The following is a 144,179-nucleotide window of genomic DNA, read 5'->3' on the forward strand; positions in this document are numbered from 1 at the left end:
AGAACTCAATCAACTCTTTGGTCCATGTTTCAATCAAGGTTGCATTCAGATCTGCAGTTAACTAGTCCTGGTGAAACTCAAACTGAACATTGGTGAGCAGATGAGCTGAATAACTGCCTGTTGCACTATTGACAAAAACTTCCACAAATTTGCTGATGACTGTGATTAAGCTGATGGAGCAGTAATTTGCCGAATCAGATTTGACTTGTTTTGTTTTGTGGACAGGGCATAATTGGGCAATTGTCTACTTGTCAGCTGGATGCCAGTGTTGTAGCTTTATTGGAAGGACTTGGTCAGGGCTAATTCTGGAATATAAGTGATGTATCCAGTGCACTCTGTTTTTGATATTACATGGAATGAATCAAATTGGCTTTCGGCAGGCATTTGTGATGCTGGTAACCTTGGCAGGAGACAGAGATGAATCATCCACTTCTGTCTGGAGATGGCTGAAAATGCCTTGTCTTTGGCCCTGGCATACTGGGTTCCACCATCACTGATGGTTAGAATGTTCAAGGAGCTGCCTTCCTTCACTGGTTGTTTATTTGTCCACCACCATTCATGACCAACTGCAAGTTTTGATCTGATCCATTGGTTGTGGGATGTCCTAGCTCTGTCCACAGTATGTTGCTTCCACTATTTAGCAGTCCTTTGTTGTCCAGGTTGGCATCTCATTTCAGGTATGCCCGGTGCTATTCCTGGCATGCTCTCCTAAACCCCTCATTGAGTAAGGGTTGTTTTGATGGGAATGTTTGTGTGAGCAATATGTCAGGCTATGGGGTTACAGATGGAAGTTGAATACAATTCTATTGCAACGAATGACCCACAAACCTCAGGAATGCCTAGCTTTGAACTGATAGATCTGTTCTGAAATTATCTGATTTAGCATGGTGATGATGGAGATGTCTTCAGTGTGAAGATGAGACTTTGTCTGTACTAGCACTATGCTCTGGTCACTCCTAACTCTAAATTGGTGAGGATGAGGTCAAGTAGATTTTTCCCTTGTGCTTATTTTCTTACCATTTGCCAGAGACCCAAATTCAGGACTCAACCAGCTTGGTCAGCACTGCCGCTACTGTGATACTTTTGGTGATTGACATTGAAGTCTCCCATCCAGAGGACCTTCTGTGCCCTTTTATGATTGTGAGTAGTGATACGCAATTGATTCACACGGGAGGCTAGGACGTACCCGGGAATAAAGGCTTTTATTCACAACAAGAATAGAGCACACTGCTTAACAATACTATCCCAGACTAAGGGCTACTAGGAAGTAGCAGTGACCTTTATACTCCTGTAAGAAGGCAGAGCCAAACGGAGTGTACCACAGAACAATGTTATCAGGTGGAACACCCCAACCCTAACCCCAACAGTAACAAGAGTAACATATGTACAAGTACCCATAGTGGTAACCATCTATGGTTCACCACAAGTAGGGAGTTTTGGTAACATTCTATTGATTGGCTTAATTATCACAGTAACTTAATTGCAGTGTTAATATAAGCCGACCTGTGACACTAATAAATAAACTTTAAAACTTAAACTTAGTAGACATGATGCAATGGCTGAAAACTTAAAACGCTACAATCACCCTTGGCTCAATGGTGGTACTCTCCCCTCTAAAGGTCATGAGTTCAAGACCTAGTTTAAAGATTCAATCACAAACATCTTCCACTTCCCTCATAAAAGCAAATTACTGCAGATGCTGGAATCTGAAACCAAAAGAGAAAACGCTGGAAAATCTCAGCTTTGACAAAGGACTCGAAACATCAGCTCTTTTCTCTCCTTACAGATGCTGCCAGACCTGCTGAAATTTTCCAGCGTTTTCTCTCTTGGTTCCACTTCCCTCATATCTGCACTTAGAGCCATATGTAACCTGGGTGCAAATGAATTTCAGGGCTAACAAGGTTGCAAAGTTTAGAGTGTAATCTTCATATGATATTTATCAATCCTAGAAGCATCCCCATGCATAAAGCTTGCTAAATCCTAAAGCGGCCTATACGAGCTTCTTACATTTGCATTTTCACCAAAACTCTGTACAATTAGAACCAGATTTTCAGACATAGTAAAAAATGAACATTTTCTAGTCCTTTTTTATTTTTGAAACCTGCACTTACATTTTGATAATCTTGAGATCACAGGAATAGGCGCAGGAATGGTCTATTTTTGGGGTCTAATTTCAGCGATGCACCTACATTGAAAATTCAAGACTCTCATTTGGGTAGAGGGAGTACTGTCAGAAGTACCTACCTTCAGCTGAGATGTAAAGTTGAGGCTCTCTCTGCCCACACTGAGATGTAAGCATCCCAACAGCACAACTTGAAGAAGAGCATGAGATTTCTCTTGGAACCCTGGCCAACATTCATCCCTTAACCAACACCCTTAACACAGTTTATCTGATCATTGACCTCGCATTATTATTTGAGGGACTTTCTGTGGATAAGTTGATTGTTGTGTTTGCTGCCATGACATCAGGTACCACATCTTAAAATTAGTTAATTAGCTGTGAAGCATTTTGAATATCCTGAGCATCTCAAAAGAGCAATGTAAATTAATGTTCTTTATTCTTACAGATGGTCAACCTAAAAGAAAGACTTGCATTTATATAGCGCTTTTCATGAACACCAGATGTCTCATTGCACTTCATGGTAATTGAAGTGGTTTTTCAATGGCAGTCATGTTGAAATGTGGGCACGCGAGGGAACTCTCCAAACACCATTATGATGAACTCATTTTTTGCAATGTTGATTGAGAAATCAATATTGACCAGGGCAGTATGGATAACACTCCTGATCTTCTTTAAGTTAGTGCCAATGGGATCTTTTACATTCGCTCAAGCAGACAGATGAGGCCTTGGTTTAAGGTCTTATCCAAAAGACAACACCTCCAACAGTACAGTATTCCCTCAGTACTGCAGTGGAGTGTTGACTTTGATTTTTGTGCTCAAGCCCTAGACTGGGCTAACCAAAGGGTCACAGAAATTCTCTTGAAAACTGAAAGAAATGGGTGGTCATTGTTTTAAAATAGGAAAAAGAAGGAAATTGTCTGCATGAATAAACATTATTTTCGTACACCAACATTATTGTATTACTTTGTGTGTGATTAAATCAATGTACAGCTCTGACAGTAATGTCAATAATGCCTCTTTAATAGGTATTAATATGCATCATTAATTTTCCTTTTGCTGATAACTACTTCCTCTAAATAAAACAGTACTTACTCAGAATTTCAGTGTCTTTGTGGCAGCCAAAGAATTGACAACTGCAAGTGATTTGGTCTTAGAACAAAATTGTACTTTCTACAGTCTTCATATTTTCCCCAGAATAACAGTTATAACAGCGACCTAAAGGGACCATCATCTTTGCAATAAAATCATTTAAGTTGCAAATTCCACATCCCAGATGTGTACTAAAATTGAAAACAGCCAGTAGGCATTGTCACAGAATTCTGTGAGATCATAGCCCTCTACCATCAGACCAATTTGGTTTCTGCATTACTCGAACTATGAACCGCAACAAATTCAGTAAAGCCAAGATAAAAATGTTGAATTGTTATAGCACAGAAGGAGGCCATTTGGTTCCTCGCATCTGTGCCAGCACTCTGCAAGAGCAATTTAGCCAGTTCCATTTTCCTTTCCCCATAGCCCTGCAATTATTTTTTCCCATCACATGCTTATCTTTATTCCCTTTTGAAAGCCAGAATTAAATTTGCCTCCACCACACTCTCAGGCACTGCATTCCAGATTGCAACCACTGGCTGGGTTAAAACAAAACGTTTTCTCTCATGTAGCCTTTGGTCCTTTTGGCAATCACTTTAAAGCTGTGGTCTCTGGTTTTCAACCCTTCTGCCAATGGGAATGGTTACTTCCCACGATCTGCACTGCCTTGATAGAGAGTACAGTTGTAAGGCAGTTCTTTGAATGGCAAACAGGCACAGAGGGGCTGCTGTGTGAGTGATACCTGGATGCCCTTGCCATAGAGAGAGTACAACAAAAGTTTACCAGGCTGATTCCTGGGATGGCAAGTCTGTCTTAGGGGGAGAGACTAAGTTGGTTAAGATTGCATTCATTGGAGTTTAGGAGAGTGAGAGGAGATCCCATAGAAACTTATAAAATTCTAACAGGATTAGACAGGGTAGATTCAGAAAGGATGTTGGGGTAGTCCAGAACTAGGGGCCATAGTTTGAGCAGAAGGGATAAATCTTTTTGTGAGGAGAAATTTCTCCCAGAGTGTGGTGAATCTATGGAAATCACTACCACAGAAAGTAGTTGAAGCCTAAACGTTGTGTGATTTCAAGAAGAAATTAACTATAGATCAAGAGATGTGGGGGGTGGGGGAAGGCGGGATCAGGATATTGAATTTGAGAAAGTGAGAGGGCATGGGATCCAAGGGGCTGTTGCCTTGTGGATCCAGAACTGGCTTGCCTGCAGAAGGCAGAGAGTGGCTGTGGAGGGGTCTTTCTCTGCATGGAGGTCAATGACCAGTGGAGTGCCCCAGGGATCTGTTCTGGGACCCTTGCTGTTTGTCATTTTCATAAATGACCTGGATGAGGAAGTGGAGGGATGGGTTGGTAAGTTTGCTGACGACACCAAGGTAGGTGGTGTTGTGGATAGTTTGGAGGGATGTCAGAAGTTGCAGCGAGACATAGATAGAATGCAAGACTGGGCGGAGAAGTGGCAGATGGACTTCAACCCGGATAAGTGTGTAGTGATCCATTTTGGCAGATCCAATGGGATGGAGCAGCAGTATAAAATGAAGGGTACCATTCTTAGCAGTGTAGAGGATCAGAAGGACCTTGGGGTCCGGGTCCATAGGACTCTTAAATCGGCCTCGCAGGTGGAGGATGCGGTCAAGAAGGCGTATGGCGTACTAGCCTTCATTAATCGAGGGATTGAGTTTAGGAGTCGGGAGATAATGCTGCAGCTTTATAGGACCCTGGTTAGACCCCACTTGGAGTACTGCGCGCAGTTCTGGTCACCTCATTACAGGAAAGATGTTGAAGCCATTGAAAGGGTGCAGAGGAGATTTACAAGGATGTTGCCTGGATTGGGGGGCATGCCTTATGAGGATAGGTTGAGGGAGCTTGGTCTCTTCTCCCTGGAGAGACGAAGGATGAGAGGTGACCTGATAGAGGTTTACAAGATGTTGAGGGGTCTGGATAGGGTGGACTCTCAGAGGCTATTTCCAAGGGCTGAAATGGTTGCTACGAGAGGACACAGGTTTAAGGTGCTGGGGGGTAGGTACAGGGGGGATGTCAGGGGTAAGTTTTTCACTCAGAGGGTGGTGGGTGAGTGGAATCGGCTGACGTCGGTGGTGGTGGAGGCAAACTCGTTGGGGTCTTTTAAGAGACTTCTGGATGAGTACATGGGATTTAATGGGATTGAGGGCTATAGATAGGCCTAGAGGTGGGGATGTGATCGGCGCAACTTGTGGGCCGAAGGGCCTGTTTGTGCTGTGGCTTTCTATGTTCTATGTTCTATGATCAAAATGGATGGTGGAGCAGGCTTGAAGGACGGAATAGCCTTGTTTCTAGTTTCAACGTTTCTGTGTTTCTGGGAAAAGCTTCTAGTCGTGGAGCGGCACGTGGCACAATGGTTAGCACTGCTGCCTCACAGTGCCGCAGGTGACTGTCATTGTGGAGTTTGCACATTCTCCCCCTGTCTGCTTGAGTTTCCTTCAGGTGCTCTGGTTTCCATCCACAGTCCAAAGATGTGCGGGTTAGGTTGGTTAGCCATGCAAAAATTGTCCCTTAGTGTCAGGGGGATTAGCAGGGTAAATATGTCGGGGTTACAAGGATGGGTGGGATTGTTGATGATGCAGGATAGATGGGCTGAATGGCCTCTGAAGCGCTATCAATTAGGCAAAAGCCTACTTGTGTGCCAATACAACTGTAGGCTTTTATTCATTACAGAACTAGGAGCATAGCCTAACAGATAACCGACCCGAACTGAACAAGGGGGAGGAAACAGCCACCTTTATACTAGGTGACAAGGGGAGGAGCCGGCAGGGGATGTGTCCAGGCATGACAAACACAACAACGGTGGTCCAGACAGGACAAAGGCGCAACTGTAGTCCACCACAGCCTCCTTCTGCACTGTAGGGATTTTATGATTCTATGGATTCTAGTGATTATAAGACCATAAGATATAGGAACAGAATTAGGTCATTCGGCCCATTCAGTCTGCTCTGCCATTCAATCATGGTTGATAAATTTCTCAGCCCTATTCTCCTGCCTTCTCCATATAACCTTTGATTCTCTTACCAATCAAGAACCTATCGATCTGTCTTAAATACACTCAGTGACCTGGCTTCCAGGATTTGCCACCCTCTGGCTGAAGAAGTTCCTCCACATATCAGTTCGAAAGGGTCTTCCCTTTCCTCTGAGGCTGTGTCCTCGGATCCTAGTCTCTCCTACTAATGAAACATCAAAGACAAATCAAATCTTCCCCACGTCCACTCTATCCAGGCCTTTCAGTATTCTGCATGTTTCAATGAGATCCCCCCTCATCCCTCTAAACTCCATCGAGTACAGACCCAGAGTCCTCAGACGCTCCTCATACATCAAGTCTTTCATTCCCGGGATCATTCTTGTGACCCTCCTCTGGACCCTCTCCAAGGCCAACACATCCTTCCTTAGATACGGTGCCCAAAATTGCTCACAATATTCCAAATGTTGTCTGACCAGAGCATTATAAAGCTTATACATTGCACGGTGGCACAATGGTTAGCACTGCTGCCTTACAGCGCCAGGGATCCAGGTTCGATTCCCGGCTTGGGTCTCTCTCTGTGCAGAATCTGTACGTTCTCCATGTAACTGCGTGGGTTTCCTCCGGGTGCTCCAGTTTCACCCCACAGTCCGAAAGATGTGCTGGTTAGGTGCATTGACCAAGCTAAATTCTCCCTCAGTGTACCCAAACAGGTGCTGGAGTGTGGTGACTAGGGGATTTTCACAGTTACTCCATTGCAGTGTTAATATCAACCTGCTTGTGACACTAATAAATAAACTAATCTTTAAACTTTTCTCCATGAACTGCACCACCTTGGTGCAGAGGAAAGTTGCAAAGCAGTTGCTGGAATGGCAAGTGGGCACTAGGGGTTGTACAGAGGGACTGTTGTGTGAGTTATACATGGGTGTCCTTGCTGTAGAGGCATTGTACAGAGGGGGGCTGCTGTGTGGGTAATACGTGGGTATCCTTGCTATAGACGAATTATACAGAGGGGCTGCTGTGTGGGTGATACCTGGATGTCGTTGTTATAGAGAAGTTGTACAGAGGTTCTGCTGTTTGGGTGATACCTGGGTGTCCTTGCTATAGGGGGATTGTACAGAGGGGCTGCTGTGTGGGTGATACCTGGGTGTCCTTGCCATAGGGGGATTGTACAGAGGGGCTGCTGTGTGGGTGATACCTGCAGGTCTGGGAGAGGCTTCCAGGAATTGGGGAGGGGTGTGGGAACTACAATTCCCAGAGAGCTCTGTGAGTGTTCACACCTGCGTGGAAGGACTGGCCAGGGAGAGGGTGGGAGGTGTTGATCGCTCTGGCAACAGGAGGGCCGAGCTGTCAATCAAGGGCACGTGAGGGGGTGTGGGTCTTTGTTGTGGGTGGCGCGGGGAGAAGGGGGATGATGTAATGTGGAAGCAGGGAATTTAAAGGGAGAGGCGGAGAAGCGGACTGCTGCAGTTTGCGCTCTCACTGGCAGTATACAGAGTGTTGGAGCCGCAGTGTGTACAGCTCACAATGCCACATCCAGTGACACTGTACGGACCGTCACCCTGGGGCTTTAGATTAGTAGGAGGCAAGGACTATAGCCAACCCTTAACCATCTCGCGGGTAAGCAACCAGTCCCTCCAACAACAAAAAAAGAAGAGGAAATACCCTGGGAACTTTTCCCTCTCTCTCTCTTTCTCTCGTTTCACTGGAGGCTTGTTAACTCGTGTCGTTTTCATTTCGTACTTTTTATTAGTGCAAGAAATCTGACTGCAGGAGTGTCAAAGTTGCTTAAATTTTTGGCGATGCACGTTAGTTACCAATATCTCTTCAATTGTATAAAGAATATTTTGAGAGTGTGAAATGGGAAAATTATTTACCCCCTCTCCACTACAATTGTTGCCCAACTTTTGTTCTTCTGGAATCACAATAAAGGCAGTATTGTTATCCAGTGGGAACTCCTGACTTGGTCACTTTTTTTTTTCTAATGGGTTTGCCCGTCCTGTCTTCCTCCTTTTTATAATCTGAGTTCATATTTTTTGGGCTGGTAATATGTACGTTTCATTAAACAATCACGCCAAGAACTGTCTTAAGGGCATAACGGGCTGTCTGTTTAATTCAGCGTAAGTGATCATTGTAACTGTAAGACTCCAGTACATCAATGGGTTTACATTCAGCGATTGTGCTGTAGTGAAAATGAGGGGTTTCCTGAACGGTTTAACGCGTTAATAGATGAATAAACACACAGAAACATGGGCTAGGAAGGTTCAGAGTCTGGAACTGCTGCTGGAGAAGGCTGATGGTAACTTGAGCCAGGGGGGGAAAGCAACGACTTGAATAGCTAAAAAAGATCACAGGGAGAGAAATCTCTCTTAATTGGAAACATTTTTTTGAAATAATTTATCGATAGGTTAACCACTGGCCTGTAACCGTGCAGTGCATATCACTGAGTTATAAATCACAGCTCCTGGATTTTGTGGTGTATTCCCTTTTGTGTTGCATATTAAAATCAGTTGATTGAAATTTATTTTATGGGTAAAGTTTTTAATGGTGCATTTTGGTCTGGTTCCAGTTTAACTGAGGGCAGTTTGCCAGTTGGGAGATTTCTTGTGTACAATCGGTGCAACAAAATCATTAAAATCCCTAAAGTTTATAAATGTGGTGTATCCAGCACGTGAAGAAGTTGTTCAAGTTAAATTTGTGTGATTTTTTTTTTTCCATCAATTTGAATGTTTTTTTTAAAGTTGATCTGGAATTAAGTTACGCTGTACAGTACCTGATATTCAGGCCAGTCCAGAGTGAAACCCCAAGGCCAGTTAAAACAAAATACAAATTTAGATTGCTTAAACTTAGTAAGTGGTGAAGAAACATACTCTCTTGTACTACTCCTAGCTTAATATAACAGAACAAAATTGATCACATTGTTTAAAACAAACCTTTGTTCTATTTAATATAATTATTTGCATGTAGTTTGATAGCTACATGTGTGACCATGGCTCTAAAGTTTTCATTCAATTCCCTCACCAGCCCCATAACCTGAATGACATGTTTGATTTAACAATTTTGTGTCTACTGTACATGAAGTTTTAACAACTTGCAGCCAGTGGATTGACACACAGGGAGATTTGTTATTCTTTGAAAGTGGATGTTGTCTGGAAGGAGCTCGTAGCTGTATTTATAAAATGCAGGCAGCTGCCTTATTTCCCAAAGCAGGAATGATGGTACTCATCCCTAGACCATGGCCGCAATCCATGGCCCGCGCATCACATGCTCATGCTGCAGGAAGTCAGAGATTTTGGTGACAAACCAAATCTCTGTTCACTGCAGCGGGATGGGAAAATCCCACTGGGGTGAATGGACGGAAAGTTCAGGCCCATGAGACGTAGGAGAGGTAGGCCATTCGGCCCATTGACTCTTCTTTGCCATTCATGACTAATCCGATCTGATAGTCCTCAACTCCATTGTCCTGCCTTATCCACATAACCCTTGATTGCCTTGCTGATTTAAAAATCTATCTATTTCAGTCTTGAACATATCATATCCTATAACATACTGTTTTCCTTTAACAAGGATTTTGAATTGTAAAGCTGTGGGTGGCACAGTGGTTAGCACTGCTGCCTCACAGTGCCAGGGATCCGGGTTCAATTCTGGTGTTGGGTGACTGTCTGAGTGGAGATTGCACATTCTCCCCATGTCTGTGTGGGTTTCCTCCGGGTGCTCCAGTTTCCTCCCACAGTCCAAAGATGTGTGGGTTGATTTGATTGGCCATGCTAAATTGCCCCTTAGTGTCAGGGTAATTACGTGGGGTTACAGGGATAGGGCCTGGGTGGAATTGTTATTGATGCAGGCTCGATGGGCCAAATGGCCTCCTTCTGCACTGTAGGGATTCTGTGATAAATCATCAAGTGCGAGAAAGAGCCTGTTCGGCCCACCGAACCTGCACCAATGACAATCCCATCCATATCATTACCAACTTGGGAACAATGAGATACAAGAAACTGTTAGTCACGACAGCAATAACTTTCCTTTTCACAACACCTTCTTAAATGCAGGAAAATATCCCAAGACAAAGGATCTGGCAATAAGAAATGTGACTACAAACTTGGAAATAGGGGGGAAATTCTAGTCTTGAGGACCTCGACAGTTGAAAGCATTTCCACAAATGTTAGGATGAAAAGTTGCAGTAGAGATTAGTATTAGGAGGAACCACTGGCTACCAGTGTAGGTTGGTGAGCATTGAGGTGATTGTTGAGCCTGTTGTAGGTTAGAGTGCAAGCACCAGAGATTTGGACAAGGTGTTGGAAGGAAGTTCAGCCAGAAGAACGTTGGTGCAATTAAAACAACATGCCAATTTAAGTTGTTTAAATTTAACAACTGATGAAAAAACATGAGTCTAGAGGTGGCAATGGCTTGACAGAAGGTTCAAACAGCTGATGGAATGTTTGGGGATGGGGAGTAGGAGGGGGCATTTGGGATGTTAGTGATAGTCTTCATGTTCGAGGATATGTGCTTGGAAATTCAACTGAGGTGTCATATAAGATGTTGAAGTTGTGAAGGCAGCTAAGCTGAGACAGACAGTCGCTTGGGGAAAAAAGAACTGCGGTTGGGAGATTTGGATACAGACTTTGGTGGGAGGGTTTTGTTCCAATGATGTTGATGCCTTTCATTTTCTAAAAGTTTTAAATTATGGATAACATCAGGCGGCATTGTGGCACAGTGGTTAGCACTGCTGCCTCACAGCCCCAGGGACCCGAGTTCAATTCCGGCCTTGGGTGATTGCGTGGCTTTGCTCTGGTTTCCTCCCATGCTAATTTGCCCCTTTTAGTGTTAGGGGAACTAGCAGGGTAAATGAGGTTATGGGGATAAGGCCTGGGTGGGATTGTTGTTGGTGCAGGCTTGATGGGCTGAATGGCCTCCTCCTGCATTGTGGTGATTTCTATAATTCTACAAGATGCTTCTTGTCCATGTCATGCTGTATACTTAAGATTGTGGCATAGTACTTGCCTTCAGCAAGTAAAATTTGCTTGTTTATATTGAACAAAATCTGCCTGTGAAGCGGTACATTTAGCCTTGATGATCCAGATCCGCTATGGGGAAACTGTTTACATTCTGCAGATAACTTGGAGCACAGGTAGAATTTGGATGTTGAAACAAAATATGAAGTTCAGATTGTCCTGTAATTTGGAGTGGGGAGCAAAGTTGGGTCAGATAAACTGAATGTGCCATTTTCTATCATGGTAATAGGTGAATTCCATTTCCACTGTTGTAAATAAGACTAATTCAAATATCATTTTGGTGTCATTATTAATGAGCAGCAGACAATTAACACTTTCTCAGAATGTTTATTTTCTGTCTCCTGTGGCTCGCAAAAGGGTATTTTTATGCGTTGGTGCTTTTTTGTTTAAGGATTACAGTGATTATCCTGTGGCATTTTTGAAGCTGTACATGTGCTGTCAGACCACACTTGGAGTTACTGCGGTTGGCTACAAAAGGGATGTACAAGCATTGAAGACCATTTCGAAATGAGGAGCAGGAATGACTCCATGTGTAATGGATGGCCTCCAAGGATCAGTTGAAATGAGCTCAATCTCTAGTTTAGAGCAAAAATAAAGTTAAGCAGGGGAGTTGGTAATATGTGTATAAGTGATGAAATAGCTGAGTTAAGGAGAACTGTTACAAAATAATGGGATAAAGAGCTGTGTTTAAATTTAGTGAAAGTATTTTGGATTAGATGGTGGAATACCACACATGAAGAATGTCTGGGATAATTTAGTAAGTACTAAGAAGACATTTTTGGTTATTTCAACATTGTTAGATGTCCAGCTGAGAGGGTAGAAAAGAGGGCTGATCTTTAATAGACTGTGGGGGCAGGGGGGTGGAGGGTCAGATAGCTAGAGTGTGGTGCAGAATGATGCCAACAAGCAGGGGTTTAATCTCCTTACCAACTGTGAGTTCATGGAGGCCTGCCTTCATGTGGAGCAGTTCCCCTTGTGCCACATAACCAATTGTTTCTTTCCAATAGAGATTCCTTTGGTCCTTTTGTTGATTACAACTAATTACCAACATTAACTATAACAGGCTAACTGGCCTTGTCTCCTCTGACTTTTTAAGTTTGTTTATTTATTAATGCCACAAGTAAGGCTTGCATTAACACTGCAATGAAGGGGAATTTCACAGTAACTTCATTGCAATGTTAATGTAAGCCTTACTTGTGACTAGTAAATAAACTTTTAAAACTTTACTTTAAGTTACTGTGAAAATCCTCTAGTCACCACACTCTGGTGCCTGTTTGGGTACATTGAGGGAGAATTTAGCATGGCCAATTCACCGAATCAGCATGTCTTCTGGTCTATGGGAGGAAACTGGAGCACCTGGAGGAAACCCATGCAGACATGGGGAGAGCATACAGACTCTGCACAGACAGTGACCTAAGCTGGGAATCGAACCCAGGTCCCTGGCTCTGTGAGGCAGCAGTGCTAACCACTGTATCACCCAACTTCCAAATCCTTCCACTACATAGGTCACTTGCACTCAGTCCATCTGAAGTAGTCAAAATGAAGACTAGTCAGCCAACGTGGCTTTATCAAGGGCAGGTCATGTCTGACAAATTTAATTGATTTATTTAATGAGGTGACACAGGCAATGGATGAGAGTAATGCCATGGATGTTGTATATATTTGGACTTTCAGAAAGCATTTGATACAGTGCTACATGGCAGGTTAGTTAGCAAATTAGAAATATTTGTGATTGATGAGTGCTCGGCAGCATGGATTCGAAGTTGGCTAATAGATAGGAAACACAGGATAGGTATAGATGGGCATTCCTCAGATTGGAGAAGAGTTGAAAGTGGTGTTCCCCAGGGAGTAGTGTTGGGACCCTTGCTTTTACTGATTTTTTATATAAATGATTTATAGATGGGTGTTGAGGGCCGAATCTCTAAATTTGCAGATGGTACTAAACTAGGGGGAATAGTGAATTGTGAAGATGACGTTGAGTGAATTCAGAGGGACGTTGACAAGTTGACCAAATGAGCAGATGAATTTCAATGCAGTAAAATGTGAGGTAATGCATTTTTGTAGAAGAAACATGGGGGCAACAATACAGGCTCAATGGTACAATTTTGAGGGGAGTACAGGAGCAGCGGGACCTTGGGGTTCAAGTGCACAGATCTTTGAAGGTGGCCAGGTGAGTTAAAACAGTTGTTAAGAAGGCTTATAGGATCTTAGTGATGCTACACCTCTACAAATCATTGGGTAGGCCACATTTTGGAATATGTTCAATTCTGGGCATCCTGAAAGAGTGATACCAGGAATAAACAAATTTAGGTACAAGGAAAGATTCAAGAAATTGGCCCTATTCTCCTTGGAGCAGAGAAGATTCAGAGGTGACTTTGTTGAGGTGTTCAAAATTATGAACAATTTTGACAGGGTAAAGAAGAATATTCTGTTTCCACTAGTTGGTATGTTAGTGACTCAGGGTCACAATTTCAAGATGGTCAGCAAAAGAGCTAGGAGTGAGAGAAACCTCTTCATCCAGAGTTGTTGGGATTTAGAATGCGCTGCCTGGGAGAGTTGTGGAGATGGGTTCCATAGGAGGTTTGAAGAGAGCTGGATGCATATTTGAAAGTGATGAATTCATAGGGCGATGGATAATGGGGCTGGCTGGGTAGCTCTTTCGGGAGCTGCTGCAGACACGTTGAGCTGAATAGCCTCCTCCTGTGCTGTAAGAGTCTGCTAGTAGATTATAACAAATACTCTTAAACTCCATAATAAATTGTCTACATGAATTTTTAAAAATTGTATTGAATTGAAAAAGTCAATATTGTGATTAGCATTTCTCACTCTTGATAATGCTTATCACTTGACAAACATACAGGGTTGCAAGTTGCGAACATGTGCTTAATCTTGCACTAACATACCAAGGTCAGCTATTAATGTGTATTTTTGCTTTAAAATGTTCTGATGTGTTAGAAAAGTCTGGTGTACTTCCCTTATGGATACGTTTGATTTGCTTTTCAAGAAGCTATTAAAGCAGACTAACCTGAGCCACAATTACTGCACTACATGTATACTTACTAACAGGTCAAAGAACTAATGGAAAACAGGAGCAGAATAAATTCTTGTAATTAGTTTTATGCATTTGAAGTGAGACCAGCCAGAACTTGCTGTCCATTTAAGTAAGCTTTGGACTTGAGATTCAAGGGTCAGAATTCCACGTATTTGGTTATTTGGCTACTTTGTCTATATGATGTGTGTAGAACAGTATTCAGTCTTCAGTCCTCCTTGCTATACAAATCTACAAATTGATCTTTTTGTGACCAAGTCATACCGATTGATACCTCGTCAAATTTTAAGCTCCACAAGCAATAAGCAAGAGATGTCCTGTTTCTATTGCTCAGCATTTTGAGCTGGGTAGAGATTTGCCATGTACATGGGAAATTTGTCATGGAGAAAGTTGAAGTATAGCTGTCATGGAAAGGTCAAAGTAGGCTTACTATACTTGCCTTCAAATTGTCCTGGTGTGAAAACTACCTTTGAGTGACTTTGGAACAGACACCGTGCTGCCACCTGCAGGCCAGTAGGCATTGGCTCTGGTTGATCATCCAATTGACCATGATATTGTCCAAATCCCCCATCTTTTTGACTTGGGTTGTAAAACAGGAGATTAGTATCAAGCTAATATAACACTTATGAACTTTAATTGTTTGGAATGAACTATATTAATTGAGAATAATAATGTGAACCTAGAATAGGAACTCTATCATACTGACTGCCCCTTTCTTCCATGCTTGTACGAGAAGAAATAAAATTGGGATTTCTTTAAATTGGAAAAGTTGTTAAACTTGTATTCTGAACTATAAGCCAAGCTTTTTAAAGAATCTACCGTAATTGAAGACATTATAAATTACAAAGACTCAAGAACAGCTTCTTCCCTGCTGCCATCAGACTTTTGAATAGACCAACCTCATATTAAGTTGATCTTTCTCTACATCCTAGCCTTGACTGTAACACTACATTCTGCATTCTCTCCTTTTCCTTCTATGTATGGTATGCTTTGTCTATTTAGCATATAGACAATACTTTTCACTGTATACTAATCCATGTGAGAACAATTTTTTTTAAATGTGGTGAAAGTTTGCACAAGTTACTGGAGAGGGTAATGTTGTAGTTGCATATCTGACTGTCAAAGACTGAATAAAAAATAGCATGGTGTATTATGCATCCATGATCACTCTGCTGCTTTGACCTGGTCACCGACATTGTGATACACCAAGACTTTTGCTTCATTGCTGTGCTCAATGGAATTATCTCTTTTTTTTTCCATACTTGCCTATCTGACTATAGCCAATTAATCTCCAACTATTGTTTCTTTTTGCACCTCTGCTCTCTTGTTTCCATGCTCCCTTTGGTGAAATCATCTATAGGCATGGAGTCACTCTGCTGATGATATCCAGCTCTATTTTGTTATTCCGCTGCCTCGATGTCAGATTGCTTCGGTGATATCTAGTCACAGGTGTTCAGTAATTTGCTCCAGCTTAACATTGGCTTCTTTAAAGTCTGTTGCCAATTCCTTGCTTCTGCCACTTTTTTTTATCTTGCCCACGTCTGTTGTCTCTGAGCCAAACTGTTTGCTTCTTTGTATCTTTTTAAAAATCCTGCATTCCAGTTCCGGCTATGTATTCTCTGCACCACAAAGGCCTCCAAACGTATACTCCACCACCACCACATTTTGTTCTCTGCCTCTGATCACTCGTGGATCTCTTCAAACCACTGTAGCAGCTATGCCTTTAGTCACCTAGATTCCACCATTGAGGGACCCATCCTAAACACATCCACCTCTCCCAATTTCCTCTTCTCTTAAAGTCTGCCTCTTCAACTAAGCTGAAGGTCACTTGCCTCCTATGTCTTTGGCTTAGGATCATGTTCTTTCAGCATCTATGAAGCACCTTGTGTTCTATTTTCAGTGTTGAAGGTGCTATATAAATGTAAGATTCTGTTACAGTATGGAAAGAAGCTATTCAGCCTTGTCTAGTCCTTATGCAACCTATCCTTTTAGCCATCAGCTTCAACAGCATTCCGGTAAATCTGTGCTAGACTCCTCCTCGTCTCAGTGCATCTTACTTGAGATACAGTCATGATCAGTATGTGGCTGAGCTGAGGTACCATGGTTTAATAGAATGATGAAAGAGATTCATAGGGCTGAATGTACCTGCAGTGTGACATTTCAGATTGTATAAACCAGATATGTCTAAATTAGGCAGCTTATCAATGTAAATGAATAAAACTGCTCTAACCTGGGTGTTAAAATTTAATGGACATAATGTCAGTGATTATTTTTCTGTCTAAAATTTAATTCTAGATTCAAGTTTTCTTTTTATAAATGGGTTTATGTTTTAGATATGTTAGTCTCAATGCACTGGAAATAATTAAAACAGTACCATGCAGTGTGGGTACGGATTTGCACAAACTACATACTTGAAGTTTAATCCTCAGTTAATGATTTGGCTAATTTCAGGATAGTAGTAGACTACTATAACTGATGTGGGGGAAGGGCATTAAGTCAGGATTCCTGCTAATGATCACTTTTTAGTGAACTCAGCTGGAAAATTGAATGAAATACAATTAGGTCCAGCTACAATAACCACCACCCAATGTCAGGGTTTACATAATAGTGGCTCTTTGAATGCAGAACTAGAAGTAATTGGTAGTTCTGGAAGCAACTCTAGCCTAAGACAATTCTTCCAGAGGCTGAGAAGGACCTGGGCAAGTTCTGTAGAATTGCCCCCTGGAAGAATTTTGTGGGCAATTTTCAGTGTAGAAATACAAACGTTTTCCATTTCATTTTTTCTGTACATGGGCATTCAAATGAGAAAATGTCAATCTAAGGAGTCCCTGTCCGAATTTGTTTTACTCGTGCTTTCATGGTCTAAGCTGGTCAGTCACTGTACAGAGGATACTGATTTTTACAGAGCCAGTCATCTGATTTCTGCAATATCATTTGGTTTAGCAACCTGAGCTCTGCAGGTCATCCTCTTATCCAAGAAAGTCATGCCTCGAGGAGAACTGATCAATAAATACATTTTTTTTGTTCGAAGCCTTTTGCATACTCTAAGTTTGAATTAATATTTACCCTCAACTCCAGCCAGATAATCGGGTAGAATTTCTGAATCAATCAGCCGACCTAGCAACCTATAATTGAAGTCCAAATTATTAGGAGCTGTTGTCCTTTGGAGAATAGAATAAGAAAATGTCAGTGAGCAGGTAAAGAATGGAGGGACTTAAAGTCCAGAATTCATCAGCTGGGTCCATAAAGCTAGAACTTAATGTTCTAGCAACATAGGTAGACAAGCAATCACTCTTGGTTGGAAACGCCTCTACCTCTACTCTTCTCATTCAGTGTTCCAATATTGTCAGTCAATTCTTAATCTTCATCATAGATCATAGAAACCCTACAGTGCAGAAGGAGGCCATTCGGCCCATCGAGTCTGCACCGACCACAATCCCACCCAGGCCCTACCCCCACATATTTACCCGCTAACCTACACATCTCAGGACACTAAGGGGCAATTTTTAACATGGCCAATCAACCTAACCCGCACATCTTTGGACTGTGGGAGGAAACCGGAGCACCCGGAAGAAACCCACGCAGACACGAGGAGAATGTGCAAACTCCACACAGACAGTGACCCGAGCCAGGAATCGAACCCAGGACCCTGGAGCTGTGAAGCAACAGTGCTAACCACTGTGCTACCGTGCCGCCGGTGACTTAAGTAGCGCAAAATGACCTTTCTGCTCCCATTACTCTATTCAGAAAAGGATTCAATGGAAAATGTTGCAAATTCGGGTCAGGCAGCATCTATGGAGAAAGAATTGCTAGCGAAGAGCAGCTTGCACTGATGTCCTGTTATAATGAAGTCCACAACTTGGAGAGGTGGCAGAGCATTGATCCCTGTTTTTTTTTTAAAAAACTTGCGTTGTCAAGCACTAGCCCCAACTCTGCACTAAGAGTAATCTGCAAATTAACATGCACTTTTGTAAAACCTGCAGGAGGTTTAAGGCAATGCTGCCATTGTTGAGATTGTAAGAAGTTTAACAACACCAGGTTAAAGTCCAACAGGTTTATTTGGTAGCAAAAGCCACATAAAATTTGAATGTCCCTTGAATGTCGGCAGGCTGAGCTTTTACGAATTGAAATGTGCCTCATTAATTTTGCCAGACTCTATACTCCACAATCTTTGTGGCTTTTGCTACCAAATAAACCTGTTGGACTTTAACCTGGTGTTGTTAAACTTCTTACTGTGTTTACCCCAGTCCAACGCCGGCATCTCCACATCATTGTTGAGATTGACAGCAGAGCAGTGCAAATTGGCGAGAAATTGTGATTCGAAACTCCAGCTGCATCTTTCACTTGCAAAAAGGCGAGGTGATTTGCACTTTAAATAGTGTGCACATCAAATTGACCAATTTCCCAGTGTATTCTAACCTGTTCTAAAATTAGACTAAAACTCCATTGTATTTTTCTCAGTACATACTGACTATGATTTTAGCTTTACAGCTATTTCCATTTTTAATATTGCCGTTCATTTATCTTCCATCCAGGGCAGAGTGTTAATATGTGAATATCCTCCCTTACACTTTTTTCTTTTAAGGAGTGGCACCACATTGCTTTGAAAGTTCTCGCCCTTGTATTTGATCAGCTAGCCGATCTGGTTGTGGGAAATCCTGCCTCGGAGCGGAACAAGTCTTGAATTTCACTGCACCCTCTCCTAAAAGGGACATAGGAACTATGTTCTGATGGTTCAATGTGGGATGGGGCGGGGGGGGAAATCTGGTTATGTTTGTGTGCTGTTAATTCACACACAAAATCAAAACCCTTGGTCCAGTGCCTGTTTTGTAACATTATCTAGGCTAGATAGCTGGTTGGAGGACGGAAGGGAAAAATTAGTCTTGCTTTGGTTCCTGGTGTCCTTGTTAGATTTCTTTTAATTTTAAAGGATAAAATTGGGTTTCATTTTAGATGTTCTTTCCCTACAATTACATTTTCATTGATCAGGCTTATTAGCACTGAGCCCCATGGTAACACAAGTTCTGTATTCCTGCCTTCAGAAAACAGGATGCGAGGGGGGACGAAAATTTTAACTAGGAAGATTGTTTTAAGAAGAGAGGATAAACGGTGTGTCTTTCTGGGTGGGGGGGGGGGGGGGTGGGGGTGGGGGGTGTGCAGTTGGGGGGGGGTGTGCAGTGGTGGGGGGGTGGGGGGGGTGTGCAGTTGGGGGGGGTGGGGGTGGTGCAGTGGTGGGGGGGGGTGCAGTGGTGGGGGGGTGGGGGGGGCTGTGCAGTTGGGGGGGGTGGGGGGGGCTGTGCAGTTGGGGGGGGTGGGGGGGGTGCAGTTGGGGGGGTGGTGGGGGGGTGCAGTTGGGGGGGGGGTGGGGGGGGTGCAGTTGGGGGGGTGGGGGTGGGTGGTGGCGTGCAGTGGGGGGGGTGGGTGGTGGCGTGCAGTGGGGGGGGGGGGGTGGGCGGTGGTGGCGTGCAGTGGAGTTACATCCTTTTAAATATCTTTAGACACCAGTTTGAGATTGAAAACACACATGATGCACTCTTTGGATCAATCCTGAAATTCAGAAGCGAACATTCTGTGTGCACTTCGCCTCTTCTTCCAGGCCTCCATATTTCTGGCTGAAAGATAGGATTTTTCTGCTGAAATTTGCAATTAGTATGTGTCTGGACCAGAACGCTGCAGTTGAGATTTCTCAGAAGCGGCAAAATTGGCACATCAGTGTGGAATTAGTCATAGGAATTGTACAGCTGCATTAATCACTAGAGAACTGCTATGGCATGAATGTGCTCAGAAGCATGGCTTTCGGAAAAGACAACTCGAACCTAAATTTGCCTATCACAAAATTAATTTCACTCAGTTTTTTAATTTGTTTTCACAATAGGAATAGCTTTTTTAATTTTTTATATAAATGACAACTGAGTATATCTTACCACTTTAAATTACCACGCTCTTTTATACGAGAATTCTAGCTCTTTGTTTTGTTTCTCACTGGCATTTTGCAAGTAGTCAGCCCTTGCTAAACTTAAAGAAGTCAACTTGTGCACTGGCATTTACCGTGTCATTGCCAAGGCAATCTGGCTGCATTAATGTCCCTTGAATGTCGGCAGGCTGAGCTTTTACGAATTGAAATGTGCCTCATTAATTTTGCCAGACTCTATACTCCACAATCTTTGTCCCCTTAATATATTGCCTTTAAGTGGCTTCATCTTTTAAAAAATCTAGCCCCAGAAGCTCTGAGATACACAAATCCTACCATGTCTGTCGAATTATACCTATTCCACAGTGGCTGGAAAATCTACTCAATAATGTGTCGGCTCCAAGATTGTGTTTTATTGCTGAATGTTTTTTTTTCCCTTTCTCTCATGTGGGCAGGTTTTTTGCGATGCTATTCCGTATCCTTCTCAAGTGGTTGTATTTTCTTGATCAAGCCTGGGGCTTTCCAGAAATAATGTGGAGATGCCGGCGTTGGACTGGGGTAAACACAGTAAGAAGTTTAACAACACCAGGTTAAAGTCCAACAGGTTTAAACCTGTTGGACTTTAACCTGGTGTTGTTAAACCCTTCTTGCTTTCCAGAAATAGCCACAGTTGATTTTGACCCTGAATTTGCTTGCACTCTAGGCAATGGTTAAAGTGAAGTGGTGGAAATGTTGTGTTGTTCTTTCCTGCAAGTTTAAGGTAGCACCAGTGAGATCAGCAAAGAATTCAAGGATTCAATTTGGGGCTTTCATGCTCTCTGGCTCTGTATTATGCCTTGCAAAGCACAATTCATTAAATCATCCAGAGAACTCCCCGAGTGCTTATTTTTATGTTCTACAAAAACTCTGAGGAAAATCACTGCATAAAAATAATTGTGTAAAGCACTTGGATGTTTCCACATGTGTTGGATGAATGAAATTCATTAGAAGTGGGGTGGGATTCTCTCAAAAAGATTCAAGTGTTGAATTTGCTTTAAAACTGGAGTAAATGCTGCTGTTTTTTTTTAGTGGGATTTTCAAAATGAATCTCCCACACTCTGTGCACTGCAGATTGCACCAGCATGAATCTCATTAAAAATCCAGGGGCAGGGCCTATTCCCGCTGGAGAGGCTGGCAGCATAGCGCTGAATGGGCCACTGCACATGGGTCGATCTGTCAGCGTCAAGATCGGAGCATGTGCAGTAGCCCCGCACTACTGGCCTCCTGATTGCTGGCCAGCCCCGCGACCCTGGATCGCTGCCCCTCCAGCCACCCTCACCCCTCAAGCAGTCCCGATCGCTAGCCTCTCTCCCTCTGTCACCGCCAAGTGCAGATTGGGAGCGAGACTCTTCTTTGTTTCTCCCCTCCTGCCCCCCCCTTGGCACTGCCCAATGCCTGGTGAGCAGTGCCAGGGGACCAGGCTGGCACTGCCAAGCTGGCAATGCCCATGGGCACTCCCTTTACCCCATCCTCCTGGGGGTCTCCATGGGCCCCCCTTCACTCCAGTGGTGTCAGACTACCAGCTCCCCGCAAGTGGGGGGCTATTGTAAACCCTGCTGGAGTGAAACACTCCTGGTGGTGGGGAGAGAGGCTAGCTGGAGTCTCCGGGCCCGCTAACTACATGCAAATCTTGATTTGAATAAATTATACAGCTCCGCGCCGATTTCTGACAAGTAGCTGACGGCACCGGAGGCCAGAGATGCACAGAGGCCGTGGCGCCAGTGGGGAGCCCGCTAAATGGCCTCTGCTTGGGTCTCCTGGCCTGCTGCGCTGGGAGAATCACTCCCATGATATTCGATATTGTGACTGTCCTCTATAAATATGTATATCTGGATATAGGGAGAACAATTTTTTTAAACTATATAATTGGGGTTCTTTCTCATTCCACTTTTCACCATAGTGAAGTCCATTTGATGCTGTAATTATCAAGACATCACTCAACAAACTATTTGTATACTGAGTGTTGATCTTCCTGCTCTAACTGGAATGTGAAGCAATGTTTATTCCAGAAATGTACTTTATTCATAAAACTTTCAAAAAGTGCACGATGTAATATCAAATCTTAACTGTTACACTCAACAGTTAAATTTCTTTCAGCACAACACATGAGCTGCTTCGTCACATGTACGATTACAGGTGACGAACGGGTCATATTTAAAATGGACATTTTATTTTTCATTTTGAGGATTATCCAGTGCAAACTAGCCGAGGAATTCCAGGCCCTTGGAAGGTGGATGGGGAGAAAAAACAAAAGGGAAGGTCTGCGAAGGGGTGGAAAAAAGGAGGTGTTAGAGAACATGTTATTTTGAGTCTGTTTCCTTGGATCAGTTTTATAGATAGTATCTCTTTCTTTTGGCCTGCAATTCTTTTTTGAGTATAGCTTCCCAGTGAGAGTGTGCAGTCACGGAATCTTTGGGCTATGGGAATATGAGGTGGGCAGATCATCATCACAATGTGCTGTGGGTGGCCCTTCTGCCCCTCACTGGGAAGAAGTCATGCCCTCTGAAGCTTCCAGCCAATCCAATTGGCCAACAGCTCCATCAGTTCTGGCAGTGGTCACTGTCAGGACTCCCAGCAAGAGGAGTAAGAAGGCCCATGGATCCTGGAAGTCCAGGGTCTTGGGCCAAGAGAGTTTCAGAGGCCAGGGAGATAGGTGGGGTGGTGGGAGTTAGGTTTAAGGATGGGAGCAGTTAAGAAAGGGGAGTTGCATCTTAGCTGGGTCACTTCCCCTTCATAGATCTGTAAAAGAGAGTCCCGAAAGATCATACCACCCACCCTCGTACCTTCCCATCCTTTGAATGTAGTTAAAAAATCAGGTTGCTTGGTTTTGCTTGACTGCCCACACCAAATGTTTTATGGTGTCGGCAGTGTATCATCCAGGTCAATTGGCTTGGTAACGCGCTTCATTTACCCTTGGTTATTTATTTAAATATAGCAGGTGGACTATCTGCTTCAGAGCCTACCCAACCCCTATGATGGGGATTAACTCGGGTGGGTGAGAAGATGCCTTGTGGTGCAATGGATAGTGTTCCTGTCTTTGAGCCAGAAGATCTGGGTTCAAGTCCCACCCCCACAACCTTATAAAATGGACTTTCCTTGATCGTAACGTGGCCGATCACTACAAACATTTGTATTAGGAGCAGGCGTAGGCCACTCTGCCCCTGAAGCCTGCTCCACCATTCAATAATCTCATGGCTGATTTAATTCTAACCTCAACCTCACGTTCTTGCCTACCCCTGATAATCTTACACCCCCTTGCCTATCCAGAATCTATCTACCTTTTGCCTTAAAGGTATTCAAAGACTTTGCCTCAGCCACTTATTAATTTCAAAGTTTCTCAACCCACTTGAGAGAAGAAAAATCTTCACCTCTGTCGTAAATGGGAGACCCTTTATTTTTAAACAGTAGGCTCGAGTTCTCAATTCTCCTACAAGAGGAAACATTCTCTCCGTATCCACCCTGTCAAGTACTCTCAGGACCTTGAAGGTTTCAAGTCACCTCTTATTGTGCTAACCTCCAACAGATACAAACCGAGCCTGACTCCGAGTGAATTCTATCACCACCTGACGTGAAGTCTGTTGTGTAGTCCATCTTATTTGCATACTCACTACCGTAGCCACCTGCATCCCATCTTGTGCTAATTCCCATTTCCCCACCATCTGAGTGCTTCCTAATCTTTATTCACTCCCTATTCCCAAGATATCAATTCCCAAATCCTTACTCTTGTGTCTGTAACTACTCCTCTTCGCAACTTTGATCAACCCCATAGTTCAGCATACAATTTCCTTCCTTAAATTGTCCTTCGAAACTCTTGCCAAGAGCTTCCTGATGGACTACCTTTTTGACCTTATCACCTTTTCTCTGACCATTGTTCCATTTACGTTGCCAGGTTGTAGTCATTTGTCCTGTTCCTGTGACGTTTGAATCACAGCCACTGCCCTGCTTTTTCCACTTGTGCTGTTATCCATTGAAACAATTCCGCCACACAGCATGTGCAGAGTCAGATTGCTGATAACTGAACAATATCGGTTTAATGAAGGGTCATTAATTGTGTCAGAATTTAAGTATGCTGCAAAACAGGAGATTTTACTTTAGGATATGATTAAAAAGGGTGTGTGAGATATTGTTACATACTTTATAGAAACATGCTCTTTAATCTTCCCTTTTTAATCTTGGCATTTGCTCATTTTTTGTCTGCTACACTGGTTGTCATTAATTCAGCTGTTGTACAGTAAATGTAGGTTAGTCGTTGTCTTCCCCTGAACCCCTTTCGTACTTGTACATTTTTTCAGGCATATGCAAGACTTCAAATTGCAGTTGAGTGCATTAAAAATGCATCAACTTATATTTGGTGCCTTGTAATGTACTAAGATGTCCCCAGGGGTTTGCAGAAGTATTATAAAATAACATCTGATTCAGTCACCTGAGGAGATATTGGGGCAGATGGCCAATAGCTTGGTCAAAGTAGCTTTTAAGAAATGCCTTGAAGCAGGAAAGCAAAGTGGAGATGCATAGACGGGGAATTGCAGAGTTTAGCGTGCAAGCAGCTGAAGGCATGGCCACCAGTGGTGAAGCAGTTTAAAATTGGGAGTGCTTGCCGGCCAGAATTAGAGGAATGCAGATACCATAGAATTCCTACAGTACAGAAAAAGGCCATTTGGCCCATCGAGCCTGCACCAACAACCATCCCACCCTATCCCCGTAACCCCACACACTTGCCCTACTAATCCCCCCCCTCCCTGAAACTAGGGGCAATTTAGCATGGCCAATCCACCTAACCCGCACACCTTTGGACTGTGGGAGGAAACCAGAGCACCTGAAGGAAACCCACGCAGACACAGGGAGAATGTGCAAACCCCACATAGACAGTGACCCAACCCAGATCCCTGGCACTGTGAGGCAGCAGTGCTGACCACCGTGCCACCTTTTGAGGTTCGTGGAGCTTGAGGAAATTACTGAGATGGGGAGGAGTATGGCCATAAAGAGGTTTGAAATAAGGAATAAAACTTTAAAATTGAGATATTGCTTGATTGGGAGCCAAAGCAGATTAATGAGGAGAAGATGAAGGAATTGGTGGGAGTGCAGTCTTTGGCCACAGCGTTTTGGATGAAGCCCAGCATTTGGGGTGCAGAACATGGGACGTTGCCCATGAGTGCTTTGGAATGGTCACGTCCAGAGATGGATGATGGTTCTGGCAGCAGATGAGCTGAGATGGAATGGAGTCGGGTGATGTAATGGAGGTGGATATAGCTAATGGCAAATGAGTTGCACATTTAGAGCGGGACTGCAGAAAACCCTTTCATTGATTTTTAACATTGAGATTCATATTGAAACTGAAAATAATATTGCAGGTGGTGAAATTCTCAACACATTCAAAAGACACTTCAGGCTATTTGCTAATGTTGCAGGTCTGGACTCAAAACGTGGACTCAAAACGTTGACTCTTCTCTCTTCACAGATGCTGTCTGACTTGCTGAGATATTCCAGCATCTGCAGTAATTTGCATTCGTTTTTACTTCAGGATAATTAGTGCTGTGGTAATGGTGCACTGCAGATATGCGGACAGAATATTATGCATTATTTCAAAGTGACACTGGTATAATTTCACCAGGCATTCATAAACATTGGTTGGGGGGGGTTGTTTAATTCTCCGAATATCGTATTCACATAAAAACTGGAGTAAATCGAGCTGGTTTTTTCAGCGGGATTTAAAAAATTATTTTCTCACTCTCTGAAAATTGCAGAGTGCGCTAGCGTGATTCACTGCGGAAACTAGTGGTTGGGGCCTATTCTCGCTGGAGAGGCCAGCAGCAAAGTGCTGAACGGATCACTGTGCATGCACCGATCTGTTAGCGCTGAGATCAGGGCATGCACAGTGGCCCCTGCCTGCCGGCCCCCCGATCACTGGCCAGCCCTGCGAAACCGCCCCCTCCCACCGCATCGCCGGTAATGCGACCATCCTCCCGAGCATGCCTGGGCCAGCCTCGGTTTTGTTTCCCCCCCCCCCTCCCTTGTCACACAGTCCAAATGCAGAGTGGCAGCGGGAACCCCCACCCCCTTAGCACTCCTCTATCCTTTGGCAGTGCCAAGGTGCCCCCTGGGCATTGACACTTTGCCTCTTGGGCAGTGCTGGGGATCCAGGCTGGCACTGCCAAGGTGGCAATGCCCAGGGGGCACCCCAGCACCTGACCCTCTGTGTGGCCTCAATTGCCCTCCCCTTCGCTCCAGCGGGTTGGGTCGCCAGCTCTCCACAATTGGGGAGCTATAGTAAACCCCGCTGGAGTGAAACACTTCAGTCCTGGGCCTGCTAATGACATTTAAATCCTATTTAAATTAGGGACTGCATATATTGGGCAGCTCCGCACCGAACTGCTGGCACCAGAAACCCTGCACTGGGTGACGTGTGGAGGTCGTGGCACCCAGCGGGGAGCCCACAAAACAGCCTCCACCAGCGTCTACCGGCCCGTTGCGCTACACAAGCAGCACAGCGGGATGAAAGAATCGTCCCCGTGATGCCTGCCAGCCATTCGCCTTTGCTTAAAATATACTTGGCAGCTGCATGACCTTTTGTTGGCTAATTATTTGTATGTAAATTGTTTTGTGAACAAACATTCAAGATCAAAGCACCTAAGATTTCCCAAAAGAATAAGCTGCAGTTTGTTTGAGGAATGGCTGTTTTTACATCTTTGGATGCTTAAGGCGGAACTTTCTGAATCACCACTTATCAATGTGTTATAAACACGATACACGAGGCTCGAGTGTTTATCTCCAAGATATAAATGATTTTTCTGCTGATAAATGCATCGTTAGATAAGTAAGGCCTATGCAGCTTTTTATATCATGCTTTTAACATCTCAAAAGTCCTGATAAACTTCACAGATGCAATTGTTGAACTTCAATGCAACTTGATGCTCAGCCATGAGGATATATTAGGACAAAACCTTGGTCAATATAATGGTAGGTGTTGAGACATGACTCATGGGGAGGAAGCAAAGAGAGCCAGAGGTTTGGGGAGGGAATTCCTGGGTCTGAGCAGCTGCAGCTGTTCATGGTGATGTGAAGATCAGGGACATGCAGGAGGTTGGAATTTTATAAACGCAGAAATCTCCAGGATTGTGGGACTGGAGGAAGATGAATGGCACGGGTGAGAATTTGAAATGGAGGCAGTGCCCCGACCAAGAGCCGATGTATATCAGAGAACAGAGGGGTAATGGGTGATGGCTTTGATGTGAATTAGCAGATGGGTAGTAGAGTTTTGGATGCACTACTCCCAAGCTCTCAGCCGATTGATTCTGGTTAACATTTGGATGAGTGAAAAGTTGATTTTTGAAGGTTTTGCTAAGAGAATAAACTTTTTGCAGTCCTGAACCCTGCTGCGTTGGGTATGCAGGATTCACAAGGTCAGCTTCTTGCATAGCAGAGATGCAACATTTCTTGTTGTACTACCTATTATGTAAGGGTGGAGGTGTAGAGGCAATGGATGTCGATGGTGAAAAGGGGAGAGTGAAGGGCAACAGAATTGTCACAGATGTAGGTGGGGAATAACCGGCAAAGGAAGAAAAATTAGTCATGATGGGAAGAAATCAGTTCACTGGAGTAGCAGCAGACTGAAATAGTAGGTTTACCAGGACACTCCCATTTGCCGATCTTGGGAAGGAGACAGGAGGTTGGAAGCCCTGGTGGGGCTAAACCTCTCCAGAGGAGCTGAGGTCAGTCCAGGAAACGATGGGCTTGATCCTCGATGATGCAGTCATCGGGGGCGGTAGGGGAAAATCCAAATTGGTGTCGTCAGTTCCACAGACAAAACAACACTGACCTTGTCAGCCACTTGGATCATTTTAGCGTTGGACCTGAGAAGATGGAGTGCAGCAAGATCAGGAAGGTGAGATTGAGATGCTGATGTCACATTGGCAGTTCGAATGTCTGAGGGCAGAGGGAGGAGTGTAAGCAGATGGTGAACACTGGAGATAGGTTAAGGGGTCTGCTGAGGGATAAGCCAGATTGTTGGGGTGGGGGACCGGGGGAGGACACCTGGCCAAAGAGGTGGGCATGGAGGAAAATGCAATGAAAAATGAGCTCCATGTTGTGCTGAGTCCTCGATTTCATTAAGGTGCGGATTTAAGACATAAAGGTGAGCATCTTATTGCTAAAGTCAGATCATTCCATGTCAAGAAGGGAAAGTACCGTGAACAGCAAGAGGTTAGAAGAAGGAATGGGCCAGAGTGAAATGACAGAGAAGAAAGTTCTGTACAAGTGTTGCACAAGTTGTTGCATCTTAAAATCCTCAACATTTGAAGAGGGTGAGTTTTATGTTGAAACTTCTGATGAGACAAAGGATTAAATGAAACTGCAAAGCAGGTCAACCGTAAGATTGTGGGGGGAATTTTCCCATCCCACTCGCCACAGGAGTTCGTAGGGAGCAAACCATGCAGAGGTACTTTGACCTCGGGCAGGATCTTCCAGTTTTGGGGTGGGCGTGGCTGGAAAATCCCACCCAGTGAGCCAGTGCAGAAGGATGGCATTCATCGCAGTGAGTCTGTACCAACTCTAAAAGAGCACCTTGCCCGGGTGACAATTAATGTTGACAGGCTATCTCTTCAGATGGGTCTCAGAGCTGAGTCAAGTCCGAATGGCGTCCAATGTTCGCACATATACATCTTCTAGCTATGGTCACCTGGTCATCATGAGGAATGATAGACTGGCCATTTCCTTTCTTCCCTTCCTGAAACCAGGTACACTAATATCAGTTACAACACTCTTGCAGAGACCATAAAATATTTGATTATGCATTGCTAAAATATATTAATCATTGTCCACGATTATAAGTGGTAATCCAAAGAGTATAGAATGGTAGTGTGTTCGTTTTGAGAGCCCCACATGGCATTGTAGTTGTAATGTTGTACCACAGAATGAATCTATACTACAGTAACACTCCATTTACCCCAACCAATCTGAGAAGTTGGTGGTGAGTTGGCTTCTTGAACCACTGCAATCTATCAGGTGTAGATATTCCCACAGTGCTGTTACGCAGGGAATTCCAGGAGTTTGACCCAGTGACCGTTAAGAATCAGCAGTATCTCACCTAGTCAATCTTGGATGTGAACTTACAGGTGATGGTTTCCCAATGAATGTCTGCTCTCCTTGTCCATCTAGGTGGTAGAGATTGTGGATTTGGCAGGTGCTATTGAAGGAGCCTTGCTGAGATGCTGCTGTAGCTGTGCATTGGTGATTGAGGGAGAAAATGTTTGAGGTGGTGGATGGGGTGCCGATCAAGTGGGCTGCTTTATCCTGGATGGTATCGAGCTGCTTGAGTGTTCTTGCACTCATCAAGCAAGTGGAGAGTATTCCATCACATTCCTGGCTTGTGCCTTGTGGTCAGGAGCTGAGTTCTCAGCCTCTGACCTGCTTATGCAGCCAGACATTTTTATATGGTTGGTTTCGTCAAGTTTCTGATCAGTGTTAACCCCTAGGATGTTAGTGGAGGATTCAGCGATGGTAATGCCATTGAATGTCAATGAGAGAAGGATAAATTCTCTCCTGTTTGAGATGGTAAGAAGTCTCTCAATGCCAGGTTAAAGCCCAACAGGTTTATTTGGAATCATGAGCTTTCGGAGCACTGCTCCTTCATCAGGTGAGTGGAGAGGTAGGTTTGCAAAGACACAATTGGAAGATAATTACAGATTGAAATATGAAGAATGGTTGGAATGTGAATCTTTGCAGATACAGACAGGTTAAAGAGGTGTGAATTGTCTCAAGCCAGGACAGTTAGTCGGATTTTGCAAGCCCAGACCAAATGGTGGGGGTTAAATGTAGTGTGACATGAACCCAAGATCCCGGTTGAGGCTGTCCTCATGCATGCGGAACTTGGCTATCAGTTTCTGCTCAGCGATTCTGCGTTGTGTCCTGAAGGCCACCTTGGAGAATGCTTACCCGAAGATCGAAGGCTGAATGCCCTTGACTGCTGAAGTGTTCCCCAACTGGAAGGGGACCCTCCTACCTGGAGATTTATTGCATGGTGTCCATTCATCTGTTGTCGTAGCATCTGCATGGTCTCGCCAATGTACCATGCCTCAGGACATCCTGTCCTGCAGCGTGTGAGGTAGACAATGTTGGCCGAGTTGTATAAGCATATACCGTGTAACTGGTGGGTGGTGTTCTCACGTGTGATGGTGGTATCCACGTCGATAATCTGGCACGTCTTGCAGAAGTTGCTGTGGCAGGGTTGTGTGTTGTTGTGGTCGTTGTTCTCCTGAAGGCTGAGTAGTTTGCTGCGTACAATGGTCTGTTTGAGGTTGTGCGGTTGTTTGAATGCAAGTAGTGGGGGTGTGGGTATAGCCTTGGCGAGATCTTCGTCTTCATCGATGAGCTGTTGAAGGCTCCAAAGAAGATGTCGTAGTTTCTCCGCTCCAGGGAAGTACTGGATGATGAAGGGTTCTCTGTCAGTCATGTCCCATTTTTATCTTATGAGGAGGTCGGTGTGGTTTTTTGCTGTTGTGTATTGGAACTGTCGATCGATGAGTTGAGCACCATATCTCATTCTTATGAGGGTATCTTTCACCATCTGTAAGTATCTGTTGCGTTTCTCCTCATCTGAGCGGATCCTGTGTATACGGAGGGCTTGTCTGTAGGGGATGACTTCTTTAACGTGTTTAGGGTGGAAACTGGAGAAATGGAGCATTGTGAAGTTATTCGTGGGCTTGCGGTACAGTGAAGTGCTGAGGTGACCGTCCTTGATGGAGATGCGTGTGTCCAAGAATGCAACCTATTCTGGAGAGTAGTCCATGGTGAGTCTGATGGTGGGATGGAATTTGTTGATGTCATCGTGTGGTCGTTTCAGTGACTGTTCGTCGTGAGTCCAAAGGAAGAAAATGTCACCGGTGTATAGTGTCAGTTGAAGATCCTGTGCGGTGAAGAGGTCTTGTTCGAACTTGTGCATGAAGGTGTTGGTATATTGATATGTGAATTTGGCCCCCATGACTGTTCCATGTGTCTGGATGAAGAACTGATTGTCGAAGGTGAAGACATTGTGGTCCAGGATGAAGCAAATGAGTTGGAGAATTGCATCTGGACCTATAACACAGACTACGTTGAGAGATTCTGCCATCGCACCTAGAAAACAAAACATAGAAAATAGGAGCATGAGGCCAATCAGTCCTTCCAGCCAGCTCCACCATTCATTATGATCATGGCTGATCATCCAACTCAATAGTGTGATCCCCTTCACCCTAAGTGCCACATCTAACTGCTTCTTGAAAACATACAATGTTTTGACTTCAACTACTTTCTGTGGTGGCAAATTCCACAGACTGACCGCTCTCAGAAATTTATCTTCATGTCCTAAACAGTCTACCCTGTATCCTCAGACTGTGACCCCTGGTTGTGAGTTAGGCACCACAGCAATTTGCAGGTTTCATTAACTGCTTGTATTTAAAATCAATGACACACTTACTTACTCTTACAGTTGAGTAAGTTTTAACTTTGTTCAAAGTACGATTTATGGTGCAATATAATTCAAACTATGCAAGTACTCAGTAAATAAAGCAGTTCTGTCAAGAAAGATGTACAAAAGATGACTACCAAATTTGGTGGGCTTTTTTGTTTGAAAGTTATGTCTTTTTTCCCCCTGCTTCCTCCACCCCCTTCTATCTAAATAATGAGCTGTGTCTAGCCACAAGTCCCCAGAGAGCATGTTGTGCAGTGTTGTGTTCATCTGGGAAGCAGACCATAAAAAGAATGCATTGTCCCTCTAAGAAAACTGATCTTGTGCCTCTTTATTTTTAAGAGAACCCAAACACTACTGGCTGACAAGCATGATTAATGAAGCTTGTTCAGTTAAGTTTCCAATCGGTTGAGTCAACATTTGACCTTTGTCTACTAAAGTTTGTTAGTCGAACCCACCAGTAAAAGTATAATTGTGAAAGAGTATTTTCCCCTCAAATGAACAGTAGAAAACACGTTTCATAGAACATGAACCAGCTTCCTATTCTTTTCCTTTCCATATACCCTCTTCCTCACCCCGTTTTTGTGTTCTGGTGAAAGTAATAGCTTTGAGTGAGATTGTATCTGTTCCAACATCAAAATACACACTACTGACATTCCATGACTGTAAATCATGTGACACAATATACTTTTTTAAAAAACATACGCTACATTAAATTTTTAAGCTTTCCACATTTATTTAATTGCCAAGGCCAGCATTTTTTCTCCATCTCTAATTGTTCCTGAGAGGGTAGTGGTATGCTCCCTTATCACTACAGTCCATGTTGTGTAGATACATCCACAATGTTGTTGGGGAGAAAGTTCCAGAATTTTGGCACAGCAATTATATATCCAAGTCTGGATGATGCATGCCTTGCAGGAGAACTTGCAAGTGGTGGTTTTCCTCTGTGTCTGTTCCCTTGTTCTTATTAGAGGTCATTGGTTTGGAAGGAGCCTTGATGAGTTGCTGCAGTGCATCTTAAAGATGGTATATACTGTAGGGAGAAGATGCTTAAGGTGGTAGATGAGGTGCCAATCAAGTGGGCTGCTTTGTTCTGGCTGGTGTTGAGTTGCTTAAATGTTGTTGGAGCTTCAGTCATCCTGACAATTACCATAGAATCCCTACAGTGCAAAAGGAGGCCATTCAGCCCATCGCATCTTTCCAGACTCTCTGAAAAGTATCTTGCCCAGGTCCTATCCCCAGAACCTCTCGTACTTTTCATTGCTAATCCACACATTTGGACCTGTGGAAGGAAACCGGAGCACCCAGAGGAAATCTATGCAACCACTGGGAAAATCTGTTCCCCAGTGCTAGGGATAGTGAATGGTGGAGCAGGCTTGGAGGGCTGAATGGCCTCATGCTCCTTTTTTCTGTTTCACAACCCTATATTTGCAGGGTGCAAGATTATACATGGAGGTGTTATTGATTTCTTTTAAAAAAATGACCTCCACTATCACAGCAAAACCACTGCCAACCATGCCGCCCCAATTGGAGAGTATTCTATCACATTTCTGTACCTTGTGGGCGGTGGACTGGTTTCAAGGTGTCAGGGGGTGAGTTATTCCCCATAGAATTTCTGCCTCTGGCCTGCTATTATAGCAAGAGTTTTAACAACACCAGGTTAAAGTCATAGAACATAGAACAGTACAGCACAGAATAGGCCCTTCAGCCCATGATGTTGTGCCGAGCTTTATCTGAAACCAAGATCAAGCTATCCCACTCCCTATCATCCTGGTGTGCTCCATGTGCCTATCCAATAACCGCTTAAATGTTTCTAAAGTGTCTGACTCCACTATCACTGCAGGCAGTCCATTCCACACCCCAACGACTGAGTAAAGAACCTACCTCGGACATTCTCCCACCATGAACCCTATAGTTATGCCCCCGTGTGATAGCTCCATCCACCCGAGGAAATAGTCTTTGAACGTTCACTCTATCTATCCCCTTCATCATTTTATAAACCTCTATTAAGTCTCCCCTCAGCTTCCTCCGCTCCAGAGAGAACAGCCCTAGCTCCCTCAACCTTTCCTCATAAGACCTACCCTCCAAACCAGGCAGCATCCTGGTAAATCTCCTCTGCACTCTTTCCAGCGCTTCCAGATCCTCCTTGTAGTGAGGTGACCAGAACTGCACACAATATTCCAAATGTGGTCTCGCCAAGGTCCTGTACAGTTGCAGCATAACCCCACAGCTCTTAAACTCCAACCCCCTGTTAATAAAAGCTAACACACTATAAGCCTTCTTCACAGCTCTATCCACTTGAGTGGCAGCCTTTGGAGATCTGTGGATATGGACCCCAAGATCTCCCTGTTCCTCCACAGTCTTCAGAACCCTACCTTTGACCCTGTAATCCACACTTAAATTTGTTCTCCCAAAATGAATCGCTTCGCATTTATCAGGGTTAAACTCCATCTGCCATTTTTCAGCCCAGCTTTGCATCCTATCTATATCTCTTTGCAGTCTACAACAGCCCTCCACCTCATCCACTACTCCACCAATCTCCTTCGTCAGAAGGAGCAGTGCTCCGAAAGCTAATGGCATTTGCTGCCAAATAAACCTGTTGGACTTTAACCTGGTGTTGTTAAAACTCTTGCTGTGTTTACCCCAGTCCAACGCCGACATCTCCACATCACTGCTATTATAGCTACAGAATTTATAGGACCGCTCCAAGTTAAATTTCTGGTCTTAAGATTGTGGCCTCCTTTTATTCTAGGTAGCATGTGTGCTTTTTTTTTAATGAATGTTGGCCTTTCACAACAGTGACTGCACTTAGTGCTTCATTGACTGTGTAATGCTTTTGAGGTTTCCTGGAGTTGTACTTTCACTCTCATGCATTCAATTGTAATTTCACCTATTAATATGTTTGTAGTTTGGGTGTAATGAGTTGGGGTAGCTACCACTGTTAAATTAAGAAAAAATCTAGAACCTAACTCTTAAGCTAGATTTGATTCAAGTAAATTAATTTAAATTCTGAATTAGTTACAGTAGTAGAATAATGATGCAGCTTATTCTATGAATGGATAAAACAGAATTGTTTAGATGACTCAACAACACTGTGCCTACCATGAAAATGTTTTTTTGGGTGACTCGTGGTTTGATGTTAACAAACAACATGTGGAAATTGTTGATTCAGCAAATGGTTGATGAACAATAGAGTGTTAAGCCTTCAAATTTGGAAAAGAGAGCACAAGCAAAGAGCCAGTTTGCACATTTTTAAAAAAGCAAGCCACAATCCACCCTATTGTTCAAGCATTCGTTCTCCAGCCTTGATCTTTGTGCTCCAGGCAACTCTTTTCTCATGTTACCAAATCTGTTTCCCAAATGCTGAGATACTCGTTGGTTTCTTTTGAGTAGATCTGAGATTTATGTCATGTAGTCATGTTAATTGCAACTCTGCTGACCTTTGCTATTCCTTTTGATCCAGTAGTCTTTCATTTCGAGAGCTGCTACTTTGACCACAAAGGCTGTCAGTCACCTGAAGTGGAGACTTATCAACTCCTGGTGTAGCTTCGATAGTGTGTTGCTGTCCAAAAAAATCTCCTTGCAATCAAACCCATGTTCGGTAGCCTGTCTCATCTTCCCCACTTTGATAAAATGAACTCGGGTGTAACTATTCACCATCGTGGGCCGATGGATCTGTTCCTGTGCTGTACTGTTCTATGCTTTGGGTTCGTAGTTCTAAAATGTTTCAATGCCTTCTGAATTTTTTTAAAATTATGATTCGTTACAAAATGCTGCCTGTGACAATTTGGTGGGAACTGAGGAAGAAATCATTTTTATGAAACTTCTAAAAGGAAAGAAAAAGTACTTTTAACTACATACTAAACTTCATCACTTAAAATGACCAATATTCTGGGTGGGAGGTCAATACATTTTATCTTCAAATATTCCATCTTCCCAACATTCCAATGAAGGTTCAGAACTCAATCCTTGGCCAGACTTCTCCAGCTGTTCATGCCAGTGAGATTCTGTGGTCCCGCCGGTGGTATGCCCCCTGCCATTGGTTTCCTGGCGGTGTGGGGTGGATTCAATGGGAATTCTCATTGACAGCAACAGGACCAGAAGATGTGATCAGAAGTGTGCGGCCTCCTGCCATGGAGAAAGAAAGGAGAGGCCAGCAAACCTTGCTTCTTGTTTCATTAGTAGAATAATCACAGCATTAAGATTATCAACTGAATAAGGCAGGTTGAACCTTGATGTTGAATATCTCAGCTCAGATTTGGGGCAGTGCAACACTTCCCCCATTATTCATTGAATCACAGAATCCTACAGTGCAGAAGGAGGCCATTCAGCCCATCAAGTCTCCACCGATCACAACCCCACCCAGACCCTATCCCCATAACCCCATGCATTTAGCCTAGCTAGTCCACCTGACACTAAGAGACAATTTAGCATGGCCAATCCACCTAACCTGCACATCTTTGGAGTGTGGGAGGAAACCGGAACACATGGAGGAAACCCACGCAGACATGGGGAGAATGTGCAAATTCCACACAGTCACGCAAGCTGGGAATCGAACCTGGGTCCCTGGCGCTGTGAGGCAGCAGCGCTAACCACCATGCCACCCATTATTGCTTCTTGTGTGATTAAATCTCTCGATAGTGGTCAAACACATGATCTGACTTGAAGATAAATGTATTATCACTAAACCTAGGTGAACTCATAAAGGAGCTGTATTGCATTGATTTTTTCACTCCCATTAGGATATTAACATTAATGCACACTGAATTCAAGTAACTGACAGTACCTGTTTGGAGTGTTTTCTTTGCATTCAGATCCAAAGACACCTGCTGGAACCAGTGTACTTTGGACGATATACATTGATCTATAGGCACCTGGGGTAGAAATTGATTTTTTTGGCAGGGAAAGATAGAAAATATGTGATGGAGATTAGAAGGAACTCCGTGGGTGGAATCTTCTGCACTAGTAAAATATTTGGACTCTGAGCTCGGGAGTATTGAAGAAGTGGGAAATTATGTAAACTTGATTTGCAGCTTTTCAGAAACTAGGTTCAGATTGAAGGAGCTCAGAACTGGTGAGGGAGCGGGAGCGGAAACCATTCCATAGGATCATATTATTCCTCTTTAATCCTTAGTGCCACTTCAAATAGCCCCATGACCCTGCCGATAGGCTGCCTCTGAAGCATTGTATGGTTCCTGACAAAAGTGGCGAAGCTTGAATGTTGCCAGGTAAATTCCAGTAATGTCAGAAAGTGGCCTTTTGAGGCTTTAATTCTGTTGATTGCTTACTCACCTTCTTGGAATGGGATGCAAATTCCAGTGACAGGATGTAGGACCACAGTGCGGCGCTGTCCCAAGGGGCCCAGATCTTCACCTCTAGTCCTACCATCTCGGGACTGGGGCAATCCGTAAGGATGTGATTTAACCATAGATTTCTCTTTAGCTTTCTTCTATCCCACATGTTAAAAAGGAATTAAAGGAGTTTTCAAAGTTGCCTTCATATTTTGTCCTGGAAAATGTCTTGGGTTCACAGTAGAAGACACATTAAAGGCCAGAATTGGAAGGTAATCAAAGGCTAATAAGAGTGAGGAATTTAAAAATAGTTCACATGTTTTCTTTGCTGATAAATTTAAGGAACTAAAAGTTAACATCCCCAGGCCCTGATGGCCTACATCCTAGAGGTCAGTAGCTTCAGAGATGGTGGATGCTATGGCTATGATTTTCCAATGTTTCCAATCAGATTTAAAGTTAATAAACATAACTCTGCTGTTCAAGAAAGGGGAGGGGGAGAAAACTCGAACTACAGGCCGATTTTGGCTAATCATTAGGAAATTTCATTCAGGAAGTCTTATCAGTGCATTCAAAAATTGTTTTTTTTCTGGTCATACTACAATGTATTTTTACAAAAGAGAAATCGAATATTTTAGAAATCTTAGAAAGAAATCTTAGAATTTTGAGGCTATAACTCATAAGGTAGATAGAAGGGACCCAGTAGATGTAGTATACTAGAACTTCCAAATTGATAAGTTGCCAAATAAAAGACGAGTATGCAAGATAAGGGCTCATGGAGTTCAGGGTACTATAGATTGGTTAATGAGCAATTCTCATATTAGCAGGATATGACGATTGGAGTGCCACAAGGATCAGTGCTAGAACCATTATTTACAATCTGCATTAACAACTTGGATGAGGAGATTGAGGGTAACTGTAAAAAGTCTCATCATGAGGAAGGTAATAATTCTGTTCAATTTAAATTCTTCATTTGGAAATTTGAGAAGGGCTCATAACGCAGTTATCTGGCCTTGGGTCAAGCTCCCTCTGACTGAAGTTGAACAGAATTAAACAAAAGATATGCGGACCTTGAATAGACTTCAAATATTAATAAAGGTGGTAGTACTTGCGCACATTTCCATCATTTTCTGCTCGAGCTCCGATGTGGAAGCTGAGAGGAGTCTGACGACAAAGTAACTCTGGCTGGAGAGATTATTTTTGGGAGGGATAGGATGGGGTCGATGGGAGAGGGAAGGTAGAAATGGCATGAGATGATGGAATTGGTTAAGCATGGCTAATTGACAGCCATCATGGTTTTGGTAAATCCACAAACGAGAATAAATACAAATTTACCAGATAGTATTTGTCTTGTATGCCCATTCAAAGGTGAGCACTCCACCCATAAGCATTTAAATAGGAACTTATGAAACTTGGTAGTGTGTGTCGTAATCTCAGAAGTCACCTGACCCTTGGCAGCCACTTTGTCAGTGTCCATTTTTAAAAATAAAAACAGTCAAAAAAGTATATCTTGAATGCAGTCCACATTTCAAGTGTCATGCCTTCCCTGGGCATAGAAATAAGTAATAACTTCCCAAACATTTATTACAACAAAATTGAGGAAGGGTTTTAATAATGAGTCTTGGGACAGCAAGATTTTGTTGGGTGGGGGGAATTAAAATGAGGATGAGGTTTGAAAATGAGAATTTTAAAAATGGAACTTTTTTTAAAAAACCATCAACCTTTTTCTCCTGAAACATTTCAAGTGTTATGTGGAAGTGTTTCTTGTAATACAAAGCTTCTGTTTAATTTCCTTTGGTACAGTGTAGGAAATACCCATAAGACTGTTTGTTTGGTACTGGGACTCTCTCCGAGATCAATCCAAAGTGATGAAAATAAATAATTTTAGAACTCCATAATCAAATGGCACACTGCTGCCTCACAGTGCCAGGAACCCAGGTTTGATTCCTAGCTTGGGTCACTGTGCAATTGCACATTCTCCCCGTGTCTGCGTGGGTTTTCTCCGGGTGCTCTAGTTTCCTCCCCCAGTCCAAAGATGTGCGGGTTAGGTGGATTGGACATGCTAAATTGTCCATTAGTGTCAGGGGGATTAGCGGGGTCAATATGAGGTTATAGGGTCTGGGTGGAATCATTGTCAGTGCAGGCTCGATGGGCCGAATGGCCTCCTTCTGCACTGTAGGGATTCTATTCTATGAAACTGGGAGGAATTTTCCTAACTGCTATAATTCATTATTTCATGAATATATCTGAAATGATTGTGTATGTGTGATGCCAAATCTTTAATGTGGATTCATATTGACTTTTTACTTTCTCAAATTCACAGTAGCACAGTGGTTAGCATTGCTGCTTCACAGCTCCAGGGACCTGGGTTCGATTCCCGGCTCGGGTCACTGTCTGTGTGGAGTTTGCACATTCTCCTCGTGTCTGCGTGGGTTTTCTCCGGGTGCTCCGGTTTCCTCCCACAGTCCAAAGATGTGCGGGTTAGGTTGATTGGCTATGCTAAAATTGCCCTTCGTTTCCTGAGATGCGTAGGTTAGAGGGATTAGTGGATGGATATGGGGGTAGGGCCTGGGTGGGATTGTGGTCGGTGCAGACTCGATGGGCCGAATGGCCTCTTTCTGTACTGTAGGGTTTCTATGATTTCTATTTCTATGATTCATAGTGGTGCATGCATTGTCGAATTTAGTTTGGATGTATTGCTCCATTTAACCCCTAAGTTGAAGGGACTTTCTTTACAACTTCCCACTGCTCTGAGTTGTAATGACTTGAATTTTTTATTTGTTTTCTGACAGCGGTTAGTAAGTCATTGCAGTACAGAAACCATTCAATTCAATTCAACTTTATTGTCACTGTGTAATGCACAAATACAACAAAGTGAGCTTTCGGGCTCCCAAGATACAAAAAAACAGTTCTTCTTGTTGACTTTCATGCAATATAGCAACCACCACCAACAACAACCCTCCCTCCCCCTCCAAAAAAAAGCAAAGTCTAAATTATTGTACTTCTCCTAGAGACCTGCAAAGCATTTCTGGTCAAATTCGAATGTTACTGCAATAATATCTCTTTTTTTTGAGTGCAAGATTTCAAGTTGTCTCTTCACCTTCTATTAGACTTCAATAGAATCAAAACTTCTTCCTCCGGCGAAAGCTACATAAAGCTGTCAGTGTGTAAAAACAGGCCAAGGAATGTAAATACAAATTTTGTCATGAGTCTGGTCTTGTGACATGTTTATAAGCCATAAAATATGAAAATCTAATTGGAATCTGTTTTTCCCGGATTTGAAAAAGGTTTACATCTGACCAGCTCAATGTTATTCAAAGAATAGGCACTCTGCCGATTTGTAATTTCTGTAATCAAAGAGCTTCCAAATTACTAATCCTGTTTACGACTGAACTTTTGTAATAATATTAGAATTGCTCCTTCCTAAAATCTAAAGTTTGCACAATGTTATGGCCACTGTATGTAGACTGCATTGATGCTGCTGTAATTTATCCAACTGCTTTACTAAAATATTCATGTTTATGGATTTAAGCAATCTTATATTTTTAGCACCAAGGATAACTTAATTTGATTTATTATTATCGCATATATTGGGATACAGTGAAAAGTATTGTTTCTTGCGTGCAATACAGGCAAAACATACCGGGAAGAGTGCGCAGAATAGAATGTTACAGTCATAGCTAGAGTGTCGAAAGATCAACTTAATGCCAGGTAGGTCCAATCAAAAGTCTGATGGCAGCAGGGAAGAAGCTGTTCTTGAGTTGGTTGATACTTGATCTCAGATTTTTGTAACTTTCCTGATGGAAGAGGGTGAAAGAAAGTATGCCTGGGATGAGTGGTTTCCTTGATTATGCTGGCTACTTTTCTGAGGCAGCAGGAATGGTAGACTGAGTCAGTGGATGGCGGGGCTAGTTTGCGTAATGAACTGGGCTTCATTCGCAACCCTTTAGTTTCTTGCGGTCTTGATCAAGAGCTGGAGCCATATCAAGCTGTGATACATCCGGAAAGGATGCTTTCTATGGTGCATCTGTAAAATTTGGTGAGAGTTGTAATGGACATGCCGAATTTCCTTAGCCTCCTGACAAACTAAAGGCGTTGATGGGCTTTCTTTACTATAGCGTAGGCATGGAGAGACCAGGACAGGCTGTTGGTGATCTGGACACCTAGAAACATGAAGCTCTCAACCATTTCACCTTCATCTCCTGAAGTTGATGACCATCTCCTTCGTTTTACTGATATTGAGAGATTATTTTCATTGCACCAGTTCACCAGACTCTCTATCTCTTTCCTGTACTCCATCTTGTCATTGTTTGAGATCTGACCCACCAAGGTGGTGATATCAGCAAACTTGCAAATGGAGTAGGAGCAAAATTTGGCCCCACAATCGTAGATTTATAAGGAGTACAGTAAGGACACAGCCTTGTGGGGCACTGATGTTGAGGATAATCTTGGAGTAGGTGTCGTTACCTATCCTAACTGATTGCAGTGTGTGGGTTAGGAAGTTTAGGATTAAGTCGCAGAGAGAGGAGCTGAGCCCTAGGCCACAATGTTTGAGTTTTATTGGGATAATAGTGTTGAGTGCTGAGCTGTCGTCAATAAATAGGAACCTGACATAAGTGTCTTTGTTGTCCAGGTGTTCCAGGGTTGAGTGTTTGAGACAGGGAGATGGCGTCTGCTGTGGACCTGTTGGGGCGATTTAAGCGAACTGTAGTGGATCCAGTGAATTATTTGTTTTTATATAACAGTCCCTGCCACTTTGCCATGCTTCACCAATTTCATCACCTCATGCCATTTCATCTTTCCCTGTCCCCTTCCCACTCGTCGTTCCCATCCTATACCTTATGGAAATAATCTCTCCAGTCGGAATTACTTGTTCTTGGACTCCCCTCAGCTTCCACTGTGTTTGTTCTCCTCCAACTTCATTGTGATCATCAACCATTGACAGCTGCTCATGAGTCACATGCTCTGGCCCTTAGTGCAAGAAGCACTGTCCACTGAAATAAACTCACCAACTGACACGCCCCTTAACCTGATCAGGCAAAAACCGAGTTCTTTTATGGATTTGTGTTGCATTCAGTGCAGTCATATTTTCTAAATTTGGGCATTTCCTTTTGTTGAAGGTGACTCCTGGAAGTAAGGCATCTTCGGCTAATCTTTGTCCTGGTGATATTATTGTGGCTATCAATGAAGACAGTACAGAGAATATGAACCATCTGGATGCTCAAAACAAGATCAAAGCCTGTACAGACCAGCTCACCCTTTCGATTAACAGGTCAGTAAGTATAATCCAAAACTAATCTTTTTATTTAAGGCCATCTTCTATTCATAGTGCAGGGGAAATGTGTCAAATTCAATTCTCAAACTGCACTAGTTTTAACTCTCCTTCCATCACTTTCCTGAAGATATTTTTGTAAAATATCGTTCTGCCCATCCACTGTGATTACTATACGACAGCCTTGGCACTGAGAATGCTATAGAGTTTGGCTAAATTGAAACCTTGCAAACAGGGGAGAGTGGGATACCTGTAACATTGAAAAAAAAACTATATGGATACATGTGCATGCACACAGTGTGGTGTCTCAATGGCACTCTTTGCATTGGCCTATGTTTTCAATTCATTTTATTCAAGAGCTTTTTGACTTCGTGACATGCTCCTTTTTAAAGTAGTTAACAAATATACTCTATCGATGGCTTTTGAACAGACGTAATCTCTCCCTCAGAAGATTCACCCTCTCGATCCCTGATATAATGTATCATGCTTTTCTTTTTGCCCACCTTCGAAGATTCAATAAAGTTGAAGTTTATTTATTAGTGTCATAAGTAGGCTTACATTAACACTGCAATGAAGTTACTGAGAAAATCCCCTAGTCGCCACACTCTGGCACCTGTTTGGGTACACTGAGCAAGAATTTAGAGTGGCCAATGTATCTAAGCAGCCATGTCTTTCAGACTGTGGGAGGAAACCGATGCAGACACGGGCAGAACGTGCAGACTTTGCACAGACAGTGACCCAAGCCGGGAATTGAACCTGGGTCCCTGGCGCTGTGAGACCGCAGTCTTGACCACTGCGCCACCATGCTGCCCTAAAAGTCTCTCTCACTTTTTAACCTTTTGCTCCTCCTCTGGACTCAGTCAATATTCTTCTCATTTCTCTCCCAGTTCATTGTACAAGTACTGTTAAAATGAATTCATTGAAAAATGAAGTTTTGCACTCCGACAATTGTAATTTGTAACCTTTTTTATTGGCATATGATGGCTTATTGAGCTGTGTGTAATAAACACTGTTGTAGCCAAAACATGTGGTATTAAATCGAATTACTTAAAGACTTTTGGGAACAGAATGATAAGCCACATCTAAATTGGTGTCTGGTTTGGGACTGGTATTTGTTCCAAGCCTCTTAAGTGACTTGCATTAGATAAACTGATTGGTGTAGGATAACATTATCATTATCATCAGTTCTTCATAGCTTCCTTTTATTGATCATGTCTGCCAACTATTTGTTCTGTAGCAGCAGTATACTATACCTCATGACAATCTGTACATACATTAGAATGTGTATTTTTTTAGCTCCTTTAATTGATTTATTGTCATGTATTAACGTACAGTGAAAAGTATTGTTTCTTGTGTGCTATACAGACAAAACATACCATTCATAGAAGGAAATGAGAGAGTGCAGAATGTAGTGTTACATTCATAGCTAAGGTGTAGAGAAAGATCAACTTAATGCAAGGTAAGTCCATTCAAAAGTCTGACAGCAGCAGGGAAAAAGCTGATCTTCAGTCGGTTGGTACGTGAGCTGAGACTTTTGTATCTTTTTCCCGAAGGAAGAAGGTGGAAGAGAGAATGTCCGGGGTGCGTGGGGTCCTTAATCATGCTGGCTGCTTTGCCGAGGCATCGGGAAGTGTAGACAGAGTCAATGGATGGGAGGCTGGTTTGCGTGATGGATTGGGCTGCATTCACAACATTTTGTAGTTCCTTGCGGTCTTGGGCGGAGCAGGAGCCATACAAAATTGTGATACAACCAGAAAGAATGCTTTCTATGGTGCATCTATAAAGGTTGGTGAGAGTCGTAGCTGACATGCCAAATCTTCTTAGTCTTCTGAGAAAGTAGAGGCGTTGGTGGGTTTTCTTAACTATAGTGTCGGCATGAGGGGACCAGACAGGTTGTTGGTGATCTGGACACCTAAAAACCTGAAGCTGTTGACCCTTTCTACTTTGTCCCCATTGATGTAGACAGGGACATGTTCTCCTTTAAGCTTCCTGAAGTCTATGACAATCTCCTTCATTTTGTTGACATTGAGGGAGAGATTATTGTTGCTGCACCAGTTCACCAGGTTTTCCTATCTCATTCCTGTGCTCTGTCTTGTCATTGTTTGAGATCCGACCCACCACGTTTGCTAACGACACCACCGTAAAAATTGAATTGGAGGGGAATTTGGCATAGGTGTACAAGGAGTATCGTAGGGGGCTGAGAACACAGCCTTGTGGGGCACCGGTGTTGAGGATGATCGTGGAGGAGGTGGTGTTGCCTATCCTTACTGATTGTGGTTTGTGAGTTAGGAAGTTCTGGATCCAGTCGCAGAGGAAGGTGCCAAGACCCAGGCCATGGAGTTTGGAGATGAGTTTTGTGGGAATAATAGTGTTGAAGCTGAGCTGTAGTCAATAAATAGGAGTCTGACATAGCTGTCCTTGTTATCTAGGTGTTCCAGGGTTGAGTGCAGGGCCAGGAAAATGGCATCTGCTGTGGACCTGTTGCGGCAGTAGGAAACTGTAGTGGATCCAAGTAGTCTGGGAGGCTGGAACTGATTCGCAACCTTGCGGTGTTTGATGTATCATAATTAAAACATAAAATTGTAAATAAAAAATGCACATTTTTAGGGCCGATTACAACAAAGAATGTTGAGTAGCACCGACAACTAACACCGCCAATCTTCTGGTACAGCATTATTGGTATTTGAGGATTGATGTGAGCTGTGACACTGTTCACTTGCATGCTTATGGGGGCCATTAGTGGGATGCTCGCATTTGGAAACCAGCAAGTTCTGGTTGAATTAATACTGCTCACAACTGAGTCAGGAAGTTCGAGGTTCAGCTCCACCACTGGGCTTTGGAGCATAATCAAGGTTGATCGATTGGTTGGCAGACTTTCTGATCAGACTTCCTTTAAACTTCTGCTCCAGGTCCAGAAAGATAGGAATAAAACCCATACTTACCCTTTTAACCCAACAAATCAGTTAAACTGACTTGTGTACACCGAGCAAAATAAATGATTTGACTCTCATTTGCTTAAATAATGCTGGCTGATTTTTTGTTTAGAAGCAGTTAATTGGCAAAGTGCTTTGACGTATCCAGAGGACATGAAAGGTGTTTTATTTTTGCAAGTTTTTTTTTCAATTGGCAAAAACTAGGATGATGTAGTGAACCATCTTTTTGTAAAAAATTAAGGCAGTTAAGTGAAACAAAAGTGCTGTATGATCAGGAGTTGGCAACTCTTCCTGTAGGCTTGATCATGTGATATTTGTTTGTACCTTTCGTCACATACTGCCTGAGGGTTAAAATGTCAATATTCTTTGTTTTAGAGGATACAAAAGAATCAGTGAGGTGAACTGTAAAAACAAATCTGGAAAATTCATTTCCTGAGATTTTGGGTTCCTTTCTGAACTCTGTCCCTAGAGAACTTCCACTCGTACAAGTCTTTTCATCTGTTTCTTTCTTTCTTTTAATCTCTTGCATTACCTGTTTCTTTCTCCATCGTTTCCCACTGCTGCGCCCTTTGCGTTTGTCCACTATCCTGGCTTCACACCTCTCCATTCCAGCTAGTCAGCTTGGCAGTCTGGTGCAATCCCCTTTGGAGAGCTCTGCATTAAATTTAAAGGGAGACTTGAAATGTACAGTGCAGAACATTACTTTCTCAGTCATAAATTCACACTCTTCCGCCCCCGTGCCCTTTTGGCTCTTTCCCACTCTTCGGGCTACTGATTGGGCTGTCTTTGTTGTGGCTCTTCATTTTTCTCCCCTCCTTGATTGTGTTTGAGACGCTTACAAGTTCTGCCTTTCCAACAGCAATATCTGGAAGGGGGTGGATAACCCTAGCATAAGCACCACCTTGTTGGTGATTGAGTTTAAAAAATGGGGCTAAACAAGGGACACCACCAGCTTGACACAGCAGCACCGTTCATTACTTTTCTGATTAGTAATGTTTGAGGAAAGGCCTGGTGATACAAATTTTGTTTCCATAAGTAAAGACTTTTTTAACTTAATTATCTCTTTGCTGGAAACGTCTCAGAACAACTGTTGTCCCTCTTAAACAGGAACTAAATGTGGCAATTGAGATGGCACAATGCCTTTAATCACTCTGGATTGATGATTCTAATTAATTGATTTCCTTTGCACTGAGGTTAGTAGCTGATGCAAATCACTTTCTCTTCCCGAGTGGCTTAGTTAGTGCTTGGTGTTTATGCAGTTTTGAACTTCAAAGTGGGAGAGTGAATGCTGTATTTAATTAGAATTCTCTGAAACTTTCTCTTAAAAGGATACCAATCTCTGACTCTTTCTTTTTTAACCTCTTGCGAATCAACCACTGTATGAAGTGAGAAATGTTTGCGGTTTGAATATTATTTATTTGCTTAAAGTTTTGGAGCACATAAAATTAGCAAATGTGCATGCATTTTATGCCACCATCTGCCTTCAAATAAACCAAAGGTGGTCCATAAAATTGATTCCATAATTTCTCTGTATATCTACCCTATTAAATCCCTTTTACTCTCTTTAATTACTATGATTAATTCAATCTTTAACCTTCTAAACTCAATTCAATGCAACCAGTTTTTAAAAAAAATTTAAGCCTTGGTACTAGTTTGATTCTGCACTGAAACCCTTTTCCACTGTCGCCTTAGTACGATCTGACCGAAGCTATCTACAACAGAAGTCACTTTATCTTGGGGTAGAGGTGCAATTCAAAGACCAACATACCAATAACCGTGATGGTTATGATTGGAACCACTGCACTAAATTTTAGCAACTTGCACAACTAAATTACTTTGGAGTATTTTCTTCAGAAAATGGAGAAGCAATGTCTTTTTCTGATCCGAAGTGAATGTGCTGTTTCCCACATTTGAGTTAAATCTTCCATCGTTCTTCCCATTCACATGTCTCTACATCCTTTTTCTTCATTTCCTATGGGATCTACAGAATTTACTGTGCCTCCGAATGTACTGTCATCTGCAAATTTGGATGTGCAATTCTATCTTCAGATTTAGCTGTAATTTATTGAAAAGTTGAGATCATGGTGTAGATCTGTAGGGAATGCCACTTGTTGCATCCTGCCATTCAGCAAGTGTTTCCTTTTATTCCTACTTTGTCTTCTACCTCCCAACCAATTAATGTTGCATGATTTGTGTGAAAGGAAAGGCCAATTTACATTGTGACTTGAGGCAATCGGGCATCATAATGTGACAATTACTAATCAAGTAACAAAGCCTCATGACTTTCCAGCCGGATGTGAAAAGAAAAGTTAATAGGATTAAGATGTTCGAATGTTGGAAGCTGTCAAATGTTACAATAGAGCCACACTATTGCAAATTATTGTAAGTTTAACTCCAGTTGATTGGCATATCTTGACTCTATATAAAATTCAAATCAATTGAGAATTTTAATGAAGCGTGAAAAAAAAAATGTTGGTATTCCCCATGATTGAAGATGATGATTAGGATGGTTAATCCTATATGAAACTTGCCATAATATTCTGAAGAATTCTGCAATTATTAGTTTACCCACAGATTGAAAGAATTGTAAGGACATTTTAAGGCATCCCAAAGACATCAGTTTGGCAGGAAACCAACTTGGATCTAATTTTTGTTTTATTCATTCATGGGACATGGGCGTCGCTGGCTGGCCAGCATTTATTGCCCATCCCCCATTGCCCTTGGAGAGCAGTTGAGAGTCAACCACATTGCTGTGGCTCAAGTCACATGTAAGCCAGACTGGGTAAGGACAGCAGATTTTCTTCCCTAAAGGACATTAGTGAACCACATGGGTGTTTCCGACAATGGTTTCACGGTCATCAGTAGATTCTTAATTCCAGATTTTTAAAAATTGAATTCAAATTCTGCCATGGTGGGATTCGAACTTGGGTCCCCAGAACATTACCGTTCTGGATTAATAGCCCAGTGATAATACCACCAGGCCAGCACCTCCCCATGTATATAGTTGTATATAAGCTGTTGATTGAAAGACAACTAATTTGCATGTGTTTAAACCACAGCCCACTTCCACTTTAAACAAAGAAAAACTCTATTTTGACAATGGCCGGAATATTCCCACCATTCATGCTGGTGGGATTTTCCCATCCCGCTGCAGTGAACGGAGATTTGGCTGGGCGCCAGATTCTCTGAACTCGCTGCAGCGGGAGCGTGGCATGAACGGTCGGTAAGATCCAAAGAACAGTACAGCACAGGAAACAGGCCCTTCGGCCCTCCAAGCCTGTGCCGCTCCTTGGTCCAACTAGACCAATCGTTTGTATCCCTCCATTCCCAGGCTGCTCATGTGACTATCCAGGTAAGTCTTAAACGAATTCAGCGTGCCTGCCTCCACCACCCTACTTGGCAGCGCATTCCAGGCCCCCACCACCACCCTCTGTGTAAAAATGCCTGGTAGTCTGACTGGTTTTATTAAATGGCCAAGGATTTTCTCTTGTCTGATGATCAAATTTGGAATTCTCGGTAGTGAATTGAATGGGAAGAGGTTTGATCCATTGGAATTTGGCTTTCCTGGTCCCTTTGTTTCAGTAATACTTCTGGTAGTCTGTTATGCTCCTATCAGCCACTGGAGTCAAATTCACAAGACACATTTATTACATTTGCTTTTCATTTATTACATTTGCTTTAGGCTGTTTCCAATTGTATTACTACTTTCGCATTTTTTTTAATGGAGCATTCTGCAAGAGCAATTAATGCTGAGGGATTTGGCCCATTGGTATCCACTTTTATCTGGAATTAATTTTGTTTTTAAAAAAAATGCAAAAAGCCAACTATTGTCTGCCCATAACTCAACCCTTCAGAGTCAGAAATGCAATTCAAGGCTCTAAAGTAGAAGTTGCCATGGTGATCATTCAACCAAGTATGGAATCCATTTGGTAAGTGTCTTGTTAAGTCATGTTCAGTGGACCCAAACTGAATCAATGAAACCTATAGTTTGAAGATGTGTAGTTGCATAATTGCACATTCCTATTTTATAGAGAATACATTATTAACATTTCACCAAGTCGATTTCTGTGCTTAGCACCTTCTTCTAAAGCTTGCTCAGACATTAGTCATTTTCCTTTAAGAACAGGTATGTCTGCGCATTGAGTAATTGTGGCTTTGCAACAAAGAGTAAATGGCTCCCCTGACCCACAAGCACTGTAATTCTAGTTTCCTTACCACTTTAGAATTCACTGAAAGTCAGCAATGCATTCTATAGACAAAATGCTTTGCCATCCACAGAAAGATGAAAACCATTTGAGATTGTTTTGTTACTGTTAATGGCTGGGTGTACTCTCCAATTTCATATAAACATTGATTTTCATGAACATAACCAAAAAGGTACATTGTTTGATGTCTGGTGTGGCTTGAATGGAATGTAACCCGTCAGTTTTAGGGAGATCCTGAGATTTTGTTTAGGCGGTATTTTTAGTCTATAGTTATGATCTCCGTGGACACATGGGTGTATTTCCCAGTGACAAACAGAAGTAACCAAAGGACAAGATTTCACGTTTTAACACTTTACTGTAACAAACAAACTGAAATCAACACATACAAAGCATGACTTAATTGACAAATAATATACCACACTAAGGAAAAAGCTCCTTCACAGTAACTAACAAAGATTTATGACATTTTTCACTTATGCTGTGCCTCGGGCAGATGTACAGACTTAAAGATAAAGTTCTTCTTTGCCTTTCTTCTCCTTGCTATGTCAGATCACATATTTCAATATCCTTTAAAGACCATTCCACTCTGCCTACCAAGTATCCCTTAACTGTCTTCTACCAGCAAGGTCCACTTGTTCGTTTAAATTTCAAAGTGGTTTCTCCTTGAACAAAAGAGCCAATTCATGGTACCATTCTGCTTGGCTGCTCACACAAGTCTTTTCCTTTTGCTCTTTTCATCTCTTTTCTCATTCTTCTTTCCATATATCTGCGTTGCACAAAGCAGTTGTCCCATGTGTGAAACCCTAGGACTTGACTTTCAAAGTGTTTCAGTTGCATATCATGGGGGCCTTATTCCAGAAAGAATGGGTATGATTGCCAACCCCTTGGGGCAACACAAGGCATTCTATTTTATCCTAAGTTAAAAGAGGCATTTAAATCATCTTGTAAAGTCCTACCTACATTTGTAATACTATCATTCATGTTTTGGAAAGCTGGAGAAATTTGAATTGGAAAATCATTACATTTTTAATTACAAATTTTGTTGGAATCAGTGAAGTCTTTCTAATCGACCTTTTGGGCTTCCTAAATAGACGGGCTGAATGGCCACCTCCTACGTTGTTATGATTCTATGACTCTTAACTATTCAGTGTACAGTGGCTGGCTCAAAGTTTATCCATTGTTTATCTGACGCATGTATCCATGGCAAATTTACACTGAACTAACTGGTTTTCAGCAATGCAGTGTTCTGCTCAGTACACTTGACATTTTAACAAGAGGATAATTAGTTAGGGTTTCTCTTGCTGCTATCAGTCAAATTCGGTTTAAAATGTGGATTGAGTAGAAAAAAATAAGCAGGGAAAAAGGTTTAAGAAAAAAACTGCATTGAGAGCAAGGGGTGGGATCTTCCAGTCCCACCAAAGGCGAACCCTCGCGGCACGACAGGCGGGCCATACAGAATGCCATAACCTCAGTGGGACTGGAGGATCTCCATGGTGAGCTGTGTCTCTTGCCAGTAAACATGCTGTGTGGGTGCTAGAAAATCTCAGGCAAGGCCTTTCTGAATCTGCTTCAGGTCTTGGTGTGCATGCGTGCAACGCTGGGTTCAGTGCGACAATTACTCAGAAATTAGTGCTCAGCTTCTGAATGCGTTGCTGCTCAGTGGAACTCCCGCTGGTCTGCACGTGCAACTGCAGAAGCATCGCAGCCACACAAAGATGGCTCCTCTGCCTTGGCAGCACCATGTTGGGTGGCACAATGGTTAACACTGCTGCCTCACAGCGTCAGAGACCCCGGGTTCAATTCCGGCCTTGGATCACTGTCTGGAGTCTGCATGTTCTCCCTGTGTCTGTGTGACTTTCCTCTGGGTGTCCCGGTTTCTTCCCACAGTCCAAAAATGTGCAGGTTCAGTTGACTGGCCATCCTAAATTGCCCCTTCGTGTCGGGGGAACTAGCAGAATAAATATGTGGAGTTACGGGGGATAGGGCCTGGGAGAGATTGTTGTCGGTGCAGGCTCAATGGGCCAAATAGCCTTCTGCACTGTAGGGATTCTATGATTCTAGAAGTAGTTTTTACTCTTTCTTTTACTGGGTAACTATTCTGCTAAGAGAGTCCAAACCATCTACAGTCTCCAATTTTAAGTTGGAGTTTCAGATGGTTTCCAGTGCAGGATAATTGTCCAAAGGAAGTTTGAGCTTACTGGGCTATTACTGTGCAGTCCTCCAGTGCATCTTCCAGGTTACCCCTCCAGGTATGACCATCACCCTCAACCATTAGATGTTCTGGGTCTATCATTTCCGTGTTTAATTGCGAGAATTGATGAGGCAGAATTTTCAAGGTAGTGAGCACCCAAATCTGCCATCTCTGAACCAGCCCACTACCATTTCATGTTCAATTAAGCCCTGATTAGCAGTAGGTGGGACGTCGGAATGTCCTTGGAAGGAGGTTCCACCTTGGAGAGTTGTCGGCCTATCTAACAGTGTCTATCTATCTACAGTGGCCAAAAGAGGTCCTGCAGTGCTCTGTCCAGAACTAAGTCGGGACAGCCCTTGAGCCAAGTCCCCAGGACAGGAAGGTAGAGGCTGCCCTGGCGAGTTGCCAGGAGAGGGGGGGGGGGGGGGGGGGGGGTGGAAGCCAGGGGCTTGGGGAGTGCCAGAGCAGAGGCAAGTCTGCCCCAAATCTGAAGGACCTTCAAGATTGAGAAACATTCCTGCCCTAAATGGAAATTCATCCATTTCTCCATTTTCGCACCCTGCTCTGAACCACGCCTGTCAGCCTAAAATTTGAGTCTGGGTGGGAAAATGTTCTAATGTGGGAAAGGGCGTATTTCCTGCTGGCGTTCCTCCCCATCTTACTGTGAGATTGTGTGTGGGTCGGGGCAAACGGCATCATGTTCGTGTAATTTTATGCTACTCCCGCCTCACAACTTGCCTGGGGGGAGTGTAAAATTCTACCCATAGTCTACAAAAGCAGTTTTAGTTTCACAGGCTTTTTCTACATGCTTTTGTACTGCAAGCACTTAACATTCACCAGGAATTCCTAACGCAATATTAAAATGAATACTAAACATTTTTATTCTTTTTAACTTATCTGCCATCGAGAATGAGGGGTTGTAATTCACCTTCAAACAATTGGTAAAAATGCGAAGGTTTTCCATTAGATACGAATGGAACATGCATTTTTTTTATTGGCCCTTTAAAAGTAATAAAGTGGTTAAAGGTGCTTTCACGTGGAGAGTAGACGCAGAGCAGTAACAGAATAATTTTAGATGACTGAAGGCACGTTCAGAACTGTAACTTGTATGGAAACACATTTTTTAAAATCCAGGAAAGCAGCAGTGAGCTCGAGGGATTTAGTGGGGGGTTTTTGTGAGCAATTTCCAAAGAGTTTAGCCGAGGTGGCCGAATGCATAAACGTCCCTGGAGGCGGGGAAGGGGAAATGCACAGAAACTTGGGATGAAGGAGATTGGGAAGGTGGGTTAGGGAAATGACAGAGGATTCTTGATCATAAACAGTTTTGAGATTGGTTCATTGAAATCCATCAGCTGCCTCTATTTTAATGAGCAGAAACCCCTGCAGAGTGGTTTGGGATACAGGCAGCAAATTGGATGAAGCTTAAGAAGCAGTTGGAACATTTGACTCGGAGCATGGATCCCATATTTTGGCTACATATTTAATAATTCCAAATGGTATCATAGAAGGACAACCAACTGAGCAAGTTAGAACCATAGAAAATTACAGCTCAGAAACAGGCCTTTTGGCCCTTCTTGTCTGTGCCGAACCATTTTTTGCCTAGTCCCACTGACCTGCACTTGGACCGTATCCCTCCACACCCCTCTCATCCATGAACCCGTCCAAGTTTTTCTTAAATGTTAAAAATGACCCCGCATTTACCACTTTATCCGGCAGCTCATTCCACACTCCCACCACTCTGTGCGTGAAGAAGCCCCCCCTAATATTCCCTTTAAACTTTTCTCCTTTCACCCTTAACCCATGCCCTCTGGTTTTTTTTCTCCCCTAGCCTGCTTGCATTCACCCTATCTATACCCATCAAAATCTTATACACCTCTATCAAATCTCCCCTGAATCTTCTACGCTCTAGGGAATAAAGTCCCAACCTATTCAATCTCTCTCTGTATCTCAGCTTCTCAAGTCCTGGCAACATCCTTGTGAACCTTCTCTGCACTCTTTCAACCTTATTTACATCCTTCCTGTAACTAGGTGACCAAAACTGTACACAATACTCCAAATTCTGCCTCACCAATGCCTTGTATAACCTTACCATAACACTCCAACTTTTATACTCGATACTCCGATTTATAAAGGCCAATGTACCAAAGGCACTCTTTACGACCCTATCCACCTGTGACGTCACTTTTAGGGAATTCTGTACCTGTATTCCCAGATCCCTCTGTTCAACTGCACTCTTCAGAGTCCCACCATTTACCCTGTACGTTCTACTTTGGTTTGTCCTTCCAATGTGCAATATCTCACACTTGTCTGCGTTAAATTCCATTTGCTATTTTTCAGCCCATTTTTCTAGTTGGTCCAAATCCCTCTGCAAGCTTTGAAAACCTTCCTCACTGTCCACTACACCTCCAATCTTTGTATCATCAGCAAACTTGCTGATCCAATTTACCAAGTTCATTTAGTTGCTGCTGTTCCTCTGATTTACTCCCACTCTCTCATTTTCAGCAACATTCATTTGCCAAAGAGATTCATGTGTGTTTCCCCCAAAGGAAACATATACTTTCTCTGACCTTTTTTTTTTCAGAAACATCTATATTTTGAGTCCTTTATGTATTTCAGAGAATGTTTTTTCCAGATGTGATGGATATTTAAAAAGTGAGCTGACTTTGTGGTTTTGCTCCCAGGCGGTGTGATAGTAACATTTTGAGGCTAGTATGGAACTCTGTTCAATGTCGCTGAACTGATGTCAGCCGCTACTCACTGCTTGCATGGAAGTGATGCACCTAGCCATGTTTTGAGGTCAAGTCAGACTAATTCTTCTTGCTAAAATAACTTTATTTGGACTACCAAGTGTTTGATTGAATGCCCCAGCTCCTCTCCTGATTTTAGACAAATAATTAAACTATGAATAAATTGAACAAAGTATATGTGTATATCCCTGTTTGGAAGAATTTAACTGCACCTTATTTGTGACATGTTGATGAATCCACAAGTGAAACATAAATTGTATTTTGGATCCCTCATCACATGCACAAGTTGAAACAGACTTGAAGAACATTTAGTGTCTGTCAGGGCATACTGATGGAGCATCAGCTTTCCGATATGACTAAGTAACAATGTCTAAGGCGTCCCAGACTTCGTTGACAGGTCATTGCTGATGCCTATCTCCTCCTGGAAGAAAATCACCTTCCAGGTGTTTATTCATTCGTGGGACATGGGCGTCGCTGGTTGGCCAGCACGTATTGCCCTTCCCTAGCTGCCCTTGAAGGTGGTGGTGAACTGCCTTCTTGAATCGCTGCAGTCGATGTTCTGTGGGTTGACCCACAGTGCCGTTAGGGAGGGAATTCCAGGATTTTGACCCAGCAACTCCGAAGGAATGGCGCTATATTTCCAAGTCAGAATGGTGAGTGGCTTGGAGTGGAACTTGCAGGTGGTGGTGTTGCATGTATCTGCTGCCCTTGTCCTTCCAGCTGGAAGTGGTCATGGGTTTGGGAGGTGGTGCCTAAGGATCTTCGGTGAATTGCTGCGGTGCATCTTGTAGATGGTGGGCATGTATTGCCTGTGACGGTCAAGGTCACCATATCCCTAACTTTTTATTTCTGGTTCCTTCTGGGAATCTGCTGATGACCTATGCAGGGCTTTACAATCTGCTGGTCACAAATGCATGCACTAGGTAGCCAAGGCCATCACTTGCAACCACTTTACAACTGTTGAGGTCAATCATTAAATAGGATTCTTTGCTGCAGGAGCTGGATTTACACAGGCCCAGGGAGTCGTCACTTGCACTCATGTGGCAATCGAGGTGCCCTCGGCATGATCGTGTATTCACCAATCAAAAGGGATTTACTTTCAGTGGTGGTATGTAACCACTGGAGCATGTCGGCACAAGTTTCAGGAAGCTGATGTGATACCTTCATTCTGCACCAGTCAGATTTACCACAATCTTCCAAGCTCAAAACACACAGTGGATGCCTCCTTGCAAACTCTGGGAACTTGGCTTTGAGGAGCCCTACCACTGATATCAACAAACGTTCTCGAGAGGCTTTTCTTGTACAAGCCATTGAGCTGCTGAAAATATGATTTGGGTGTTGGGAGGATTTGAGGTGAGCTTCACTCTGCACCAACAAGGTTGTCTTGAATGATGGCGGTGTGGTTATGCTGTGCCAATTGCACAACATGGTACAGCAAAGGGAACTTGGTGGAGGAGAAATGTAATGGCAGCACTGTTCTTTTGCTTCCTATGAGGAGGAGCCTAATGTGGCTAGGGTCTCTGCAGTTGCATACCATAGCTGCTGGTGATGCTGAGGCCAGCTTCACACAGGCATAATTCAGCTAACCAGACACCGCAAGTGTGTAGTTCACTAGTACTGAACCCACTGGGTCCTCCTCCAACGCAACGCATTTCCATTTTAACAATTGCTCAACTTCTGTCATAAAATTTACCTCCATGTTGATGTCCACTTGGCAGGCAAGAAGCGAGAATGGAGATAATGTCTCCCTTGTCTAATTAAGATGCTGTCATGTGTTGCCTAGAAACAGCGGCAGCAAGAATTTAACAAGGCAGATAGGATGTGACCTGTCTAGCAATAGGAAAGAATCTGCTGATAGCAGGAGCCAGCATTCAAAAGTTGTGATTTTCCCAGTAATGAGATTAGCAGGCATCTAGACAGAACCAGATGTAAATCTCCATATTTGTAGGAAATGGCTACCTAGATGACAAAGATCAGGTGGCAGTATACACAAGCTAATATTTGGAGTCCAGGGAAATACACAATGAAGATTCAAAAAGGAAAAGTTGTATAATTGCCAGCACTCAGAAGCAAGAAGGTCAGTTTACATCTCACAGTCTGAGAAGCCAGTCCGCAGCTCACAGCCAGGAGACTAGGCCCACATCAAAGTCTTGTAGCGAAGGCATTGCAGAAACCTTCGTAAACACAGTTTAAATATCTTTGCCGGACCAGGAAAAGACGTTTCCCGGACATGATTCTCAGCCTTGTATTGTGTGGTAACTACAAGCTGGATTTGACTTCTAGATTTATTTAATTCTGATGTTGCTTGCGAAGGTGGAAGTCTTGGAGTTCGGGGACTGTAGATATATTTTGGAACAAGGGTTTATTTCTACATAAATACATGTGTGTTTTAATGATTCGTTTACTTAATTGTCTGTTTGTGTGTATTTTTCTTTTCTTAACAATTATTGGAGACTATTTATTATGGGATGTCTGGACTGGTTATACTCACAGGAGTTTCACGTGACTCCTCACACCATTCCTAAAATCAAAGCTAATCACCATCATGATGTTTTAAGTTTTGACACTCACAAATAACATCAGTTTACATTGAATTTGACACATTTTCAAACACTCGGTTTTCCCATGTGAAATTGGTGTTTTTACCTATTACTTCTATTTGCGCTACCCCTTTGGCTGCAGCAGAGCTAGTGACAGGCTGTACATTTCCGCTGCTTTTAAAAGATGCACTTAACTTGGGCTAGTGGGAGGAATCTTCAATGTAACCCTCGTAATGAAAGTTATTTCAGGGATTTGGAGTTACTTGGCTAGGAAAAAAAAATTCAAATATCTTTTTTAAAATGTCAGTCTCCAAAGGGATCATTTACCCTTTGAAAGAGTTGCTTCTTGAAGACAATCAGCTGTAATTGGCCCATAGGAGATGTACCTTTTTTTAAATTTAATTTTTCCTGCTGTGAAAGTTTCCTTTGCTTTTATGGCTAATTTCTAGAAGAGTTGGATCTGATTTTCTGAACTCATTTAATTTCAAATATTCTTTGATTTATAATCTGTTATAACTGGCCATTTCAGTCATTCAGCAGCTGAAATTACAAAGTATTTTTAAACCTTTTATTTTAGTTTAAATAATAGATGTTATGGTGTAAGCAATGATTCCTGAATCCCATTATATTTGGCCCTGTATGCTAATTTGTACTTTTTGTCAAATTTCATTCTTAGTCTTATTAGTATGCTTGTGTATATTCCAAACTAACACACTGTACCAATTTAACCATTCCATGAAAAGTGCTTGTTACAGTTGTGTTCTTGCTATCTTTTGCATCACTGATCTTGATAATTGTAATGACTTCAGTCAGACCATTGAGATTGGCCTATTGGAATATGAACTCCCTGATTAAACTGATGGGCTAATCAGGGAGTCTTTTTCTTGTATTCAGCCGGGACTGTCAGTTCCTCTGGCACTCCCGGAGGTAGCCTGCTGACTGATAGCACTCTGTGTACTGCTGTCAGAATCGTAAATAAAAGGATTTTGGGGCAGGGACTTCTGCCTCCAAAGATTTATTACATTAATAATACTTTTTAAGCTTGAAAAGACGAGAGATCTTTCATGTTTAATATTTATTTACCATGATCATGGTGCTGTGTACAAGAGTTTGAACTAGTTCTGCTGCACACCACACAAGTCTATTGTGTAACTTTGAAATGTGTACCCAGGAACAAATGCACACAATGGTTAGTTCCTAGCTCTTTACAGTTGATACAACAATAAATAACATCCCTCTTTCTTCAATGTAATGCCCCTATCAATTTTTAGAACTTTCCTAAACTAAAAGATTAATCAATCAAATTTGGAAATAAACAGAACCCCATCTGTGTTCTTTTTCAAGAATGTTATTCGTGGTATCTCGTTTAGGTGGCAAAATGTTGTGCCTTCATCTTGTAGATTTGGCATTGTTGATTTTGGTGGTGAATTGGAACAGTGCACAGGTGATATTGCGCGTGTTGTTCCTGGTGCTGCAGTTGCTAATGTTGTCATTATCATGTATGGATCAGAAGGCCAGTTATAGCATGCGTTCTGCTACCCAGAAAACCTTAGTTCAACATTTTATTTTCAGTACTACACTGAAGTAATGCGATAATTTTGTGCAAATTCCTATTTTATCGCTATCAAGATAACTGGTCAGAATCGTGATTATTTGTGCAAGAGAAGCTGATATTGGACATTATGCTCTTTGATCAAGTTTGTGGGACAAAACACTGAACACATTGTTGAAAAGAGCAGTACCACACCTTTGTAGGCAAGTAAAGTAGTTAAACATCTAGCAAGACACAGCGGGTCACATCAAAAACTCTTATGGTTCCTTGATGCTGATATGCTTTATTTCCCAAGTGGCACTTAAAGAATCTACTTCATGGGGAGGGAAATTAAATGAACATATCTCAATTGTTCTGCTCCAAGCATGAGAAAAATGTTAGCTTTCCAGGTGTTATTACTCAGTGAAGATGCTGGTGTTTAAGATCCTCCTCTCTCTCGTCTCCCTTGGTTATTTTTTTGTTCCTCAATTTCTTTTTCTTCTTTTGTCACTGTTGTCTGGTTATGACCAGCAAACTTCAGCTCAAGAAAGTTTGAGTTTGAGACTTCCCTGTGTTCTGGGTTGGGGAAACATATGTTCAGATTGGTGTGTTAACAAACTGCCAATTATGCTATGAAGTAACTCCAAAGGGCGTCACGGTAGCACAGTACCAGAGACCCAGGTTCATTTCCAGCCTTGGGTGAAATTCGCACGTTCTCCGTGGATTCCCTCTGGGTGCTCCGGTCTCCTCTCTCAGTCCAAAAGTGTGCAGGTTAGAACATAGAAAATTACAGCGCAGTACAGGCCCTTCGGCCCTCGATGTTGCGCCGACCAGTGAAACCAATCTAAAGCCCCTCTAACCTACACTATTCCAACATCATCCATATGTTTATCCAATGACCATTTGAATGCCCTTAATGTTGGTGAGTCCACTACTGCTGCAGACAAGGCATTCCACGCCCTCCCTACTCTGAGTAAAGAACCTACCTCTGACATCTGTCCTATATCTCTCACCCCTCAATTTAAAGCTACGTCCCCTCGTGCTATCCCCATCCGAGGAAAAAGGCTCTCACTATCCACCCTATCTAATCCTCTGATCATCTTGTATGCCTCTATTAAGTCACCTCTTAACCTTCTCTCTAACGAAAACAACCTCAAGCCCCACAGCCTTTCCTCATAAGACCTTCCCACCATACCAGGCAACATCCTAGTAAATCTCCTCTGCACCCTTTCCAATGCTTCCACATTAAGAAAGAGGATGTGATGGAAATTTTGAATAGCATCAAGATAGATAAGACGCCGGGACCGGATGGGATGTACCCCAGGTTACTGTGGGAGGCGAGGAAAGAGATTGCAGAGCCTCTGGCGATGATCTTTGCATCATCGATGGAGACGGGAGAGGTTCTGGAGGATTGCGGATGTGGTTCCTATATTCAAGAAAGGGAATAGGGATAGCCCAGGAAATTACTGACCGGTGAGTCTAACCTCAGTGGTTGGTAAGTTGATGGAGAAGATCCTGAGGGACAGGATTTATGAACATTTAGAGAAGTTTAGTATGCTCAAAAGTAGTCAGCACGGCTTTGTCAAAGGCAAACCGTGCCTTACGAGCCTGGTGGAGTTCTTTGAAAATGTGACTAAACACATTGACGAAGGAAAAGCGGTAGATGTGGTTTACATGGACTTCAGCAAGGCGTTCGATAAGGTCCCCCATGCAAGACTTCTCGAAAGTGAAAGGGCATGGGATCCAAGGGGCTGTTGCCTTGTGGATCCAGAACTGGCTTGCCTGCAGAAGGCAGAGAGTGGTTGCAGATGGGTCTTTTTCTGAATGGAGTTCAGTCACCAGTGGAGTGCCCCAGGGATCTGTTCTGGGACGCTTGATGTTTGTCATTTTCATAAATGACCTGGATGAGGAAGTGGAGGGATGGGTTGGTAAGTTTGCCGACAACACGAAGGTCGGCGGTGTTGTGGATAGGTTGGAGGGATGTCAGAAGCTGCAGCGTGACATAGATAGGATGCAAGACTGGGCGGAGAAGTGGCAGATGGACTTATACCCGGATAAATGTGTAGTGGTCCATTTTGGCAGGTCAAATGGGATGAAGGAGTATAATATCAAGGGCGGCACGGTAGCACAGTGGGCGGCACGGTAGCACAGTGGTTAGCACTGCTGCTTCACAGCTCCAGAGTCCCGGGTTCGATTCCCAGCTTGGGTCACTGTCTGTGTGGAGTTTGCACATTCTCCTTGTGTCTGCGTGGGTTTCCTCCGGGTGCTCTGGTTTCCTCCCACAGTCCAAAGATGTGCGGGTTAGGTTGATTGGCCAGGTTAAAAATTGCCCCTTAGAGTCCTGGGATGCGTAGGTTAGAGGGGTTAGTGGGTAAATATGTGGGGATAGGGCCTGGGTGGGATTGTGGTCGGTGCAGACTCGATGGGCCGAATGGCCTCCTTCTGCACTGTAGGGTTTCTATGATTTCTATGTAAGACTCTTAGCAGTGTAGAGGATCAGAAGGACCTTGGGGTCTGGGTCCATAGGACTCTTTTTTTTAAATCGGCCTCTCAGGTAGAGGAGGTGGTTAAGAAGGCATATGGTGTGCTGGCCTTCATCAATCGAGGGATTGAGTTTAGGAGTCTGGAGGTAATGCAGCTTTATAAGACTTTATACTGTCCTTGACTAACAATGCCACACTTAGAGTACTGTGCTCAGTTCTGGTCGCCTCATTACAGGAGGGATGTGGAAATGATTGAAAGGGTGCAGAGAAGATTTACAAGGATGTTGCCTGGATTGAGTGGCATGCCTTATGAGGATGGGTTGAGGGAGCTCGGTCTTTTCTCCTTGGAGAGACAAAGGATGAGAAGTGACCTGATAGAGGTGTACAAGATGTTGAGAGGTATAGATCAGGTGGATTCTCGGAGGCTTTTTCCCAGGGCTGAAATGGCTGCTACGAGAGGACACGGGTTTAAGGTGCTGGGGAGTAGGTACAGAGGAGATGTCAGGGGTAAGTTTTTCACTCAGAGGGTGGTGGGTGAGTGGAATTGGCTGCTGTCAGTGGTGGTGGAAGCAAACTCGATAGGGTCTTTTAAAAGAGTTCTGGATGAGTACATGGGACTTAATAGGATTGAGGGTTATAGGTAAGCCTATATATAGCCTAAGTAGGTAGGGACATGGCCAGCGCAACTTGTGGGCTGAAGGGCCTGTTTGTGCTGTATTTTTTCTGTGTTCTATCCTTCCTATAATGCGGCGACCAGAACTGTACGCAATACTCCAAGTGCGGCCGCACCAGAGTTTTGTACAGCTGCAACATGACCTCCTGGCTCCGAAATAAATCCCTCCTACCAATAAAAGCTAACACTCCGTACGACTTCTTAACAACCCTATTAACCTGGGTGCCAACTTTCAGGGATCTATGCACATGGACACCAAGATATCTCTGCTCATCCACGCTACCAAGTATCTTACCAGCAGCCCAGTACTCTGTATTCCTGCTACTCCTTCCAAAGTGAATCACCTCACATTTTTCCACATTAAACTCCATTTGCCACCTCTCAGCCCAGCTCTGCAGCTTATCTATGTCCCTCTGTAACCTGCAACAACCTTCCGCACTGTCCACAACTCCACCGACTTTAGTGTCATCCGCAAATTTACTAACCCATCCTTCTATGCCCTCATCCAGGTCATTTATAAAAATGACAAACAGCAGTGGCCCCAAAACAGATCCTTGCGGTACACCACTAGTAACTGAACTCCAGGATGAACATTTCCCATCAACCACCACCCTCTGTCTTCTTACAGCTAGCCAATTCCTGATCCAAACCGCTAAATCACCCTCAATCTCATGCGTCCGTATTTTCTGCAATAGCTTACCATGGGAAACATTATCAAACGCTTTACTGAAATCCATATACACCACATCAACTGCTTTACCCTCATCCACCTCTTTGGTCACCTTCTCAAAGAACTCAATAAGGTTTGTGAGGCACGACCTACCCTTCACAAAACCGTGTTGACTATCCCTAATCAAATTATTCCTTTCTAGATGATTATAAATCCTTTCCAAAACTTTGCCCACAACAGAAGTAAGGCTCACTGGTCTATAATTACCAGGGTTGTCTCTACTCCCCTTCTTGAACAAGGGGACGACATTTGCTATCCTCCAGTCTTCTGGCACTATTCCTGTGGACAATGATGACATAAAGATCAAAGCCAAAGGCTCTGCAATCTCCTCCCCAGCCTCCCAGAGAATCCTAGGATAAATCCCATCCGGCCCTGGGGACTTATCTATTTCCACACTTTCCAGAATTGCTAACACCTCCTCCTTATGAACCTCAATCCCGTCTAGTCCAATAGCCTGTATCTCGGTATTCTCCTCGACAACATTGTCTTTTTCCTGCGTGAATACTGACGAAAAATATTCATTTAGTGCCTCTCCTATCTCTTCAGACTCCACGCACAACTTCCCACTACTGTCCTTGACTGGCCCTAATCTTACCCTAGTCATTCTTTTATTCCTGACATACCTATAGAAAGCTTTAGGGTTTTCCTTGATCCTACCTGCCAAAGACTTTGCATGTCCCCTCCTGGCTCTTCTTAGCCCTCTCTTTAGGTCCTTCCTGGCTAACTTGTAACACTCAAGCACCCTAACTGAGCCTTCATGTCTCGTCCTTGGATAAGTCTCCTTCTTCCTCTTCACAAGAGATTCAACTTCTTTAGTAAACCACGGTTCCCTCGCTCAACCACTTCCTCCCTGCCTGACAGGTACATACTTATCAAGGACACGCAGTAGCTGTTCCTTGAACAAGCTCCACATTTCAATTGTGCCCATCCCCTGCAGTTTCCTTCCCCAACCTATGCATCCTAAATCTCGCCTAATCGCATCATAATTTCCTTTCCCCCAGTTATAACTCTTGCCCTTCGGTATATACCTATCCCTTTCCATCGCTAAAGTAAACGTAACCGAATTGTGGTCGCTATCACCAAAGTGCTCCCCTACCTCCAAATCTAACACCTGGTCTGGTTCATTACCCAGTACCAAATCCAATGTGGCCTCATCTCTTGTTGGCCTATCTACATACTGTGTCAGGAAACCCTTCTGCACACATTGGACAAAAACTGACCCCTCTAAAGTACTCTAACTATAGCTTTTCCAGTCAATATTTGTAAAGTTTAAGTCCCCCATAACAACTACCCTGTTACTTTCGCTCCTATCCAGAATCATCCTTGCAATCCTTTCCTCTACATCTCCGGAACTTTTCGGAGGCCTATAGAAAACTCCCAACAGGGTGACCTCTCCTTTCCTGTTTCTAACCTCAGCCCATACTACCTCAGTAGATGAGTCCTCATCAAAAGTCCTTTCTGCCACTGTAATGCCACACTAACAATGCCACACCTCCCCCTCTTTTACCACCTTCCCTGCTCTTACTGAAACATCTAAACCACGGAACCTGCAACAACTATTCTTGTCCCTGCTCTATCCATGTCTCCGAGATGGCCACAACAGGTGGGTTGGCCATGCTAAATTGCCTCTTATTGTCCATAAATGGATTAGCTATGGTAAACTCTCACGGTTATGGGGACAGTGCAGGGGGAGGTGTGGGCCTGTGTAAGATGTTCTTTCAGAGAGTTGGTGCAGACTAAAATGAGCCGATTGGCCTCCTTCTGCAGTGTAGGAATTCTATGGTTCTAAACCAGCAATTGAGACACTGAAATTAGTCTCCTAGTTCTTGGCAAAAAAAAGACCATTCTACATTCTTGCTCCTGTTTGTTATTCCGTGACAATTGCTGCAAATTACATGTGCGTCAAACAGGCGACTTCACTGCTTCGTTCCAGTTCTTTGGCCTGCTGACATTCACTCCCATATAAACAATGTTTTCTTGGACAAGGTACAGAGGGCTGATACTGGTATCTAGAAAAACTGCATACCGCACAAATCATTGCATTCAAGGACATAGTGAATGAGGAGAAAGTTGAGACACAAGAATGCATGGTGGCGATTCAAGATAAAAATAAAAATTATTAGGTGTGGCCCCTTGGACATTAGAATGACGCTGAACAGGATGGGGGTGACTGAAAGGTTCTGATTTGTAGTTTATGATGTGCTTTGCGTCTTTTGAGAACCGGAAAGAACTAAAGAACTGCTAGTTCATTTATCCCATATCCTGGAAGACTTTGTACCTGTGAAAAGGAATGATTTTCAGATGGATATATGAACTGTAATGTCTGACTCCTTCCTGATTTTTATAATTTAGCAGCTTGATTGACAGGTCATTAATACACTGCACTAGCACTACACTGCACTACACTAGCACTACACTGCATTACACTAGCACTACACTGAGCCTCCACTTATTTCCTAAGCCCAGGGCAGTCCCAAGTTTACACTTTCTTTTGAGGTGAAGATGGTTGATGACAGCCAAAGAGCAATGACTGAAGGAGGAAAGATTGGTCGGCAATTTCATCACCATCCCCCATCCAGGAAGCACAAATCACTTTTTAAAAGTAGCATCAGTACTGTTTAGTCAAAAGTAAGTCCACACGGGCAAGGTTTTAACTCTCAAACCCACCCACTTGCACAGAGTTAAAATCAGGCTCCCAAGTATTTAATGAATTCCCTTGAAAAATAACCCCAAGATTCGGTGGAAGGAGTGTTGACAAGAGTTTAGCATGGGTGGCTTAAACTACAAAGAATTTTGCACTCTGCTCCAAACTTCAAAGGACTCCAGTTTTTAAAGAATAGTTGCATCATGTTCAATCATAGCTTACTTCATTCTTACTGACTGCTACACTGTGTACACTAGGGCAGTGGTTGGCGCTGCTGCCTAACAGCGCTAGGGACCAGGGTTCAATTCCTGGCTTGGGTCACTGTCTGTGCGGCGCCTGCACATTCTCCCCATATCTGTGTGGGTTTCCTCCCACCCAAAAGACGTGCTGTTTAGGTGCATTGGTCATGCTAAAAATTCTCCCTCAGCATGTCCGAACAGGTGCCGGAGTGTGGCGGCAAGGGGATTTTCACAGTAACTTCATTGCAATGTTGCTACCTGTGACACTAATAAATAAACTCTTGAATCTAAAATGTAGCAGATGAATCATGTCATTGTGTTTATTCGTTTTTCACCTTTACCCAAGGAGATATCACTCATTAAACATGCAGATGAATCAGTGCGATTTCAGCTTGGCTGAGTGCAGTACATTGTGGGTGCGGCAGTATATTGTGTGATGTGCAGCTTAGATACACTCTCTCTTCTGGTGTATAGATACCACGGGTGTTAATCTTCCATCAATGATTACTGCCTATCCTTCAAACAATAATATATAAAGCAATTAACTTCAAAGACATCTGTTGATTTATCAATGATTCTAGTCCACATCCTAAAATCAAAGTAAGCGCTGAAATTTTTGTCACCTTTTTTTAGAAAGACACTTGTACACAAGGGACAGTACTCCAAAAAAAATGGAATAAACCATTCCACCTAATCATGCTGACCTGCTACTTGGTCTACATTCCTGCACCATCCTCCATAGATCTCTTAATCCCCATAGTCGCCAAAAAAGCCTTGCTCTTTTGTCTTGAGTATACTTGACAACTTCAATGGCCAGTCCCTGATGCTGCAAATGTGGAAAGTAAAGTTTATTTATTAGTGTCACAAGTAGGCTTACATTCACACTGCAATGAAGATACTCTGAAAACCCCCGAGTCACCACACCCCGGCACCTGTTCGGGTGCACTGAGGGAGAATTTAGCACGGCCAGTGCACCTAACCAGCATGTCTTTCAGACTGTGGGAGGAAACCAGAGCACCTGGAGGAAACCCACGCAGCCATGGGGAGAATGTGCAAACTCTGCACAGACAATGACCCAAGCTGGGTCCCTGGAGCTGTGAGACAGCAGTGCTAACCACTGCCACCTTCATTCATGGGATGTGGGCATCACTGGCTGAGCCAGCATTTATAGCCCATCCTTAACGACCCTGAATTGAGTGGCATGCTGGCCACTTCCAAATGCTGGCCATTTAATTCAACCACTTGGCTATGGATCTGGAGTCCTATGTAGGCCGGACCAAATAAGGACAGAGATTTCCTTCCCTAAAGGACATTAGTGAATCAAATGGGTTTTTATGATGAACAACAGTTGTTTCATGGTCATGATTGGATTTTTATTTCCAAATTTTTATTAGATTCAAATTTCACCATCGCCGTGGTAGGATTCGAACTCCGATCCCCAGAGCAATTACCCTGCATCTCTAGGTTGAGTGCAGTGACCAAACCACTGCTACCATCTCCCAACAAGAACAAGAAAGTATAAATTTTCACAGGATTTTATTATTGGATGTTGTTCAGCTCTTATCTGCAGGATACAGTAACACCTAGCAATTAATCTAGTTGCACGAACAGACATTACAATGTCAACCTTTCAGGTTCCACATCATTGTGCTGGCAAAAATTGAGAGGAGGATGATAGGAAATTAAATGGAGATTTTGTAGAATGGTAATCCTGATTTATGCTTTGCTTTTTCCACAAATCCTCTCCTCACCTTTTTCCTGGCTTCCTCGAGGATGGTGACTCATGCTGGGTACCAAGACCCAGTTTTACACTTCTGTTTTGCACTTGAGTTTCCAAAATAACTTGCTCAGTGAGTTTAATGAGTTTGGGAAAAAATCTTCATTTGAATAAAAGTTCCTGGAGTTCCACCCAGATTTACTACCTGGTCAATGGGTGACAGTAAGAATTTGATTCCAGGAGACTGCAGCCATGGAGCCTGGCACTAAGTTTATGCTCCAACACTGCCTTAACTAACTGTCCCAGGATATGAAAAAGCATTGTTTGCACATCTAATATTGCCCGCACCCCACCTTTACAAAGTGAGTTAAGAACTTGAGTCTCATGCTGACTTCGTGACTTCTCTATCAAGTAGTGCCTCAGTTGAAAACAATGCATTGAAACTCAGTTAATCCTAGTTTTGGCTCCGTGTTCATAGAAGGAACAATGGTTTTTGAACTTCCAAAATAAATGACATTAAAACTTCTGGATCTAAAGATTATTTCAATAGAGCTGCTTGAGCCATTTTGTTTTTTTCCTGTCAGTAAGTAGATACGCAAAATATATTGTCAGATGTTTTCAAAATTAACAACAGTCTCCAGATAAGCAGATTGAAAGCTTATTATGATGAAGATTAATATTTCCGGCAGGCTATGGAATTGTTTAAGATAAAATTTGACCAATTTAATACCCGCTCTGTTGGTGAACATCAATTGCTGGAAATACTCAGCAGGTCCGATAGTACCTATGGATAAAGAAACAGAGTTAATGGGGGAGTGATCCTGAGCTCGCGTTCATCATCTGTGTGAATGGGACCTCAAGATCTGGAAATCGCAGTTCTTGCTGGCGAAAACGCAATTCCAGATCTTCCCTGCCCCGGGACATCATCAGGATCACCCCCATAATGGTGTCATTTGTATGTGGTGGTAGCCAGGAGCAGACAGAGGAGCTGGTGGTGATGATAACGATGGCTGTGTTTTTTTTTGGGGGGGCGGGTGGTGAAGTGGGTGCTGGATCCAACTTGAGGGGAGACCATGAGACTTCTGTGGTGGGAAGGTTTAATCTTGTTCTAATTGAGGCACCCTATAAACATGGTGCCCTGATCTCTCTACAGACAGGCTTTGCTGGCATGTTGAACCCCCCACCCCCCCACATGATGGTGTGAAATACGCTCCCTTGATTTTTTTTTTGGTATGATCGGGAGAGAAAACCGGCCGGGTTCTCTGGAGATAAACATGCTGGTTTTCTAGCCAGAAGCAACACTGCCATTTTTTTGGTAAGATTCCCCCAATGTTTCAGTTTGACATTGATCAGCAGTCCTGGAACTTGAACACTTTCTCCCTCGCGTTCTCATTCTCTCTCTCTCTCTCTCTCTCTTTCTCACCAACCCTCTCTCTCTCTTTTTCTCACCAACCCACAAATATAGTACTTCAGAATTTTCTCTTTCAGTTCTCCAGCATCTACATCATTTTGCTTTCCCAACAATTCTGCTCTTCCTTGGTTGTGGCGAAATGCCCTGAAGAATCAAAAGATGGTTTTGAGATATTCTTGGTGCTGTGGTGGATGTAATTCGAAGATATAAAAAAACTCTAAACCATTTGTTGCTTGAAAAGGAAATATAGGGAGGAATATTTTGCGTGCTATATCGAGATACCTGTGTCCTGAAGAAATATTTATACATTCTTGTGCTTGTTGGATAACTATGCTACTCGATATTATTCTGAAATATGAAAAGAGTGGAAGTTGACCATTATTTGTTTCAACCAAGATGGCATTAGATTGCTACTGTGACTTCTGTGTACGTTTTTAAGATAGGTTTTTTTTAAAACGTGCTTTCTTAGCTCACTGTTTCAGTGATGTAATTGTTGCCAGCTTGACTGGAAATGTCCTTTTTATTGCTACTTAAGTAGCTTAAATGGGGTTGTTTTGTATTTACTCTGGGATTAGTTTTACGATCCTGCATTATTAGGAGGACGGTCATATGTTTTGAACAGTTTTTTCTATTTTCAGTTTGGAGCTACAAGTTTGAGTTTTTAGGTTTTAGAAGGGACAACAAGCTAAAACAAAGTGTTTTCCCCCTTTCCCAGTTTTGAAAATTCTGTTAGTTAGCTGAAAACAAGATCTTGCTTTCCTGAAGGGTGAAAATCTGCTGTTATTGGGATCTGGACCAGAGTGTCTCTGGTGTTTTGAGAAGCTGTCTTGCCCCAAACTGTTAGCAGTGAATCCAGAGAACTGCAGACTTCAACCAAAGGACTCGATTTCCAGTATCACGTGAGCATTAGTCTGTGCTGTGTTAAACCTATGAAAAGGGTTTTTTGTCTATGGGATTGGGTTGATTGGAACATTGTAGATATCTTTGTTAAGGGTTATACATTATCATTGTTTCTAATTGGTAAAAGTTCTTGCTAATTTTCTTACTAAACAAAGAACAATACAGCACAGGAACAGGCCCTTCGGCCCTCCAAGCCCGCGCCGCTCCCCGGTCCAGGATTGAATCCTGAATCCAGGATCCCCGTCCAATTTTCCAGCCTATCTACATCCTAATATCCTATCCACCGAGCTGTCCCTCACAGCTACGATGCTTTGTTCATCACAACCTATTAACTCACCCCCACCCCCCCATTCCAGACCATGTGATCTCCAGGGAGAGGCGAAAACCCAGACTGAAAACCCCAGGGCCAATATGGGGGGAAAAAAATCTGGGAAATTCCTCTCCGACCCCCTGTGGCGATCGAAACGAGTCCAGGAGATCACACTGGCCCTGATCAGAAAATGCTTCCCAACCCTATTCATTTCCACTTCTGCTTTACGAACAGCATCTGAATTCCCTGCCCCCGAGACAGGTTCCCAACTATCCGCAGTCTCGCTCTGTACTGGCACCAGCAAGATGATCATAGAATGAAGCCTTGAAACGAGAAACAAAGAACAATTAGCCCGCACCGCTCCCTGGTCCAAACTAGACCACTCTTTTGTATCCCTCCATTCCCACTCCGTTCATATAGCTGTCTAGATAAGTCTTAAACGTTCCCAGTGTGTCCGCCTCCACCACCTTGCCCGGCAACACATTCCAGGCCCCCACGACCCTCTGTGTAAAATATGTCCTTCTGATATCTGTGTTAAACCTCCCCCCCCCCCCCCCCCCTTCACCTTGAACCTATGACCCCTCGTGAACGTCACCACCGACCCGGGGAAAAGCTTCCCACCGTTCACCCTATCTATACCTTTCATAATTTTATACACCTCTATTAAGTCTCCCCTCATCCTCCGTCTTTCCAAGGAGAACAACCCCAGTTTCCCCAATCTCTCCTCATAACCAAGCCCCTCCATACCAGGCAACATCCTGGTAAACCTCCTCTGTACTCTCTCCAAAGCCTCCACGTCCTTCTGGTAGTGTGGCGACCAGAACTGGACGCAGTACTCCAAATGCGGCCGAACCAACGTTCTATACATCTGCAACATCAGACCCCAACTTTTATACTCTATGCCCCGTCCTATAAAGGCAAGCATGCCATATGCCTTCTTCACCACCTTCTCCACCTGTGACGTCACCTTCAAAGATCTGTGGACTTGCACACCCAGGTCCCTCTGCGTCTCTACACCCTTTATGGTTCTTCCATTTATCGTGTAGCTCCTCCCTACATTATTCCCACCAAAATGCATCACTTCGCATTTATCAGGATTGAACTCCATCTGCCATTTCTTTGCCCAAATTTCCAGCCTATCTATATCCTTCTGTAGCCTCTGACAATGTTCCTCACTATCTGCAAGTCCTGCCAGTTTTGTGTCATCCGCAAACTTACTGATCACCCCAGTTACTCCTTCTTCCAGATCATTTATATAAATCACAAACAGCAGAGGTCCCAATACAGAGCCCTGCGGAACACCACTAGTCACAGGCCTCCAGCCGGAAAAAGACCCTTCCACTACCACCCTCTGTCTTCTATGACCAAGCCAGTTCTCCACCCATCTAGCCACCTCCCCCTTTATCCCATGAGATCCAACCTTTTTCACTAGCCTACCATGAGGGACTTTGTCAAACGCTTTACTAAAGTCCATATAGACAACATCCACGGCCCTTCCTTCGTCAACCATTCTGGTCACTTCTTCAAAAAACACCATCAGGTTAGTGAGGCATGACCTCCCTCTCACAAAACCATGCTGACTATCGTTAATGAGTTTATTCCTTTCTAAATGCGCATACATCCTATCTCTAAGAATCTTCTCCAACAACTTCCCCACCACGGACGTCAAGCTCACCGGCCTATAATTACCCGGGTTATCCTTCCTACCCTTCTTAAATAACGGGACCACATTAGCTATCCTCCAATCCTCTGGGACCTCACCTGCGTCCAGTGACGAGACAAAGATTTGCGTCAGAGGCCCAATGATTTCACCTCTCGTCTCCCTAAGCAGCCTTGGATAGATTCCATCAGGCCCTGGGGATTTGTCAGTCTTTATATTCTCTAACAAACCTAACACTTCCTCCTTTGTAATGGAGATTTTCTCCAACGGTTCAACACTCCCCTCCGAGACACTCCCAGTCAACACATCCCTCTCCTTTGTGAATACCGACGCAAAGTATTCATTTAGGATCTCCCCTACTTCTTTGGGCTCCAAGGATAAGTCCCCACTTTTGTCCCTGAGAGGTCCGATTTTTTTCCCTAACAACCCTTTTGTTCCTAACGTATGAATAAAATGCCTTGGGATTCTCCTTAATCCTGTCTGCCAAGAACATTTCGTGACCCCTTTTTGCTCTTCTAATTCCCCGTTTGAGTACTTTCCTACTTTCTTTGTACTCCTCCAGAGGTCCCTCCGTTTTTAGCTGCTTGGACCTAACATACGCCTCTCTTTTCTTTTTGACCAGTCCCTCAATTTCCCTGGTTATCCACGGTTCTCTAATCCTACCCTTCCTATCCTTTTTTACAGGCACATGCTTGTCCTGTAGCCCTAACTATACATTTAACTATATTCTGAAATAAGCTTTGTTTGATAAAAGCTCCCTAGTGAGTCTTTTGATTCACACCTGAAGTGGAACATATTGTGCTTATCCTAGCCAAATTCAAGATGCAAAACTTATGATTCAGGCAGGCTCCATAAAACACTTTGGAGTTTCTAACCTTAACTATAATGCCACTATCTTGGCCTTTTGTGGGGCTGCGTGGTGGTGGAATTCTGCTCTGCTTTCCATTCCTTAATGCTATCCAGTGAGAGAACCATGGGCTTTACTCCTAAAACTGTGTATGTGGGTGGATGGCATGCATTGCGAAATTCACCTCCACTCACTGTTGCATATACTTGAGTTTGGTTGGATGCAGGTGGCTGCTGCATCACTGGCTTGCATCTTTAGGTTTCATGGATATTTTAGTTGCTACCTTGGGGTTATTCTAGCTGTATAGGTTAAGGATGGCTGCCTAAATTATTTGTAATGTGACTGTGGGTGAATTATAATGGGTTCTTTGGCTTTGGATCAATCAGAACCATCTTAAACTAGAGAAGATCATTATTCACTGGATTCTCGTACCACACCCAATCCTGTCTCTCACGTGCACCTGTATTTTTCAGCAATGACTACTTGATAACATTTGGGCATGGGGAGTATAGATTTTGTTTATTGTAGCTCCGATTGCCACTCTTGGCTGAGACTAGCTAATCGGGCAATGTATAAGGTTTGAATCCAAGTTCAAATTATGATTCATTGCATGATGTGGTACACCTAATCCACTAAACAACTGCGGGGTCGGGGGGCGGGGGGGAATCCTTAGATTCAGTAATCTGTTATTAAGCTGAATAAAGTCTGATCTTGTTGCCAAACCATTAAGTCATCTGTACTGGTACCATTACATACAAAGATTTAGTTGAGCGTATAATGACCTTGAAATTTCTTAACCATTTCTGCAAGACTTGCATCTGCTAATCTCCCCAGCTCTGAATTTAGTATAATCTGGGGTGATAAGCTCAATTGCATATCAGTTAGGATTGATACCATTGATATGCATCTCATGTAAAATTGGAACAGTGCGCAGCAAGGAGGTAGGTGCATAATTAGAACAAGAGTGCAAAAAACCAAGAGTAGCTGGTTAATTGTGGCAGCAGATAACTAGAGGTTTTTTTTATTCATTTGTGGGACATGGGCATCGCTGGTTGGCCAGCATTTATTGCCCATCCCTAGTTGCCCTTGAGAAGGTGGTGGTGAGCTGCCTTCCTGAATCGCTGCAGTCCACGTGGGTTCACCCACAATGCCAATAGGGAGGGAATTTCAGGATTTTGACCCAGCGACTGCGAAGGAACAGCGATTATATTTCCAAGTCAGGATGGTGAGTGGCTTGGAGGGGAACTAGCAGCTGGTGATGTTCCCATGTACCTGCTGCAGTGTTGATTTTAATAGTTTGAATGGTGCAGAAGCTGGACTGAATGGCTCATGTGATTCTCACCACCTTTATTGCATCCTCCGCAGGATCTGATGGAGATATCCAAATATACAAAGATGTAGAGAAACTGGTAGCATTGAGGAAGCAGGGGGGCTGCAGAAGGACTTGGACAGATTAGGAGAGTGGGCAAAGAAGTGGCAGATGGAATACAATGTGGAAAAGTGTGAGGTTATGCACTTTGGAAGGAAGAATGGAGGCATAGACTATTTTCTAAATGGGAAAATGCTTAGGAAATCAGAAATACAAAGGGACTTGGGAGTTATTGTTCAAGATTCTCAAGGTTATCGTGCAGGTTCAGTCGGCAGTTAGGAAGGCAAATGCAATGTTAGCATTCATGTTGAGAGGGCTAGAATACAAGTGCTTCTTGAGGCTGGAGAAGGCTCTGGTCAGACCCCATTTGGAGTATTGTGAGCAATTTTGGGCCCTGTATCCAAGGAAGGATATGTTGGCCTTGGAAAGGGTCCAGAGGAGGTCCACTAGAATGATCCCTGGAATGAAGAGCTTGTCGTATGAGGAATGGTTGAGGACTCTGGTTTGTACTCGTTGGAGTTTAGAAGGATGAGGGGGGATCTTATTGAAATTGCGAGGCCTGGATAGAGTGGACGTGGAGAGGATGTTTCCACTAGTAGGAAAAACTAGAACCAGAGGGCACAACCTCAGGCTAAAGGGACGATCCTTTAGAACAGAGATGAGGAGGAATTTCTTCAGCCAGAGAGTGGTGAATCTGTGGAACTCTTTGCCGCAGAAGACTGTGAAGGCCAGGTTGTTGAGTGTCTTTCAGATAGAGATAGATAGGTTCTTGATTGATAAGGGGATTAAGGTTATGGGGAAAAGGCAGGAGAATGGGGATGAGAAAAAAAATCAGCCATGATTGAATGTGGAGCAGACTCGATGGGCCAAGTGACCTAATTCTGCTCTTATGCCTTATGGTCTTATAAGGAGCAAAGAGGCAGAAAAGACAGACTGTTTGAATAATTTCCAGATCCTTCTGGATAAGATATAAAGGGCAGACAAAAAGCTACATCTGCATGGGAGGAAGCTACAAAATAGTTGTGTGTTATGTGGGGTGCTGTAGTAGGTGTACTGAGTGCTAGTTCCCTCAGTGAATGGATTTCAGGTGGCATGGTGGTTAGCACTGCTGCCTTACATTGCCAGGGCCCCAGTTCGATTCCCGGCTTGGGTCACTGTCAGTGCGGAGTTTGCACATTCTCCCTGTGTCTGTGTGGGTTTCCTCCCACAGTCTGAAAGACATGCTGGTTAGGTGCATTGACCTGAACAGGTGCTGGCGTGTGGCAACTAAGGGAATTTCACAGTAACTTCGTTGCAGTGATAATGTAAACCTTATTTGTGACTAATAAAAAAATAAACTATAATCAACAGGAAGGCCCAAATAAGCAACAGAAACTTGGGAGAATCGGTTTTGGTGAAAATGGCACCTCTTGTAATTTGTGTTGTGATAGTTATGTGTCACTGCAATACCAAAATGCAAGCAAATTTGAGGTCAGCATATCAAATTTATTTTCCATTTGTTCCCAATTCAGCAGCAGTGTCAAATTGGTTCATATTCCAATTAGGCCTTTAATCATTTTAATATATTGCTTAGTTTTGGAACTTAACCTTGACTAGATACCACTGCCCTGTGAAATTTCTTTCTCGTGGGCAAGAGAAACTTGCTGGAAATGGTCTCTTCTAAGCCTGCACCTTTCTCCTTGCAGACTGCTGTAAATGTTGGAAGTTTTGTTGGTAAAAGGATTGGTTTGGTGATGATGCCAAATTATGAAAAAGGGCTGCTTGTTGAATTTATTGGCATCTTTCTGTTCCTTTTATCAGAAATATTGTGCCCTTTACTTTTGAATTATTATCACTTACACTTGTTCCCAGGCTTAAAGATCGAAGTGTAGCAAATGGGTGAGACTGCTGCTATCTACTGAAGTAGACCTTAGCATCAAGAGTAAAGCAGGGAACAAAATTGGATGGCAGAAGTGGGTGATAACTATCGAAGATTACCTAGGACCAAGTGGATTGAATGTTTTATCCAGTGAATGGATATAACTAAATATCACCCAAGAAATGACTATTGATAGTACTGGAAAAAGCTTGCACTTGAACAGGAGAGACTACAGTCTTTGATTTGCCTGCAATGGGCATTCTTTCCTCGGAAATCATGATGGCACAGTGGTTAGCATTGCTGCCTCACAGCGCCAGGGACCAGGGTTTGAATCCTGGCTTGGGTCACTGTCTGTGCGGAGTCTGCACGTTCTCCCCATGTCTGCGTGGGATTGCTCCGGTTTCTTCCCATAGTTGAAAGACACATTGGCATTAAGCCAAACAAACCCTGAAGTGTGGTGACTAGGGGAATTTCACAGTAGCTTCATTGCAGTGTTAATGTAAGCCCACTTGTGACGAATAAATAAACTTTTGGCAATATTTAGGAGCTACGCAACTTCTGAAGAATGTCTGTCAGTATTAGTTTGATCCGCCCCTTCCTACACATCTATTTTGTCATTTCTCTGAACGAGATCACCTAATTAATGGTAAAATGCAAATATAGATCTCCACTGCAAGGTAAGCACCTTTCACTTCAGGACACGGATTGGAGTGCTCCATAATCATGGGCCCGAGTTTTTTAATATGAGCTCGAATTCAGAAATGGCAATTCCAATGGCACTTTGAGGCACTATGGAATTGGTTAGTATTTTTACAGTTTAAAATATTGTTCGTCACTAGAATGTTGCTCAAAATTGCTTCTTCTTTATTGCAGGACAGAAAACAAGCCCTGGTCCCCAAATGGTTTTGAAGATGGAAACTCCCATCCTTTCATAGTTGATTTGCAGTCTCAGACACAAGTATGTATTGAAGTTAGTGTGTGGTAACATTCCAAGGGTTAGTGCAACTGTTGGTGACAGTGTGAGTGTAGAGTTACTTGACAGAACCTGTCCAAAGCAAAATGTGGGAACCTGCTCCTATTCCATTGCTGGAAGTGCAGTTGAAACGCTGTTTGCAAGCATGAGTTGGGTTTCAATGGGAACGCCAGAGCAGGAACTGCTCCTGAGGGCATTTGCAGTCACAAGTTATTTAACCACATTTGTAACAATGCAGCAGAGGTAGGAAGAGAAAGAAAAGTAAAAGCATGCCATTTTTTTTAAACTGCAAGCAAACTTCCAAAGTAAGGAAGCCAAGAATATATCTTTACAAATCCCACCCTGAAAATCCCTGAAACTACGTTTGTGACCAGCTGCTTCTGAACACTGCCTGAAAAAAAGACATACTAATCATCTCCAGACATTTTGATTTAATTAAAGCTTCCTTGGCAAGATCCTCTCCCTCCCAATGCCACCCAGAATGTGTAGGAATGTCAAAACACCTGGCAGTAAAGATAAATAATTTTCTCACTGCCAAAGAGTTGCCTGTAAAAACAGCAGCAATTACAATAAGACTAGCCCCAATCTGGCAACTCGCATTCTTTGTTGACTAAGTAATCTCACTTTCATGTTGAATGAAACTATCCAGAGGAGATGGCCACAATGCAGTCCAATGAGTCAATGATGTTTGACGTAGAAAGACTGGGGTATCAGAAAAACATATATGTCTGGGCTATATTCTGCATTGATTAACACACAGGTGACATGAGGGAGCAGAATAAGTGATGAATAAGATTTTCAAATGATGATTGATTAGATAATTTACCAGCAGTAAAGTGGAAAACTGAAAATACTAGTCACACCACATTTTGCAGACATGTAAAAATACCTCTGTAATCTCCGAATCAGAGCTACACAAAACAATTAAATAGGAAATTGCACAGCTAGTAAAAGAACGGTGGAATAAATCACACGCCATAGTGAATTAAGCCATAAAATATTCCATATTTATACCATATGTGAGCATGATGCTATTCTCGCAGACCATGAACAATCTGGAGTGTGTTAGTAACAGGTGTGAGAAGTCTATTTATTAGGGTAGCAGTTTATTTTCATCAATTGCTTGTTTAAAATTAAATTACTCTTGCATCTCCAGATAGCCATTTAGACCAGCCTAAAGTGCTCACGTAACGTACTAGACCTTATTATTTGCAATCCTATGCAAATTATACTGCAAGGCATTCTTTTTGCATGGTTTCTTTGTCATTCCAGCTGGATGTTCAGGGTGCACAGTCTGTCCATGTATAATGAATATAAAGGAAAGTTTGCTTATTATACAAGGGACTAGGCATTTTGGGGTATATTTTTAAAACTTTAATGCATATGTAGGGAAGTAAGTAACTGAATAGCGTCCTTAAAATCACGGAAACCAAATGTAAATAAACGGCTTCCATAAGCTCTCCCGTGGCAAGTTACTTGTCCCACTCTGGTCATGGACTTGAAAATCTGCTCTAGTTCTGCAGCAGAGTAATCTTTCAGATGTTTGATAGTTGAAGGAGCTGGGTGGCACAGTGGTTAGCACTGCTGCCTCTCAGCGCCAGGGATGCCAGGTTCAATTCCGCCCTCGGGTCACTGTCTGCGTGGAGTTTGCACATTCTCCCCATGTCTGCGTGGGTTTCCTCCGGGTGCTCTGGTTTCCTCCCACAGTCCAAAGATGTGTGGGTTAGGTTGATTGGCCATGCTAAATTGGCCCTAGTGTCAGGGGGGGATTAGCAGGGTAAATGTGTAGGGTTATGGGAATAGGGCCTGGGTGGGATTGCAGTTAGTGCAGACTCGATGGGCCAAATGCCCTCCTTCTGCACCGTAGGGATCCTATGATTCTATCATATATTAATCAGCCATGAGTCAACTGTTTGCGAGCAACCAACAATGAGTGTATCGTTGGTTTTATTAAATATAATATGAAACCTCTTTTTCATTTTTAAAATCTGTTTTGATTTGTAGCTGCTATCTAGACATGTATGGTGAGCAATGAAAAGAGTTGTAAGGATGTCAGTCTGAGAGCTCCATCTGCCAGTAATTTTATGATGGGCTGCCAGACATCACTTTGTGATGTACGTACTTGGGCCATAGAGACTCGAGATATTTTAAAAATAAAATAAATTTACTTGGCATAACTTCCGACAGGAGACCTGTGAAATCCTGCGGATTACAGCAAATGATTCTGGACAGCCCCTGTGGAAGTTCAACTGTGGAATGCTTCACTACAAGTGGCTCTTGAGGCAGAGATTATATTCCAAAACGAGTTGTCTAAAGTTGATTTGAAATCAGCTTGGAGTACCAGTAAATCAATGCTCGAGTTTGAAGATGGTTGTGGAGGAAAATTTATCTGCGAGCTGCCTGAGTGGCAGGGTATCATTGAGGTATGTTGCTGGAGGCAGTCTAGTGGGAATCTCATGTGTACTCCCACTTCTGTCCCTTAGAAGTCCTTACTTTGGACTCAGAACTTGCGGTAATATCACATTGTCAGAAGTAAATCCAAAACTGTGCCGACACGTTGCTTAAAAATTGCTGTAGAAGTAACTTCCACTGCAAACACCACTCAAATTCTTCACATAGTGTGTGTAAAGCTGATGCTGATAGGGACTGCACCTCCGGGTTCAAAGTACTCAGAAGCACTGAACAAACCGTGGGGCGGTACGGTGGTACAGTGGTTAGCACTGCTACCTCACAGCACCAGGGACCTGAATTCGATTCCCAGCTTGGGTCAGTGTGTGGAGTTTGCACATTCTCCCCATGTCTGCGTGGGTTTACCCCGGGTGCTTCGGTTTCCTCCCACAGTCCAAAGATGTGCAGGTTAGGTGGATTGGCCATGCTAAATTGCCTCTTAGTGTCAGGGGGACTAGCTATTGTAAATGCATGGGTTTATGGGGATAGGGCCTGGGTGGGATTGTGGTCAGTGCAGACTCGATGGGCCTAATGGCCACCTCCTGCACTGCAGGATTCTATGTTTCTAACCAGCCTGGGGAAAATCAGTGACGGGTGACAAATGAGAGAAAAGTAGGAGGGCCAGAATGAGGTGCTGCTCGAATCACAGATTTTAGTCCCTCCCGTGCTTGCTGATCCAGCTCCTGCAATCACCAGTTCCTTCTCTCCTGATCTTGTTGCTCCTCAAGAGACAACCGGTGACTGAAGGGCACTGAGCTGAATGGCAGCCTCCTGCACTGATTTTAAAAAAAGAAACAATTCTGTGGAGGTCATCTTGGAGGACTTTGTGATGCCGCTTGACTCCAGCTTTCCCCTTTGCCTCTACTAGTCAACAAAAGCCAGACACTAAACATTGCAACTGATAGCTTTTAGTGTCCAAAGCAGTTGGCTGACATTGTACACATTGGAATTAAAAATCTTGTCAGGCAGGGAATTTTTATGGATGCTCTCAGTTTTAAGTCTGGGTGAAGAACTGTCCTGCCTTATCCTTGATTCAAGCCATTTGGCAACTGTTGCTAATTTTGCAATCCACTGTCTCTCTTTTTTCCTTTTGTGGTGATGTCCAGTTTATATTAGTTTCGAACTCTCTTATTTCCGAGGAGTGGAAACCAATGTCTCCGATAGTTCATTAACCTCATTCCTTGTTCTGACAGCACTAAAGTGCACTCTAATTTTAGTCTTTAAAGCATTTCCTTTTTTTTCTCTCTATAAGATCTAGCACTGTTGACATAGACTATATTGTGTTTATTTTCATTTATGAACACAGGATAATTTTGTATTGTTTTTAGTGTTTGCATGTTCTGTCATCACCATTCAGGCTAGCTCATGTCCTCATTTTGCTCCTGTTTTTTGTTAACTCAAGTATAAAAATTGGATTATAGCTTCATCTGGTCTGCCAGGCTGGGGGAGATTTATTCAAGCTGGTTTGGACAGCCATCATATCCTTCTGTTTCTATATTTGTGTGCAGCTAAATAGCTGTTGCAGTCCCTGATACTGCTGCAACGATGCAGAAAACCCAATTTCCTTGCTGTGTGAAGTTCTAGTGCCTATGTGCTTTTTCTGTCCTGAGATTCGCATTGAATATATATTTTTTCAAGATTCTGGAACGTAGCACGCAATTAAATAAAATATCATCTGGCAAGTTAAAGCCCATACATCTCCACCCCCACTACTTCTGTGATGACTTTGAAACTCATTGAAGAGTCAGGATGTCATAAGCTACACAGATGAAGCTTGAACCAGTCTATGCGCATCGTCCCAATTCCAAAACTTGCTTTGGAAAATTAAAAAACATAAAGGTTGATTTATGTGACTGCCTGAACCCTGTTCGAATGTATATTCAACAACCTTTGTTTGTTCATAGGGTGTGGGTGTCACTAGCTAGGCCAATGTCTTTTTACCATCTTTAATGCCCTTGAACGTGATGGTAAACGATCTTTTTTAAATACTATTGAATGGCTTCCTAGCCCAATTCCGAGGGTGTTAAGAGTCAACACCTTACATTATTGCTATTTCTACTGCTGCTACACTTGCAGATAAAACGTTCTGTAGGTACAGTAGATGATGGCTGTTTTTCATATGCCCACCATTACACCGAACTGAAATTCTATTGGCTTGTGTCTATTGAAGGTGCTAATACGTTTGGCTCTAGAAGCTTAAAGTAGCCCTTTGATTAAAATAACATGATTAAAAATACAATCTGCAAATTTTTTTGACGCTTTATGTGCTTTCCTTGCGTGCTGTTCTGGTACTGACTTTAATGCTTTTATATTAAATTAATGAATACTTTTATAAAGCAAAACAAATATAGTGCATTAAACAGTTGCACATTGGTTAATTTATAACTTAGTCAGAATTTTTACCCCATGCTGTTCATGGAACATTGATATGAGGGTTGATTGAGGAAACTGGTCCTATACACTCTTGAGCTTTGCAGAATGAGAAGTGACCTGATTGAAACTTTTTTAATTATTTCAGGGCGTGGTAGGGTAGCTGTAGATAGGATGTTTCCCCTGGCCGGTGAATCTAGAATCAGGACCGTCTCAGATTAAGGGGCAGGCCATTTAAGACTGAGGTGAGAAGAAATTTCTTCACTCGGAAGGTTGTGAATCTTCGGAATTCTCCGCACCGAAGGGATGTGGAAGCTCCATCACTAAACATGCTCAAGGCAGAAATTGATGGATTTCTGGATACTAATGACACCAAGTGTTTTAGAGAGAGTGTGGGAAAGTGGTGTTGGGGGAGATTATCCGTGGGCCAAATGGCCTACCCCTGCGTCTGCCCCCATGTTCCTATGATTGCAATAGGAATGGGGATCCAGTCCCCAAAGCTCCATCTTACATTTTGTATTCTCAGATAAATCTCTAAGAGTAATATAAATTACAGCTTTATATTGAAGCTCCATACTGACCAGTGACAAAAGACAGACAGGGAATACTTGATCACAAAATTAAGATATTCTCAACTGCTATTTCAGCAATGGGACAGCCAGAAAATTCAACTGCCTTCAAACAGGGACTGTGTTCCAAGTTTTCTGAAATATTTTAAACTGGATATAATCAAGATGGCTGTCAAGTGTCAGATGACCTTTGCTTATTCAACTAAGACTAGAGCTTGAATCACCTTGGCTGGAGATCTCCACCTGGAATTAATTTATTTTTACAGGATGTGGGCATCATTGGCTGGGCCAGCATTTATTGCCCATCCCTAACTTCCTTCCATTTCAGAGGGTTTTTAAGAGTTGGCCACATTGCTGTGACTCTGGAGTCATATGTGAGTGAACACACACGTGACTCCAGAGTGGACATGAGTGAACCAGATGGGATTTTCTGACAAATCGACAATGGTTTCACGATCATCAGTAGATTCTTAATTAAAATTGAATTCAAATTCCACCATCTGCCCTGGCAGGATTCGAACCCAGGTCCCCAGAACATTAACTGGGTTTCTGGATTAATAGTCTAACGATAATACCACTAGGCCGTTGTCTTCCCTTGAATGGACATGCAAGATGAATGTTACAAATAGGATTTATATAGGCAATTGTCTGTGATTTTACCAATATTTAGTCAATTGACCTCTAGTTCAGTGCTTCCTAAAAGAGAATTGAAGAGACCAATTATCCACAAAAGTGTGAAAGACCACCATCTATCTCCTATTGTATTTGGACTCCTTATTCTGGTTAGGCAATAACAATATTGGTCATGTGACTGAAACTAGCTGGAGATAATGAGTTATGATCTCCAGACCCAGAAAATACATCAAAAGAGATAGCAGCTGCAGAAAAGCCTGTGCCATCTTAGCCTTTTAAGAATTGGGAAGCTGTAAAGGCTTTAAACATCTTCCACTCTGATTCCAAAAGTCCAAGTTCATCTGTTTTTTAAAAAAAGTCTGACGTTGTAATATGAAAACCTCAAGTGCTGAGCATCATGACCTGCTAAACATTCATTTCTTCAAAGGAATCCTGCAACAACCTGGATGTCTGAACCCATCTGAGCTACAGTTCCAGAGTGGATGAAGTCTCCTTTCTCTTCTGGGCCCACAATGATGGGTCTCCTACAACAAATCAAACACATGGGGCCATAACCTCAGCTCCCCAGCATCAGATTTGGAGAGCACCCCAAAGATGCGGCATGGAACTGTAAGGGTTTGTAAGGCAATTGCACAGCAGTACGTGCTAACTTCCTCTGGGCAATTGTGTTGCACTGGGCACCATCCAAAAATACGAATGGTATTGATGGGGTTACACCAGTAGTTACTCAGAATAAAAACCTGGCTAACTATTGTGAACACCTAGACCACCCCCCAGCCCCCAACCACCCAAACACACATCCTGACCCAGCCAGGATTCCCCTGGCTAGCGGACCTGACCCCAATCCCCCAACCTCCAACTACCCACCCAAATTCTATCCACTTGCTTTGGATAGTTGCCTTCTCTTTGGCCTGTCAATTTTACTGGACCTTTTTACATTTAGCTACTTAAGAGTCATACTTGGCCCTTGGCCCATCATGTGTATGCCAACCATCAAATACCAATCTATACTAATTCTGTTTGCCAGCACTTAGTCCATAGCCTGTTCTGCCTTGGTGATTTAAGTGTTCGTCCTCTGTTTTTCTTTCACCTCCTCCAGTGTTGAAAGGAACAACTAAAATCAGCTATCCAAAATGAAGGGTAGTGGGAACTATTGCTTTTAACTGTGACATGTTTTGATCCCACTAAACGATTTTTTTTTTCTGTGGCAAATAGAAGTTTTAAATTAGAGAAGAAATACAGGCAGCGCAGGGCATGGGGGAGTGGGGGGAAGGAAGGTGTGTACGTATAGTGCATGAGTGGTGAGTTTCCCCACCTCACTCTGTCATGTGTATGCAGGTCCTATGCATCCTCACAGGAAAGAGATAGAGAATTCTCCTCAGGACAGAAAATGTTCCAACAAACAATATCACACACCATTTCCGACCTCTGAGGGGATATGTCTTGGTAGTATCATTTTATTTTAAAGAAAAACCCTCCTACTGGACAGGCGAAATATCTAGTTTTGTTTGTTAAAATTGAACAAAATTGTTTTTGTTGTGAAACTAAATTACTTTGAACCCTTTTTTATGTAAACATTTCAAATCAAAAGTGACCTATCTGCCATTTACTGTAAGTGTATTTGTCAATGCATCACTTGTGGAAAAAAGCATAAATTGAATCAATGCCTCCCTTTCCTGAAGAAATGGAAGTTTTGCTTTAATATGACTGAATTGATGAATGTTACTCTCCAGCTCTGCCAGAAATTATGTCATTGGAAGGAAGGTTTGAAGTATTTCCTCAATTGGCTGGTTTGCTGCTCTTAAATTTAAGAAATAAAATAAAACGGCATTGCTCAGTCCATAAAATCATGGCTTAATTTCTTCAGGGATTTTGTTTTGCAAAAAATCCCCACAACTGTTGACTTCTGAAGTAGAATAGCTCACTGGGCTTAAATTAAACCAGCCTTCAACATTTTCCATCTCATTTATATTAAAAGAATATAATCTGAATTTTTCAGTTTAGGCAGTCCGATGGTTTAATTAGGAGAATGCCATTAAGAAGGAAAGAAACTGGAATATTTATTAAAGTATGTGTATTTATAAACTCTAATCACAAGATGCTGGCAAACTCCAGCATGTGTGGAGAGGGGAACAATTTACATTTTGAGTCCAATACGTCGTCTGTAGATGTTAAGTTGCTGAATATACCCAATACTGAGACCCATAATCTCTTTATCCTTAAGAAAATCAAAGAATACGACAGGAATGTATAATTGATATCGAGGTTTTCCCACGATCTTATTGAATAATGAAGCCAGCCAGTAGAATTTTGTTCAAAAGCAGAAGATGCTGGAATATCTCAAACACCGTATCTGTGGAGAGAGCTGTGCTAACGTTTCAAGTCTGGATGACCCTTCTTCAGAGATTCAGCTCTGCTGAGAAGAATCTTATTTCTGTTTCAACTTGTTTTCGTTAGTCTTGTCATGGGATGTGGATGTCACTGGCTGGGCTAGCATTTATTGCCTGTCCCTAATTTCCCTTGAAATGGTGATGAGCTGCCTCTTTGAACTGCTGCAGTGTATATGGTGTAGGTAAAACCACAGTGTTGTTGGGAAGGGGAGTTCCAGGATTTTGACCCAGCAACAGTAAAGGAATGGTAATTATAGATCCAAGTCAGGATGGTGTGTGGCTTGGATGAGAGATTGCATGTGGTGATGTTCCCATGCATTTACTGTCCTTGTCCTTCAAGGTGGTAGAGATCACAGGTTTGGAAGATGCTGTCAGAGGAGCCTTGGTGAGTTTCTGCCATGTTCTATACTGTACATGCTGCTGTCACTGTGCATCAGTGGTGGAAGGAGTGAATGTTGGATGGGGTGGCAGCAAAGAAGACTGCTCTGTCCAGGATGGTGTCAAACGTCTTGTTGGGAGTTGCACATATCCACGCAAGTGGAGAGTATTCCATCACACTTCTGACTTGTGCATTATAGATGGTGAACAGGCTTTGGGGAGATGAGTTACTCCCTGCAGAATTCCCAGCCTCTGACCTGCTGTGGTGGTTGTTGTATTTTTATGGCTGGTCCTTTTGGTGATTTTTTTTTTAGCTCTTCTACTAATTCTGACATATTCCGCCTCTGTAAACGTTCATTTCCAGTTGCTAGGCAAAATTTTATGGCTTGCTTGTGTGGTTCAAAAGCACCTGAATCAAGAAACCATAGCTCTATTGAATTCCAATAGTAGATAAGCTGCATCCCAATTCAAACTGGGGAAATTTGTGCAAATTTTGACCAATAGCCTTTCGATCTATCTTCTCGTATTGTATCTAGAATGAGTGTCACTGTTGCTGCGTTTGTGTAGCTCCAGCCATTACAATAACAACCTTCTCTGGCCAGAGTTTTATACAGTTTTTTTTTGTTTGACTCTCCTCACTCGCTACCAATCCGGCCCACACTCCGGTCACTCACCTTTTCCAACTGAACTAACCCGATGTTGGTTCTCTCAATGTGCTGTCTCACTCGTTGACCTAACAGGCAATGTGCTACAATCTCGGCATGAGGAATACATCTGCTAACCAGCTCTTGAGCACTATCCCAGTACGTGTCTTCAAAGCTTTTTTTCTATACAGTCACCACACTGCAATTTCATCTCTCTCCAATGCTGTAAACACATTGCGGTCTGACCAAAACGTCAAAGATAGCCTCATGCCATGTATCGCAATCCAGGACTCTTCATGATGTTGTACCCATACTGAATCTTGCTGACATACTGACCATCACTGTACACCATGTCATTTTGTTTCCAACTGATCTAAAAGCACCAGTCACTCAAGGGATGGTGTAAACATGTTGTGGGTTCATTTATGCACATAAAGCTTGAAGGCAAAAGCAGCAGAGCTGTATTCTGCATTCTGCTTACAGACCAAAAGTTAAACCAAGACTAGATCACATGACACATTTCCCTTCCAGTGATGATGTGCTGCTTACCCTTAAAGGCATATTGCAACAGTGGACAGGATTTGGGGAGTCAAGAAGTGATTTAACCGCCACAGAAGTCCCAACCTTTGCCCTGCTCTTGTAATCGAATTACTTATGGCTGGTCCAGTTCAGCTTCTGGTCATCGGTAACCTCCAGGATGCTGATTGTGGGGGATTCAGAGATAGTCAAGATAGGAGCAGAGGGAGGATGGCCAGGCAGGCAGCGACCCTGGCTGATGATGATACAACTTTATTCCAAAGAAAACCTTTCACCCTAATTGTTGTGGTATTGGAGACGTGATATGCGGGACAGGCTTTGGTTAAAAATGAACAGAGCTTTATTGATGGTGTGATCTCTTCCATGGCTGTCTTCTCTTTGTTTCCTGCGCTAGGTGCATAGCATAATTTCCTGTGCAGACGTTAATGCGGCAGAGCTCTGCATGAACCATTTTTGGGGCACATGAACCTGTGGGGGGGAAAAAAGGTGAGTCAGGCAGAGAGCCTAGCAGACCAGGTAGTAGCTCTGACTGCAACAGCAAATTCCTGTAAATGCTCCCCCACCCTCCCAAGTGAGTTTAGCAAAGTTGCAAGGATCTTGTGTTGGAAGGGGAGGTGTCCCCATTTCTCCAGAGTGTGGCAAGTAAGTCCATAGTCGTACTGAGTGATACTGAGGCCAGACAGGCATAACCTTTCTCCCCGAGTGTGCAGTACTAGCCAAAGTGCTTCAAGAGAGAAGTCAAGCTCCTACTTTTCTACTGGGTGCACCAGGAACGTGACCTTGCTTCAGGATCAGTGCCTCTGGGATTGTTCCCAATTTCCCTGTGGACCGGGTCGACTTGTTCCTTGGCAGTGACCTAGTGGGATCAAAGGTGGTAGCGTCCCTGATAGTTTGTGAGAAGCTAAACAAGGTCAGGGAGGTAGAGCAACTGCAGGAGAAAGTCCTTCATTTTCCTGGCTGCATAGTAACTCAGTCTATGGGCAAATGTTAGAGGAGGCCAAACCAGCAATGCAGACAGATGACCCTGAATTTTTTTTGCAATTAGAACATCAAGGATGTAATGAGTTGGTCTTCCTTGGTTGCTGCTCAGCAAGCTGATTCGGTGCTTTAAAAAAAAGTTAGCACAGCCAGTCCAAACCGAAGCTGAAGTGAAGGGAGTCACGAAGGACTATTATTTTAAAAGTAAGGTGCTGATGAGAAAGTGGACACCTCCCTTCACAGACCTGCAGATGAGTGGTAGACAGTGATGCACCAGGTAGTGATGCTGTTGAGATACTGTTGGGAGATGCTGAGAGTTGCCCATGAAATCTCGATGGCTGAGTACATGAAAACCCCAAGAACGCAGATGCCTGTGTTTTTTATTAACCTCATTGCTGCAAAGATGTGGTGAGGTTCTGAAAAACCTGCCATATCCATCAGGTAGTGGGGAAACCACAACCTACAATTAAACCTGCACCTATGATCTCTATATCACCCTTTGTTGAACCCTTTGGCAAGGTGCTAGGATTGTGTGAGACTCCTGTCAAGAGCAACAGGGCTATCAGTATATGGTTATTATTATGGATGTGGCTACATGATTCCCAGAGGCCGTTTTCTTGAGAACTACCTCCAGCAAGGTAGTGGTGTGGGGATTAACACACTTCTTCACGCGATATGGGCTGCCCACTGAGATCCAGTTGGGTCAGGGCTCAAATCTCATGTCAAAATATTCCCCGAAGTCATGGATAACCTGGGCATAACCTAGCTGAAGTTCTCAGCACACCACCCATAGTCACAAGGAGCTTTAGTAAGGCACCACTACACCTTAACATCAACGATCAGGGCATAGTGCTCTGAGTAGCCCCGGAACTGGAATAAAGGACTGAGGTTTGTCTATTTACCACCAGGGACACGGCCAATAAGTCCATCGAGTCTAATCTTTATTTGAATGAATTTATGGACACTAGGGGAATTTCACAGTAAGTTCATTGCAGTGTTAATGTAAGCCTCACTTGTGGCTAATAAATAAACTTTTACTTTAGTTTAAGTGAGAGGTCCCTTAAAACTAATAGGGGAGATATTTTGAACAGAAGATGTTAGACTATATATCCCCAATCTGTGTTTCTTGTAAAAAGTCTGGGCCTAAGACTTCTTGAACTTGCTGCAAGTGCTCATCAATACCTTGCCACTCCATGTCAGAGGTCATTGTTGTATAGTAACACTCCTTGAAGTATACTGTGGCAAACTCTTTAAGTACTATCTTGAACATTGGAATCCTGTAGTAAAAAGGCAATCCTGGAAAAGGTATGTGCATATAATTGAAATTTAAAAAAAGATTTATTTCTCCGTTGAATCCACATTTACTTCCCACTCTCAATCTCCTGAGGAGGCGCTGATGGATCACTGACAATGGGTTAGAAAAACTTAAGAAGGACGCTTGGGGCGATTCTGTTGTCCATCAGCTCCATTTAAGTGATTGTGCATTGTAAGATGGGTCTGTTGTAATGCTTACAATAACCATGCCCCGCATGCATGTAGTAAACTAATGCAAAAACTTAACTGGCTAAACAGATCTCTTGTAAATCTAAACTGAAGCTGCTAAACGGTGTCTTAACATTTTATCATGTCTGCATGTTTCGAATCTAATGTGAAATAATCTCCATCACCTTGCACGGTAATGCATCAAGATTTGTGAAAGCATCCATTAGGTCTTTGTCTTAATTCCCCTGTGTAACGAAAAACCCAGATGTTGCATATTTTTAAAAACAATGTCCAAGACATGTTATGTAATTCCTAAGAGCATCATAAAAATATTAATGGCAGAGGGTTTCATTATAGAAAATAAGAGAAGAGGTGGGACAGTGTCATCAGTTACTGGATCTATGATGAAACTTTCCGAATTTCCAGAGACTTATCCAGTTGTCAGATCCGAATGATGAAGATGTGACTCATTTTCTTGCTGTGCTCCGAGATGTGGAACTGGTTCATTCTGAAACGGTGCATTTTTCTGAGATTAACATACAGCCTTACGCTCCCTGACAAAAGTGGTTCAGTCTGCATCTCGATAGTAACATGCATCAGCTGCGTTTGGAAAGAGCAAGCAGCTGTTTCTTGACACTGGAGAGGAATCACTGAGTAATCGCACTGACTTTTTTTTTTTAATTCTGATCTCATCTGTTATGTGTTTAAAGCATAAAATTGGAAGTGGGCGGAGGAATTTTAAACAAATGTGCTTAAACTTCCTGAACAAGCCTATGCTTTATGACAACATGGTAACATTTGTGGTCTGTATGATGGTGGATTCTGTGGCACATGAGCAAATGAAGGGAAAATTGTATGAAATGGCTGCATGCCTTTCCATAAGGAACACGATTATTAATTGTTCTTTAGTGGCAGATGCTGATTGGATTTCTGCCAAATTAAATATAAACTCCATTGCCCTGAAGGGCAAAAAAACAGTAAAAAAATTGGGAAATGGCTGGTGCTGGTTCAAACTCTATTTCCCTTTCTAATTTTAAAATTCACTTATGGGATGTGGGCATCACAGGCTAGACCAGCATTTATTGGCCATCCCTACCGGCCCTTGAGATGGTGCTGGTCAGTTGAGTTCTTGAAACGCTGCAGTTCTTGAGGTGTTGGTGCACCCACAATGCTGTGAGGGAGGGAGTTCCAGGATTTTGACCCAGCGACAGTGAAGGAATGGTGATATATTTCCAAGTCAGAATGGTGAGCGACCTTAGTGTTCTGAGGCATCCGCTGCCTTGACTTTCTAGATGGTAGTAGTTGTGGGTTTGGAAGGTGCTGCCTAAGGAACCTTGGTGAGTTCCTGCAGTGCATCTTGTAGATAGTACACATGGCTGCCACGGTTTGTCGGTGGTGGAGGGAGTGAGTGTTTGTGAAAAGGGTGCCAATCAAGCGGGCTGCTTTGTCCTGGATGGTGTTGAGGTTCTTAATTATTGTCGGAGCTGCACTCATCCGGGTGAATAATCTTTCACACTTCTGACTTGTGCCTTGTAGATTGTGGACAGGCTTTGGAGAATCAGGAAGTGAGTTACTCGCTGGATTCCTAACCTCTGACCTGCTCTTATAGACGTAATATTTTTATGGCTAGTCCAGTTCATTTTCTGGTCAATGGTGACCCCAGGATGTTCATAGTGAGGGATTCAATGATGGTAATGCCAAGGAACAATGGTTGGATCTGGTCATTACCTAGTACCAGCGTGGCACAAATGTTACTTATCACTTGTCAGCCCAAGCCTATGTGTTGTCCATGTCTTGCAGATTTTTGTGCATGGACTGCTTCAGTATCTGAGGAGTCACGAATGGTGCTGAGCATTGTGCAGTCATCAGCAAGGTCTCCGAGCCTCATTCCTATTCTAAGCCCAGCTGTAAAGAAATCTTCTAGTAAGATTCTAGTACCGGGCGGCACGGTAGCACAGTGGTTAGCACTGCTGCTTCACAGCTCCAGGGTCCCGGGTTCGATTCCCGGCTCGGGTCACTGTCTGTGTGGAGTTTGCACATTCTCCTCGTGTCTGCGTGGATTTCCTCCGGGTGCTCCGGTTTCCTCCCACAGTCCAAAGATGTGCGGGTTAGGTTGATTGGCCAGGTTAAAAATTGCCCCTTAGCGTCCTGGGATGTGTAGGTTAGAGGGATTAGCGGGTAAATATGTGGGGGTAGGGCCTGGGTGGGATTGTGGTCGGTGCAGACTCGATGGGCCGAATGGCCTCCTTCTGCACTGTAGGGTTTCTATGATTTCTATGATTCTATAAGAAGAAACTACAAGTGACTAACTTTGCAACCTGCTGAACATCCATTTCTCTGACAGGATCCTATAATAATCCCTTATACATGACTGCAGTTATTGAACCCACCTAATCTATCCCTTTGGACTGGAAATATCACCTTTGCCAGGCCTGCAACAACAGTTATTCCTACGATGAACCAAACATGTGAACTACAAACTATTATTTTGTTTACATCTTGTAAAAGTGCACTATTCACATGTATATGACTAGTTAGACTTTTGGGAATGAATGTATGAATAAATAGTTTTTACTTGGTCTTTAAACCATTTTTGGTTGTTGCTGTTATTAAATTGGCTACATTCTGAGGCTAAGAAACGCACAATATCTTTTTTGAAGAAGTAACCAAGAAGGTAGATGAGGGCAGTGCAGTTGATGTTGTCTACATGGACTTTAGCAAGGCCTTTGACAAGATACCACATGGTAGGTTGTTGCATAAAGTTAAATCTCACAGGATCCAGGGTGAGGTATCTAAATGGATACAAAATTGGCTTCTTGACAGAAGCCAGAGGGTGGTTGTAGAGAGTTGTTTTTCAAACTGGAGGCCTGTGACCAGCGGTGTGCTTCAGGGATCAGTGCTGGGCCCACTGCTATTTGTCATTTATATTAATGATTTGAATGAGAAGATAGGGGGCATTGTTAGTAAGTTTGCAGATGACAGCAAGATTGGTGGCATAGTGGACAGTGAAGAAAGTTATCTCCAATTGCAACGGGATCTTGATCAATTGGGCCAGTGGGCTGACGAATGGCAGATGGAGTTTAATTTGGACAAATGTGAGGTGATGCATTTTGGTAGATTGAACCAGGGCAGGACTTACTCAGTTAATGTAGGGCGTTGGGGAGAGTTACAGAACAAAGAGATCTAGGGGTACATGTTCATAGCTCCTTGAAAGTGGAGTCACAGGTGGACAGAGTGGTGAAGAAGGCATTTGGTATGCTTGGTTTCATCGGTCAGAACATTGAATACAGGAGTTGGGATGTCTTGTTGAAGTTGTACAAGACATTGGTAAGGCCACACTTGGAATACTGTGTGTAATTCTGGTCACCCTATTATAGAAAGGATATTATTAAACTAGAAAGAGTGCAGAAAAGATTTACTAGGATGCTACCGGGACTTGATGGATTGAGTTATAAGGAGAGGCTGAATAGACTGGGACTTTTTTCTCTGGAGCGTAGGAGGCTGAAGGTGACCTTATAGAAGTCTATAAAATAATGAGGGGCATAGACAAGGTAGATAGTCAATATCTTTTCCCAAAGGTAGGGGAGTCTAAAACTAGAGGGCATGGGTTTAAGGTGAGAAGGGAGAGATACAAAAGTGTCCAGAGGGGCAATTTTTTCACACCCAGAGTGGCGAGTGTCTGGAACAAGCTGCCAGAGGTAGTAGTAGAGGCGGGTACAATTTTATCTTTTAAAAAGCATTTAGATAGTTACATGGGTATGATGGGTATAGAGGGATATGGGCCAAATGCGGGCAATTGGGATTAGCTTGGGGGTTTTATTTTTTTAAAAAAGGGCAGCATGGACAAGTTGGGCTGAAGGGCCTGTTTCCATGCTGCAAACCTCTATGACTCTTCTCCGAAGCCACTGTGGTTACAGGCAGTAAGGAAAAGGGTACAGGGGTTATGGTTCTCTTCTGAACCTGTCTGCAGTACCTACTTGAAACTGGCACTCTATTACTGTCCTCTGTTGCCCGATGCAGCTGCAGAGTAGACAACGGCTGGTGCTGTTCCTTGTGTTCCTGATGATGTTGCTGCACCTCTTGGGCCAGAGGTAGAGATACACCAGGGGCTCCCATGCTGCAGTGAATGGCAGCAAGGTAGTACAAATTAAGGTTGATAGTTCAGTACTGGCGACCAAGTTGGAAATTACCTGTAAAGTTGTGAAAACACAGGTCTTGTGAAAATAACCAATTCCCTCGGGCACAGAAGCAGCAAAGTGTTTTCACTCCTTTTTTTAAAGGGTTTTTAGCCGATTTATTTTCCTGGGCAATGAATCCACTTTCTTGTCCCTGGTAAATTCCACGCAGCTCGGGAAACCTTTGTGCTGGTTGTTAAATACTGGGTTAAAGAATGCATTAATTGACTCCACATCTTTAAATTCAAGACCCAATAGCTTTGGGATGGAGAAGGTGAGCTGGGGATTAATTGCACCCCCTCTTCCCTTCCAGCAGTTAATTTCTGCCCTCGAATTCTGAAGAGCAAAAGGAGGTTGGAAATGAGGCCTTAGTTTATACTAGTGAAGCATCAGTTCTAATCAAGGAGGGAATATGACTGGTTTGAAATGATGGGAAGGGACTCGTTACCATATCAACTAGAATGAGTGAAAAAAGGGAAGTAGGGTGTTCAAAATTGTGTTGAGGGAGCAGGAACTGAGTCTCTATGAACAGGATAGGGTTGGAGAGAGCTGGACTATCGATGGATTACTAACTAGAAAACGATGTGTATGCACAGGCAAAGGTGAAGATGCCAGTGTTGGATTGGGGTGGGCACATTAAGAAGTCTCACAACACCAGGTTAAAGTCCAAAGGGTTTATTTGGAATCATGAGCATTTGGAGCACTGTTCCTTTACCTGATAAAGAAACAGTGCTCCGAAAGCTCGTGATTCCACATAAATCTGCTGGGCTTTAACCTGGTGTTGTGAGACTTCTTACTGTGCCCACAGGTAAAGGAGTGGGGAAACTTGGCTTGGTTGGTAAGGGGGAAAGAGTTGCTGAATGGATGTTGATAAATAAATCCACTAGTTCCTCTCACTCTTTGGAGACAAGCCATGTCAAGAACATTAAAAAAAAAATTGATGGCCCAGTGGGCATGATCATGACCTATATGATCCTTGCTTTAACTCCTTTGTGTGATGAATTTGTTAATCTCGGCAGGGGTGTAAACTACCTCATTACGCTCACTGGCCAGCTGGAGGATCAGGGTTCCTGATCCTCACTGGATACCTCATTGGAAGTGCAAAAGCAGAGTTGGGGTTGTCTACACTGGTGTCCATGCGCTGTCATGGGTAAGGCATCAAGTGTCTGTGTGGGTTTCCTCCGGTTTCCTCCCACAGTCCAAAGACATGCGGGTTAGGTGGATTGGCCATGCTAAATTGCCACTGAGTGTCAGGGGGACTAGCTAGGGTAAATGTATGGTGTTATGGGGATAGAACCTGGGTGGGATTGTGGTCGGTGCAGACTCGATGGGCCGAATGGCCTCCTCCTGCACTGTTGCGATCCTATTTAATCCTGATAGTGTAGACAGCAGTAGGGGGGAATTTTTTGTTTTGCCGCATAACTCATCCTTCAGGCTGAGCAATAATTTTCCACATTTTTAAGAGATATGGCAATGCACAATCCAACTGCATCATTGGACACATACTTGACCTTTCAAATCAAATCAGTTACATTTTTTTCACATTTCAAAATGTGTGCTGTTATTAACAGATGTGAAAGTAATTTATAAATATTTTCCAACTAATTTCTAGGTCATTGCAGCATGAACAGTTCTGGTGAAAGTAAAGAGTGACAGCTGTAGATATAACATGTGACTTGCTTTGAGCAGTCTCTCCCCTCTGGGAGTTTTGATTTGATGTGTATTGCTGTCACACTTGTCAGTGCTATGTGGCTGAAATATTTTTCTTCTTGAAGGTATAAAGAGGAAAGCAATACTTTGCCCTGGCCATCTCCATTGGGAACTGGGGATTAAAATCCAGTCGACACATGTAATAACCATATAAAAACTGAGGACTTTGGTCTGAAAAATGTTAAGGAAAAATTGAATGACTTGTTCATACAATGATACATTGAGAACCCATATTCGCTTGGAATGCAATTACGTGCTTTGTGAAGCTCAAGATTAATCTTTACTTTTCCTTTTTTGTGCTACAGGATTGCAGACCCATTGGGAATTCAAATAACAGAAAGCCAATGCCATTTGGGGTTGGTACAAACATGACTGAGGCCAAACAGACAGCAAGTACACAGTACAACACTCCTGCTGCACTCTATACCAATGACAATGTAGATCACACTTTGCAGAAACAGTTAAGTGGACTTCACGTCACCTCTCCTCAATAGTAAGTATGTCTTGGTGATTGCTGCAAAATAAATTTGCTCCTGCTCTTTGTGCATGTGGGGGGAAGGAGGGGTTCTCTAATTGCCTTTCTCTCGAACCTCGTGACCGGGATTCTCCCCCAGATATTCTAAGTGTCGAATTTGCGTGCAAACTGGAGGAAACCACGCTGGTTTTCTCAGTGGAAGTTTCAAAATGAATCTCCCACACTGTGTGCACTGCTGAGTGCACGAGCATAAAGTGTGTGAAACAATTTGGGGGTGGGGCCTATTCCCACCCAGAAGGCCGGCAGCATAGCGCTGAGTGGGCCACTGCACATGCGCTGATCTGTCAGTGCTGAGATTGGCACATGCACAGTGGCCCCTGTCTGCTGGCTTCCCGATTGCTGGCCAGCCTCGATTGCTGGCCTCCCTCTCTCTGCTCAATCCCAAAGTGGCAGCAGGACCCCCCCACCCCCACTGATCTGCCCCTTATTAGACCCCATCTCTATTAGGCCCCTCCTCCTTGATACTGCCCCATGCCTGATGGGCGCAGTGCCAAGGTGCCCCCTGGGCATTGGCACTTTGCCCTTTGGGCAGTTCCAGGGGGCACCGATTTTTTTTCCCCCACCCTCCACCCCCACTTTCACTCCAGTGGGGTTTGGGCCACTAGCTCCCCAAAAGTGGGGAGCTATTGTAACCCCACTGGAGTGAAATACTCCTGGCAGCAGAGGAGATGCTAGCGAACCCAGGGACTTCAGTCCCCGGCCCTCGAATAACATTTAAATTGTATTGACATTAACATTTGAATAATTCATTTCGCTCCAATTTCTGGCACGGAGCTGGCGCAGATGGAATGACGCTGGGAAACGTTATCGGGGCGAGACACCCAGCGCGGATCCCGTGCATCGGGCGCTGCTTGAATCTCCCAGCCGACTGTGCTAAAAGATTAGTGCAGTGGGACAGGAGAATTTTCCCCACCCCTCAACATTTTTCATTTCTCTCTCATCTCCAATAATTTAACTAAGCTGTATAGAATCTCTGTTTCATCCTAGAAGTATCTGATCAGAAATTATTAATCATGTAAGCAATTTGATTAATCCAAACCAATGGTTTAACCTAATTTTCACAAGTTTGTTATAAGCAATAAATTACTTTTAGCTTCAAAATTAGAATAAAAGGCGAGTTGAAAAAAAATCATAGAATCTCTGAAGTGCGGAAGGAGGCCATTCAGCCCACCTTGTCTACACCGACTCGCTAAAAGAGTATCTTACCCAGGCCCTCTCCACCACCCTATCTCTGTAACCCCACACACATACCAGGGCTAATCCATCTAATCTACACATGTTGGGGCACTAACGAGTAATTTTACCATGGCCAATCCACCTAACCCGCACATCTTTGGACTCTGGGAGGAAACTGGAGCACCTGGAGGGAACCCACATAGATACGGGGAGAACATGCAAACTCCACACTGACAGTCACCCAAGGCCGGAATTTAACCCAGGTCCCTGGCACTGAGAGGCAGCTGTGCTGCTACTAATACCTGAATAACTTCAGATATACAGAATGTGGGATGTATAATGGGATTGATCGATTATCAATTTTGAGCCCACCTCCCCATGGGAATGGAATTTGAAACATTTTCTTGGGCTTGTATGGCTGAATTCCAACTAAACCACCATGGGAGTTCTAACGATTCTATTGGCAGATTTCCACTGCCACATAGCAAGTAGAAAGACAGTTTGCTTTGTGTTTTCCTGATAATTTATTAATTTGTTGAGTTTGAGGAAAGTGAGACAGATCTTCTACCAAATCAGTATGAAAATTTTCATTGAAAATAAATTCTAGCTGCCATGTATCTCAGGCAGATGTGATGTTCAGTCCTCAGTATATACCGATTTATCTGATCTCAGGATATTGCAACTGACCTCTCAGTTCATCAGCTAGGTAGTGGGGGGGGAAAAAAATGGCAATGTTTCTTGTTTGGTATCATGATCTGGTGACTGCCATTAGTATGTGTACTGGATGTGAACACCCTGGATAAACTATTACATCCATTGCAGTAAAATAGCTTTCTGACACTGATTGTCTCAGCTCAAATGAAAAGAGGCTATTTAGGAGGATGATTAGTGCCACATGGAACTATATCCCAGCAGGAGGAGAGTAAATAAACAATGAAGCATTTACTTTATTCCTCCCACCCCCCACCAAGCTGTTATAAAATACAAAACTGCCAAAGGTCTCGTTCCACATGTTAAGAGCTAACTTTACTAAACCATACCAGCATTTTAGTACAACACAGTCTGCTCCGAGAATCAAGTTCACTTGGATTTATGATGTGTGTCTTGTTAGAATGTTATTTCCCCTGTGGTGCTCTCTGATTCTTGAGCAGAAAGGACAATGTGTCCAATGTCTTTTTGTCCTGATAATTGATGGCAAACAGATGCTGGATTATTTTTTTTATTGTTCGGACAAAAGGTGAAATAATTCTGTCCTTTCTGCAAATGGACAAATCCAAAGAAACTGGTTTGGAATATTATATGCCACGGTTTGGCAAGCTGATAGCTGTGAGTGAGTTCATACAAGTTTATGATCTTGGCTGTATATCACATGTACAACAGGTACCCTGCTGATACAAATCATCCTTTTCCTGCCAGCTTTCTATCACATCCTGAACAATTGACTCGCTTGTTAGGGTCCACGGTAATTCTCCATTACCTCTCATTGCGAGTTTACACAGTGAGTTGGCAGGCTGCTCATACCCTGGGAACATTAAAAACCTAGCCTGGTCCTGTCTTCACCCAGCATTGACGCGTATCCACTTCAGCAAGGATTGCTTGTTGGTGATAGGTGCAGAAAATCTGGCCAATTCTCCCCTCTCTAAGCGCTTGCCACCAGGGCCACATTTACCACCCTCACAGAAAACAACTAACTCTGAATAGCCTGAGGTCAAACTTGAGGCCCCCGTTGGACTTTGTTACCAATGCTTTAACCAGGTGAGCTGCATAAATACTATATTTGAAGGTGATCAAAATTACTGGCTGATATTTAATTCTATTCCCCTCCTCCATATCATGGAGTGCATTTATTCAATTATAACTTCTGTATGCTAGAGTTTCATATTGCAAGAATGAGTGACTGGTTGGTGTTGAGATTTGAGTGTCCTTGGAGCTGCACTCATCCAGGGAATTGGAGAGTATTCCATTACACTCTGGACTTGTGCCTTGTAGCTGATGAGAAGGCTTTGGCAGTCAGGAGGCGTGTTACTTGCTGCAGGATTCCTTGCCTCTTGGCTGCTTTTGTAGCCACATAGAAACAGTGACATATGTTTCTGGTTAGTGGTAACACCAGGGATGATAGTGGGGGACCCAGTGATGGTAATGCTTCTAAATGTCAAAAGAGGGGTGATTAGAATCTCCTTTCGTTGGGGACGATCATTGCCTGGCACTTTTGTGCTGCCAATGTTACTTGAGGGTTTGGTTCAGTTAGCTGGACAACTGGTTAGTGATGAACAGCACCGGTTCAATTCCCGTACCAGATGAGATTGTTCATGATGGCCTGCCTTCTCCGCCTAGCCCCTCGCCTGAGGTGCATTGATCCTCAAGTTAAATCAACACCAGTCAGCTCTCCCCCTCAAAGGGGACAGCAGCCTATAATCATCTGGGACTATGGCAACTTTACCTTTTGATATGAGGAGTAAAATGCACGGGGTTTAAAGAATGAGACGTCAGTGAGGAGAGTGATCTATAAAGTGCAATACTTGAGTGGGGCACAACGAATGGGACTTGAGCAAGGTGAGTTGGGTTTAAAAAGTGAGACTCCCGAGGAAAACAGTGTATATAAAAAAAAACAAAGCTTCAGTGAGGAAATCAGGATATAAAGAGTGAAACTTCAGTCAGCAGAGCAGATGCCACTGTACTTTGTGAATCCCAGGGAGAGAGCGGCCATGTGGTAAGGAGGAGTGTAGGAGTTGTGTGCATCTATGTCCTAGGCCCATACAGCGGAGCCTGGTTAGCAGTCATCTTGGGACCCCTTGCCACTGAGACAAGGCCTTGCTACATCAAGCCTGTGTGGGAGCTGGTGTGCAATGAGTTCCCACTTTAAAAGAAATCTCACCCAGGCAACTGGATCCGGAGCATGAGGACCCTGATGGATAACCCCAACTGTGAAAACCAGAACTGTATAATCTGCTCTGTGCTCAACATCAATGTCGCCCCAAAGCGGTGATGGCAACAGAAACCATGCTGCAGGAGAATTGCCAACGCCTCACTGCCAGCCTCACCACCCCCCGGTGTCCCAGAGGCGCAAAGTGTCCACAGCACCTTGTCTGCCCTTGAGGCCTCCATAATCAGCACTTGCAAAGAGACATTTAGTTACTCAACCAGGAAACTGCAAGTCTGGTTCAATGAGAACAATCAGTCGACCCATGAATGGATAAGCCACAAGTACAAGGCTTGCCTTAACCTGAAACAGGAGCTTGACCAGAGAGCAAGAATGATGTGGAGTTGCTGGCATTGGACTAGGGTAGGCACGGTAAGTAGTCTCTCAACACCAGGTTAAAGTCCAACAGGTTTATTTGGTAGGACGAGAGAGAGAGCAAGAAAGCAGCTCTACAGATGGCTAAAGACTGGGGTCCAGCAAAAAAATCAGTAACCTAAGGAACAGATTGGTGGGTGGAGAAAGCACAGGGGATCCAGCAATTAGTCGACAACCATGATGTTTCTTTAGCATAGTCAAGACACCCAAGGCCCCACCTCACTGCAGGTCAGGAATGGAGAGGTGCTCATCAAGAACAGATGCAGTCAGTGCTTGCTGAAAATGGGCACTTTGAAGACCTCCTTAACAGAAACTCTGTCAGTGTCCTCGACCCTGTCCCACAGGATGTTACTCACTACCATCTCGGCATAACCCCAATACAGTATGAGATAGAAAAGGCATCTGACAGCTAAAGAACAACAAGGCATCAGAGGCAGGTGGAATCCCTGCCAAAACACTAATACATGGTGGAGAAGCGCTATTGGTGCAAATACATGCCTTCACTTCCTGTGTCTGTAAGGAAGACATTCCAGGAAATCTCGGAGATGCTGTAATTGTGACCATCCTCAAGTAGGGTAACAAGTCTGGAGGAATTTCACCAATGTCAGCCACAGGGAAGGTCATGTCACGGGTTCTCTTTAATCAGCTTCTCACTATGGCTGAAGGGCTCCTCCCAGAGTCTCAATGCACATTCTACCCACTAAGGGAAACAACAGACATGTAGCACCATGTCACCAAGCAGCAACTACAGAGAAAATGCAGAAAACAATACCAACCCTTGTACATGGCCTTTTTTGAGCTCAGAAAGGCCTTTGACAGTGTCAACCACAAGGTTATTTTGGAACATCCTCCCCATTTCGACTGCCCACAAAAGCTTGTCTCCATCCTCCACCTACTCCATGATAACATGCAAGCCATGATCACTACCAACAGATCCGCTACAAACCCAATTGAAGTTCAGACTGGGGTTAAGGAAGGCTGTGTGATCACACCGATGCTCTTCTCGATCTTCCTTGCTGCAGTGCTCCCTCTCGCCCTCAGCAAGCTCCTGGCTGGAGTGGAATTAAAATACAGAAAAAAAGAGAATCTGTTCAACCTGTGCCACCTGCAGGCGAGATCCAAGGCTGTTCCATCCTCTGTCATTGGACTACAGACAATTCTTGCGTCTGCACACACACCGAGCTCCAAGTCATCATCATCTCCATCATTGAAACGTTCAAGAGCATGGGTTAAATGCGAGGGTCCTCCACCAGCCTGCCCCTGCTACACAACACTTCTCCACCCACCCCCCATTTATCAAAATCCACAACACTGGCTACATTCCATATCTTGGGAACCTACTGTCAACCAGGGCAGACATCAGTGACAAGGTTCAACAGCATCTTCAGTGAGCCAGCACAACCTTTGGTCTCCTGAGGAAGGGAGAAGGCCAGGACCTCAAACCTGGCACCAAGCTCATGGTCTACAGTGCAGTAGGGAAACCCACCTTCCTGTATGGCTCGGGTGTGGACTATGTACAACAGGCACCTCCGAACCCTGGAGAGGTATCACCAGCACTGTCTTTGGTGTGCCTATCCATTGGCAGGATAGGCACACCAATATCTGTGTCCTCACTCAAGCCAGCACCCTGGCATCGAAGCATTGAACACTCTTGAACAACTGTGCTGGGCTGGCCACATCATCCGCATGCCTGACATGAGACTCCCAAAATGAGCATTCTGTACGGAGCTTTGACACAGTAAGCTAGCCACAGGAGGACAGAGAAAATGGTTCAAGGATGCCCTCAAAGCCTCCTTTTGAAAAGTGCAGCATCCCCACTTATAGTTGCGATTCCCTGACCTAAGGCCTGCGCACCCCCCCCCCCCCCCCCCCCCCCCCACCACCCCCCTTCCGAAGCAGAGGAAAAACCTCCAGGAAGGAGCTGAACACCTTCCGTCGGTGTAGACTCAATGGGCCGAATGGCCTCCTTTTGCACTGTAGGGATTCTATGACTTGAGTTTCATCAGTTAAACTGTTAAATCACTGAGGGCAACCTGAAGCCAAGCATAGACAGTGAAAGGAGCATATGATAACTTGTTCACCCCGGCCACCCACTCATTCAAACACCGTCTATCCCACCTTGGACAGAGATTGGAAGCCACACATTGTGGGGAGTTGACTGAGTCATCTGAGAACTAGTGTGGAAGCAAGTCATCCTCGACTGCCTGAGAAGAGAAGAATATACGAGGAGCTGCATGTGTACGTTGTACAATCATCAGTTTACATCCCCACTTTGACCTTTTATGTTTGAGGGAGGTCATTAATGAAGGAGTCGAAGATATTTGGGTCATGGACTTTGTCCTATGGTATTCCACAATCCATGTCATGGGCAGAGATGATTTGCCTCCAACAACGATAACAATCTTTTTTGCAAAGTACAATTGCAGCCAGTAGAGCCCCGATTCCCATTGATTTAGTTTTAACTGGGCCCCTTGATGCCAAATGCTGCATTGTTGTCAGGAGTAGTTGCTCATCTCGCCTCTGGAATTCAGTCCAGAATTGGACTACGACTCTGGAGTCAAGTGGTCTTGGCTGAATCGAAACTGTCTATTGGTGAATAGTTTATTGTTGAGTGCAACTAATGTGGGCACGAGGTCAATGATGGCTGAAGACCAAATGGCATCTTTAATTCTGCCTGTACGTTTGGTAGAATTTCTCCACCCTCTTATGTGACACCTGCATCACAAGGGTCCCAGACACTCTGGCTGAATGGGTTAAATGGCATTATCCTCTTCCAGTTTTTCTAACTTGGCATACTATATATGCTGGTCACAACCCAGTCTGCACCGGGGAGGTCAAACCCAGACTGATTGACCACTTGCTGAGCACATCCAGTCTGCAAGGGTGAGCCTTCACTTCCCGTTGATTTCTGTTTCAAATTCTCCATCCCACGCTCATTCCAATCTCTCTATCCTTGCTCTTCTACATTTATTTTAATTAAGCTCCGTGCAAAATCGAGGACGAACACTTTGTCTTTTGATTGGGTACTTCACAGCCTTGCAGCTTCAACATTGCATTCAACGACTTTGAATCATCACTCCATTTTCATGTAGAACGTATGTTGGTAATAGTTTCTGCTGTAACCATTTACACCTCCCCTGGGCCAATATTTTGTTTCATAATGGTCCAATTACCAATCCCTTTTGCCTTGGACTGCCATTCCTTTTGTTACTTAATCCCTCCAACTGCTCACAGAAATTCCCTTCTCATTTCTCCCCCTCCCAGTACAGAGTTTTTTATGAACCATTAAATCTCTGACTCTTATTTCCAATAAAAAGTCATTAACCTGAAACATTGAACTGGCTGCTTTCAGATTGAGGATTTTAGTACCAATCTCCGGCATCCACAGCATTTTAATTTTGTTCCACTTATTTTTCTTGTATCTTTTGACTTATTCACTGCTTACTAACCTTCTTCCAAACTGGGCAAGGGAACTGCGTGGTTGAACTCTTTGCCAATGAATCACAATGAATATATTGCACAAAAAATGCAGCAAGACCACAGAAATCGGGCAGATTTACAGAAAAATCTGCACGTTCCAATATTAGAATGTCAAATCTTACATTGTCGTGTATAACATATTTTCAGAATTACAAGAAGAGTTATGATGTGCACCACTTGGAAAAAATTAGTGGTAAAAATCTAATTATCTGTTCATCTGCGTATACTTAATTCCAAAAGCTTTTGTTTTCATACAGCACTGACCCACCAAAGCTATCGCCAAAGTTGTGGAATGAGGTCGACACTGAATCAGATGTTTATAAGATGCTTCAAGATGGCGAGGAACCAGTTTCAGAACCTAAACAGTCTGGCTCTTTCAAATTACTACAGGGCATGCTGGAAGCAGAGCAGACCGGTAATATCTAGCTGAAGGATTAGTACCTTGCACATGATTAGATTGCTTTTTTGTTATTTCTTTAACCATCTCAAAATCCAGTACATTGGTGAAAAAGTTTCATTTGATAGGCAGTGGATAAATTGTACTTGGTTATTTAAAACTAACTGAGACTCTCAAAACACCTGTGGTGAAATTAGTATATTTATTACAACAGTACTACTTTAAATCCCAATTCTATACCACTCAACCTTTCCCATGCCATCCCTCTCGTTTGAAACCCCATCCCCATTCCCAGGGCACCAATGCATTCCTCCTGTTCCAGTATTCCTCCAGCCAGGATAACTTTGTTGGATCTGTCATTACCCTTTTGAAACTGGCCGACTTCAGGATTTAGCACAGGCAAACGCCAAACTCCTGCAGTTGCAGCCTGTCATTCACTGCCCTGCCACAGACTGTCATGTCCACCACCCCCTGCATTTACTGAGCCAGCAATCGGTGACATTCGTTAATGTGGGGATAATTACCCCTTTTCCTGCTCTCTCATTCCCATGTGAAACCCTGTTTAAAACAAAAATACAGCATGTTCAATGAGGTGCAATTGAGTTTTTAATGGCAATCTGAGTAATAACTATTACTAGAAGACCGATCAGTCGCTGGCAAAATATTTATTTGTGGCATATTGCTAAATGTAACCAATGTGGTTATTGCTAAATTTTTAAAACAATCTTTATGTTTCACTTTCTACCTGCACCCCAATCTGTCCAAATCTTTATTTTGCTCTATGCAAAATTTTAAAAAGTAATTTAATATTTGTGCGTTTCATTTTTGGTTGGCTGTCTGTGAGAATTCTTTAACATGATTGGCTGGCTGCATGGACAGTTTGATAACCCTACTATAGCATTGCTTGGAGAATCCTGAATAAGCAACTCTCAAGCTCTTGCCACAGAGCTCATTATCATAGAATCTACAATGCAGAAGGAGACCATTCGGCCCATCGAGCCTTCACCAACAAAAATCCCACCCAGGTCCCATTCCCGTGACCCCACATTTTTAGATTCCTAATCCCCCTGACACTGAGGGGCAGTTTACCATAGCCAATTAACCTAACCTGCACGTCTTTGGACTCTGGGTGGAAATCAGAGCACCTGGAGGAAACCCACGCAGACATGGGGAGAACCTGCAAACTCCACAGTCACCCGAGGCTGGAATTGAACCCAGGTTCTTGGTGCTGTGAGGCAGCAGTGCTAGCCATTGTGCCACCATGCAACCCCAGTAGATGCCCATATGGGATGTGAATTTGGCTTGTTAATGAACCAATTGACACCCATTATCCCTGAGCTTATAGTGATTCAGTGATGTTCAAGAATTAAATAGGGACCTCACAGCTTTCCTGCTCATTCGGAAAGGCCACACAGCAAATCCTTATTGGGTTTGCCAGTGACCTCCTTGGGGGAGTGGAGTGATGGTCCCATGTGGTCAGGATCTGTGCCTAAATTTAAGGACTGGGCATCAGGCAAGTGGGTGGTTGCTGAAAGTTACTCTCTGCCCTTGCCTCTGAAAACCCTGCTCCCACAAACCCCTCAATTCCCATCCTGCCATCACTCATATTTAGCCTGGGGGACCACCATGATCCTGGGTTTCTGGTGGATGAGTTTCTGCCCACAGCCGCCACCCTCACTGGTACTGACGGCAATGGCAAACTGCCAGCCATTGATTGGTCATCAGGTGGACCTTCTGCAGGGAAGTCCCGTATTCCATTGGGCCTTGGTCATGGAACTTGAGGGTTCTCTGTCAGCTCTCTAACGGTTGTTGCGACTCTTGTCCTAGGCAATGTTTCAGGCCATGGTTTTGAATATTCCAACACATGAATATGACAATGTAAAGTATGGACCTTTTGGGACGTTACTGAGTTAATGATTTCATAGTCTTGCAATAAAATTTTACATTTTTGTTCTCTCCATTGACTGTAGTCTGTAATAGGAAGGCGGTGGACATAGCACTGTCTGTCGCAGAGCAGTGAGTGAGAGTTTGCATGTTGGCACTGCGCACCTTTCAGTGCGAAGTCGCATTCCAGCCAGATAAATTAACTTGCACTTAAGCAGAGCATAGGCCAATTATTGTTTTAATATTAATATATGTATATTTATATCTGTGTACACTTATTGCAAACCTCAATTGTACAGTCCTAAATATGTGTAATTTCTGAAATGTTTTGTAGGTGACAAAAGTGAAAGGCCGGCTATCACCAAAAGTGTAAAATCTCCTGTAACAAAATTCAGCAATTCTGCACCCACACTACAGAAGTTACCACAATGTACTAGATGCGAGACTGGCATAGTGTAAGTATCAACACCTGTGTCCAGCTTCACTAATCCTCAAGCTGTAGGCAGGGCAGTAACCATCACTAGCAATCGTGCTGCTGAGCTGCCAGTGCTCTAATGGGACAGTAGCTCGCAGGAGCAGGCCAACGTCCTCAATTGGATAGTAGCACTGGCCCCAGTCAGTAATAGCTGCTGCAGAGTCCTGTCGCCTGCCTAAGAAGGATCAGCTTCCACTTCCATCGCCATAAGTTCAGTAAATTCAGTCCCATATTTGATTTTCCACCTTGACTTTCTTTCCTTTCCATCCTCATTTGCACTATAATTTTGTCCTTCTTTGCCCCCTGTAGTACACTTTATTTAATCCCACTCTGAAGTGAGATTTGAGAGGGTGCAGGTTGCTGAGCAGCCCACCGAGAAAACACACCATCTCCTGAGAACCTCTCGGGCAAAGTTCATCAGTGATGGTCGAGAGCTATACGGAATATTGACACATGCATGAGCATGGCACTTCAGAGAGAAGGATCTTGGCGATTGCCATAGACTCCAGTCTCATTTGATAGTGCAGTAACTTCCTGTCCAATTTGCAAGCCACTTGTGTTGCAATCTGTACCTGTAATTTCATCCATACCAATCTTGGCTGCATTGCTACATGATGTGGAGATGCCGGCGTTGGACTGGGGTAAACACAGTAAGAATTTTAACAACACCAGGTTAAAGTCCAACAGGTTTATTTGGTAGCAAATGCTATCTGCAGATATCCACTCCATCTGATGAAGGAGCAGCGCTCCGAAAGTTAACGGCATTTGCTACCAAATAAACCTGTTGGACTTTAACCTGGTGTTGTTAAAACTCTTACTGCATTGCTACAGGGCAGCGATTCTCAAACTAGGGCCCATTGAGACTTTTCAGGGAGCCCTCAAAATTATATGCAATGTGACCCTGGAGGCAGTAACAAGAGTGTGAACATCACATGCACAGCAGAGTGGGTTGGCAGTCTGACCTAGCAAGGGAATAGACTTGAGGATAGACAGACTCTGCAGGCAATTTATCTCACTGCCATTTGTAAGTAAATCCTCATTTTCTTAAAAGCATTTTTTAAATACTCTTTTTAATGCAGCACTTTCGCATTACGAGTGTTTTAAAGCTGTATAATTTAGATAGGGGATCTGTGATTACTAATCCATTTGAAAAGTGGGTTCTTCCATCAAAGAAGTTTGAGAACCACCACTACAGCAAAACACTGAGCAGGGATCAACGAGGTTGTTTATCTATAAGGTGCACACAGTCCAGAGCAAGCTAGGGAGAGGCCTGGATAGATGTTCTATACATATTTTACAATGTGTGGATTGTGCAGGAAAAGGTGAAACAAAAACACATTCATTTATAAATGAGCTGGAATAGTAGCGAGTGCAGGAAGGATAGTGAGGAAAGGTGCTGACAACTTAGTGTGACATTTACTATTTAATATTCGTCTCGACTGCCTGAAAAGCTGTAATTTACTACTGAGATCTGAATGAAAACATGAGCAGTGCCCTTTCAATCAATCCCATTATCTAAGATTCTATCAGTAAGTTTAACCTTTTTCTGATTGAGAGTACTGTCTGTATGGAACACCAAGTTCAATCCAAGTTCACATTTGAATGCTTCAACTAAGTGTTTGCTAGCAGAGATATAGAAAAAAAAAAATCCATACTTTTTACTGGATTTAATTCTGATCTGTGGAGGTTTTTCACCAAACAAGAGTTCTGCATTATTTTCAAGACTTGATCACTTGTTTCTCTCGTTCCTATCTTTTATTAATAATATCATTGCGGCACACCTCGGTGATTGTATAACCTGAAATCTTGTTTGTCCTCCTCCAGAATCATTCATTCTATGTCTCTCTTTTGACATTTTTCCTTTTGCCAGTGGTGCTGTTGTTAAAGCGCGAGAGAAGCTCTACCACCCAGCGTGCTTTATGTGCTCCGACTGTGGGTTAAATCTGAAGCAGAAAGGCTACTTCTTCATCGAAGAGCAACTATACTGTGAGACCCATGCGAAAGCAAGAGTACAGCCTCCAGAGGGATATGAAGTTGTAGCTGTGTATCCTAATTCCAGAGTGTAAAATTTGAGCACGTGCCTTCTGAATTTCTATTTAAATAAAAACAAACCTTTTGCTTTTGATATCTGGATTCTAAACTAAGCTGTGTGCCATAATTTAAATTTGTGTGAACAGTTAAGCCATGCCCAGAGCCGGAATGGTTCCAGATGCAGAACTGATATTTCAAATTAAGCTGCATCATGAATGCTTACCAAATAACTTCAAACAAATACAGTGTCATGAATAAATCTCCAAGGATTACCTTTGGAACACAAATTTCAAATAACTTGGCACACAGTTGATCTATCGCTGCATTAAACACTTTCCGCATTAATTCTGCTTTTCCCCCCAACTACCGACCACTGATCCTCATCTGCTGAATGTGGATACCAGGCATGGTCTGGTACCTCACCTAGAAATGTCCATTCTTCTGGTCTGATCCTAGACTGAGAGCGCAGGTTAGAGGATATTTTTCTTGTAAAAGGCATTACAGCCAAGTCTGAACTGGCCAGAACCAAATGCATGCACTGTTCCAGCCGTGGAATCACTATGACAATGGACGCAACTATTGTTGGCTGATTGTCCCAGGTTAAGGAAAGGAAAAAGACTGTAGCATCACACCCTACCCCTGTTTATATCTGAAAACTCACTGCCGAGTAAGAATTGAATTTGTGACCTTCTGGTTTCTGTTGTTCATCATCCTTTCAGTTAAGACAAAGTTCTATTTTTGTCCACTGCAAGTTAGCATTTATTCATATTTCTAGTTTTCATTGAGTTTGGGGGGAAAAAACAACTTAGACCAAATTTATGGCGCAATAGCTTCTTTAAAGTTGTAACTTGTGTTTCTAGAACTGTAACTGAACAAGTGCCTTTCTGGTGGTCTGTATTCACAGACTGACTTGGGCAGGGAATTTCAAATTAGTTTTGAAGCAAAACATCTGTGCCTATATCTACAAGATCAGGAGATGCATTGACTATGGCTAGAATACAAGTAAAGTAAATATTGGCTATAAGGTTGCAGAGATTACCCCTTTTTGTTAGGGGAGGGTCACTGAAAGGGTATTGTTTGCTTTATTATTAGTGGCTGTAGTATTTTAGACAACAGCTAACATGGGCTGCATTATTTCAAATGATGGACACTCTTTGCCTTAAGGAACTAATCATATTGATTTTCTGATACCAGTTAGCTAAATGTATTGTTGCTCTATTGGACTGCGCAGGAAATGCTGTATGCAATAGGATTCTGATTATTTCTTCCTGTGCCATGAGGATAAACAAAATAATTGTAGTACATACGTCAGTGAGTTATTGCCATTTAAGATAATACAAAACATTTATATCACATATGATGTTAGATATTCTCCCAATGATATTACCACCACCAGATGAAATGATTGTGTGCATGACCAGGAATGTTGCTGTTAAACACTGCAGTCTGCTCCATGCTGGATGCTCTCCTACTAATTTACATTTGGGCCTGTATCATTTACAGCAGCTCATTTTAAGTGAATGCCTCACTTCATACATCAACAAGGGTCTTTCAATTGACTCCTTATTTTCCTGACGTTTGTCTGAAATTACTTCTCAGTTAGAGCAGGTGGAAGCCAGTCTTAAAGCAACACGAGTTTTATTTTAGGAAAATTGTTTTTGGATCCAATTTTCAAATATAGTACTTAAAAGTTTTTCAGTCCATGAGGAGGAATAGTTTGTCCAAAGGTAAGCAGCCCAATCATTGATTTTTCTGTGACAATGCAAGCAATTGCAAAGAAATGAATTGCAGTGGCTATCTGCCCCTTTTGTAGTGAAGCATAAGATGGCCCTCCAACTGGTTTCATCATCATTTTCACCATTTTGAGGAGCAGGGAATGAAGTAATCAGGTTGCAAGGCTATATATATATCCTCCGTGCCTATTCCCTCACATACTTTTTGTTACACGTGCTCAATGCTTCACCTGGATTTCCTTATCCCAGACCTTTTGGACTGGATTTGCCTGTCTTTCTGTTTGTAAGCTGTGAATGATGTAGGGTATGTGAAGACATATGGAGACCTAGTTCGGCTACTTGTTTGAATTTGATTGAAAGAGAAGGGCATGCATTAAAATAGTAGCTGTGTGATACTATTCACATATTGCTTGTATTGTATACAATATAATCTGGTGTTTGTTGGAATGTATACAGGTGGTGGAGGGGGAAAGGGAATGAGTGAAATCTAAGCACCAGCCCGGAGCTTGGGGGGGAGATCTGTGATTTCTCGCTGTCTCTATACATAAGTGACCTGAAGGTTTTTGTATTAAAATCCCCTACTGTCCCATCTGTCTACTTCAGTTTGACATCATTGTGTCCTGCAACAAAGAAACTGAATTAAGAGGGGGGAAAAAATGATGTTACGGAATCTGCCCCACTGCCCTTCATGGATATAAATACAGATTTCCGCATAAGATAGCAAAACTCTGGAAGACATTTTTGGATCAGGACTTTTGGTGATAGCAGTATGGAAAATGTACATGTATTAATTGGTACTACAAAATGCCCTCCTGTTTAATTGACATGAACAGTAAGAATTCAAACACACACTGTGCTGAGTTATAGGGACAAGTTTGTAGCCTGCTTTACTTGGTTAAAAAGTTATGGAATTGGATTTTCATTGCTGTTCACCATACAACACCTAGATGAATTCTGGGTCCAAACCTTGTGCCCAAGCTATGTTGCTTTCATTTCTCACCTCCTCAAATGCTAGCTGGAGGCATTGGGATTCCAAGATTATCTCTAGGACCAAAGTTTTAAATCCCACCTGCTTTGAAAATCTGGTTCATGATGTATGATCTTGGCTTGATTTGATTTGTGTAGCCAGGACAGTGTGTTGCAATGTGACCGAAGCAACCCTCATTTGCCATGCTTAATGTAGCAACACCTTTACTGTTGTGCTAACAAATCGGATGCCTTATGGGCTCCTTATCCCAGTTGTGGTAGTAACCTGGGAAGTGGTTAAGCTCGAAAGAAGGGAGTATGCCTTTCCTAATGAATTTTCCAGAGTCTGGCAAGCTCCTAAAATATATTTTACCAGTTATTAAAAGCTTGGCCTTAAGTGAGACTTCTGCTGCTTTAACACAGGATTTTTATATGTTGTCAATGGACTGGAAATAATTATTGTAGGTTATACTTATAACCTGTTCTGTTTTGCTCATGAATGAAACTGAGGTCATAATTCTATAAAAGTGGAACTGAGTGATGCACTTAGTGGTTGTAAACCATTTTAGTTTAAGCATAAATATTCGAGTGTTCGATGAATAGAAATGCATTATTTTTGTACTGTATCATCAAGTTGCACGCTGTCTCCAGCAGAATAACTGGTGTCAGTGTTATGGACGTGTGTTGTGTGTAGATTGTAGATACTAGGTGGTTATCAATGAATTTCAAGTCAACTCATGAGTTACATCTGAAATGCTTGGCTGGATTAGCACTTCTAAAATGTTAACAACCATCCTGCATTCTATTTCGCACTGATAACAATAATTAAGAGAAGCCCTTTTAAACATAGAATTTTATTTGGCTAAAACAAAGATCAATATATGAGAGAGATAGCAAAATGAGTCTGATGGACCATCTAAATTACATGCTGACATAGTATTTCAGACATGAGAAAAGTACTTAAACCAATTATCCCCTTGTTAATGAGATATTTCAAATCATAAATTTTAATAACCGTGCATCATCTTCAAATTAATGATTGAAAAGCTTTGATTTTAAAGGAATCAAGTCGGACTACAATGAATTTGACCTGTTTACACGGTTATAGTATTGTCAGGATTAATGCATTATAATTGAATCAAATCTGTTAAAGTAGTTGGCTTTTATCCTCAATTTTCAAATTATGGCCTATTGACCAAATCTATAAAAGTTCCAACATCCGGTGGGTAAACTTTTCAATGCCTCATGGAGCTGGTGGAGCTTAAGGGCAAAGGTTTGTAACCGAATGGCTGCATGTGAGGCCTATCAGCAGCAAAGGGAATGTGAACAATTCTTTTGAAAGCATGCAACGCACAAAATATAACCAATATCTACAATGGGAGGGGGAGAGAAATGATAACTTGGTTGCATTGATTGTTTCTATAATTTGTCAAAATCATGTAAACTTTGTCAAGCAAAATAATCGGGCCATTTTTCAGGCATGACAACAATTTCCCACATTTTGATGCCTAAACAAAGGCATCATTTTCCTTCAATTCTATTAGCAGAAGGTTGGTCTGCACAGCAATGGTGTGTAAATGGGGCCAATGTTTTCAACTGCTTATCAAATGTTCTTTTTAAATCTATTGCCATTGTGTTGCACTATGCCGGAACGCCAAAAGATTTCTGCTAACTTGGGTACAGCATGCTCATATCTTGCATCAAATAGCCAAATTCATGTGTTTGACTATATTTATCATATATAGACTGCTAGAGACAAGAACTTTGCTCTGTTTCTTAAAATATCCCCTCATTTTTGATCGTAGACAACAATATACATTCTATGTATACAGTTCTTGTGTTTTACCACATTTACAGTGTATTCTACAAACTTTCCTAATTCAGGTTTAACTGTGTAGTTTCTGTATGCCCTTTACATTGTGCTGCAGATTATTCTGTTTTCCTCCATCTTTTGTTTTGTTTCTTAAAAAAAAAATGCGTAAGTGTTACTAATACTGCTAGGGAATAAGAATAAAGCCATGAACACAAAATTACTTTATTTGCCTTGGTGTTTCATTTCTCCATCTTGGTTTTGTAACCTCTTCTTGGAGGTTACATTGACGTGTGCCAGTAAGCTAATTTAATATGGGAACCATATATAGCCAAACTCAATCCTACACTGCCCAATTGTTACCTTTTTTAGACATGCTTTTCAGCAGGAATGAAAGGATTGTTCCCTGTTTTTAATCCTAAGTGATAAGGCCAACTGTGGTAGGCCTAATGTTGCTGAAGTGAAGTTAATTTATTTTGCACAAATCTTTTGAATCCATGCAACATGCAAAATATAACCAGCATTTGCCAAAGGGCAAAGAAGACTTGAAGCTTGGACATCACCTGACAGTACACACATTAAACAATAGAAAGCGTCGTCTTATGCATTTTAAATACACTATTAAATATCCAATTATGCTGTTTACTGGTAGTCATGAAGATGGATTGCAACTTCTCAATAGGGTCTTTTAAGAGACTCCTGGATGAGTACATGGGACTTAATAGGATGGAGGGTTATAGGTAGGCCTAAAAGCTAGGAATATGTTCGGCACAACTTGTGGGGCCAAAGGGCCTGTTTTGTGCTGTAGTTTTCTATGTTTCTATGTTTTATAGTGTACTGAAGTTGCAAATAAGCCTAAACATGACCAGTTTGTCTATCGAGCTCTGCTACAATAAAGTTACTAATGCAATATATATATCAAATAACTGACACATGGTAAAAATATGCGTCGCCTGTGATGTCTATACACAGTGGTTAACACTGCTGCCTTGCAGTGCCAGGGACCAGGTTTGATTCCCGGCTAGGGTCACTGTCTGTGTGGAGTCTGCAATTTCTCCCCGTTTCTGCATAGATTTCCCTGGGTGCTCCAGTTTCCTCCCACAGTCCGAAAGATGTGCTGGTTAGGTGCACTGGCCATCCAAGTTTTCCCTCTGTACCCAAACAGGTGCTGGATTGTGGCGACTACGGGATTTTCACAGTAACTTCATTGCAGTGTTAATGTAAGACTACTTGTGACACGAATAAAAACTTGAAAGTATATTTAAATGTTTGCCACTTAGGGAAAATTGCTTAAGCCAAAAGTAATTATGCCCAATTTTTTTCTCAATAATTTGCATTACAACAACTTATTTCCTACCCTCTTCCCCACGCTACAGTGGACCTGTCCCATCAGTCATCGGGTTCACTTTAATGACACAACAGTTCTCTGAACTCAACCTCTCAACTTTATCTTCAACTGTTTAAAGCACTTGACAGTTTAGTTTAACTGCTGATAATTAGAAGTTTGTCACACTTTGCATGTAGATGGCTTTCCCTATTCTCCATTTGGCTAATTGATAGCCAGAGTGGAGCCGGAGATTCTACAGATTATCCTAGTATACATTTGAGCTGAGGGGAACTGAAAAGTTAAAGTTTATTTATTTAGTCACCAAGTAAGGCTTACATTAACACTGCAATGAAGTTAATGTGAAATTCCCCTACTCGCCACAGTCTAGTGCCTGTTCGGGTCAATGCACCTAACCAGCACGTCTTTCAGAATGTGGGAGGAAACCAGAGCATCCAGAGGAAACCCACACAGACAACGTGCAAACTCCACACACTGACCCAAGCTGGGAATCGAACCCAGATCCCTGGCGCTGTGAAGCAGCAGTGCTAACTACTGTGCCACCCCAATCATGATGTGGAGATCTGAATGGCAGTTTGCCTGTCAACTGTAATTATAAGCCATTTATTCCCAAGAATGTTTCTATGTTTTATAGTGTACTGAAGTTGCAAATAAGCCTAAACATGACCAGTTTGTCTATCGAGCTCTGCTACAATAAAGTTACTGATGCAATATATATATCACATAACTGACACATGGTAAAAATATGCGTCGCCTGTGATGTCTATACACAGTGGTTAACACTAACTTTAATGACACAACAGTTCTCTGAACTCAACCTCTCAACTTTATCTTCAACTGTTTAAAGCACTTGACAGTTTAGTTTAACTGCTGATAATTAGAAGTTTGTCACACTTTGCATGTAGATGGCTTTCCCTATTCTCCATTTGGCTAATTGATAGCCAGAGTGGAGCCGGAGATTCTACAGATTATCCTAGTATACATTTGAGCTGAGGGGAACTGAAAAGTTCCACCCCAATCACCCAGGGATCCAACTTGTGAATTATTCTATCCAGCAAATACTACTGGAAAGTGCACATATGTTGGGTTCAATTGTGAATCCTGTTTTGCACCGTTGAAGAACTTGCTAACAGTTTGTCTCTGCTTGCACATAAATAAAAGATATTTCAATTGAGTTACTGGCACAGGATGAGCCATGAGTCACCATGTTCCGGAATGCAAGGGGGAAATGGGGCGGAGAGAGAACTTTTAAGGATGTTATGAAGAATCTCAAAACTAACTTTTCATGTATAGCTTGGCCTGATAAAGTAGTACTAATCCTCCATTATCTGCACTTCGCCTCTTGCAGAGACCAACGTAGAAGAACTTAAAAGCAGTTTTGTCTAAACATGACTGAGTTAAATTGCTATGGATTAATGAACCATTCGGAACATTCTTGGGAATAAATGGCTTATAATTACAGTTGACAGGCAAACTGCCATTCAGTTTTGGCCTTTTGAGAAATTTTCCAACAAATCAAACTTTTCCTGATTTGCAGTGACAAAACTGGGATTGTTCTATTAATGAGACATCCTTTCCCTGAAATAACCTAACATTAACATAGAATAACATCCGGCCACACACTTATACTGGAATCACTCCATTTTGCTGAGAGCAACAATCTAACTTGTACTAACTTCCAGAAAACAGCAAGCTGTGTAGAAATATGCAGAATATACACATGCTCTTTTGTAAAACCAGGTTGTGGTGTCCATATAGTTTTTAAAAATACACTTCAAGCTGTTAGTGCACCACATATAATATCTTTCTCATCAATGCAAAGCTACAAAAGCCATTAAGGATAATACCTCTTGTATCTGCTAAATTAAAATTTCTTGGGGAATGCTGGAGTTATGACTTGGTTCTTGCTGTGCGAGTTGTTAATGTGTGACCTCTAAAATAAATATAAGAAATTTATTGCAACGTGCATTTTAGATGCATTATAGTACAATAAAGTACAATATAATGTGTAAAATATTTTCTTTTGTTTTCAATTGCGAATGCTTAAGTGTCAGCTAAACGTTGCTTATGGAAGAAGCAACCTATTTCAACACTGGAATAGAGGGAGGCTGTTTTATTAATATCAATTGTACTTGGCTTAAGGCAATTGCATGTAGCAATGGATTTGTCTGTGGTTTGTGCCTCCTTTCTCAGTTATAATAGATGTATTTCTTGTGAATTCAATCACCCTTCCTTCCCCTAATTCAAACAGATCTTAAAACAAGTCCTGTTACTTAGTTTACTGATAACATTTAGGATATTACAAGTAGCAATGGTAGAAATTAGCTCATTACTTGCGCAAACTGTCCTGACCATGGGATCCGAACCAGCTAATTGTCTCATGTTATGCCCTAGAAAGAACCATTCCATGTATTACGTAGCCACACTGCATTAAGCATTGGATAATATGGTGACTAAGGACACTGGTGCTTCAACACTGAAGAATGGAGGATTGTTTTGCAGTGCGAAAATTCCTCACACATGGTGGGGCTCATTATATGAAAATGATCTCAATATAAATGACTTCATATGATCTTGTGGTGAGATTACTTCCATTAGTAATTCCCACTTGTCTTTTTGTTGTAATTATTTGCTTGGGGACTGAAATGCTGTCCCAGAAGTCCTGCACAAGTTTAACCACACTACAAATGGCTGTGATTTCTGTTGAGGAAGAGATCGCATGGGAAAAGTAGTGTCTTTCTAGAACTTCAATCAAATGGGTATCAATTATTGACTACTTGATTATAGCATCCATTATTATCGATCCATTTCACCCAATGTCTTATACATAGGTATGATGTGGAGATGCCGGCGTTGGACTGGGGTGGGCACAGTAAGAAGTCTCACAACATCAGGTTAAAGTCCAATAGGTTTATCTGGAATCACGTGCTTTCAGAGTGCTGCTCCTTCCTCCGGTGAGTCACCTGATGAAGGAGCAGTGCTCTGAAAGCTCATGATTCCAAATAAACCTGTTGGACTTTAACCTGGTGTCGTTATACATGGGTGAGAGTAGAGTGCTGACCTTTGCGCCCCCCGCCCACCACCACCCACCCCCCCTCCCATAGCCTGGAAGCATTGGACTAATGATACTATCCCTATAGGTGGAGGAAATGTTATGACATCATTGAAGGAAAGAACCATTCCATGTATTACATAGCCACACTGCATTAAGCATTGGATAATAGATTGTGGCTCTTATTTTTTTTCTATAAAGATGCATCTTTAAAAAATTATGCATTAGTCATCATGATTTGGATTGTTCCTCTGTGGACTCCTGCCATGGCTCTTGGTTACTGGATGCACTGCTCTGGTGCTTGTGTAATGCATGGTTATTAGTAATACATCTAAATAAGTTATCGAGTAGGCCTGTTGCTTCTGAGCATGGTGTACCAACCTCTCTCCTAATAGACTCACACATGATAGGCTGATGTCATTGATATACAGGACCAGGGAGCGACATCATGGGCCCTGGCGCTTCTCCTGCTTCTGGGCTGCTTATTCAGCTCCCTGCACCCCTGCCCCAACTTTAATCCGCCCTTCATTCATGCATGATATTTCACCAAACAATTGTTGACTGCTCCATTCACCATTGTTGATATTGGTTACATAAATTGTCTGATGTCTATGCAGCATGGGTCATTAATGTAAAGAGCAGTAATGATATAATGCAGTGTTAGTTTGTTTTTTCCCCTATTGGTGATCCCACCAAAGCTATTGAACAAATCAGAGTGTATAAATTGTACTTTAACAACAACATGTTAATTTGACAAGAAAATATCCCATTAGTTATTTATAACACTGCAGAAAATAACATTAATTTCAGTGATTGCCTCAGTCCTCGTTAATATGGTCTCTACATTATACCATATGAATATGGTGACGGTAAGTTCATAGAACCATAGAATCCCTGCAGTGCAGAAGGAGGCCATTCAGCCCATTGACTCAGCACCGACTCTCTGAAAGAGTATCGTACCCAGGCCCCCGACTAATACTGCTGACCCCTAATGTTAACTTTGAACTTAACAGGCAAGGATTCTCAATTGTACCTCACCCCTTTGAAGAAATGTTACAGCGTCATCACTGAAGGTGTTGTGACACCCTTACTGCAAGGTTATAGAAATGTAGTGCGTTCTTGATCATTTTTCAACCTCCAATATTCTACATATTCTCCGAGCGTTGCATTAAGCATTGTATAATTAGATAGCTGCTGTGAATATATAACTCCTGGATGAACATTAGCAAAACGGGCAGATGCATGGCAGATGTGATTTAATGTAAGGGGCTGTGAAATGTTGCACTTTGGTGGGAAGAATGAAGAGAAGCAATGACTGACTTATATAATTTTAAAGGGAGTGTACATAGACAAATTGCCTGTGTATAATCCTATAATTTATAAATATGTAACCCTTGTTTACATAGTTATTGATCCCTCGTTAGGTGAGAAACGCTGCAATGTGGTATATGTACCATAATAGACAAATTGTTGATAACAGAACGAAGTGAGATGGTAATTTAAGTATATGAGATCCTTGACTTTATTAACTTTGGCATAGAGTGCAAAAACAAGGGACATATTCTAATCCTTGATAAATCATTGGTGAGGTCCCATTCTAGGCACCACACTTTGGAAAGTATGTCAAGGCAGTAAAGAGGGTGCAGAGGAGGTTTACCGGAATAGTACCGGGATTGCAGAAGTTCAGTTACAAGAAGGCAGTAGAGAAGCTGGAATGGCTCCCCTTGCTGAAGAGAAGGCTAAAGGGACAGTTAACAGAGGCATTTGAAATGGCGATTTTCATAAAATAAGTAAAGACAAAATGCTTTAATCACATTTTGCTTTGATGTTTTAAGTTTCCTTTACACTTTTTTTTGCTCCGGTGCCTATTCTGACCACCCCCCCCCCCCCCCCCCCCCCCGGCCCCACAACCCACTTACCTTTTAGGGGCTGTCCCTTTTACTTTGTCCCTCAGTTTGTTTGATTTAGTTTATTTGATTTGAAAAGCATGGCAGAACCAGAGGAAACAATTTTCACATAATTTGCAAAAGAATCTGAGACCCGCTGGGAATATTCTTACGCAGCAGGTTGTTATGATCTGAAAAGCACAACCTGAAAAATTGAACAGAGAAACTGATTCAGTACTAACTTTCAAAAGGAAATTGGATATTTGGGGAAAATGTTTACAGATCAGGGCAAGAAATTATTTACATAGCTCTTTCAAAGGACCAGCAAAACCACAATAGTTGACTGGTTTTCACTGAGGTGTATAATCCTATAATCTATAAAAATGTGATCCTTGTTTACATAGTTACTGATCCCGTGTTAGGTGAGAAACGCTGCAATGTGGTATATGTATCATAATTGAAAAATCCATTGAGGGGCCACATTTACTGACTTGATAGAGCAGGGCCAACCCTATTACTTGCTTCTAAGTATGTTTGCTGCACAATGTAAAGAGGCCTAGATATGGAGATTCCCTGGGAGCCAGCCCTACTTGCTTTTGAGGCAAAACAGAATGGAACAGAACATAATGCTTTCAGGCGCCCCCATACATACTCAGGCTTAAACAAAAATTGCCAGTCCCATTCGCGCTGTTGGCGGGGTTTAGCGTGCCCAAAACAATCGGAGCTCTGAACTGCGCATGCGCAGTTAGAAAAAAATTTGAAAAAGTGCGCCCGTGTCAGATCGTTCCCAGGCCGCAGTAAACAGAGAAAGCAGCCCGGGAGCGAAAAGCAGGAGCGATGGTCCCCACAGACATCACTGTCCCCCTTATCCACCCCCCCTCCCAGACCGATCGCGACCCCCTGTCCCCCCCCCCACCGATCGCCCGCAGAGTGGTAGTGGACCCCCTGCCCCCCCACCAGAGATCCATCTGACACCCCCCCCCCACCAGAGATCCATCTACACTCCACCCACCCCACCCCACAGATCCATCTGCCCCCCCCCCCACCAGTGAGCAATCGGGCATCCCCCCCTCACCCCCACCAGAGATATATCTTACACGCCTCCCTCCTCCCCCCCCCCTCAGAGAACGATCTGGCCTCACTCCCCCCCCCCCACCACCCCCAGAGAATGGTCTGGCCTCAATCACCCCCTTCCCCTCCAGAGGAACATCTGACACGCCTTCTCCCTCCCATCAGCCCTCCCCGTCCCCCCCCACACTAGACAATGATCAGCCCTCCCCGCCCCCCCACCACCAAACAACGATCAGCCCACCCCCCCAACCAGAGATACATCTGACCCACCTCCTCACCCACCCCACACCCCCCCAACCAGACAATAATCTGGCCTCACTCCCCACCCCCCCAACCAGAGAATGATCTGATCCGCCTCCCTCCTCCCCCCCCACCCCTCCCCCCCCCCCCGCCCCCACCACTGATCTGAGTCAGAGAGCCGTTGGAAACACTGAACGTGCTCTTCAGCAGCTGGAGCACCCGATTCAGACTTTTATTTAGCAGGTCCATTTTGGCGCGATTCCGGATCGGCGAATGCGGCGGTAAAGGGGGAAATGCTGATAAAGTTGGATGGGCAGTTCATTAATTCAGTTTAAATGCCCGTTCTGGGCGCGAATCGAATCGCCGCCATTCCCAGGTTTCGGTAAAGTGGCAATCTGCGCGGACACGGGCGCGGATCACGTTAATGGCCTCACACCTGAACTTTACCATGTTTTCACGCCCAAAAACGGGCACGGCGCAATGGTAAAATCAGGCCCTTCGTGTCCAAAGATGAGCAGGTCAGGTTGATTAGCCAAGCTAAATTGCTCCTTAGTGTCCAAAGCTGTGCAGGTGAGGTGGATTGGCCGTGGTAAATGCGTGGAATCACAGGGTTAGGATGAAGGGGAGGGTCCTGGGTGGGATGCTCTTTCAGAGAGGTGGTGGATACTCAATGGACCGAATGGTTTCTTTCTGCACATAGGGATTCTTTGGTTTCTATGATTCTCAATGTTAGAACTGCTACCCTGGCTTCGGCCAAGTAACTGAGAGCAAGGCAGAGATCAGACTGGCACTTTCTTGGTTGCCTTGGCTCAATAACACACTATGCAATATATCTGCAGAGCTACAAATGAGTTCAGGGTATTAAACCAGGGTATTAATCATTCGCAATGTAAGGTGGGGCTTAGCTATTTGTGTTCATGAATTAAGATGTTGCATGTTTGCAAACTGCCCAAAACCGAAAAAGCTATCAATAAAAGCCTTAAAGAAAATAGATAAACTCGCTCAAGGTTGTTTAATACAACCACCCTTCACTCAGATAAAAGACAACAGTCACAATAGAACTTACATAAAGAGAATCCTTGGCTGTGTCACATTTTGAAAAAGCAATTGTAAGTTCCAAAGAGGTTTCTATTCTTTGGCAAAAATAATGGTAGGAAAGAAATAACAAAGGAAGGAAGGAAATCTCATTTAGGGTGGGAGACTTACAAGAATGCTCGATATAGTGTCAAATCACATCGCTTGTAATAACCTGTCCTAAATGGAAGAGTGCAAGTTTTCTGGATATTTCAATGCTTTGTAGTAATTTAATCACTTTCCATGGTGGTTCAGTATTTGAATGGTTTAAAACGTGGAAAAACAAAATGAGGAAGAAATTTAACTTTCTGCACTAATAATAATGTTAGCAAGCTAATTTCGACAATCTTCATTCTGAATGGTATCTGGCACACTTCTAGTAAGGTACCATGGATTACCAAGCAAAATTCAGAGGCCGAACACCCATTTTATTCAGGAAATACAGCAACCCGTGAGTTGGCATTATCTCCCCCAGTAATTTAAATATGCACTCTATTATTAAGAAAAAACATCGGAGGAGTAGTTATCAGATTATTTCCCAATTAAATGAAGCAACAATGTAAATTCAGTTAAAATGCATTAACAACTTGCATTTATAAAGCACCTTTAGTGCAGTAAAACCTCCCAAGGCATTTTGCAGGAATTTTATCAAACAACCAAGCCACTTAAGAACATATTAGAACAGAGGGGATCAGATGCTTGGTGAGAAAGCAGGTTTTTAAGGAGATGCTTAAAAGGAGGTGCGGCAGGGGGTTTGGGGCGGGAGGGGGAGGGTAAAGGTTTGTCCTAGACAGCTGAATGCACAGGCACTCATATGGGGTGAAAGAAATCTAGGCTGCAGAAGAGGTTAGAGTTTGAAGGAAACCAGAGTTTGTGAAGTGCTTTAAGGAAGAGGATAGGAAGACAGGGAGGGTAAAGCCATGACAAATATGAACAGATTTAACTCTCATATTGAAGTGTCGCTGGACCAGGAACCTAGCTTTCCACCTCATTCGTTTATTCCATCTCTTTTGGTCATTCGGCCCATATATCTCCATCTTTGGGTGGATGTCCATCAATTTTTCTTATACCCCTGTGTTTCTAGGCACTCTTATCTACTTTAAAGGGGCTTTGTATAATTCTAAGTTGTTGTGGATTAATTATCAATATAAAATGGCCCATGTTTCCTCTGCAGTTCCTGTCAGAACGCTCACAGCCTCTATATCACGTTACCCATTCCAGAAACTGACATTTTTTCATCACCTCCAGGCTGCCACGGCTTTCAATGTTTGACATCGAGAATTTCTCAAACAGGTAAAGGTCAATCAACTTCAAACCCCTAACCCTCCAGATCCCTATGCTAATAATGCATAATAAACTCCTGCTCTCCTGCTTGACCTACTAATCCAGTTCGAAGGGTCACCACTTTGCAAACAGCTGAGTCTGTCCTTCAGATAAACTCGGCTGCTGAGCTTTCACCCTCAGCTATTCTATTCCAGTAGATTCTAGATTGTTTATACAAGGGAGAATAAAAGGCTGCAAGAGGGTGATAATAGATGGGCGAGCACAGGGTCGATGAGTAACAAGCTATTCTTAGTGACCAGCCAGTAATGATAAACATATCACAAACATTGAATGCCTTATTCAAATATTTATAAGATCATCCTGAAAATGCAAATGGTCATGCCCTGTACTGTTTTGGATTTCCTTACTGTCTGGAAATAAACTATTTTCAGGACAGGGCTCGTATTTCTTGATGTAATGTGATAATTAATGAAGTACTCTGTTCAAGTGATTCCATCATTATAACAGTGCCAGACACAAGTGCTGTGTGTTCCTCAGATTTCAGTTGCCTGTTCCCATGGAACTGAACAAAAGCCTTGTTTAGGCCAATTCACTTTTCTGTTCAGTTCTCTCACTCTTGCTTTACAAAATAATCTGACGTGGAAAGCACTTTTAGTGTGAGAGGGTGCAACCTTTCATTTTGAGCGGATGACGGGTGGGTGGTGGAAGGATTGCACTCGTTGCCTGCCTGGTTACTGTCAAAAAGCTCGAATCACTTTGAGGACTGGGCCTTATTTTTGTGTCATTGGAAAGCTGCAAGTGTTATGCCAGGGTTACGAAACAGATTGTCTGTTGTGATGAGGGGACAGTTCCGCTGCAGATGAACCAAGGGCAAATTGCACCTTAAATGGGGGTGGGGAAAGCAATTTTACAGATGTTTCTGGATGGGTTGTCAGGGAACTAGAGACATTTTTTAAAAAAATGACATTAGACTGTTTTGTGAGTGGCCTGGACCAACTTCCTTAAGATGCGAGCTTTGCCCATTGCCTCCTCAAAATTGCATTTGGATCCTATAAACTGGTTTAGGACCCTGATTTTCACCCGGAAAGCAGCCTCCTGTTACAATAAGCAAGCACTCTGGTTGCCTGTTTCTTCTACAAGCCAAAAATAGCAATGGCTGAATTAGGAGCAGGAGGAACAGAGTTGAGTGCTGCACTGTTCAGCCCCATTCAACTCTGACACTGTTATCTTTGGTGTCCCCCAAGGATCTATCCTTGACCCCCTTCTATTTCCAATTTACATGCTGCCCCTCATATGAAAGTACAACATTAGTTCATGTCTACACTTCACTCCTCCCCACTCCGACCCCATACTCTACATGCCCCCTTGTATCTCCTTGCTGCCTCCATGCCCCCTCATATCTCCAAGCCCCACATGTATCCTCCGTAGCGACTCACCCATATACATTATGTGTGGTCCTCACAAGCCAAGCTAAAGCAAAGGGTGCAGGTGAAAACCAACAACAATGTATTCAGGAAGCATATCAAAGGCAGATTGTTATTACAACCTCTTAAAACTGTCAACCATGCCCCATGAGCAACTATGGCAACAAAGTTGAGAACGTCATTAGCATTTTGGAACACAGCCAAATATTAACAATAGTCAAAGTGACACATTGTTCAACAGCAAGACACCTTTTTCAAAGTGAAAGATACCTGGACATTTAAATCTCAATCCAAAATAAGACGGGAGCAATGCCAGCATATTTTTCTACAATATTGAAGGCATTATGGTACTTTCTCCATTAGAAAAGAACTGTAATGCATTGTTACGGTGGTGGACCAGAACCCCAAGGTATATTATAAAGCCAGACTAAACCCTAAAAAAACATCTATTTCGGCATTAATGTAAAGATAAGATGGTTTGCTCCAGGGGTAATTCCGCTGACAAAGATCTTTATAGTAAAGCAAACTTTATTTAATAACAGTTTAAATATAAATCTACCAAATGAAGCAGCTTAACTATTGATAGTTGAGCAATATTTAAAAATGAAAGGAAGCAACTTTATTTTCTAGCTTATTACTGTTCCAGTTCCAAATAAGACCCATTCATACATAGATCAAGATCACTTTCAAATAAATACAGTGAGAAATCCCAGGCATACTTGCTATAAATTGTGTGAAGAGTCTTGGCACTTTCAGAGAGATTTTGTGGAGAGAGAGAGAGAGAGTTCTCAGGAATAGCCTGCACTTCCCACTGACTTTATCAAACCTCCAACAGCAAATGTTTTAGTTTTTCTCTCTGCTACAGCTCAACTCTGCACATTGACAGGATCATGTGGTTAATCAAAAACCCCAGAGAATTACTAAGGATGCAAACAAAAATCCTTTTGCTGCATCCTTAGTAAACACTACATGGCCGAAATGAGTAGTTATCCTGCTCTCTCAGCATTGGAGCTGCCTTCCTTCCAGGTGTACAGACTAGCTGCAGAATGAAACTAAATCTTTTTAAAGATTCCCCTTAAACATAAAAAAACTATACATATAATCAATAGCACTACTATCATCACAGCATGTCAACACTTAAACAATGCTGGTCAATGTAAGGGTCAGCTATGATCAATCATGGTATTAAAAAAATACATCTGCATTAACAAACAGCATCTAACAGTGACATCTGAATATGTCAAAACATTTAACTTTTACTTGTCAAATTGTTTCTGAATCGTCAGCAGGCCACCCCAGTGGTCATGAACTCTCCAGAAAGGTGCGTGCTTTCTGGGTTTCCAAAACCCAAACCAACACACACAAATAGCGCGGAAAAGGAAATTCAAATTTCATATGGTCTTCAGAATGGTGATCCTGACCTCAGAAGTGATGCCTGTGCATTTTGCACCCAAGGCCTTCCCAGCTCCTGAAAAGGCAACATGAAAAAGGCATGCATTTGAGAAGTGGAGATGCCGGCGTTGGACTGGGGTAAACACAGTAAGGAGTCTAACAACACCAGGTTAAAGTCCAAAAGGTTTATTTGGTAGCAAACGCCACTAGCTTTCAGAGCGCTGCTCCTTCATCAGGTAAGTGGGAGATCTGCTCATAAACAGCAAACAGGGCATATAAAGACACAAATTCAATTTACAGAATAATGCTCCCTCCACTCACATTTTCTGTACCTTTAAGACTTGATTAGCTGTAAAGACTCGCATTCCAATCATTATTCATTATTCTGTAAATTGAGTTTGTGTCTTTATATGCCCTGTTTGCAGTTTATGAGCAGATCTCCCACTCACCTGACGAAGGGGCAGCGCTCCGAAAGCTAGTGGCGTTTGCTACCAAATAAACCTGTTGGACTTTAACCTGGTGTTGTTAGACTCCTTACTGTGCATTTGAGAAGGAAAATGGTGTTTCCAGCAAAAATCAACTAAGTTCAGCACTTTTAGCGACTGGGAAACAAATCAAAGCCCTTGGTGTCTAATTTTGCTTCATAATAAATGATCCTGTGAAGATTAATGAAGAATGGGCAATAATTGCTGGCCTAGCCCAGAGGCACCCACGTCCCATGAATGAATAAATGAAAAAAGTGCATTGGGAATTTTATTACACTGAAAACCCGATGTAAATGTAATTTTTATTGCTCCACCAGGATGAGGTCCTAAACTTTGAACCAATGTTTTACCACCAAGATCTAATTGAAAGATGATCTTGGAACTTCCTATATAAATAGACATTTTTCATATGATTGAATTAGATTTGGCTTCTGTTCTGTATTTAACAATTAGGTGCTGCGTGGATGAGTTACCAGGTTGCAGGGGCCAGGGCCAAGGAAAGATATCATGGGCCCTGGTCCTCCTTCTGTGTCCAGGTACCTTATGCCTCTCCCCTCTCCACTTTAAACCTCCTCCTCAAACATTTTATCCAATTCACCAATCATTTCACCGAACAATCACAAAAAGGACCCAGCAAAATGATGGCACCCATTGCTAACATCTGCTTACAAATATTGTTCAATATCTATGCAGCATGGGTCATTAATATTAAGAGCAACAATGATATAATGTAGTGTTTACATGTGTTCTATAGATGATCCCACTGTGACTATTAAACAATGCATAAAGTATAAATTTTACTTTAACAACATAATACAATATTGTTAGTTTGACTGGAGAATAATCCATTAGTCATTTATAGCACTGTACTGACGATAACATTAATTTCCGTGACTGCCTCAGCTCTCATTAATATGTTCTGCACACTGCACTATATGGACATGGTGACAGTAAATTTATATTTGGGAAAAGGATTCAATACTTGCAACCCAGATAAACTTCACAAAACATTTCCATTCTGTAGAAGGAAAAGAAGACTTCCTTCTCCCTGGGTGTGTAATATTATTGAATGTAATTATTCCATACAAAGTAAAAGTAAAGTTTATTTATTAGTCACGAGTAGATTTAGATTAACACTGCAATGAAGTTACTGTGAAAATTCCCTAGTCGCCATACTCTGGCGCCTGTTCAGGTACACTGAGGGAGAATTTAGCACAGCCAATGTATCTAACCAGCACATCTGTCGGACTGTGGGAGCAAACCAGAGCACCCGGAGGAAACCCACGCAGACACGAGGAGAATGTGCAAATTCCGCACAGACAATGACCCAAGCCAGGAATCGAACCCAGGTCCCTGGCGCTAGGAGGCAGCAGTGCTAACTGTGCCACTGGGTACAAGGGGCACAATTGGATTATTTTATCAGAAACTTCATAGAGTAGAAAGATTAACTGACTCCGGAGCAACGAAGTCAGTGTCAGTGAGAAGCATTGGACACCTCAGGTGTCACTGTGTGGCCAAACCTTAAAGAGGCCAGAGGTCAAAGGCTGAATGATTCACATAGTTGTGTTTTCTTGTTTGGCAGATGTGAAGACTCTGCTGATTGTTGCTTCTTACGACAGTATATTTTCAATCTCTGCAACATGTAACATGAAATTTCAACACCTCAAAAAATCATAGATAGCACCAAGATAGAATGGGATAAGAGATAAGTAGACAAAAGGACAGGATTGAAGTTAATGGATAAGACTGCTGAGAGTAATGTTCAGTGTAAAGCAGGCTACTGATGCACTATGAGTCTGTTATGCACTCCCGTCCTGGCAGTGTGACTCCCCAGAGTCCGCTCGCAGTACGTTTGCATTGACAACAAAATAAATAAAACTCCAGCCACAACTTCACCCTCTCATCAAAGCCAACCTAGCTCAGTTCATCTCCTTCATCCCAGAATGACATACAACCATACATATTCTGAGCAGGGGTAAGTTATTTGGGCCCTCAGCTCTACTCCGCCAATTGATAACATTGTCAACACTAGTCACTACAGTTCAAAAGTACTTAATTGGCTGTAAAGCGATTTGAGATATTGTGAATAGTGCTGTATATATGTAGGTTTTACCTTTCTTTCATTACACGGGAATGCATTAGGCAGAGTGACTGTAGCAATGGTAAAATTGAAGGTCCAATGCTGAATCTCTAAGGATAATTAATCACAGAGCAACCAACTGATATTAGGAAAGTGACTACAAAGAAATATTTTTGAAAATGTTTTACTCCATTCATAAAGTTACAAAGCCGATGTTCAAAGTGGACCAGGCAAACTAAAATCCATTCCTTCCTTGATCCAAAAGCCAAATTCAAATTCCAATTGAACCCAATTCATGGTCCCCACAAGAGCGACATTTAAGATCCGAGCTGACAGGATGAGGCATTGTACCCCACCTTGGGCTCGATCTGACTCTTGATCTCAGCCAAAAGGCCGAGAAGTGAAGAAACCAATACGTTTACAAAACACTTCAACTATATAGCAAACCTCTCCCCTGTGGCCACCCGTTCCAATACCCTGTCCAAACCCCCTCTAACCACCCCCCAACCCTCACTCCAACCTCCCCCGCCAGCACCTTATACTATTTAAACAGCTTGGCTGGATGGGAGATGTGCGTTACTCCATTGAGCAACTTTATTATCTGTATCTCTTCCAAGCAAGCCCATGTTGCTGGCTACTCCCTAGCACATACACTGACTTGCGTGGTAAACAGCCTTGAGGGCAGCAGAGATGTCAGGGAAGAGCTGCCTCTAGACTGTTTCCCTCTGATCCTATGAAATCAATGGAATAAAAATGAGGTGGACAATCAACTCTACCAGATAACTGCCCATTTGTGGTGGTAAAAATTACCCTCATACTTCAGTGGCTGATGTGAAATATTTTCTGCAGTAATATGGGTATCCACGTGAATATGTGAAGGAGTTCTAAGGTTGCCTGCAGCTTCAGGCAGTCAAAACAAAAGTTTTGTCATAACAGATGTTTCAGAATTTTTTACGAGACAAACACTAACCTCAGCAGCACCATCTTGTGGCTGTTCTTATTTAGTATTTAAAAACAGAGAAAATCCTGATAAAGTTGTGATTATATTCCTGAAAAATGCAACTTTATGTAAATTTAAGCAAATCACCTTTTCCTATTAAAACCAAAATTAAACAGTTACATTCTTTGGACCTTCAACATCAAGAAAACATTATACCCTGTAAACTTAAATACTATACATTGTTCAAAAGATATTGACAACTGAAAAAGAAAGGGGCGGCACGGTGCCACAGTGGTTAGCACTGCTGCCTCACAGCGCCCAAGACCCCGGTTCAATTCCGGCCTTGGGTAACTGTCTGTGCGGAGTTTGCACGTTCTCCCTGTGTCCGTGTGGGTTTCCTCCGGGTGCTCCGGTTTCCTCCCACATTCCAAAGATATGCGGGTTAGGTGGACTGGCCATGCTAAATTGCCCCTTAGTGTCAGGGGGATTAGGAAGGTAAATATGTGAGGTTACAGGGATAGGGCCTGGGTGGGATTGTTGTCAGTGCAGACTCGATGGGCTGAATGGCCTCCATCTGTACTGTAGGGATTCTATGAAATACAGTGTGATAACTTTCTACTTCCCTCCCAATTGCTGCTGATCCAGCTTCCTGAACTTCCCACTCGCCACACATCCTGTTCTTGGACGCTTCTGATTGCGACAAACACTTTGTCTCACTGACCCCATGGTTCATGGCCTCTACCACCCCCTGACCCACCCTCTCACTACCGACCCTCTAATTTATGGTCTCTCTCACTCCTGACCCACCATCTTACCAGTCCTTGCTCTCGCCAAAGCTCCCGCTCCTCAACTCCCCCACTCACTACTTCCCTCTCCTGAAAGGTGAACAAACAGAGGAATATCTCAAAGTTGGCAACATAATGTGTCAAACACAGGAATGTGTCAAAGTTGGCAACAATTGTTCATCCCTAATGGCAACTGAGAAGGTGATGGTAAGCATGGAAACACTATTGTTGTAATATGGGTTCTTTAGATGTCTCAATGATGAGGTCTTAGGACTTGCATGTTTAAAAATGAACCATTTATTGTTAGTCTTTGTTGGAGGGAACAAATGAACTGAGTCTTCAGAGACTGTAGAATTTCAACAAAAATGGCTTTATTCAACATGCATGAGGGACAGCAGAACTTATGGCTGTAATTCCAGCCTGCGTCCAAGCTACTTTGCTAATCATCGGTTCTTACATATTCTTTTATCCTTTTCTTTTGTTAGTTTGAATTGGTTACAATTCTGTTTTTAATCACATTATACAGATCAATTGTCCTGTGTGCTTAGCTTTAATCATTTTCTGGACATCTTCTGTCTACCTGTTTGCAATATCAAAGCATTGTGTTTGTCAAACCGATTTCAATGGTGTGTTAATTGTCCCCATCTCCCTAATTGTTGATTCATTTTCCAGAGACACAATGGCTCCTCTCGATATTGTGGAGCCTTGATAAGTCATATTGATTCTCTTATTGTTGCTGTAGCCTTGGAAAGATCTCACCTGGGGTGTGACTGTTAGTGCAGTCTGAGATGTAGTTATTTGTAATTTGTCTTGTGTCTGCCTGCAGTGAGTGTGAATACTTCAGTGCCGCCTGTTTAACTCTTTCCATTCATTCTTCTCCTGTTGCAGCCCACACTCCCTGGTTTTGCCCTACTACAGTCTTTAACTATTTACAGATCCCAGATTACTGTCATGCATAGTGCTACTACTCCATGCAGTGAGGCTTCCAGAATGTTCTCTCTAAACTCTCTATCATGGGATTCTATACATCATTTTGTGGGTGATGCTGTTCTCCAGTCCCACGTTAAACCTTGCAGGCTGAGCACCTTTACATTACAATGACATGGCACAATATCACAATTACCCCCTGCAAGTACCCCTCCAAGTCAAACACAATCCTAACTTGCATTATGTATTCATCTCCTTATTTGAGGAAATATCTTAGAAGCAGTTCAGAAAAGGTTTATTAGATTAATACCACGAATGGGAAGGTTCCCTTATGAGAAAAGGTTGGAGAGATTAGGTTTATAGCTATCAGAGTTTAGAAGAATAAGAGGTTACTTGATTGAAACCTTTAGGATCCTGGGGGGTCTTGGTAGAGCGGCTGTGGAGAGGATATTTCTGCTTGTGGGAGAATCTAGAATAAGGAGTCGCTGTTTAAAAGTAAGGGGTCACCCATTTAAGGTAGTGATGAGGAGATTTGTTTTCTCTCAGAGGCTCGTGAGTCTTTGAATTTTCTTCCTCAAAAGGTAGCGGAGGCAGAGTCTTTGAATAATTTAAAGCAGTGTTTTACAGATTCTTGATTAACACGGGGGTGATAGGTTATTGGGAGTAGGCAGGAATGTGGGGTTGAAGTTACAATCAGATCACCCATGATCTTACTCAATGGTGGAGCAGGCTCAAGGGACTGAATGGCTTACTCCTGCACCTAATTCATACATTAGTATATCACTGTTCCTTCTCTGCCACTGGGGAGAATTCTGGAACTCCACCCAAGAAACAATACTTTTCACTGTACACCAATACATGTGACAATAATAAATCAAATCAAATCAATGTGGATGTACCTATATCACATTTTCAAGAAATCGCAGTTCAGGAAGTTGGCTGAATATTATCTTCTCGAGAGGCATTAGAGGATGTATAATAAATGCTGGCCTAGCCAATGACATTCACATACCAAGAATATTTTTTTAATCAATAAGATCATGGCTGATCTTAAACCTCACCTCTACTTTCCTGTCCAATTTCCTTATATCTTGATATCCTTAGAGTCTAAAAATGTATCTATCTCAGCCTTGGTTAAACACACATTACCCAAGCATCTGGAGCTGTCTGAGGAAAGAACAAAGAACAGTACAGCACAGGAACAGGCGCTTTGGCCCACCAAGCCTGTGCCAATTATGATGCTTGTCTAAACTAAAACCATATGCACTTACGGAGTCCATATCCTTCCATTCCCATCCTATTCATGTATTTGTTTAGATGCCCCTTAAATGCTGCTATTGTACCTGTCCCCACCACCTCCCTGGGCAGCGCGTTCCAGACATTCACCACCCTCTGTGTAAAAATAATTGCCTCACACATCTCCTCTAAACTTTTCCCCATGCATCTTAAATCTATGTCCCCTAGTACTTGACTTTTCTACTCTAGGAAAGAGCATCTGACTATCCACTCTGTCCATGCCACTCATAGTCTTGTAAACCTCTATCAGGTCACCCCTCAACCTCCATCCTTCCAGTGAGAAAATATCGAGTTTACCCAATCTCTCCTCATAGCTAATACCCTCCAGACCAGGCAATATGCTGATAAACCTCTTCTGTACCCTCTCCAAAGCATCCACATCCTTCTGGTAATGTGGCAACCAGAATTGTACGCAATTGTAATTGTACACAATTGCACACAAAAGATCCAAAGATTCACAAAGCTCTGAGTATAGAGGTTCCTCCTTATCTCAGTCTTTTATCCTGGGACAATGCTCCCTGGAGCCAGTAAAAACAGCATCTATTCTCTTGAGCTCCCAAAGAATCTTATCTATTTCAATGGCATCACCTGTCATCCTTAAACTCCAGGCAGGGTAGACCTATTAATGGGCGGGATTTTATGCCCTCGCTCGAGCGAGACCGGAAATTCCCGCCCGAGGTCAGCGGACATTTCCATTGTCTATCCCTCACCTGCTCCGTTTCTGTGGTGCGCGGGGCAGTAGAATTCCGGCGATTGTACGTAATTTCTTATCACAGGACAACCCTTGCACCCAAGAGTTAATCTAGTGAACCTTCACTGCACCATCTCCAGGACAGTTATATAACTTCTTAGATAAGGAGACCAAAGACTGGCCTTGCCAAAGCCCTGTATAATTATAACAAGATTTTATTTCCCTTGTAATTCGACACACTTGCAATAAAATACAACATGCCGTTTGCCTTCCTAATTGCTTGCTCCTCCTGCATGCTTATTTTCAGTGCTTTTTTGTACAAGGACAACCATTTCTCTTCAAACACTCACATTTAAAAGTTTCTACCATTTGAAAGAATATTCTGATTTTCTATTCTTCTTTCCAATGTGAAGAGCCTCACTTTCCCCCAATTTATTCTCCATCTGTCAACTTATTACTGACCTATTTAACCAGTCTATGCCTGTTTTCAGCTCTTTGTGCCTTCTTCACTGTACATTTTGCCATCCAGCTCTGTGTCATAGCGGAACTTGCATATATTACTCTTGCATGTATTCCTCTCCCCTGGCTTCATGGAGTGCCTGCGCAACCCATCTGGTGGACTATCCTAACACATTCCCCACCCTCATATTCCGGAGTCTGCGTACATCCCCTGCCATTCATACAGTTCGATTCCCATCCACCCCTTCTGTGTCTACGTTCTAGTCCTCCATGTCAGGCTCCAGTTTCTCCACCCTTGGACTCCTCTCTGCCTGTCATTGTCTCCCCCCCCTCTCCCCCCACCCCACCAACTCCCACTCCTGCAATATCAAAATTGCCCATTATCCCCCATTGTATTTGTCTTGCCCTTACGATCCCGCCCCCCTCCCCCCTCCTCCCCTCACTCCCTGCCGACAGACAGACCCCTGTCACCCTTCAATCACAATGCCAGTCTCTTTCTCACAGTGCACACTTACCTGAGCCTCATTGAAGGCACCCTATTGGAGAATGGAGGTAGACCAATGAGTTGGACCATCCATATCCCCCCCCCGCCAGTGCAGCATCTCACTGGCATTGGTGAGAGTAGTGCTGCCTCAGGTAGGTTTTGAACCTTGCACTCACCTTGAAGACACGAGCTGACAGCTGCATGCCACTTGTTTCCAGACATCATTCCAAATGGTCTAATTTCCTGTTCATGTAGCACACGGTGGGGAAGGGGAGTTTAATTCCAGTGAGTTGCACATTTAATGAGCACTTGTGATAGGGTAATGCTCGCAAATGGCATTCCCAACACTGATCAGCCATAGGAGAGGTGAGGGGAAAGTTCCAAACTATTTTCCCACCGGCAGATTCTGGTTTTTGTCTTGCCCTTATGATCCCGCCCCCCTCCTCCCCTCACTCCCTGCCGACAGACAGACCCCTGTCACCCTTCAATCACAATGCCATTCTCTTTCTCACAGTACACACTTACCTGAGCCTCATTGAAGGCACCCTTGGACTCCTCTCTGCCTGTCAGAGTCTAACTTTCCCACCCCTGCCTGCCACAAAACCAACCGCAGGCAGGAGGGAATGTTCTACCCATAAGATTTATAGTTTACAGAAAAATATAAATATAATTTCAATAACCTCAGTGGTTCAGCAAGTCTATCTAGTGAGTAGTTGAACTGTTTTCTGCATTACCACTGACCACCCATTACCACTGACACTGACCACCCTTCAAAATGATTGGCTCATGTGGAGCATGGGTTGCCTGGGCTGCATTTTCCATGGAATACTTTATTGGCTATAAGGAACCTTACAAAGTCCTGAGGTTCTTTAAAGGTGTTAAATTAATGCACAATTCCTTCCTTCCTTCCTTCCCTTCCCTTTCTTCCTGTACTTCCTTGTCCTTCCTTCCTGGCCAGAGCTCTTATGTTCCCTGCCTACATTTTGACCTACACCTACGGAAATGCAGGGTCAGTAACTTCAGCATTGTATTGGACCAGGAAGAAAATTGGGAGGTGCAGGGAGGAAATTATTGTAATGATGCACGCTCACAGACTTCATCAGGAATACAAAAGGTTTTCATTAACAAGGAAAAACTGTACAGAGGCCAGCAACTCCCCTGCTGCCCCAAACCCTACATGTTTTCAGACTGTCTGCTGCCCAAGTGAGGGCTCCATCCCCTGGGGTGATTCCCCACTCTCAGCCCCAATTGGTCCTTCAAGCCAGCTGACCCTCTTCTGCTGTGTTGTCCTCAAAGGGACAATCACCAAAATATATAATAACCAGACCTTCAGAACAGTGATTTTCAAGGTGAACTCTGGAACAAGAAGCAATTTGGAAAGACTGCTACAACAACTGGGTTAAATAACCCCTGTGGAAGATTCTCTCTCAATCTACGTCCGCAAGATTTTACTGACAAGATTTTGTCTCCTCTGACTGTCTTTACTGGAACAGGATTAGGTCCACCAATGGGTTTCTCTCTGTCATCTGGTTTCGATTACATTGAAGTCTTGGCTCCAGCTAATTGTTCTTCAGCTCACAGCTAATTTTATTTTTCTTTTCAGGAAAGTGATGAACATTTCTATTGCATTCCATCCCCAGTAGTCAGACGACCAAGAGATACCTTGCCAACAAAGTACTTATTATTGAAATGACAAACAAAGCACCTCTTTCAAGTCTGAATGTTGATAAATTCCGGAGGATTAAACACAGTTTGAATTATTTCACCAATGCGGTAGGATTTCATGGTAACAAATCTCAAACTAACCTGAACTTGTAATTATTATTTGGGTTTGCTTCTAATACATCTTTGTTGAATTCACCTCAAAAGGCAGCTTCTACCATAGAACCTGTGTTCCCTCTACGAACGCATTCTTATGCATTTAGTATACAGATAATATTGGGCAATGGGTCCTGGCTTTGGCAACTGTAGGACTTCACTACATTTCACGTCATTACCAGAGGGAGGATATCAGTCTTGGCAGACTCTATGTAACAATAGGCCCAGATTTCGTGGGGAAGAAGGCTGCTCAAAAAAATAAAGGCCGGAATTCTTCGATGACATACGCCCTGCCACTGCTGCCAGCAAGAATGGAGAATTTGACTCTCAGCCAAATCTCTGCAGCGGGACTGGAGAATCCCAGCCACTGGCAAGGTCAAAGGATTGTGGCCAAAGACTTTTACACAAAACTGGTGGAATAGAATGTCAAAATCTCATCAGTCCGGTGATTTCTAATTCATTTCCATTCAATTCAATTCATTTCAGCGACACAGTACGTCCTATGGAGAAGTGTAGAATCACAGGCAACAACCTCTGATTTCTGTATCGAACTGTGCATGTAAAAGAACTTGCGGTCGCTTGCAGTAAATCAGGGTTGTTAATTTATGAATAGGCTTATTTTTGGAAGTAAGTTATATACACATGACACTGAACAATGTTACAGAGTGGTAGAAGTTTTAAAAGCAGTTCACATGAGACTAATCAAACAAACCAGGAGGACAAGACTCTTTAAATTCTGATAGAAATTAAGTATACTTTATGGCAGGAAATAGGCAATCGTTTTCCTCAGTGAAAATAGCCTTTGTAGAAGTGTAGGCGTCAAGATTACAGAGCCCAATGTGTCCCTGCTAGGATGAAACTAACTGAGTCATACTTGGCAGTTCTGTCCAGTTTATGTCCAGGATTCCACTTCAGCCTAAATAGAGTTTCCTATTAAGTCATCCTCAGCAGCCTACCCTGATGAGATCGCAGGTCAAATACAGTACAAAACAATTCAGTTAGGAAAAGAAATATTATCTGCCCAATTCAATTGATGAGGCAGTAGTTGGAATAGTTAATTAAGGGTTCTTGGTGTACATCAATATTGAGCAGCATTTGAGCATGTCACAATACTTTCTCCCTGTTGAGTAAGCTGCAAATCATCCACCTTATTCATGGGGAAACCTCTTGGCTGGAATTTTCCAGACATTCACACCCCGCCACTGCTGCAAGTGAGGATGGAGCTCAGCCAAATCTCTGTTCACTGCAGCGGGACCAGAGAATCCCACCAGCATGAATGGCTGAAAAATTCCCGCTCTTGACTTTCTTCCTTGGTAAAATCGCCAATTTGTTCATTGCCACTTTTAAGGTTTAAGATTTGTTGATTAGTGTCACAAGTAGGCTTACATTAACACTGCAATGAAGTTACTGTGAAAATCCCCTTGACGCCATACTCTGGCGCCTGTCCAGGTACACTGAGGGAGAATTTAGCACAGCCAATGCACCTAACCAGCATGTCTTTCAAACTGTGGGAGGAAATCGGAGCATCCGGAGGAAACCCGCGCAGACACGGGGAGAACGTGCAGACTCCGCACAGACAGTGATCCAAGCTGGGAATTGAATCCGGGTCCCCGGCGCTGTGAGGCAACAGTGCTAACCACTGTGCCATCATGCTGCCCACAATTTGCATAGTGGCAGGGGATGGCATTTTGGTAAGGACAGTAACATGTGTCTGTCGAACGTACACAATGGGTAGATTGTGGCATCAGTGTGTGTATGTGTGTGTGTGTGCGTGTGTGCACTGCTGGTTTGATGTTAGCACCACGATTCTGTTCAGCAGCAAGAAGGAACTGCCGCCCGATCAATGATACTTAAGGGGATCATCAGTTGGTTGACTGATTTCTCCTGGCTGCTGTTTTGATTGTAGACGTGTTTGGTGATTCCTCGAGTTCAGGTCTCCAGGCAGTGATGTGGCTTGAAAACAGCAACTGTACGGAACTCCAAGAGCAGAAAACCTCTTGCTGCTATAAAAAGTAGTTAACAAACATTTGAAAGCAACGCTATTGCAGTCAAAACAGCCAAAAACTGAGCAGTGTGAAAGAAATAGCAAATGCTGAAATAAGAGTAGAAGATGCTGGAAAATCACTGTGTTCAATGGACACAGGTTGATCTCCTGTTACCGGGCCTACAGTCCCCCTGAAGATGATTTTTCAGAGCCAAGTATTAGTTTTCCATGCCTTCATCCTCTACTCTTGGGACCCATGAAATGTTGGATGCTGCAAAAAGCCAAGAGCTTCATGGATTTCTATATACGAAATGAGCACAGCTGCATGATCTGTTTCATTGGTTATTGTCTTTAACATAAATCATTCAATAATTAGACATGTAGAACAGTGGTGATCGACTGATGCCATCAGCTTGAGCAGGCTTGTGGCTGAAATGTAAATGCAGGTACAGTAGCTTGTTGCACCGAGTTCCCTGGTCTCATTTAATATAGTGAGAAGTCTCACAGCACCAGGTTAAAGTCCAACAGGTTTATTTGGTAGCAAAAGCCACTAGCTTTCGGAACAGGCTGTCCCTTCGTCAGGTGGGTGGGAGTTCTGATCACAAACAGGGCACAAAGACACAAACTCAATTTACATGAATAATGATTAGAATGTGAGTCTTTACAGCTAATCAAGTCTTAAAGGTACAGACAATGTGAGTGGAGGGAGCATTAAGCACAGGTTAAAGAGATGTGTATTGTCTCCAGACAGGACAGCTAGTGAGATTTTGCACATCCAGGCAAGTTGTGGGGGTTACAACGCCGGCATCTCCACTTCATTTAATATGGCAGTGCTTTGCAGTCCAGCTGTTGCTGATAAATTAAAGAGAAGGGAGCAAACTTTTATTCATTAATTTAAAACTTCCATCACAGTCAGGGGCTGAATGAGGTAAGTTTTACAATTGAGACCAAAGATATGCGGGTTAAGTTGATTGGCCATGCAAAATTACCCCTTAGTGTCAGGGGGACTAACAAGGTAAATACATGGGGTTACGAGGATAGGACTAGGGTCGGATTGTTGTCGGTGCAGGCTTGATGTGCCGACTGGCCTCCTTCTGCACTGTAGGGATTCTATGGATTCCATGGAATATTTATCCAAAGAAGAATAGTGATTGAATGGAGGGTTGCTCTCTTAAAACAACAACAAACTAAGAAAGCTAACCTTTGACTCATAATGTGCAAGTCTCGTGCAGTCTCGGCCTTCACTTTACATTTCCTGACCTGTTTGACTTCAGTGCCAGTGTGCACCCACCTCTCATGTGTCCCAGAACCTGCCCCTGTGGAAACCAATGGCAGTTTTAATGTAAAATTGGGGAAGGAATGCAGTAAAGTCATTTTGATTTTGCTGTCACTGGAACCTGATTGCAAACAGCCACGTTGCAAAATTGCCTTGTGTAACAGCTCACTTTCAATTCCAACACTATTACCAGCATTCAATCAGAAGCATGCCACCACAAACTGCAAAGGTGAGATTATAGACACACCAGATAAAGAATCCTGACTCCTAAGTGCAACCTTCTCTCCAGTAAAGAAAGTCATGGAATCATAGAATCTCGACAGTGCAGAAGGAGGCCATTCAGCCCATCGTGCCTGCACCGACAACAATCCCACACAAGCCCTATCCCTATAACCCCATGCATAAATCCTGCTAATCCCCCTGACACTAAAGGGCAATTGAGCATGACCAATCAACCTAACCCGCATATCTTTGGAGTGTGGGAGGAACCCAGAGGAAACCCACGCAGACACGGGGAGAACATGCAAACTCCATACAGTCACCCAAGTCCAGAATCGAACCCGGGTCCCTGGGGCTGTGAGGCAGCAGTGCTAACCACTGTGCCACTGGGCCACAAATGTCTGCTACTTTGCATTTGAGATAAACCCCTTGTGCATTACAAATGTGGATCCTGCCACATTCACAGAACAGCTAAATAGGGCCTGTTTGAGTGTATAGCTCCAACATGATCTACCTGTCAATGGAAGATCAGAAGCAAATTATTCCTCTGGGCTTTGCAGGTCCTGAGTACTGTGGAGGCTTGGCCAGCGAACTTATCTCATTAATGGGGCCTAGAAAATTGATATATATTTGAAAGGAAGGCTTGCAATTATATAGCACTTTTCATATGTACCTGATGTACTTTTTTGAGGTATAGTCCCTGTTCTATAGCCTGAATATGCTCCACTGAGTGGAATTTTTAACCAATAGCCATCTGCCAGAGGAAACAGTGTGATCAACTGAGATACAGTAGGAAACCAAAATTCAGAAAAGCTTTCTTAACAGAGAGTGGATGTATGGAAGGTAGATATCTGCTGAAAACGTGTAGTTTAGAATGGGCTCATTGGGGCAGAGGATGTTAAGGGAAGAATTGATTAGAGATGGCCAAAATCATGAATATCTTTAACAGAGTAAAAAAAATAGCAACTGTTTTCCTTAAATAAGGGAACCAAAACTGCTCACAGTACTCCGGATGTGGTCTCACCAGTACCTTGTATTGTTGCAGCAAGACTTCTTTACTCATGTACTCCAATACTCTTGAAATAAGGGCCAACATCCCATTAGCCTTCCTCATTACCTGCTGTACCTGTGTGCTAGCCTTCTGTGTTTCATGTACATGTATCCCCAAGTCCCTTTGTGCTGAAGCTTTCTGCAGTTTTTCTCCATTTAAATAATACTGTTCTTTGTTCTCCCTTCCAAAATGAACAACTTCACATTTTCCCACATTATACTCCATTTGCCAACTTTTTGCCCACTTACTTAAATTATCAATATCTCTTTGTAAACTGTATCTCTCTCGCAACTTGTCTTCTTCTACCTGAGTCATCTGCAAATTTGGCATTTTCTTCCTTCCTCCAAGTCACTAATATATATTGTAAACAGTTGCGGTCCCAGGATTGATCTATGTTGAACGCACCGGTTACAGGTCACCAACTTGTTAAAGGATCCCTCATCCCTACTCACTGTTTCCTGCCCATTAGTCAATTCTCTATCCATGCCAATATCTCCAAAACCATATGCCACTAACCTATGACTTAAACTTATGTGAGGTACCTTGTCGAACGCCTTCTGGAACTCCAAATACAACACAGCCACTGGTTCCCCTCAATTCACACTGGTTGAGATTTCCTCAAAAAACTCTAATAAATTAGTCAGACACGATTTCCTTTTCATGAAGCCATGCTGACTCTACTTGATGAGACTATGATTTTCCAAATGTGCTGCCATTACTTCCTTAATGATTGATGCCAACATTTGTCCAACAATAGATGTCAGCCTACTCAGCCTATAGCTACCTGATTATTGCTTCCCTCCCTTTTTGGATAGGGGTGTCACATTGGCAGTTTTCCAATCCACGATTACTTCTCCAGAATCCAATGATTTTTGTAAAATTACAACCAATGCATCCACTATCACCAAAGCTACTTCTTTTCGGATCCTAGGATGCAAGCCACTGGAATAATCTGGTCCCGCTGCAGTGAACGGAGATTTGGCTGAGCACCAACTTCTCTGTCCTCGCTGGTAGCAGCAGCTGGGCGTGAATGGCCAGAGAATTCCAGCCATTATCATCTTAGTCCTTTTTAAAAACTGACTGTAAAAGCTTCTATAGGTCTTTAAAGGGGGAAAAAAAATCAATGTAGGTCCCTTACAGTCAAAAACAGGGGAATTTATAATGAGAAACAAAGAAATGGCTGACCAACGAAATACATATTTTGGTTCTGTCTTCACAAAGGAGGACACAAATAATGTGTCCGAAATGTTGGGGAACTCAGGGTTTATTTAGTGAGATAGAGGAACTGAAGAAAATCAGTATTAGTAGGGAATTGATGTTGGGGAAATTGATTGGATTGAAGGCTAATAAATCCCCAGGGCCTGAAAATTTACATCACAGAAAACTTAAGGAAGTGGCCTGAGAAATAATGGATGCATTGGTGGTCATCCTCCAACAGTCCATTAACTCTGGAACAGTTCCTAACAAGTGGAGGGTAGCTAATGTAAGCTCACTATTCAAAAGGGAGGTAGAGCAAAAATAAGGAATTATAGACCAATAATCCTGGTGTCGGGAGTTGGAAAAATGCCGGAGTCCATTATCAATGATTTAATAGCAGAGCACTTGGAAAACAGTGGCAGAATTGGACAGAGTCAGCATGAATTTATAAAAGGGAAATCATGCTTGACAAATGTACTGGAATTCTTTGAGGATGTAATTCATGGACTTGATGAGGAGCCAGTGGATCTGGTTTATTTGGACTTTCAGAAGGCTTTTGACAAGGTCCTACATAAGAGATTAGTGTGTAAAATTAAAACACATGGGGTTGGGGGTAGTGTATTGAGATGGATAGAAAAACTGATTGTCAGACAGCGAACAAAGTGTAGGAATAAACAGGTGGCAGGCAGTGATTAGTGGGGTACTGCAGGGATTTTTGCTAGGATCCCAAATATTAACAATGTATATTGATGATTTAGATGAGGAAACTAAATGTAATATCTCCAAATTTGCAGGTGAAAAAAAGCTGGGTGGTAGGGTGAGCTATGAGGAGGATGCAGAGATGCTTCAGTGTGATTTAGGCAAGGTGATTGAATGAACAAATGCATGGCAATTGCAGTATAATGTGAATAAATGTGTGGTACCCTTTGGTAATAACAGCAAGAAGGTAGATCGTTGTCTGGATGGCAGTAGATTGAGAGCATTTGTAATTTCCCTGATGGCTTGTTAAAGATACAGGGTGGGATTTTCTGGCCACACTCACCCCAAGATGAGGAAATCCTGCCCCCAAGGTCACTGGATCTTTGCATGGTCCTGTCCCGCCCACTGTGATTCCCGTGGCAGATGGGATGGGAAAATTCTGCCCGCAGTGCATTCATGATATGGGGACTTTCCATGAGATGCTATTGACACCATCACTGGGAATAAGTTGTTGTGTGTTGTCCAATATGTCCTACACACCCAAAACAGTCCTTAACTATTTTCAGCGAAATTTAAACCAAACCTAGGTGGTACTTCCAGCTTCAGGCATTTCCTTCAGTTCTTGCATTTTAATCAATGCATCTTGTAAGTGGATATTTATTTTATGAGCAAAACACAGTTGTTCATTTTTTTGTATTAAAGCCATAGGCAGAATTTTTTCTAATGTTCCTGCTATGGTTTCTAGCTCCGGGTACTTTCTGTAATCTGACATGCGTCAGAATTCTTCATTTAATATAAAGTCAAGATTTATTAAGTGCCATATTTATTCTGAGGTAACCTGAAACGTTGGATTGTGGTAAGTAGGGCACAGGGTTCTAATAAAGATAGCACAGCTACAAACAATACAAAACACAGGTACATTGGGCAGAATTTTACCTGCATGTGGCAGAGTGCAACAGCAGGTGGGGAGCATGGCATTGAAGCCATTGGCAATGGTGTTTTTTTCCACCGTATCATTGAGAACATAGAACACAAAACTTCAAGGGGTGGGTCCCACAATGTAACAGTGCCAGGGGTCAGTACCTAGGCAGTGTCCAGGCATGACCCTCCCCTCCCCTGAGCGATGCATTCACCTGAACTCCTCTGGGAGATCTGCCTGCTAGGTGCACACCATGGGAGACCAGTCATAATTCACACCAATCTGCCCTCATGCGACATGAGTGGATTTTCTTCCGCGGAGGATGATTCAGTGCACAAGCTTAATAACGTTATGTAAATGCATTGAAATGGCGTTCACGATGTTGAACGTTGGAATTCCATCACTGGCTGGGGGAGCAGGGATAATCGTGAAATTCTTCTCTGTTGGTGCAATATGCAATGTGGGCCTCTCGCGAGATATTTTGCTCCCAGAATACTGAGCCGTTTTAATGAGGTTTCTAAACTAATAGAGGGAGGTGGTGAAGAGGAACGGCTTAAGGAGGGAATTCCTGAAAGTGGGGACAAGGCAGCTAAAAACATGACCACCAATGCTGGGCCAAAAGGATCAGAGGGACTAGGTGTCTTGGGGTGTCATATGGTGCAGTAATTGTCTTAATTTCCCTTGAGGAGGTGGTGGTGAGCTGTCTTCTTGAATCATTCGGGCCACAGAGGTTCTGAAACGTCTTGGAACCCAGCTGAGGTCAGCTAACTCAGCACGGATCCCATTAATGTCTGAATCCTCTCTGATCTGTCCAGTTTACAATCATGCCATGTGGTGCAGTAGACTTTTAAACTGCCTGAGGTTATCCATTCTGCTGTTGACTATTGATGGTATATTAGTGAGCTGAAAGATTCCAGATTCACATATGTGGGAACAACTGGTGTGCTTGCAACTTTTCTCTGATGTTAATAACCTGACTGTTATGCAAAGGACACTTCAATAACATCCCAAGGTTTTCTGATGTGACATGTCGAACACCTCATTCGAATCGAGGCTGCAAATTCTACATTTGAAGCAAATTTGTAACTGATTTGAGCCCAGTAGTTCAATAAAAGATATGTGTCAATCATACCACTAAATATAAATACCGTGGCAACCAGAGCAGGTCAAAGTCTAGGAATTCTGTGGCGAGTAACCTCACCTCCTGACACCATAAAGCCTTCCCACCATCTACAAGGTACAAGTCAGGAGTTTGATGGAATACTCTCCATTTGCCTGGATGAGTGAAGCTCCAACAACACTCAAGCTCAACACCACCCAGGACAAAGCAGCCCACTTGATTGCTGCCCCTTCCACAAACATTCAATCTCTCCACCGCTAACGAACAGCTAATGTATACCATCTATAAGATGCACTGTAGGAACTCACCAAGGTTTCTTAGACAGCACATTCCAAATCCACAACCACTACCATCTAGAAGGACAAGACCAGCAGATACCTGGGAACACCACCACCTGGAGGTTCCCCTCCAAGTCACTCACCATCTTGACTTGGAAAATTATCGCCGTTCCTTCACTGTCACTGGGTCAAAATCCTGGAATTCCCTCTCTGAGGGTGTACCTGAGGGACTGCAGCAGTTCAAGAAGGTAGCTCACCACCACATTCTGAAGGGTAAATAGGTGTGGACTTAGCCAGCGACGCGCACATCCAGTAAATGAATTTTTTAAAAAAATCAGATTTTACTCTTAAAAAGCTAAACCTCTCGACCTCAGTTACCTGATAGCATAGAGAGCTGATTTTTCACACCACAAGTTTATTTGCATTGTTAGGAGTT

General features: G+C 42.9%; 1 protein-coding gene across 2 annotated transcripts; it reads left to right on the forward strand.

Moving 5' to 3' along the window:
* The first annotated feature begins 7,595 nt into the window (after positions 1–7,595).
* On the forward strand, positions 7,596–112,490 carry LOC144505059 (PDZ and LIM domain protein 4-like). 2 transcript variants are annotated; one of them, XM_078230800.1, is made up of 7 exons: positions 7,596–7,819; positions 42,059–42,210; positions 76,072–76,156; positions 94,791–94,978; positions 103,229–103,386; positions 105,587–105,707; positions 107,598–112,490. In XM_078230800.1, exons 1-7 carry the CDS (start codon positions 7,727–7,729, stop codon positions 107,791–107,793), a joined length of 993 nt encoding a protein of 330 aa, XP_078086926.1. In that variant the 5' UTR covers positions 7,596–7,726; the 3' UTR covers positions 107,794–112,490. The 2 variants fall into 2 exon arrangements, with proteins under 2 accessions (XP_078086926.1, XP_078086928.1); XM_078230802.1 differs by having other exon boundaries at positions 7,653–7,819; positions 94,791–94,945; positions 107,598–107,931.
* Positions 112,491–144,179: the final 31,689 nt, after the last annotated feature.

This window comes from Mustelus asterias, chromosome 16 (genome assembly GCF_964213995.1).
Source record: "Mustelus asterias chromosome 16, sMusAst1.hap1.1, whole genome shotgun sequence".
Classification (NCBI taxonomy): Eukaryota; Metazoa; Chordata; class Chondrichthyes; order Carcharhiniformes; family Triakidae; genus Mustelus; species Mustelus asterias.

What these genes read in the sequence shown, in the direction of transcription:
- LOC144505059 (XM_078230800.1), top strand. Translation starts at nt 7,727, where the DNA reads ATGCCACATCCAGTGACACTGTACGGACCGTCACCCTGGGGCTTTAGA. An exon ending in CACGTCACCTCTCCTCAATA is followed by an intron (nt 94,979 to 103,228) that starts GTAAGTATGTCT and finishes GTTTTCATACAG; the next exon opens with CACTGACCCACCAAAGCTAT. An exon ending in AGATGCGAGACTGGCATAGT is followed by an intron (nt 105,708 to 107,597) that starts GTAAGTATCAAC and finishes TCCTTTTGCCAG; the next exon opens with TGGTGCTGTTGTTAAAGCGC.